At 35.0% G+C, this 144,179-nt stretch overlaps 5 protein-coding genes and 4 long non-coding RNA genes across 15 annotated transcripts; 6 read left to right on the forward strand and 3 right to left on the reverse strand.

Annotated features, from left to right (window-relative positions):
- Nucleotides 1-10,143: 10,143 nt before the first annotated feature.
- LOC127149041 (uncharacterized) lies at nucleotides 10,144-10,620 on the forward strand. Its single transcript, XR_007820261.1, has 3 exons — nucleotides 10,144-10,301; nucleotides 10,407-10,479; nucleotides 10,562-10,620. It is a non-coding gene; the product is annotated as an uncharacterized LOC127149041 (long non-coding RNA).
- Nucleotides 10,621-23,210: 12,590 nt separating this feature from the next.
- On the forward strand, nucleotides 23,211-26,669 carry LOC103499242 (uncharacterized). Of its 3 annotated transcripts, none has more exons than XR_007820263.1 (4): nucleotides 23,211-23,441; nucleotides 25,329-25,999; nucleotides 26,094-26,336; nucleotides 26,429-26,669. It is a non-coding gene; the product is annotated as an uncharacterized LOC103499242 (long non-coding RNA). The 3 variants fall into 3 exon arrangements; XR_539746.3 differs by having other exon boundaries at nucleotides 23,212-23,441; nucleotides 25,329-26,153; nucleotides 26,264-26,336; XR_007820262.1 differs by having other exon boundaries at nucleotides 25,329-26,336.
- A 5,761-nt stretch (nucleotides 26,670-32,430) lies between these two features.
- LOC127148962 (protein ALP1-like) lies at nucleotides 32,431-33,560 on the reverse strand. Its single transcript, XM_051083401.1, has 3 exons — nucleotides 33,273-33,560; nucleotides 32,968-33,193; nucleotides 32,431-32,885 (listed from the first exon to the last, which is right to left on the reverse strand). Exons 1-3 carry the CDS (start codon nucleotides 33,558-33,560, stop codon nucleotides 32,431-32,433), a joined length of 969 nt encoding a protein of 322 aa, XP_050939358.1.
- Nucleotides 33,561-49,982: 16,422 nt separating this feature from the next.
- Nucleotides 49,983-62,265, forward strand: LOC103499243 (cadmium-induced protein AS8). The gene is made up of 4 exons (XM_051083753.1): nucleotides 49,983-50,164; nucleotides 52,402-52,648; nucleotides 53,176-53,448; nucleotides 59,655-62,265. Exons 1-4 carry the CDS (start codon nucleotides 50,162-50,164, stop codon nucleotides 59,978-59,980), a joined length of 849 nt encoding a protein of 282 aa, XP_050939710.1. The 5' UTR covers nucleotides 49,983-50,161; the 3' UTR covers nucleotides 59,981-62,265.
- A 4,060-nt stretch (nucleotides 62,266-66,325) lies between these two features.
- On the forward strand, nucleotides 66,326-80,709 carry LOC103499244 (MOB kinase activator-like 1A). Of its 4 annotated transcripts, none has more exons than XM_008462212.3 (7): nucleotides 66,326-66,580; nucleotides 76,048-76,099; nucleotides 78,331-78,439; nucleotides 78,648-78,741; nucleotides 79,377-79,510; nucleotides 79,590-79,753; nucleotides 80,329-80,709. In XM_008462212.3, the coding sequence occupies exons 1-7, from the start codon at nucleotides 66,369-66,371 to the stop codon at nucleotides 80,401-80,403; spliced, it is 840 nt and encodes a 279-aa protein (XP_008460434.2). In that variant the 5' UTR covers nucleotides 66,326-66,368; the 3' UTR covers nucleotides 80,404-80,709. The 4 variants fall into 4 exon arrangements, with proteins under 4 accessions (XP_008460434.2, XP_008460435.1, XP_050939711.1 ...); XM_008462213.3 differs by having other exon boundaries at nucleotides 66,379-66,580; nucleotides 76,051-76,099; XM_051083754.1 differs by lacking the exon at nucleotides 80,329-80,709 and having other exon boundaries at nucleotides 66,426-66,580; nucleotides 76,051-76,099; nucleotides 79,590-79,870.
- Nucleotides 80,710-81,509: 800 nt separating this feature from the next.
- On the reverse strand, nucleotides 81,510-85,619 carry LOC103499245 (bifunctional pinoresinol-lariciresinol reductase 2-like). The gene is made up of 4 exons (XM_008462214.3): nucleotides 85,205-85,619; nucleotides 83,339-83,579; nucleotides 83,036-83,239; nucleotides 81,510-81,844 (listed from the first exon to the last, which is right to left on the reverse strand). Exons 1-4 carry the CDS (start codon nucleotides 85,535-85,537, stop codon nucleotides 81,681-81,683), a joined length of 942 nt encoding a protein of 313 aa, XP_008460436.1. The 5' UTR covers nucleotides 85,538-85,619; the 3' UTR covers nucleotides 81,510-81,680.
- Nucleotides 85,620-104,053: 18,434 nt separating this feature from the next.
- Nucleotides 104,054-106,102, forward strand: LOC127149042 (uncharacterized). 2 transcript variants are annotated; one of them, XR_007820265.1, is made up of 5 exons: nucleotides 104,054-104,226; nucleotides 104,378-104,422; nucleotides 104,545-104,759; nucleotides 105,648-105,741; nucleotides 105,969-106,102. It is a non-coding gene; the product is annotated as an uncharacterized LOC127149042 (long non-coding RNA). The 2 variants fall into 2 exon arrangements; XR_007820264.1 differs by lacking the exons at nucleotides 105,648-105,741; nucleotides 105,969-106,102 and having other exon boundaries at nucleotides 104,545-105,087.
- A 1,989-nt stretch (nucleotides 106,103-108,091) lies between these two features.
- LOC127148963 (regulatory-associated protein of TOR 1-like) lies at nucleotides 108,092-109,482 on the forward strand. Its single transcript, XM_051083402.1, has 5 exons — nucleotides 108,092-108,098; nucleotides 108,406-108,434; nucleotides 108,526-108,611; nucleotides 108,907-108,991; nucleotides 109,080-109,482. The coding sequence occupies exons 1-5, from the start codon at nucleotides 108,092-108,094 to the stop codon at nucleotides 109,323-109,325; spliced, it is 453 nt and encodes a 150-aa protein (XP_050939359.1). The 3' UTR covers nucleotides 109,326-109,482.
- Nucleotides 109,483-111,501: 2,019 nt separating this feature from the next.
- Nucleotides 111,502-114,921, reverse strand: LOC103499246 (uncharacterized). Its single transcript, XR_539747.3, has 4 exons — nucleotides 114,756-114,921; nucleotides 113,677-113,726; nucleotides 112,483-112,603; nucleotides 111,502-111,711 (listed from the first exon to the last, which is right to left on the reverse strand). It is a non-coding gene; the product is annotated as an uncharacterized LOC103499246 (long non-coding RNA).
- Nucleotides 114,922-144,179: the final 29,258 nt, after the last annotated feature.

Consider the following 144,179-nt stretch of genomic DNA (forward strand, 5'->3'; position numbering starts at 1 on the left):
AAATCCTAAATTCCCGAAAAATTCACATAAAATACAAAAATTTTACCTCGATCTTCGGGGCGTTACAATAATAATCCATTTCATCAAATGTTTTCCATTTTAACATCATCAAATGTTTTCCATTTTAACATTATGATTAAATAAAGTGGGAAAAAGTACCAAAAGATATAGTTTCAGCCTATCTCACCTTCTGGTTTGAAACAATTATTTTATCTTATGTTATATGTATCGGCTTGTAATCGATTTGCTCTAGTTAGTAGAGGCCATAAATAGTTTAGTGAGTTTGTCCATCATTCTTCAGGCTTTCCTATTGCTCTTTGCTCAACAAACGATTGAAGACCTCCCATTTTCCAAAGAACAAATGGCGAGGGGTTCCATCTTGGAAACTTGCAAGAACTTGATATTAATTTTTAATTGCCTCAGGGCGTTGGACAAATAAGTTTTTCATCTTTTATCTTCGACAGATTCCATTGTCTTTCTGTCTCAATAGTTAACTCTAGTTAAATTTCTCGCTTTCTTTGTTGTTGCAGTAGCTCATCGATGATGTAAAAAGGTAAATGATCGTGTAGAAAGTTAAGAAATCAGGTTGAAAGCTAAGTGATCGTGTAGATAGCCAGGCGATCGAGTTAAAAGCTAAACGATTGTGTAGATAACTAGGCAATTGGGTTAAAAGCTAAATGATCGTGTAGATAGTCTGGCGATCGGGTTAAAAGTTAAGCGATTGTTGAAGGTTGAAGATTATGAAGGCGTTTAGGATTTTTTATTCAAGTCTTGTATTAGGATATTGTTTCATGTACTATTGTAGAATATAATGTATCTATAAACACAGTATTAAGATTTCATTTTGTATATACACATGTAAAAGAAAAGATCTATAGTATCTAAAAGAATATTAATTTTATTGATTTGTTGGCGTAAAAAAAATATTTATGTATTTGTTTATTTTGAACAACAAAATGATCAAATACATTATTCTATAAAAATATTTATGTATTTGTTTATTTTGAACAACAAAATGATTAAATACATTATTCTATCAACAATTACTAACAAAAGCATGTGACGGTCGGACACATAATAAGATCTATAATGTCAGTTTAAAATCGACATCAAAGCAAAACTAGCATTGAAATGCATCTTTAATGTCAGTTTAAATCCCACATCAAAGCACAACTGACATTAAAGATCTTTAATAACAGATCATAGATGTCGATTTAGAACTGACATCGTCTCTCTTTAATGTCGGTTTAAAACCGACATTGTTGGTCTCTTTAATGTCAGCTTTAAACCTACATCAAAGCCCAACCGACATTAAAGGCCTTTAGTAACATATCATGATGTTGTTTGCTAACTGACATCGTACCTCTTTAATGTTGGATTTTAAACCGACATTAAAGCCCAATTTTGTTGTAGTGGAGAAATTTTGAAGTAATCACAAATTGTCATATCATTTAAGATGAAAATGCAAATAATTGAATTTGGGATTGTATTTGGTTCGAATTAAAAGTTGACATGTGTCCAAAATTAAAATTTGAAATGTGTTCCAAATTGAAATTGAAGACATAAATTGACAAATTCTATTGACGCAAGTGTTTTCATCACGACCGTTGGATCAAATTCTGGTCCAATTAAATACTATATATTTTTGTTAAAGTTTAATTTAGCCTAAAGCTAGTAGGTTAATTTAGGGGTTTTAACTACTAAAGCCTAAAATGGTTACTATATTACAAGATTGACCCAAACTTTTCAAATTTTTCACAAATGTCCTAAATAAGTTTATATTTTACACAAATATAGGGTCAAAATGACCAATTTACCCATCTTTATTATTGATAATATATTAAAAAATAGAAAAATGAAATAAGGAAAGTGGATCAAGATTAAGATTTGCATTTGCATTTATTAGATATCATATGTAAATATGGTATGTGATTAATTCTATTGTGGTAATATTGTAATCAAAATTATCTTTTAATTATTTTCTTTTGGTGATTTTTGTTCAAAAATTCTTCCCTCCCGATCTGTCTCTCACTTCCCAATCTCTCTCTTCGTCCATTCTTTATTTCGTTTTGCATTGTTTTTCATATATTCCTCATAATTTAATAATTTCTAATACATACTTATTATATTTCATCAAATTTGCATTGATTTTCATATAATAAAAGTTAATTTATAAAATCTTACCGTGACTAAAATTGTTTTTGATTTAAATATATCATTATATACCTCTGCATATTTAACATAATATTAGATAACAATGTATTTGTGCATATTTTATATTTTATATTTTATTTTAATTTTGTAACAAATTTTACATTATGTGGAAGTACAAATTTATTTCAATATAATTAGGAAAAGATATTGCTAATGATATTTTATATATACTATATAATATATGATATATTATGTGTCTGCTGCTTAAAGATATATTATGTGTGTGATGCTTAATGATATTTAATATATATTATAACATATATGAAATATTATGAGTTTGCTGCTTAAATATATATCATGTGTGTGATGCTTAATAATATTTAATATATACTGTAACACATATAAAATATTATGTGTCTGCTGCTTAATTATATATTATGTGTGTGATGCTTAATGTTTAATGATATATGATATATATTGTAAACTATATGATATTTTGTATGTTGCACGTTAGTAGGGTGCATCATTGATCCTAAAAAGGAATAAATTTTAGGATCAATGATCTAGAGTCCATAAACTTAAAAGATAAGTTCATTATATATATTGTATACTATATTACATAATTTAAGAAAGAAAAATTAATAATATGAAACAATTAGTTGAAGGAGATGACGATCATAGTATTCAGCAATTTTGGTCATACCTGACAATAAATAATTGAACTACACATGTTAATGCTTACATATTATTTTAAATATACTAGTGTATATGTAAGTCACAACACATAATTGTTTGAAATATGCAGTGGTATATAATAATAATGAAACAAATATGCACTGGAAGGAATAGAAGTATATATCAATATAACTACCTATGTGTTATTGTATATATGCAGCGGTATATATCTAATAAATAACAGAACAGATATAATTTATTTTGTGGTATATAATTGTATATATTGTTCCCTTAAAATATATATGATAAATGGAAGGTATATAATATGCAGTGAGAATATGTAGTTTACTGTTTCACTAGTATTACAGAATCATTTTACGTAAACAAAAAGGCATAATTACAGATAAAAACATAATTGTAGTATTATGGAATATGTAGTTTAATGTGGAGAACGAAATCGGAATTGGAATCATGTACAAAAATTGAGTGGAGAACGAAAACTTTCAAAACATGTGAAATTTCAAAACCATCATCAAAATTGAGAGAAGAACTAACCGGAATTGGAATTGCTTGAAGGACGAAAACTAACTGGAATCACTTGAAGGAGACGGAAAAATTGAGTGGAAAAAATAAAACGGTTACTGGCGTCGAAAAATATGTGAAATTTGAGTAGAATATGAAATTTGAGAAAAATAAAACGGAAACTGTGAAGGACGTTTCAGTCGGAATTGGGCCTGCTTGAAGGCTTCGGAATTGATTGAAGAAACTACTGGAATTGATGAACACTTCGTTGCCGGTGCCGAATGAAAATTGATGATGTTTTACGTGGTGATGAAAAAATATTGATGATTTAGTATACAATTATATTTAATTAATAAAGTATTTTCATATTAGAATAGATTTTATTTGATAATATTTGCAAATCTACAATAAATGATAACGTAATTTTGAATATAATTAAAATTGTATATTAATTATTAGCATAAATAAGGAAGTAATAAATTACATTATAAATTGGGGTCTTTTTAATAATATAACAAAGCGGCAAGTTATTTACATCTATAAAACAATTTCAGAAATGGAAAAAGCCCATAGGCCCACAATGCGAAATACCAAAAATACCCCAATAAACGCGCGATTAATATTTCGCGAGTGCGTGACTAATGTTAATAAACGATTATACACGATCTTGTAAATTACCAAATACATAAACGATCAACAATAAACGCTAAACGATAACAAAATACTTTAACGATCACGTAAACTATCTTTAACAATTATCTCATATGTGCGTCTGATCATGTTTTAAAATATCAACGATAATCATACACGATTTTGTACATTATATAAACAATAATCATATATATAAACGATAAGGTAATAAATAGTAAAAGATGACAAAAAAGTTTAAGTATACATGATCGTGTAGAGAAATTTCAACAATCGTTTATACAAGTATAAACGAAGATTTACAGAAACTCCAATAACTCGTAATTACAAAAATGCCATCAAAATGAAGGGCTATAAAAAGGTGAAGGAACTTGCTCAGACTTTTTCGTTCGTCGTCTTCCTCGTCAATCGTTTATATCCTAGTAACTACTTCAACAGAATTGTCGCAATTGACAATCTAACTTGCATACAAAAAGGTTTGAATCTATGTTCATTTCGATCTATCTCCATTATCTACATATATCTACCACGACCTATATCGCATACAAAAAGGTCTGAGTCTATATTTATTTCGATCTATCTCCATCATCCACATATATCTAGGACGATCTATATTGCATACAAAGAGGTCTTAATCTATATTCATTTCGATCAATCAATATCTATCACGATCTATGCCACATACAAACATGTCTGTTTCTATACTAATTGTATATATTTCATTGAATATAATTTATATTATTCTTCTTTTTTATAAATAGAAGGTGAGCAAGAATCAACAAGAAATCGTGTAGCAAATCAATAAGGTGTAAAGCAAAGACAGAAGAAAGAAAAATAAAGAAAGAAAAAAGAATAAAGGTAACAAACTAGAATATGAATATCCGTCTGTATAGCGTTGTATATTTGTGTATCTTTTTCTTTTTAGTGTTCTGCATTTGTAAATTTATTTAAACTTATCCTTGTTTGAAACATACTATTTATTATGTCATTCAACACATGAAACACTATCCAAATGACATTATTATGGAAGATGAACAAGAAAACCTTAGGATTACTGTATACTACAGTTTAAAAACATTGAATCAGATCAAATCAAAAATAGACAAAAGAATTCTCTCTCGAGTTTTGACAAATGGTCCTTTTGGCCAGTTCTTTAACATTAAAATGGCTAAAATACCAACAAATTCCTGAATTTTCTATTAAGAAAACAATGCCATACAAAAAAACTAATGCCCTTGCTTTCAACTTGAATGGACATATAGCAGAATTTGGGCTGAAAGACTTTTGTTTTGTGACTGGACTAAAAGGTCACAAATTCCCTGACTTAAATCTAGGAGAAAGAAAATAAATTGGTCTGTAAGATATGCTTTTCCATCATGATGATTGTTGGAATTGATGTCCTAAAACTCGTAGTTTGTAGTTAAATAATATTCTATTCAATAAAGTGGTTATTGAGGACTTATTAGTGAAAATAGAATACTATATTTTTTAATCCAATAAACTAAGGTCCCGAGGCTATCTAGTATAGACTTGAACATTATGTAGAGACATAAACGTGGATTACGTTTGAGTTTATAGCCCAAACGGTCTATAGTGTATGAATAAGGTTGGACGCCTTATTCTAGAAACGCTATGGATGCGGTCCACTTTATAGTTAGTAAAAACGAAGTGATCCTAAATCGTTCATGTAGAGACATGGAAGTGAGGGCATCCTATGTAAATGTAAAGATTTTACATAAGACTGATTTTACATAGGATTGGAACCAAGAAATAGTCACTTTTAAGTTATTTCACCGTTGAATATATAAACTGACTATTTCAATTATGATGACCTAGGTAACTTAATCTTAATCTTGAGCTAACTATGAACTTCTGTTGAAACGGTATTATTCATAGATCTGCATAGATGAGGACAGCTCAATGGCGCTAGTCCAATAAGTCTCCCATTTCAAGGGTAAGACTGGATGGTTGGCTAGGAACATAGGGTGGAAGATGAAATTCACTCCTACCTGTTCTAGGGTTAGTAGATAGGTTGTTCCCTTAAGAACTGAATCCAAGTTTTGAACAAGGGGCCCCACCCTCTCATTGGCCCGAGAGGGATTCGGTTTTTAGGTTGGACCTAAAACAAATTGATCAATAGTGGATCAATAGGACTTAAGGAACAAGATGTAGTCTTAAGGGTAAAACGGTAATTTGATCCAGCCGAGATTACGAACAACCTATAAAGAATTAACTTACTGATCATGGTTATATCAGATGGGCATAAATATATCTATAGTGAGGGGAGTGCAACTACGAGACTTTAGTGGAATGACTCGTTAGTTAATGAATGTTGATTAACTTGGTCTAAAAAGGTTTAGCCAGTTAGTCTCAAATCGTTGGAGCCCATTAGGTTTCCTTGCTAGCTCATATGGAATTAACTTAGAACAACATGTTGGAATAATTCGAATTGTTCGCATTATGTAAAGAGAGAGAAACCGACAACTACATGTGATATAGTCGTCGGTTATAGCTTTAAGCAAGAGCTTTGTGTTTAAATATAACTTTGATCAGCTTTATATTCAAATGTGATCTGAGTTTGGAAAAAATGAATGCGGATTCATGCTCAGGAGGTTGAAATTATTCCAGACAGACAAAATGGTAAAAAGTCAAAATGTTGACTTTTGACTTAAAAGTCAAAGTTTGACTTTGACTAGAATGGTCAAATGACCATTTTTCCCTTCGACCAAAGTTAGTGGGAAAATTCACAATTTTGTTGGATAATTCCACTAACTTTTAGTGGGCTATGTGGAAGCTTATAGTGATGACACCAAACCCACTAAGAGAAAATGGAATCATGATTAATTCCACTAAATGTTAGTGGAATGCAAGGTGTTGAGATTTTGGCCAACTAATACATGCAATTTTGCATGTAATTAGGTTATAAATAGTCCTTTTTTTCAAATTGAAAAAAACTTTTTGGTCATTTCGATTTTCAAAATTTTTTTTCTCTCTTCAGAATAAAACTTATCTCAACCTAATTCCCTCTAATATTTTCGCATCTCTCTCTAATTCGTTCAATTAACGGGTCTCACAATTCGATTCTTAGTCCGGAGATTAGCGGGTAAACTCTAGTGGAGGTCCGTTTCGAGTTCGGGAGAAAATTTGGATAAGTCGAAAAAAGCTTCAAAGGTATATTTCTTTGAACCTTAACTAGTGTAATTAAGGTTGTGTTTAATGCATGTTAATCTCTTAGTGTTTAGATGCAATTAGAATAAAATCCAATCCTTTTATCCGTTGCGCTTGTTTCGTTTCCATCAATGACTTTATAACAAGAAGAGATATAGAAAGAACTTTCAAAGCGTTGTGCAACGAGGAAGACTCATTGAAAGAAAAACTAGTTAACCTCTATATCTTAGAAGCATTTTTAATTCCCAAGCAGCAACACAACCACATAAATATCCTACATCTAGACATATTGAATAATGAAGAAATCTTCAAAGGCTATCCATGAGGAAGGTTATCATACATTTTAACATATCAGTTCTTGAAAAAAGCATCCTACAGTGACAAGGATATTGTATACCTTCAAGGGTTTCCCCTAGCTTTAGTCTATTGGGCTTTTGAGAAAATACCAAGACTTTCCAATTTAGATGTTGGGTTTGGAAGAAAGCTTGCAACGAAAGAGCCACCCATTGTAACATGGGAATGTTTGGAAACAAGTGATTGGAGAACTCTAAACATCGACATTTTTTAATCTGAGAATGTAAGTAAACTTAGAGATACTTTATATATGTCTATCTAGATAGACAATGAAAGATTTTCTATCCATGTCTATCTTGAATAAATGATGATATAAATCTATCACTGTTTATCAATACCTTTGCTACTACTTTTTCACTAATAATCTAATATCATTTTATTTGTCTCTCCATGACACCTCTAGACTCATCAGAGGAAGAGTCTCAAACAATTTTGAGATATTTCAAAAAATATTGAGAAGCAGGAAAGAAAAGAAAAAGTAGAGCAACAGAAACAAAAAACAGAAAGAAATGGAAAAAACAATGAAACAAATAAAATCTTAAATAAAATAAGTGAAATCAGAAAAAATCAAGAAAAAATAGAAACATAACAAATATTATTAACATAAGGAATAAAAGAAATAAAAAGCATGTTGACAATGGTTATAACAAGCTTGAATGTTCCACCACCATCAGCAAAACTTCAACAACAATAAAATGAGAAAGAAATTGCATATACAAAAGTCATGGAGAAAAATAGACCACCTATTTGTAGCCTTGATCTTTTTAATGATGATAAACAAGTTAATACAATGGTGAAGTATGCAACAACACATTGCCCTACGTTTAGTGTCTTATCCATTATGTACTCCTTTATTTTGTTTAATGTTCCTCAATTTCCAAATAAAATAAAACACAATTATGTTGTTTCTTTTTCTTTATAGGACACTGCTGTTTTGGAAACATAAAGTAGTTTGGAAACAATAGTAACTACAGATTTAAAAACACCCAAAACACAAATATTGTCGCAGGTTTAACTCTTTTCCAAACAATAAATATAACTCGTATATACATATATAATTTATCTGTCTGGATGCGTTTTCTTCTTGATGTCTCTGAACATTCTTACTTTATGTGCTTGCAGATAAATGAAGAAGGCGAAAATAACAATTGGTTTATTCATTTAGGAACACCAAAAACACACGTATTGACACAGGTTTTAATTTGTTTAATATACAACTGATTTCACGATTGTTTAATATAAATAAACAATCGTTTATATATTTCACACAACTGTTCGTTTAGTTTGAAATTTTTTAATTTATATATTTTTTAATTCTTTGCTACTCATTTGGCTTCATGTGTAACGCCCCGAAAATTCGAGGTAAAATTTTCTCGTTTTATGTAAATTTTTCGTAAACCTAAAATGTTGGTGTAAGTTGATATAATAATAATATAATATTAATTATATTATTATTATTAATATTTATTTTATTTATTATAATATTAATATTATAATTATTATTATTATTTAATATTATAGTAATATTATTATTTTAAAACAATAACATTATTATTACCTAATATTAATTTATTTTTATTTAATATTAATATTATTATATATTATTATTATTTTTACTTTATATTATTATTATTATTTTATAAGTATTAAAGTTATATATATATATATATAATAATAATTATTATTTTTTTTAAACCTAACCCTAAACCGCGCAAGCCCCCCCATCCATTTTTCCTTCGTTTTTCTTCCCCGCGCGCCGCCTCATCTCTTCCTCTTCATTCTCTTCTCCTTCCGACCGTGTCCGCCACCATCTCTCTTCCATCCTCTCCGTCTCCGTCCTCTGTCCCTATCTCCATCTCCGTCGGCGTTCTTAGCTTCGCCGGACGTTCGCCGCAGCCACCATCTGCAAGTCGCACCGCCTGCCGTCCACCTACAGCCGACGTTTCTCCCTCTCTCTCTCTCTTCGTTTCTGCCACCGCCGACATCCTCTCCGTTCTCATCTCGTGTTTCCGACGCCGACAGAACACAGAGGGAAGCGTCGTCGTCGCCGAAGGGGGAAGGAATACACGAGCCGTGAAGTGAAGCCGACCCGAGAACCCATTTCCAAGCTGACCCGACCCGAGACCATTTCCAGCCGAGCCGCGAGCCGCAAGAAAATCCAGCCGAGCCGAGTAGCGATCCGAGCCAAGCCGCGAGCCGCGAGCCGAGCCGCGAGCCGAGGCAAGCCGAAGACCAAGCCGAGCCAAGCCGCGAGCCACGAGCCGAGCCGCGAGCCGCGAGCCGAGCCGCGAGCCGCGAGCCGCAAGCCGCGAGCCGAGCCGCGAGCCGCGAGCCGAGCCGCGAGCCGCGAGCCGAGCCGCGAGCCGCGAGCCGAGCCGCGAGCCGAGGCAAGCCGAAGACCAAGCCGAGTCAAGCCGCGAGCCGAGCCGCGAGCCGAGGCAAGCCGAAGACCAAGCCGAGTCAAGCCGCGAGCCGAGACAAGCCGAAGACCGAGCCGCGAGCCGAGGCAAGCCGAAGACCAAGCCGAGTCAAGCCGCGAGCCGAGCCGCGAGCCGAGCCGCGAGCCGAGACAAGCCGAAGACCGAGCCGAGCCGAGTTGAGCCGAGCCGAGCCGAGGCCAAGCCGAGCCAAGCCGAGTTAAGCCGAGTTGTGAGCCGAGGCCAAGCCGAGCCGAGCCGAGAGTGAGCCGAGCCGTGAGCCGAGACCAAGCCGAGCCGAGCCGAGAGTGAGCCGAGCCGAGCCGAGCCACCTAAGCCTTCCTCCCTCCACTTCGGGTCACGGTGAGTCTTCGGTAAGGATTGTTTTGATGAATTCCCTAATGTTACCACATCCGATTCGAGTTTGAATGTTGGAATAAGATATGGCCCTACTTTTCTCCCTTGAAGGTAGTAAGGAGTTGACGCTTAAGTTCTCGGATCTCGCGGCAGGCTTGTTTGGAGATAGCTTTCCTTTCCTTGGGTAAGTCAACGGGTGTCGTTTCGGACCTTTTAAAACGACTTCTACTAGAGTCATCAACTAAAACCTTTGTGTTTTCGTTTAGGTTGATCCGTTGAGCGTGGATTCGATCGAGGGGCATAACCGAGTATTCAGGTAAGGGTTTTCCTACTACTGGACCCCGGATCGAGGCTGAAAACATAGTAATCCACAGGGGATTACACGTTAGTGACTGTACCGAATAACTGTATGTGTGTTGACTGTTAAGCACTGTTATTATATTTTGTCTGATGTAAAGGTACTGTGACTGCTAATTGTAGATTGGGATTTTATGTTGATGGACCTTGAAGTTATGGTTCAGTATGTAGTAATCATTGGTCTGGATGTTGATCATGGAGTTTGGACGGGGAAGGACAGAGAGTCCGGTTTTGGTTGGTTAGTTGATTGGGTCTAGGGTTTTCCCTAATGGTGTGCGAATTGGTGATGTGTATAGCAACTGAGGGTGTAGTTGTTTAAACCTATACTATCTGACTGACAAAGCCTATGGCGGAATTGTAATATGAATGTCGTTGGGGTGCGACTGTTGTAGATGGTTTAGTATGGACTGAGGGGTAACGGTTAGCTTCATCTATGGGGTAGTGTGCCTTACGGATATGTGCATCCTTCGGGAGCACTAGACTGATATGTCCATCCTTCGGGAGCATTAGACTGATGTGTGCATCCTTCGGGAGCACTAGACTGATATGTGCATCCTTCGGGAGCACTAGACTGATGTGTGCATCCTTCGGGAGCACTAGACTGATATGTGCATCCTTCGGGAGCACTAGACTGATATGTGCGTTCTACGGAACCACTAGACTGTTATGTAGGGTACCCCCGAATAGGAAGTTAACTGTTGTCCCCTAACGGGCCCAGTAGTGGGTCCCTTACTGGGTATGTTTATACTCACCCTTTTCTCTTCTTTAACTTTTCAGGTAAGGGCACAGCGAGGGGCAGACCGACGAGAGGCAGGAAGGACGCGTGAAGGCCATATGGACGCGTCTGGTTTTCTTATCGCTTCCGCTATGTATTTTGTCAGAATATTTGACTTGTGATTTTGAACTGATGACTTGAGTTTTTATTTGAGACTTTTTATGATTGATTTAAAATAGGGCCCAAAACTGTCTTTTTGTAATGTTTCTAATGCTTTTAATGAATCGTAACTGGTCCGTTCTAAATTTTATGTTGAATGGTCGAGTTTTGCTATTTGGTAGTGACCTCAGCTTAGTCCGGAAAGTTGGGTCGTTACATCATGATCGTATATACATATTTAAATGATCTTTATATTGCATGGCTGTCCACATTTTCTTGCACAATCATTTTGACAGCACATTCTTTTTTTACATTCAGATAATTGAATTTAAAGATGAAGAAAAAGAAGAAGTTGAAAATAAGAGCCAGGAAGACAAAACAAAGCAAAGTCAGATTCAATTAGGAAATATTGTAATCGTTGAAGAAAAAAATAGAAAAACATGGGGAAGAAAATACAAAAGATACAATAAAAGGAAAATAAAAGTTGATTGAAGAAGATGAGAATGATAATAACAAAACTGAAACTGAAGAATAAATTGACATTAATAGCAGTCAAGAACCACAAGAAGTTGAAACAAAAGTAAACAAGAGAGAAATTAAAAAAAATACAAAAGGAAAATAACGTTAGTCAGCAAAAGAAGACAAAAAGTCTCAACACAAGAAGAAAGCAGCAAGAGAAACAAAAGAAGAATGTCAACTCAAGAATACATTTATACTGCTTCATCCTTTGAACTACAAATTTCTCAATATTTTAGAGATGATTTATAGTGTTTGTAAAGCTTCAAAAATCTTTAAATTTAACTCTTGAAAATTTCTTTATTTTATACTTGAGAAATTTGTATTCCATTTCACTCTTTATATCCTACACTATCTTATAAAACGTATAAAAGGATCAATTACATTTATTACCACGATCGTTTATATTCAACAACACCATCATTTAATCGTATAAATACATAGTCCCTTAAATAATATACTCCATTTAATCGTATAAATACATAGTCCCTTAAATAATATACTCCACGATCGCGTAAATTGTACAACATCATCGTTTAACATTATATGTTTTTCCCATCGAACAATGCGATCACTTACATTTTTTTACTTAATTACACATCGTTTATATATATATATATATATATTAAACAGTAAAGAATGCGATTCAACATTTTAAAAAAAGCACACAAATTTACAATATTTCCTCTTTGGTAAAAACAACTAATATATACGTACCACCTTCTTCGTTTTCCGTCACTTTGCAATACACAAACACACTGATCACTCAGCATTTCGTCTGAAAGATTTCATATTCCATTTTTCTCTCAGTCCATTTTTCTCTTCAACATCAAAAAGTATTTTGCTGGACTTTTCTTACTATAACGTTATGCTTCGTCTTCTTTATATTTCAAACGTTTCCACTTCTGTCTTAAAAACTATCGTTCTGTTCTTAAATTCTTATTCTTAAGCGTTTAGGTTTTCAGATTCGTTTAAACTTCTATTTTAGAGATTGTTAAATGTTTCAATTTATCATGACTTGTCGATTAACTATATTACGAATTTGTTTCTGTTTATATTAAACGATCTATTGCATTAAGTAAATGATAGTTTAATTTTAGGGTTTATGGTTTTAGTGTTTTATAAACAATCGTTACATATCGGAAGTATATTATGATCATTATTTTCAAGATGGTTGTACCTAGCGACAACTACTTTCCTACCATTGTCTCATGCCAAGTGCACAAGATTGACAATCTTATTAAGGATAAACTGACTAAGGAACAACTGCAGATGTTCGACAAAACAAATTTTGGTCAATTACTGAATATCAACATGGTCTTCAACGGCTAGTTGATCCATTATTTTCTTGCTGAGGCAGATACCTGAAGAAGTCAACGCAGATGGAATCTGTTTTTCAGTTTTGGGAAAAAATGTATGTTTCACCCAAAAGAAATTCAACATCATAACTAGATTGTGGCCAACAAATATAACATTGGAGAAAGATTATAATAATAAGCGCCTACAAAGCCTTCTATTCGAATCAGAAAACAAGAAAATAATAACATGCTTGGAAGTTGAAGAAATTTTCAAGAATTTTGAGTTTACAAATGATCACGATGCTGTGAAGGTTGCCTTGGCCGTCTTTATAGAAACTTGATGGTCGGAAAGGATAAGAAATATAGTTTGACATGGATATTTTGGGAAGAGTTGATGATGAAGAAGTATTTTTTAAGAGCTTTGATTGGTCAAACTTTATTTTACACTTGTCTGCTTAACAGTTTAAAGATAAGTCTACAAGGGAAAAAAGAAGCAAACGAGCTAAAGAAGACAAAAAGTTCTAAAGCAGTGGCATACTACAACATCAAAGGCTACGTGCTTGCTTTTCAGGTGATTTTTATTTGTTTATACACTTTAATTAAATGCAAATTAAACATCAAAGTTTAACATATTTGTTTAAATATTTTAGGTGTGGGCTTATGAAGTACTATCAATTGCAAGTGAGCACCTGGCCAAAAAAAACAGTAAGGGATCAATCCCTAGGATATTGAGATGGAATTGTACACAAGCTCTATCTTACAAAATGTTGCAGAAGAACATATTCGACAACAAAAATGTAAGTAAAACTTGTCAGCGATCGTTTAATATAATTACACGATCATTTACATTTTAACATATATGATCGTTTAGCTCAATGCAATATTGTTTATATTGAATATCATATGTAGTATCATATTATTTTATAAACGATCGTTTATATTAACAATTCTTTGATTGTAACATTGCAGACTGTTGTTAAGCCTAAACTGAAGCTATCAACCCAAGAGAAAGCTTTCATGGAGAGTCAAATTTGAGGAGATGATAACATGAAAATGGAGGACGATGAATCCATTCCAGATATTAACAACAATGATACCAATACTCCTGATCATGCAATGAACAACCAATCATTGGAGCAATTAGACTCATCTCCACAACTGTCACCCCGAAGGAAACAAAGTCAAACAGTGGCTGACCAGTCTGAAATGCATCCAATCACCCACAAGAAACGTTGCAGATCAAAGAAGTCCAACGACAAAAAACAACAAAGTCATTCGAAATCCTACGAAAAACTGAAGAACAAAATAAAAGAAGTTCGTAAGGTTTTATTCACACTAACTTTTATAGTCTTTAGGATGGATGACACAATCAGAAAGCCGTCATTGGAGCTGTCTGAAATGAAGCAGGTGCTTGAGAGATTGGTCTAGGTAAAAATTGTTTTGAGAAAGTATTTCGTTTATCAGTTGTTAAACAAACGATCGTTTAACTAAAATATCTGATCGCCTATCATATTTCAACGATCGTTTATCAAAGTTACATGATCATTTATATATGACACATCATCGTTTACTTTTATATACACGATCATTTAACAATCCATTATTTTTTAATTTTATTTTTATTTTTATTTGTTTATTAGAATCAAAATCAAAATCAAGGGAATGATCATATTCATCAGAATGACAATGATGATCATCAGAATAGAGAAGATATGATCACCAATGACCAACCATATGTTGAAGAACAACATACTGAAGAACAAGAGGAAACCCAAAGGTTAACATTTCATTCATTGTTTACTGCTTTATATTGTTTAAAATTGCTTATATTCTAAAATAAGTAACTGTATTTTTTCTTATTCTCATTTTTTTTCTCATTTTGTTTAGGAAACATTAAGAGGAATCAAGTAGCAATATTAGCATAGACGACAAGGATGCAGACTTGCTATTGACTATAAGACATTTATCGGATAATATAAATGCTCAAAGTAAAAAAGAAAAAGCCCTGTCAGAAATGATTACTACCCTTCCACTTGTGAGCCAACCTCTTCCACTTTGTGAGATACTACCATCATCAAGTAGTACTCTCAAACAACTTGTAATGGATCCATTGGATAAAACTGTACAAATTTATGAAGTGTCACCATCAATTTCAATTGTAAATGAAGAATCTCAAATTGTATGTATACACAACAACTGTGTAGTCATTTGAATTAAAAGTTTGTTTCTTATCTAATATTATTCATTGTAGGAAATATAAAAAAAATGGTTAAGCAGTTACTTTGGCTGAGATAGAAAAAGAAAATGAACAAGTAACTAAGGATCAAACAATTGGAAATGTGCAACAATCTACCTCAAATAAAAAAAAATAGAATCTCAATTGGTATGTATACACAACAAAATGTGTAGTCCTTTAAATTAATAGTTTGTTACTTGTCTAACAGGAAAGACCAAAACAACAGGTTGAGATTCAAAAAAATGATGAAGCAGTTACTTTGGTTGAAAATGAACCAATAACGGAGAAAGAAAGTTCTATAATTGATTTATAATCTATATTGGTATATATATAAAAGAACTCTGAAGTACTTTGCATCAATTATTATTGTTTTTTATTTTTTCTTTAGTTAACAACATTGTGCATTTTAGGAAATAAATGAACAATAAACACCAATGAAGAGAAGAAAGCTATGTAAAATAGCAAATAAAAAGGTGCCTGATTAAGATCAATAAGTTAATCCACCCACAACATCCACTGAGATCATATCAGAACCTACAATACATGTGACAAGTGGCAAGTGGACCCAAAACTATGGCAAGTGGCAACCTACCACAAGTCCCAGATGTCGAAATTAGAGGTGTAGATAGATATGATCCCATGTGGTAAGTGGACCCAAAATTATGGAAGGAATACTTATCATGGAAAAGATTAAAAAAAAACAACTCATGAAGAAAGGAAAGTAGTCTCCACAACCAAAAATAAATTTTTTTTCAAAAAGCTTGAAGAAAACACATGGATACTAGGAGATATAAGTACTTTTTCAGAATTTCATTTTATATATAAAAATACATGATCGAGTACAATATATTTTATTTAGCCAAACGATCATTTATATATAATACACGATCGCTTATTAAGAAAAAGAATGTTGTAAACGATCACTTGTATTTTATGATAGCTTCTATTCACTAAACGATCGTTTATATATATTACACGATCGCTTAGTAAGTAAACGATCACTTGTATTTTCCTCTTAAACTATCGTTTCTATTCACTAAACGATCGTTTAATTTTTTTTGTAGACCATGGATTTGCTATTGTTCCACTTGCAGAATAAAATGTTGCATATCAAGCAACTTTGCAAATATATTTTTAGAGTAATAGATTCTGCATTTATAATAAGTTGTTATTCTTTATTTTTTTCTATAGAATTTAAACTGCATAACTATATTTTGACTAAATTTTTTTACTTGTTCTTCAAGACTAGAATCAATAAACTACACTGCATAGTTTGGCAACGACTTTTTGATACTCATGTGCTGACAACAGACAATAAGAAAGGTGAATGGACAAACACAACAGCACACTTAAATCTATGGACAAAATCAAATTTGAAATACTATTTCAATACAGCTCCTGGTGATTTCCAAGATAAACAAGGGTGGGGAGATGTCAACTACGTGATTGACTGCATCAACTTAAGAGAACACTGGTTGGCTATTGCAGCTGATATGAGGAAATACAAGATCTACGTGTTCGACTCAATGCCAAATTATGTTGAGAAGAAACTTGTTGATGAAGCTCTTGAAATACCTGCACGATGCATCCCCTCACTCGTAATTGTAATTGGAATGAACCTCCATTCAAAACGTTTCAAATATAGCTCTTGGCCAGTAGTTAGATCGAATACCACATTACAAAAAGGGCGTTCAGGGGATTGTGGCATTTTCTGTTCAAAATTTATTGAATGCCTTGTAACAAATGCTGACCATGATTGTCTAACTGTGGAAAACATGAAATTGTTAAAACAACAGTATGTACCGGAACTTTGGACAAATAAATACTTTTGGTAAATAAATATATATTTGGTTCTTATACTTTTGAGTTAATGTTTGTATTCATTTAGATAGATATCACAAAACAATTGTATAAAAATATAAAAACATTTGTGTAGAGAAATATTCATCGTGGATATATCTTTAAGCGATCATTTATATAAACCACACTAATATCTAAAAGAATATTAAGCGATTTTCTAAACGAACATGTGAAGAATATTAAGCAATCGTTTATGTGTATCACACTAATGTAAAAGATCATGGATATATCTTTAAGCGATCGTTTGGTAAAGTCTAAACGATCTTCTTAATACACATAAAAAATATTAAGTGATCGTTTATATAAACCACACTAATATCTAAAAGAATATTAAGTGATTTATTAAACGTACATGTGAAGAATATTAAGCGATCGTTTATATGTATCACACTAATGTAAAAGATCGTGGATATATCTTTAAGTGATCGTTTAGTAAAGTCTAAACGATCTTCTTAATACACATAAAAAAAATATTAAGCGATCGTTTATAAACCACACTAATATCTAAAAGAATATGAAGTGATTTCCTAAATGTGCATGTATAGAATACTAAGCGATCGTTTAATAAAGTTTAGACGATCTTCTTAATACACATTAACAATATTAAGCGATGTTTATATATCTAATGTCTAAACGATATCAACTCTTCATCAAATTTAATATCAAACGTGTATACATAATAATGAAAGAGAGAGAGTATGCATTTTCATTAATTGTTCAAACATTGCCTTACTTACAAATTCTACTACTATGTTCTTTACGATTACAATTGGAACATCTAGTTGAACTACTAAATTCGCCAACAGATGGAATTCTTTGTTTTCTTGATCTTCCAACCTGTTGTTTAAAGACTGGAGGTAATATTTTCATCATAGAATCTACAACTCTCCAATCAAAATGAGATCCAACAGGTTGAATACAACCATTGTATGTTGCTGATAGTGTTTCTCTATAATAAAACTCAGATACATAAGAATAAGTATCTAAATTAAGAGCATGTGCATAAGGAATTTCTTCAACATCCCATACTCGACAACTACAACATCCCACGTTTAACTTCATAATAAACTGTTGCTTTTCATCCCTTACTTGGTATTCAGTTGTATCTATTGGATCAACCTAATACATAACACAAATAAGGACAATTAATAAAATAAGAAGAAATAGATTTCAATCTATGTATACATCAGATATATATAGGTATCAATCTATCAGTGCCTATCTGAGACAGGAACAAATAAATTGTTATCTTTATCTATTGGATAGACAAACATAGCAATCTATTTCTAATTGTTCGAGATAAAAAAAAATCTTACCAATAATCTTCTCGACTTTTCATATTCTAAATGCAGAACGTTCTCAGCCTAAGAAGTCAAATGACTCTTCATTGTAGAAGCAGCTTTACTTCGTTCAATAAACCACTTTTGCAATACATCCCTAATTGAACAAAGCATTGTTGTCACAGGTATTTCTCTGAGATCTTTAAACACTGAATTTACACTTTCTGCACAATTTGATATCATCATTCTATACCTTCGTCTACGTGAATATGTTCGAGACCGCTTCTTAAAACCAACACTACTAAGATAATCTCTAATATTTGAACAAACAGACTCCATGCATCTCATGTGGTACTCAAATTCTTCAACAGTGTAGGCATAAGCACAGCTAAAGAAATACTTATCAAGTAGTGGATCCTTAAAATGGAGTTTCGGGTTACTTAAAAGATGTTTTGTGCACACACAATACTCAACATCAGGAAACACTCTTAAAACTTCTTTGGGGATGCTAAGATGCCTATCAGAAACAATGACTAAATTAGTCTGCTCTAAAAAACTACCTCGTATCTTCTCAAAAAACCATGTCAATGATACATCATTTTCAGAATCTACAATGACAAAAGCAAGAAGGAAGATTTGATAATTACCATCTTGCGATGAGGCTGTTAATAGGATGCCACTAAACTTACACTTCAAAAATGTCTCATCAACAGAAATAATAGGTCTACAATATTTCCACCCCTCAATTGATGCACCAAAAGCCATAAAGCAAAACTTGAAATGACTATCATCCATTTCTAAAGCAGTGCATGTATCTATAATAATTAAAAACACATTTCTATCAGCACAAACAAAAAAGAAGAGAAAGAATATGAAAGATGTCAATATTGGTCTATCTAAATAGACTATGATATTAGTCTATCGACATCTATTTGCAAATCAATTTAAATTTGATATAAAAAATTGATCATACTGGCTTAGATTCAACCAATTTATCAAAGAATATTGGAATCGATGCATAAAATTCAACTGTGTCACCATGTAATATCTTTACCATATGTTCTTTTGCCTTTCGAGCTTTTTGGTAACTTATATTAACTCTAAGATTTGTACGAGCCTTATGCACAATCTCTTTAGGAATGGAACGATCAGTAGACATGAATCTAAAATCATCTATTAAACAATTGCCAATTATTGTTGAAGAAGCTTGCATGTGAGAACTTTGGGCATACTCAATGAACAATCATGGTCAGAAGTGTATTTTCGTAGCATCCACAAATCACTCTTCTTATAATGAGAGCTCTTACATACCATTTGCAGCCTTCTTGCAGACATTTAAATTCAAGAGACCTCAAATTTGATACTGTAGTCCTAAATTGAAAGTTGTTCTTCACTGCTATTATGCAAAAACACTTTGAAACCACTTCTTTACTTTCAAATAAACTTTTTTCCTTCAAATCAGAATAATAAGCGATGTCTCTTATAACTTCATCGTTTGAAACAGAAGAAGAAAACCTATATTCAGTTACATATCAACATTCTCCCGTATACTACTAGATGAAGAAGACGTTTTCAAACAATTAACACTTACATGGACAACTAATGGATGTCTACTAGTTGCATTTTTAGTAAAAGCTAAATACCAAGCAACATCATTGTCATTCTTTATCGGCACCGTAGTTTGAACATTATTTTTACCAAAATCAAGTAAAACAGATAATTCTGCTGATTCATCCAATTCAAGTTGTTTACATGTCAAAACAACCAAAGAATTAAAGCTGACTCGCATATCTACCAAAATTCTGGACACTGAGTAATTCTCATAAACATTGCAGTCATTCCATTGACCTCCATAAAAAACAACAATAGGAATAGACATTCTAATCTGGAAAAAAATATATAATTAAGTATTTAGATGTAATAAGAATACTAAACGATCGTGCAAAGAAGTTAATAAATATTAAGCGATCGTTTAACACCAATAGACGATCGTATATAATAAAGTAAACCATCGTATAGAATAAGCTATAGACGATCGTTTAAAGACACTGATCGTTTAAACCATCGTATTCAATTTGATACAATATCGTTTAAAGATACTGATCGTTTAAACCATCATATTGAATTTGATACACGATCGTTTAAAGACGATGATCATTTAATCAAACGTATTGAATTTGATACACGATCGTTTAAACAATCGTATTAAATTTGATACACGATCGTTTAAAGACGTTTATCATACAAAATATTGAAAATTTTTGTGTTCATAAAGATGAACGATCATCTATATATTGTTAAACGATATATAACAAAAGAGTTTGTATATTGATAGAGGTAAACGATCAAGTAATTCAATGAAAATTATCTTGAAAAACTTCAAACTATCGATCTTCATAATAAAATATACAATTCTTACAGTGATTCTTAAAAGTTCAAAACGAAAAAAAACCTCAAATTCTTACAAACAACAAAAAACTCAAACGACATTCATACTAAAATATAAATTCTTAAATCAACGTAAACAGTAACCAAAATCTTCAACGATTTTCATAACCAAATACAGGATGTCATACAGTAACACCTACATATTCTAAACATTCTATCTTCACGTTGAAATATATAATTCTCAATGAAATTTTATAATCAACTAAATAGTTCAAAGAAAAAACAATATTTAGAATACTCACCGAAACCAAAATAACTGAGACGATATTAACATAGCAATATACACGATCTTGATTGTCCAATATGACATGAAGATAAACAATGTTATCGAAGATGAAAGATATAACAAAACAAAAACAACAAAAAGTATATGAGAGCAAATGTTGTCGAAAATTATGAAAAAGACAAAGAATGATCAAGATGAAAGATATATAAAAGACGAGATGAATAACTCGGAAACGAAGATTGTGAAAAAATCAAGAAGATGAAGAAAATCATATTTGAAAGATCGTTATAAAAGATTAAGGGCAAATAAGGAATTATGAAAAAATAATTTGCCTTAATAGGCTTGTAATACGGGTCGTAAATAGTTTACAGTTTTGTTATATTTATGTAAGTTAACCTTATGAATTCAATATAATGTAAATAAGGAAATATTTTGTATTTAATTTCAAATATTATATATAATTAATAATTATGATAAGGTTATAATTGTCCTAAAAATATATGAAATCCTAATTAGTCAAGATAAAATAAATTTTATTTTAGGACATTAGTGAAATTTCTTAATAAAACTAGTAGGTCTTTTCTCTAAATCTTTCTTTAATTCATCTCAAATGCTAAATAAGTTTCGAATCTATATGGTTGGACCTAAGGGATCTGACCCATGGACCAATCAAGCTCAAGCCCATAAAGCCTACCAAAGGGCTCTATAAATAAAGGAGTTCTTTTCACCTAGGAGGATTTAGAATTTTTTACTCCAAAGAGCCTAGAGAGAATTCTTTGTTTGTAGTTCAGCCTCATGCGACCTCATCTCTCTCGTCATCCAAGTTTACGAGAAAGCCAATGGCACTAAAGAAAGTTACGTCCAAATCTTCTACTGCAAGCGAAACTTGCATAAGACTTTTCACTTGCAGTCGTTCAAAAGAGATCATCCAAGAACAATAACAAGGTTCTATCCGCATAAACAAAGATAGGAACCGATGATGGATTCTTCTAAAGGTAGGATCGTCATAAGAGAGGATCCTTTGTTCAACAACTTCGCTTCTACTTTTGATCCATCGAAGAAAGAATCACATCTTGAAGTAGTGTTTGTCATGATCACAAATGTAACAGCTGAAGTAGCCACGACAAAGATGGAAGGAAAAATAAATCTTCTAATAAAAGTTGTTGAGGAGTGAGATCATGAAATTGTTGCCTTGGAAGATCAAATGAAGGCTTGTGAAACTATTGAGTCAAGCCAAGCTTCCATTGTCAAAGTTAATGATAAAGGAAAATTTGTGTTGGAGGAAAACCAGATGCAACAATTCATATATGTTGCCTCATTGATGGGCAAACAACTGTAGGATATGATTACAAGCTTATGGCTCAATATGGAGGACTGCCACAAACTTCTTTTTGTATTCCAAGTCATATACCAAAAGAATCGACTATCTGAGAATGCTTGTTGGATTCCGACCTCCTCTAAAGTTCCAACAGTTAGATGGAAGGGGTAATACAAAACAACACATTGCTCATTTTGTTGAAACATGTGAAAATGCAGGAAGCAAGGGAGACCAACGTGTCAGACATTTTGTTTGAAGCTTAAAAGAATTAACTAGAAGAAATATAACCTTTAATGTCGGTTCAAAAAAATGAAAATGATTCTTTAATGTTGTTTTTAAAAATACGGATATTTAATGTCAGTTTTAAACCGACATCAAAGAAAATGATTAATGTTGGTTTAAAACTGACATTGAAGACCCACTTTTTAAAAACCGATATTAAAGATAATAATTTAAATTTTTGGCTCCCTCCTCACTTGTTTTGTAGGGCTTCGTATATATGGTAGTAGATAAGAAATGAAAAAGTACCATTTCTCCATCTCACTACTGTCTCTTCATTTTCAAACCCTCTTCATCTTCTCCATCGATGAAGACCCACGACTAACGGGGAACATCGGCCTGGTATATTGAAAGCATTGAATGAGATAAATCTAGATCTAGAAGCCGCTGGAGTTGTGATTCTCTCTAGAATTTTCGGTAGATTTCGCCGGCCATTCAATCTCATCTTCAGTGGGTCAGTTCTCCCCTAAATTTCTTGTTTTTTCTTTCCTGTATGTTGATATGTACACGTGGATCATGATTTCATCCTGTTTTATTGATCCCATCTCTCTAGTTAACATTTTGAACTCATGCTTTATGTTTGTGATGCACCTGGTTGTTATTTTTTAATGTGTTTTAGACTTCAATTTGATGAATTTTCTTTGATTGTTGTTCGAGGGTTTTTCTCAAACTTGTTTCTTAAATTAGCGTAAATGGTATTTTTGGGTACGCAGAAATTTCTAAACGGTTTATGGATTATTAAACAAGAATGAAATTTCTAATTTCTAAATTAATTTATTTGTGTGAAACTTATTTAATTCTTGATTGAATTTTGACGTTATAAAACCTCCATCTGTTATCTATATACCTGTATTTTATGTGTTATTATGGGGATTATGGTGTCGAATACTTGAAATGTACAGGTTTATCTCACTCTCGCCAAAATTATGAGTGTCGATTATCATGTAAAGTCTACAGAAAGATGTAGTCATATTTATCTTTTAGCATGTGAACTTTAATATTGGTCAAGAGATTTTTTTCTCTACAAATAGGTAATGTCTGTTAAACAAAAAAAAGGGCTTCAAATAATTCCATTCAACAAGCAATATGATTCATCTAAAGTCACAAATGAGGAACAAATAAAGAAGAAGAGAAAGCACAGACCTAGCACCCCATCTGGCTAAAAAATGTCCAATGTAAAGACACCGAAGAAGAGAAGAAGAAAGAGGTAGCAGCTATGAAGAAGGAGGAGGGGACAGAAGCGGCTCCTTCTCCATTACTGTTTTCTTCAATCAATCTCAACTAAATCGTTATATCCAAGGAAAGGGTAAAAAAATCCAAATCGATTGTATGTTGTTTAACTTTGAAATTAGCAAAAGGGGTTGTGTTCTTTTTCTTGGTTTTGAACTTGGGGAACTGCTTACCAATGTTGGATCAATGATTAGAAAAAGGTGGGTCTCTTTATTTTTGTCTGCATTTAAGGATGGAGATTCAGAAAGCAACTGATCTGAGTAATTCTTTAATGGGTTTTCTTTTAAAGAAAAATGAATGGATGATTGGATGTTGTGATTTATATGAGCTAAGGAAAGACTTGGAGAGAACCAACAAGAAGAAGAAAAGTTACAGAGCCTAAAGCCTTCCGTTCATCTTTAGTTAATTGGATGGAGGCCTTGTGATGGTTTTTTTTTTTTTTTTTTTTTTTTTTTTTTTTTTTTTTTTATGTGCATGCATTTTGATCAATGCAACTAATTGTTTGATGCCGTCTTCTTTACAAATTATAAGAAATATTGTAGATTGTGGTTTGTATTTTCACATCCAATCCTTGGATCTCCATTGATGATTTGGTTGTCCTGCATGCTAATTTCTGTAATTATTTGGCATATTTATTCTTTTATGCAAAAAAAAAATTAAAATTTTCATCAATCTTATGCACTGCATGGTATGGATATCACGATACTGAACTAATCTGAACTAACTGATGTGTCATTTTTCTCTTACCTGGTTTACTCTTGTTGTAATTGTCTTTTTACTTTTTGCTTCATGATCATTCTTTTGTCATGTATTTATTTCTAATCGATTATATTCTCACCTGCTCGATGAATCCGTTTTATTTTTATTAACTATGAAGCTGGGTAAAGGTTCTCAGGTACCTAATGACTCAAAACTTCAATACTTTGATTTGTTTCATATTAAGCAAATTAGACGACTGGATTTGATTTTATTATTTCAGTTCTTTCTTCAACCGTTTGGGATGATTGTTTTTCTTAAAAAAAATTATTTCTCACTGATTGTATTCTTATTTAACTGCTTGCTTCATATATCAACTTCATATAATTATATTGTTCTTTTAAATGTCCTTCAGGCGAACGCGTTCCCAGTCATGCATGTTTTGTCGTGACAGTCTTAAAAGAGTAAATCCTGGTGATCTCTGGGTATTTACTGATAACAGGGACATTGTGGACATGGCAATGGTGACACGAGAGAATTTGAAAAGGCTTTTCAAGTACATAGATAAATTGCCTACTATTGTTCCAGACTCTTAGACAAATTGCCTACTATTGTTCCAGACTCTTAGATAAATTGCCTACTATTGTTCCAGACTCCTTTTTTCGACGCCTATAGTACACACCTAAGATAAGTGATTGGTACACACATAATCTAATATCAATCCTTAAGTAGTTTTTCTCCAAATGAACAGTCCTTTTGTTATGATGTGGCATGACAAAATGACCGGAATTCATTCGGCTAAAAGTTAGGAAAAGTTGGAGAAGACTTGCAACTATTTCTTCCCACTTCCATTTCTAAAGGGAGAAAAAACCAGTCTTTCAGTTATTGTAGACTGGTATTGGGTAGGAAAGTTGATATGGTTTGATTTAATTCTTTCATAAAAATTGTATTTAAACACATTTGTATGTGTTTGTACATTCTTGATGTTATCTATTAAAGCAGCTTTGAATGCTTAATTTTTAATACGCAAAGAGATTTTTGGAGTTGACTATGGCTCATAGGGGAGAAGGCATTGAAAGTCAATAGGTGCTATGTCACCCTTTCGACTCATTTAAATTTTTGTTTCAACCGTATGTGTTATTGTTTTATTGTTATTGTATATGCATTTTTTTTCTTTTAGAGAATAGACATTTGCTGAAATCGGGTTATGTGACTGCTATAAGACCTCCAACTCATGCAGGTTTGCGTTCTTTTGAATCTCATAAAATATTAGTTCTTTGGATTTTCCTTGATTTTTTACTTTTTCATATGACTCTTAAACTTCAGTATATGTGATTATTCATTTCTTAGAGGGAATCTATTTTCAAGCCAAACACCATTATGTTGTGAAGCTAAGGGATCGTGTAGATGGCCAGGCGATTGGGTAAGATCTATTTTCAAGCCACATTTTTTTCGAAGTTGTCTTGTTAGAATTCTAAAGATTAAATGACTTATTTTGATATTGTTAATTTGTAGAATGATTAAAGTCATATCGGGTTGAAAGTTAAGCAATTTTGTAGATAGCCAGACGATCATTAAAGGTTGAAGGCTGAGAAGGCGTTTAGGATTTCTTATAAGTCTTGTATTAGGATATTTTTTCATGTATCGTTGTAGAATGTATATATAAACACAATATTAAGATTTCATTTTGTGTATACAAATGTAAAAGATAAATATTATAGTTTTTGAAATAATATTAATTTTATTGATTTGTTGACATGTGAAAAAATATTTAATGTTGGTTTATAAAAAATGGACAACGATGCAATAATTAAATAAAATAAATTTGCAAAAATGGACCCAAAAATAAGACTTGAATGTCAACTTTAAACTGACATTATTGGGGATCTATAATGTTAGTTATAAAACGACATTGTTGGTCTCTTTAATGTCAGTTTTAAACTGACATTAAAGGGCTTTAATAACACTATAAGATGACATCAAAGTCCAACTAACATTAAATGGTATACCGATCTAGAGTCGGAAGTGATTGACAACTGGGAACAATTGGAAAAAGAGTCCCTCAACCATTTTTATAACACTAGGTGCATCGTTAGCATGATGGAGCTAACAAACACCAAGCAACGAAAGAGAGCCAGTCATGGACTACATAAACTGATGAAGAGATGTAAGCTTGGATTGCATAGAAAAACTCATTCAACTATCTGCAGTGGAGATGTGCACTTAAGGCATGAATTGGGAGTTTCTTTACATCTTGCAAAGTATAAAACCCTGCACGTTTGAAGAGTTGACGACTCATGCTCATGATATGGAGCTGAGTATTGCCAACAGGGAGTAAAGGATTTCTTAGTTTTGAAAATGAGGAATGACAGTCAATGAGATCGCGAATAGTATCATAAAAGAATCTATGGTTGTTTCATGCAACTCCATCGAAATCTTTCTCTAAAGGAAAAGAAACAAAAGTTGAAAGAAAGCATGATGACGATGAGAAACAACACCAAACTCTTAAAGAAAGATAGGAAAAGATTTATTCATTCCTTGACTCTAATGTTGCAGACATGTTAAAGTAGTTTTTAGAGAAAGGACTCATTTAACTGTCAGATTACAAGTGACTAGAACAAGCATAAAAAGTAGGATGATCCTAATTGTTGCAAGTTGTTGGGTTTTATGTTCTAAAACTCATAGATAGTAAATGTAATCCGTTGACCATCATTAATAAAGTGTTGTTTTTTCAATTTTAATAAAGTTTTATTGATTATTAGTTTTACCTTAATGACCTAAATTTGATAAACTAACACCCTAAATTGTTTGATGAGTCTTGAACTGTATGTAGAGACATACAAAAATTAATATTTGAAATACAACTTAAAGGATCATTATTGTAGGGATAAGGTTGTGTACCTTATTTTGTTAACACTATTGATACAGCTCACTTTGTATTTCATACAAATGCAATAATCCAACGCATTTGTGTAGGTGACATGCAAGTGAGGGTATCATGTGCAATGAGTTTGCATAGACCAAATCACGAAATAATAACCACTAGATATAACTTTATTAACTAGTTATGTTTCTATTTCTATTGTTTTTTGACTTGTATGGGTGGGAGTGGCTAGTTTGCCGACTCAACATGTTTATCATTTTAGGGACAAGAGGGGACGTGAAGGCAATAAATACTGTTCTTAAACTTAATGATACATGTTGACCCTACTAGAACTAAAACTGTACTAGCAAATTAAAACTCACAACAAAAATTAAACGTCAACAAACTATTACACATGTATATATACACTCGGAGTGAAAACCCAAAATACATCTATGAGTCTGATATAGACATGAACATAGTAATCAAAGACTAAGGATATACAACTCTAAACAACCCACATCTAGTACTCACTAATAAAACTCATGTACAAATAGAAAGACACTATTGTATAATACATACTAGCTATGAACTCAAAATGACACAAGCAGATAGGCAATCAAAATCAAGTGTCGGGTCCATGAACTCTACCTGAAAAGTAAGAAAACATTTTAGGCAAGCTTGAGCTAAAACTGAAGATTGGTTTTAAATACTAAACATGATGAATGAGTAATCTACAATTTCTACAAATACATTTTAGCAAAGAAAAGTAAATATGTCTTTATCAAATTTATATGATTTATCTTAAACATTCTATTTCAGTTGCTATACAATAAATCTCTATGGATCTACAAAACGAAAATCTAGGCATGGAAACCCTATTCGGTGATATGATACTTACCAGATGGAAATCTAGGCATCAGGAATGTCCTATCTCGTTATAGCTACTATGAGATGGAAAATCTAGGCGTCCATAGAGCCCCTAATCTCTAACCTAGTACCAGTGATGGAAACTCTAGGTATCTACTGAATACCCTCATCAAAGGATCTATGTGCAAAAGTATAAAATTGTATTTTGACCCAACTGAGATTACAAAGAACCTGTAAATGATTAACTTACTGATCATGGTTATATCTGATGGACGTAAATATATCTATAGTGCGAGAGTGCAACTACGAGACTTTAGTGAATAACTATCAGTTAATGAATTTTAATTAGTTTGGTTTAAAAGGGTTTAGCCAGTTAATCTTGGATCATTGGAGCCCATGATCTATAGTAGGTTCCCTTGCTAGCTTATATGAAAAAAATTTAGAACAAAATGATGAAATAATTCGAATTGTTCGAATTAAGTAAAAAAGAGAGAGAAACCCACAATATATATGATATAGTCATCTGTTATTAGTTTAAGATAGATTTTTATGTTTAAATATGATTTAAATATTAAAAATATGAATTTGAATTCATATTTGAAAGGTAAAAAATAATGGAAATAGTCAAAGTAAAAAAAAAAAGTCAAAATGTTGACTTTTAACTTTGAAAAGTCAAACTATGAAAAGTCAAAACGTTGACTTTTGACTTTGAAAATGTTGGCTTTTGTATTCAAATATGATTTGAATTTCGTGAAATGAATGTTGATTCATGCTCGGAAGGTCAAAATTAGACAAGATGTACAAAATGGTAAAAAGTCAAAGTGTTGACTTTTAACTTGAAAAAGTCAAAGTTTGACTTTGATTTGAATGGTCAATGACCGTATTGCCCTCAGACTAAAGTTAGTGAAAAAATAAAATATTTTGTTGGATAACCCCACAAACAGTTAGTGGGATAAGCAGCTACATGGGATGTAAAAACCTAGTCCGCTAAACTTCGTTAATGTGTGACTAATGAAATGTTAAGTGCTGAGATTTGATGAACTAATTACATGCATTTTTACATGTAATTGGGTTATTTAAAGACAACATTTCAAATGTTTCAAAACTTTTGTTAATTTTGTAATTTTGACCTACAAAATTATATCAAATTCAATTTTCTCTCTCAACTCTCAATGCTAAAACTGACCTCCAAATTTCATCTCTCTCTTCTTCATTCCTTCACGTATCGGATCCCACAACCTGGTTCTAAGTTTGGAGAATAACGGGTCAACATTAGTGGTGGTCTCGCTTTTGAGTTCTTGAGGAGATTACGAGGATTGAGAAACTTCAAATGTATGAGTTTTTCTTAACCATAATTTTATTTAATTATGGTAATGTTGCATGTTAAATTTCTAAATAGTTAAGATGTAATTAGCGCAAAATTGATTCTTAATTTTGCTGTGCATGTCTCATCAAAAAAATATACTTGAAAACTGTCTATGCATAAATTCCTATACACGTGTAGACTTCTACAAATGTCGATTTAAAAAAATTGAAGAAATGAGCATTTTTCAAATAGATCATAATAAAATTGAAAGTGTAAATTGATTCACTTATGTAATTTTAGGAACTTAGTTGATAAAATTACAAGTCTCACATGATATGTATTCAAATAAAATTTAATGAAGAGTTTAAAAGGGTATGCTTATTAAAGTTCAGGGTAAAAATTAATACATTTAAGGGTGTGTTTGGGGGAGGGAAAGAGTTATGGGGGAAAAGGATTATGATAATCCTAAGATTATGATAATCCTAGTATTATGATAATATGTGTTTGGGGGAAGAGTTATTATTGGTAGTGTTATGATAATATGTGTTTGGGGGAAGAGTTATTATTGGTAGTGTTATTATAATATGTGTTTGGGGGAAGAAATATGAAATGTAGTGTTATAATAGTATGTGTTTGGGAAATGGATTATTATAGTAGTGTTATAATAATATGTGTTTGGGGAAAGAATTATTATAGTAGTATTATTATAATATGTGTTTGGGGGAAAGATTATTATTATAGTATTATTATAAAATGTGTTTGGAGTAAGAGTTATGATTGTAGTATTATTATAAAACTTGTTTGGGGCAAAGATTACGTTGATTAGATTTATGTTATTTTTTTTAAATAAGGAATGTTAATATAAGAATAAAAAATATATAATTTTATTTTCATGATCAATATTCAATTATGTAATTAGAATAACCTAAACATAATTCTGTAAATAGTTTTTGAAAATATAATTCTCTTACGTTATGTCGTCCAAAATTAATTCGTAAATCCGTAAATTCATTAGCGTATTTAAACCAAATTATTTCCACGTATACGCAACTTATAAATATTGTAAAAAAAAACTTCAACGAAAACACTACATTAATAGGATAATACAACAATCCATACCATTACATTTGAAAGCGAAACGAAAATACAAACTAATTAACTTCAACAGAATTTCAAGTTCGTTATATAATAAGACATAACAAGTTAGAAGAAGAACATATAGTCCAAGTAAGAAAAGTTTCATTAATACAAATACAACAAACAAACTAGTCATCGATTTTCTTGAAGAATGATGCTGCAGTACGGGTACTTCATATTGTTGGGAACTTCAAGGAAAGCTTTCATGTCATCGACGTTACGCATAATTATACGCACTAAGCGATACCTATCCATCAATGTGAGCTCAGGGATGGCCTCCAACTGTCGAACAATCTCTTGACGTGTTTGGGTAGCATCTTGACGTTGTAGGATAGGCCATTCAGCAATGCAATGAAGTTGTTCATTTCCGTACTCAATGGCAGTACAAACTATGTCCCCACTATCTGTGGCATGTCCTGGACGTTTCCGCTTAGACCCGCTTGAAACATTCCTACGTTCACTGACCCTAGCGGTTCTTATTTTCATCAAATCATCAGGCGACATGTTCAATCCCGGACTGTACATTGGCGGAAAGTCCGTATCTGGCACAGCATTAGCAGCAAATGCGTCATACCCAGCAGGATCGTTTGACCCAATGTCCGCAAAACTCTCAGCCCGGCCTCCTGTTGCACGATCTTTGCCAAACACGTACGACAGTTCGTCATAGTGGACAAACGACTTATTAAGGAGGCCTTTCGCCGCCGGATGACTCTGTATAAGTGCAATAATAAATTATTAGTCCATGTATTGAAATAATCAAACAAGTGTTCAAATATCTAGTAACGCACCTTTACCCAATCGTCAAAGACTTCTTTCTCAGCGATGATGCATTTTTTTTCATCATTCCACCCAAAACCATTACAGTTTGGGCCACGCATCTCCGCAAGTGCATGAAACATTCTCTTCATCAATTTGATTCGGCTATCGATGGTTGAAGCATGGATATTACAAGCTGGGATCTTGAAGGCCATCATTCTCGCCAGCTGATTTAAGTACCCGGGACGAAAGGTCCCATGGTCAGACCTCCACCTACCAGCATTGACCAACTCCACGAGGCCTGCCTCTTCCTCTTTAGTCCAAGTATGTTTAAGTAGTCTCGATGAACTTGTCATGCTAGACATAAAACGCAAACATATTAGTTTCATTAAGTTTCGTATGATTAGATAACATACATACGATTAGTTTCATAGTACAATGAACTCCTACTGAAAAACAGTTTGACAGTAAGTTACTTGCGTAACCAATACATTCAAAATAATCATGTTACAAAAACTATGACAAAATAAGACTTATTGCAATCACTACTTAAGTATGAAAATGAACGGGGAACATTTAATTTTTCTATTGGTTACGCAACTCCCATTCAGTAAACATTTCTTCTGCAAGGTCGTCCCTCCATTGACTCCACTCATTCGACGTCTCTATGTAGTGTATGTCATCGGCGGCAGTAGTCGCGTGGGTGGAATCAACCTCATCTATGTTGTCTTCTATATCAAAGTTTGTCATCTCCCTATTAATAAGGTTGTGGAGGAGACAACATGCGAGTATTGTGCGACATTGAACTTCTACAGGATAGTATGACTTTCCCCGCAGTATCGCCCATCGACCCTTCAAGACACCGAATGCTCTTTCGATTACATTACGAGCAGAAGAATGTTTCATATTGAAGAACTCTTTCGACGTTGAAGGTGCATTTTCAGGGCCACGCCATTCTTGTAAGTGATAGCGTTGGCCTCTGTATGGTGCTAGGAAACCCTCCGCATTTGGGTACCCGACATCAACCAAGTAGTAATAGCCTGTGATCACAATGCACGATTAAAATGTCGCAGCTGTTACTTGCAAAATTGCATTCATAAGTACAATGCCGTTGTTACTTACCCTTGGGCACCTTAAGCCCATTAGGTCTTGAAAGGGCATCACGGAGGATGCGTGAGTCCGCAGCTGATCCTTCCCAACCGGCAAGTACGTAAACGAAATCTCCTTTCCTGTCACACACGCCAAGTACATTTGTGGCCACCTCCCCCTTGCGTGTTCTATACCTAGTGCGGTCACTTGCTGGAACGTTGACTTTTATGTACGTTCCATCTAATGCACCTAGGCAATTCTGCAACGCATAACTACAAATTATTGAGAAGAACTAACATCGTTGTGTTGGAAGTACGTAGTTCGAGATAAATGTGTACCTCAAACCACCTCCATCTTTGATCTGTGCATTCATTAGGCACTGGTTGTGGTTTTTTCAAAAGCTCCTTATGAACTCGAATGACGGCCAACAAGACCATGTTGAAATGGTGGGAAATTGTCTCACTCGACCGCATGAACTCTCGTTGAATGACACGATTTTTCACATCGTGCGCAAGAATGTGGAGAAACATTGCTACCATCTCCTCAACATCAACGACCTCCGTCGACGTTAGTCTAGCAATGGTCCTCAGTAGGTGACACAGAATGGCGAAACATCTTCGGTCCATTCTCGTACTTTGGCGACAGACAAGGTCTGACCCATGAATCATGCGAAAGTAAGCTAACTGTCTAATCCTATGCCTAGTTTCATACGGGATGTGCGTTATCCTCTTCGTATCGTTCTTCAAGAGCTCCAACATTAGTAACAACTGTCGTCGGGATGCTATGAACGCATTTACAATAGACGCCAACTCGTGTTTGTCCATTCTAAATTATAGATTGACACCCTGTTGGAAAATAATCCTAACAACGCGTTAATTTCGAATGTTGTTAACCTAATCACATTGTGAAATGTTGGAAATATCTTCAAAGGTAAACTAAGTTAATATGTTTACAAATTAAGTAATTGACTTCTACTACTTTTTTGAAAATACGTTTTTGTGCAAACTTCATTTATGTTTATGTTTCGATTTATGTATATATGGAAGTATAGTATTTAAATTTGCGAAATAAAACATATTGCTAATTATCAATTGAAATCTATCGTGATAATTAGTTTGCGAAATAAAACATATTGCTAAATAGTATCATCCATATAATTTTTCTAACGTGACATTTATATAAAAAAAATTCAAAGTAATATAAATTATATTGCTTGTAGGAAACAGACTTCTAAAATTAATATAAATAGTAGGATTCATGAAATCAATTCTTTTTTCTTTTTGTACTTTCCCTTATTCTCGTTATTATGCATCATCCACTCATATGTCTCCAATTTGACCACTCAATTTGTATTTTATAGCGTCTCATTGTTGGAACTTTTCTATATTCTTTAATGTACTCTAAATAATTCAAAATTACAAAAGTAATTAAATAACATTTTTTTTATAAAAATTCACAAAATTGAAAACTAGTCAAATTAGGCAAATTTTAATCTACCTCAAAATTAGATGTGACTACAACTAGTACAAATAATAGTTTTTTTTCTTTCCAAAAGTAAACTAATATTTTATTTCGAAAATAATAAAATTTCAAGTTTAGGTTGAAAAAAAACAAACAGATTACAAAGAAATGGAAAATACTTATGTGGTTGGTTTCTTATTTTTTTTAGAAGAATTGTTATTGGTCGAAACATACCCTAAATAAAATGAAATTATTACCTGTTGCTTCATCCTTTATAAAGAAGGGGCACGTTGATTGTGATTTTAAAAATTTGAACACTCTTGTGGATTTTTAAAAACACTCGAGCAATGCTTTTTAATTAGTTAAAAACAATTTTATTTATAGTATTTAAAATGTATTTTATTTGTAGTACAAATTTCAAAAGTACTGATTTTGAAGACATGAGAAATGATTTTAAACTTCCAAACATGCAGTGGTTGGAAGACATGATCACTCACCAACACAAGAAAAAAAAAGAGAGGACTATTTGAAAATCTAGAAATGACACATTCCGTATGATGGTTTATTGGATATATATATATATATATATATATATATATATATATATATATATATATATATATAGACAGAGAGAGAGAGAGAGAGGGAGAGAGAGTTAAACAAATGTAAACATCTGAGGATTTATAACTCAAACAAAAATGTAATAAAACAACTAAGTACACGAATATATAGATCGACTTCGTCAAAGAAGGAGTTTTATAACCGTAGTACCTCGTTTACGAATGCTTCAACCTTTACAACCTGAAGATATAGACAAAAAATGAGTTTGTTATTACATATGCGTGCCGGTAAGGATAACGTATTGTAAAAAAATGAATGACAAAATGAAAATGAAACATACCTTAACCGAAACGAAACTTCACAAATCCATGAAATGGGTCAAAAAATCAAACAAAGTGTGAGTACATAATGTATGTAAAAGAAGGTAGCCTCAGAGTTAATTTGATTACCGCAAAGACGTTCAAGAAGAACGCATTTACGGTACCATTTTTTGCGGTGGAGTTCATAACATCATATGTAAAACAGAAGCAACCAAATACAGACATAAAATACAAATCCTTCTAATATGTTTCATGGAGACATATTCAGAAAACAATCATCAGTGTCACAACATAGTACGGGAACAAAATGGAGCATTGAAAACAGCAAGCATTACTTGTGACAGTGCAGAAGGAAACAAAGCATTACTTGTGATAGTGCAGAAGGAAACAAATTTACAAAAGCAGTCTTTTGTAAAATACAGACAAAGACAAAGAAGGCGAAACACAGGGGCTGAATTGAAAATAAAAATTAGCATATTTGAAAAAATATCAATTGTCGTTGGAAACATGATAAACATACCATAGAACAAAGAATGGAATGCAAGTATAGCAATGGAATTTGAATAACATACCAAAGACAAATGCAAGTATACCAAAAAGGAAAGTTAGTTGAATATGGAATGGAAGGAGGAAGGCTCCATTATATAGTAAAGGGAGTATGAACCAGCAGTAAAGAAACCCAACAAGAATCCCATAAAAAAGGAGATTTCACAAATTCAGTCAAACTTCAAGGAAGTAGGTAATTTTTTTCAACAGAAGTACACAGTAGCCATGACATTTTTTTAAACAGTAGGCATGACATTTTATTACATAGCCTAGAAGAATAGATATAATTGAGGATGTGAGAGCAATTGAATACAACAATTGAAATGGAAGATGTTGTAAAACAAATAAAAACATGTTCAACATATGGAATTACAACAAAATTTAGCACATTAGGAGGCAGAAGAAGTTATGATCACATATGGACAAAAAACAAAGGAATACATGTGAAAAACAGAGAGTCGGGATGAGTAAACAAATGCAGAATACATGTGAATAACAGAGAGTGCGGATGATAGAAGAAATTCGGAATACATGTGAAAAACAGAGAGCGCGTGTAACGCCCTGAATTTTCGAGGTAAAATTTTTATCATTTTATGTAATCTTTCGGAAAGTTAAAATTTTTGTAAAATGATAAAATAATAAAATAGTATTAATTATATTATTATTGTTAGGTATTATTATCAGTATAAATTAATATTAATACTTTTATCATTATTTAATATGAATATTAATATTATTATTTAATATTATTATAAAAATTTAATAATAATATTTTACTATAAGTTATTATTGTTTTATTTAATATATATATATATATATAAATAAATTTTTTTTTAAAACCCTAAGCGCGCGCGGCACACCCCCCCCTTCGTCCGTTTCGTTTTCTCTCCCTCGCGCCGCCGCAACCTATTATCCTTTCCTTTTCGTTTCAGCGCCGCCGCCCGCCATCTCTTCCGCACACGCCGTCGCCTCCGTCCCCATCTCCCCTGTCACGTTCCGTCTCCATTTTCGCCTCCAGCGTCGGCAACGTCGTCAGCTTCATCGTGTTCGTCCGCCGCGGCTTCCTACCATTTCGGGTCTCCTCTCGGTTTCAAACACTCGGACGCCGCTGTGCGTCCTTCGTCCGACCGTGTCCGCCGTCAAACCGTCGCCCTCCGCCGCGTGGAAGCAGGGCCAGCCGTCGGACTCCACCCAGCCGCGACGCATCTTCGTCGTCGAACGCCCGAAGGTTGTTGTTGTGGTTGCCCGATTTCAAGCGGACCCGACCTGAGAACCCGTTTCCAGTCCGACCCGTGTTTCGAGCCGTGAGCCAAGCCGCAAGCCGAGCCGCGAGCCGAGCCGTGAGCCGAGCCGAGCCGAGCCGCGAGCCGAGTTGAGCCGAGTCGCGAGCCGAGTTGAGCCGAGCCGCGAGCCGAGTTGAGCCGAGCCATAAGCCGAGCTGTGAGCCGAGGCCAAGCCGAGCCGAGCCGAGCTGTGAGCCGAGGCCAAGCCGAGCCGAGCCGAGCTGAGCCAAACGCCTCCAAGCCAAGCCGAGCTCCCTGTTCACCGAGCCACCTAAGCCTTCCTTCCTCCACTCCGGGTCACGGTGAGTTTTCGGTAAGGATTGTTTTGATGATTTTCCATAATGTTGCTATATCCGATTCGAGTTGAATATTGGAATAAGCTTTGGTCCTATCTTCCATCCCTTGAAGGTATTAAGGAGTTGACGTTTAAGTTCTCGGATTCCGCGGCAGGCTTGTTCGGAGATAGCTCTCCCTTCCTTGGGTAAGTCAACGGATGTTGCTTAGAACCATTTAGAATGACTCCTACTAGTATCATCGATTAAAACCTTCGTGTTTCGTTTAGGTGGATCCGTTGAGCGTGGACTCGATCGAGGGGCATAACCGAATTTCAGGTAAGGGTTTTTCCTACTACTGGACTTCGGAGCGAGGCTGGAAACGTAGTAGTCCACAGGGATTACACGTTAGTAACTGTACCGAATAAATATATGTGTGTTTGACTTTTAAGCATTGTTATTATATCCTTGTCTGATGTAAGAGTAACGCGACCGCTAGTTGTAGCTTGTGCGCTATCGGGTATAAGGAGTTACTTGCTAGTAGACCCCGATGCTGAATGCTCGGTATAGTGTGGTTATATTAATGGGCTACGTGGTAGATTGGAATTGTATGTCGATGGACCTTGAAGTTACGGTTAGGTACGTGGTAGTCATTGGTCTGGACATTGATCATGGAGTTTGGACGGGGAAGGACAGTGAGTCCGATTTTGATTGATTAGTTGATTGAGTTTAGGGGTTACCATAATGGTGTGCGAATTGGAAACGCGTATGGCAACTGAGGGTGTAGTTGTTTAAACCTATACTTTCTGACTGGCAAAGCCTATGGCGAAATTGTAATATGAGTGTTGATGGGGTATGACTGTGGTAGACGGTTTAGTATGGGCTGAGGGATAACGGTTAGCTTCATCTATGGGGTAGTGTACCCTACGGATATGTGCATCCTTCGGGAGCGCTAGACTGATATGTGCATCCTTCGGGAGCACTAGACTGATATGTGCATCCTTCGGGATCACTAGACTGATAGGTGTATCCTTCTGGATCACGAGACTGATATGTGCGTTCTACGGAACCACTAGACTGTTATGTAGGGTACCCCTGGATAGGAAGTTAACTGTTGTTACCTAACGGGCCCAGTAGTGGGTCCCTTACTGGGTATGTTTATACTCACCCTTTTCTCTTCTTAAACTTTCAGGTAAGGGCACAGCGAGGGGCAGACCGACGAGGGGCAGGAAGGATGCGTGAAAGCCATATGGACGCGTCTGATTTTCTTATTGCTTCCGCTGATGTATTTTGTTAGAATATTTACCTTTGTGATTTTGAGTTGATGACCTGAGTTTTTATTTGAAACTTTTGTGACTGTGATTTAAAATAGGGCTCGATACTGTTTTTTGTAATATTTCTAACGTTTTTAAGAAATCGTAACCGATCCGTTATAAATTTTGTTTTGTGTGGTCGAGTTTTAGTACTGAGTAGTGACCTCAGCTTAGTCCGGAAAGTTGGGTCGTTACAGTTGGTATCAGAGCCTAAGTTTTAGGTTCTGTAGACTGACTTATAATGTGAGTCTGTGTTTTGTGTCCTTATGGCTAAAACGATCCTTGCCACTCGTCAGGTACGCTCTCATGAAAGTATATGTATAACTCTATATGCATTACCTTACCTAAGTTAAACTGCAAAGTTAATTACCATTTATGACTAAAGGGATCATTGGTGGTTGTTAGGGAAATGCCGCCAAGGAGAGGTGCACGTAGGGGTGGCCGAGGAGGCCAAGGAAGGGGAGCAGGACGCGTTCAGCCTGAGGTGCAGCCTGTAGCCCAAGCCATTGACCCGGCTGCGCCAGTTACTCATGCGGATCTAGCTGCCATGGAGCAGAGGTTTAGAGATTTGATTATGCAGATGCGGGAGCAGCAGCAGCCTGCCCCGCCAGCTCCAGCACCAGCTCCGGCTCCAGTACCAGTTGCGCCCCAGGTTGTGCTGGATCAGTTGTCAGCAGAGGCTAAGCACGTGAGGGATTTCAGGAAGTATAATCCCACGACATTCGATGGATCTTTGGAGGACCCCACCAGGGCTCAGCTGTGGTTATCGTCTTTGGAGACCATATTCCGATACATGAAGTGCCCTGAGGATCAGAAAGTTCAGTGTGCTGTTTTCATGTTGACAGACAGAGGTACTGCATGGTGGGAGACTACAGAGAGAATGCTAGGTGGTGATGTGAGCCAGATCACGTGGCAACAGTTCAAGGAGAGTTTCTATGCGAAATTCTTCTCTGCTAGTTTGAGAGATGCCAAGCGACAGGAGTTCCTGAAATTAGAGCAGGGTGACATGACAGTGGAGCAGTATGATGCGGAGTTTGACATGTTATCCCGCTTCGCTCCCGAGATGATAGCGACCGAGGTGGCCAGAGCTGATAAGTTTGTTAGAGGCCTCCGACTGGACATTCAGGGTTTGGTCCGAGCTTTCCGACCCGCTACTCATGCCGATGCACTGCGCCTGGCAGTGGATCTCAGTTTACAGGAGAGGGCTAACTCGTCTAAGACCGCTGGTAGAGGTTCAACATCGGGACAGAAGAGGAAGGCTGAGCAGCAGCCTATTCCAGTGCCACAGCGGAACTTCAGATCAGGTGGTGAGTTTCGCCGCTTCCAGCAGAAACCTTTTGAGGCAGGGGAAGCTGCCAGAGGGAAGCCGTTGTGTACCACTTGTGGAAAGCACCATCTGGGCCGTTGCTTATTCAGGACCAGGACTTGCTTTAAGTGTAGGCAAGAGGGTCATACAGCTGATAGATGCCCGTTGAGACTTACGGGGAACGCACAGAATCAGGGAGCAGGTGCTCCACATCAGGGTAGGGTTTTTGCTACCAACAAGACTGAGGCTGAGAGGGCAGGCACGGTGGTGACAGGTACGCTTCCAGTATTGGGGCATTATGCCTTAGTTTTGTTTGATTCGGGATCGTCACATTCTTTTATCTCTTCCGCGTTTGTGTTGCATGCCCGCTTAGAGGTAGAGCCCTTACACCATGTTCTATCAGTATCTACTCCTTCCGGGGAGTGTATGTTGTCGAAGGAAAAGGTGAAAGCATGCCAGATTGAGATAGCAGGCCATGTGATTGAAGTAATGCTGTTAGTCCTGGATATGCTCGACTTTGATGTAATCCTGGGTATGGATTGGTTGGCCGCTAATCACGCCAGCATAGATTGTTCCCGTAAGGAGGTAACGTTTAACCCTCCCTCGATGGCCAGTTTTAAATTTAAGGGAGGAGGGTCAAGGTCGTTGCCTCAGGTAATCTCAGCCATCAGGGCCAGTAAACTGCTCAGTCAGGGTACTTGGGGTATCTTAGCTAGCGTGGTGGATACTAGAGAGGTCGATGTATCCCTGTCATCAGAACCGGTGGTGAGGGACTATCCGGATGTCTTTCCTGAAGAACTTCCAGGGTTACCTCCGCACAGAGAGGTTGAGTTTGCCATAGAGTTGGAGCCGGGCACGGTTCCTATATCCAGAGCCCCTTACAGAATGGCCCCCGCAGAGCTGAAGGAACTGAAGGTGCAGTTACAAGAATTGCTTGAAAAGGGATTCATTCGACCGAGCGTGTCACCTTGGGGTGCGCCAGTTTTATTCGTTAAGAAGAAGGATGGATCGATGCGTCTATGCATTGACTATAGGGAGTTGAACAAGGTAACCGTAAAGAACAAATATCCCTTGCCCAGGATCGACGATCTATTTGACCAGTTACAGGGAGCCACAGTGTTCTCTAAGATTGATCTTCGGTCGGGATACCATCAGCTGAGGATTAAGGATGGTGATGTACCGAAGACAACATTTCGTTCCAGGTATGGACACTACGAGTTTATTGTGATGTCTTTTGGTTTGACGAATGCTCCGGCAGTGTTTATGGACTTGATGAACAGAGTGTTTAGGGAGTTCCTAGATACTTTTGTGATCGTGTTTATTGACGATATCTTGATATACTCCAAGACGGAGGCCGAACATGAGGAGCATTTACGTATAGTTTTGCAAACACTTCGGGATAATAAGTTATATGCAAAGTTCTCGAAATGCGAGTTTTGGCTGAAGCAGGTGTCCTTTCTGGGCCACGTGGTTTCTAAGGCTGGAGTCTCTGTGGATCCAGCTAAGATAGAGGCAGTCACCGGTTGGACCCGACCTTCCACAGTCAGTGAGGTTCGTAGCTTTCTGGGTTTAGCAGGTTATTATCGACGGTTTGTGGAGAACTTTTCTCGTATAGCTACTCTTCTTACTCAGTTGACCAGGAAGGGAGCTCCTTTTGTTTGGAGCAAGACATGTGAGGACAGTTTCCAGAACCTTAAACAGAAGCTAGTTACCGCACCGGTTCTTACTGTACCTGATGGTTCTGGCAGTTTTGTGATTTATAGTGATGCTTCCAAGAAGGGTTTGGGTTGTGTTTTGATGCAACAGGGTAAGGTGGTCGCTTATGCGTCTCATCAGTTGAAGAGTCATGAGCAGAACTACCCTACACATGATTTAGAGTTGGCAGCGGTGGTTTTTGCTTTGAAAATATAGAGGCATTACTTATATGGTGAAAAGATACAGATATTCACGGATCATAAGAGCTTGAAATACTTCTTTACTCAGAAAGAATTGAATATGAGACAGCGAATATGGCTTGAGTTAGTGAAGGATTACGATTGTGAGATACTGTATCATCCAGGCAAGGCAAATGTGGTAGCTGATGCTCTTAGTAGAAAGGTATCACATTCAGCAGCACTTATTACCCGACAGGCCCCATTGCATCGGGATCTCGAGCGGGCTGAGATTGCAGTGTCAGTGGGGGCAGTCACTATGCAGTTAGCCCAGTTGACGGTACAACCGACTTTGAGGCAAAGGATCATTGATGCCCAGGGTAACGATCCTTACTTGGTTGAGAAACGTGGCCTAGCAGAGGCAGGGCAAGCGGTTGAGTTCTCATTATCCTCTGATGGTGGACTTTTGTTTGAGAGACGCCTCTGTGTGCCGTCAGATAGTGCGGTTAAGACAGAATTATTATCTGAGGCTCACAGTTCCCTATTTTCCATGCACCCAGGTAGTACGAAGATGTATCAGGACCTGAAGCGGGTTTATTGGTGGCGTAACATGAAGAGGGAGGTAGCAGAATTTGTTAGTAGATGCTTGGTGTGTCAGCAGGTTAAGGCACCAAGGCAGAAACCAACAGGTTTATTACAACCCTTGAGCATACCGGAATGAAAGTGGGAAAACGTGTCCATGGATTTCATTACAGGACTGCCGAGAACTCTGAGGGGTTTTACAGTGATTTGGGTTGTGGTGGATAGACTTACTAAATCAGCGCACTTCGTTCCGGGTAAATCCACCTATACTGCTAGTAAGTGGGCACAACTGTACATGTCGGAGATAGTGAGATTACATGGAGTGCCAGTGTCGATTGTTTCTGATAGAGATGCCCGTTTCACTTCCAAATTCTGGAAGGGTTTGCAGACTGCTATGGGCACGAGATTAGACTTTAGTACAGCTTTCCATCCACAGACTGACGGTCAGACTGAGCGTCTGAACCAAGTTTTAGAGGATATGTTGCGAGCGTGTGCATTGGAATTTCCAGGTAGCTGGGACTCCCACTTACATTTGATGGAATTTGCTTATAATAACAGTTATCAGGCTACTATTGGCATGGCACCATTTGAGGCCTTGTACGGCAAATGTTGTAGATCCCCGGTTTGCTGGGGTGAGGTGGGTGAGCAGAGATTGATGGGTCCTAAGTTAGTTCAGTCTACTAGCGAAGCGATACAGAAGATTAGATCACGCATGCATACCGCTCAGAGTAGACAGAAGAGTTATGCAGATGTGAGGCGGAAGGATCTCGAATTTGAGATAGGGGACAAGGTGTTCTTAAAGGTAGCACCTATGAGAGGTGTCTTACGATTTGAAAGGAGGGGAAAGCTGAGTCCCCGTTTTGTTGGGCCGTTTGAGATTCTGGAGCGGATTGGCCCTGTAGCTTATCGCTTGGCGTTGCCACCATCACTCTCGACAGTTCATGATGTGTTTCATGTTTCTATGTTGAGGAAGTACGTGTCAGATCCATCCCATGTAGTGGATTACGAGCCACTAGAGATTGATGAAAACTTGAGCTATACTGAACAACCCGTTAAGGTGCTGGCGAGAGAGGTGAAAACGTTGAGGAACAAAGAAATTCCTTTGGTTAAAATCTTATGGCGGAATCACCGGGTGGAAGAGGCTACATGGGAGCGAGAAGATGACATGAGATCCCGTTACCCCGAACTGTTCGAGGAATAAAACTTTCGAGGACGAAAGTTCCCTAAGGAGGGGAGAATGTAACGCCCTGAATTTTCGAGGTAAAATTTTTATCATTTTATGTAATCTTTCGGAAAGTTAAAATTTTTGTAAAATGATAAAATAATAAAATAATATTAATTATATTATTATTGTTAGGTATTATTATCAGTATAAATTAATATTAATACTTTTATCATTATTTAATATGAATATTAATATTATTATTTAATATTATTATAATCATTTAATAATAATATTTTATTATAAGTTATTATTGTTTTATTTAATATATATATATATATAAATATTTTTTTTTTAAAAAACCCTAAGCGCGCGCGGCACACCCCCCCTCGTCCGTTTCGTTTTCTCTCCCTCGCGCCGCCGCAACCTATTATCCTTTCCTTTTCGTTTCAGCACCGCCGCCCGCCATCTCTTCCGCACACGCCGTCGCCTCCGTCCCCATCTCCCCCGTCACGTTCCGTCTCCATTTCCGCCTCCAGCGTCGGCAACGTCGTCAGCTTCATCGTGTTCGTCCGCCGCGGCTTCCTACCATTTCGGGTCTCCTCTCGGTTTCAAACACTCGGACGCCGCCGTGCGTCCTTCGTCCGACCGTGTCCGCCGTCAAACCGTCGCCCTCCACCGCGTGGAAGCAGAGCCAGCCGTCGGACTCCACCCAGCCGCGATGCATCTCCGTCGTCGAACGCCCGAAGGTTGTTGTTGTGGTTGCCCGATTTCAAGCCGACTCGACCCGAGAACCCGTTTCGAGTCCGACCCGTGTTTCGAGCCGCAAGTCGAGCCGCGAGCCGAGTTGAGCCGAGCCATAAGCCGAGCTGTAAGCCGAGGCCAAGCCGAGCCGAGCCGAAGGTGAGCCGAGCCGAGCTGTGAGCCGAGGCCAAGCCGAGCCGAGCCGAGCTGTGAGCCGAGGCCAAGCCGAGCCGAGCCGAGCCGAGCCAAACGCCTCCAAGCCAAGCCGAGCTCCCTGTTCACCGAGCCACCTAAGCCTTCCTTCCTCCACTCCGGGTCACGGTGAGTTTTCGGTAAGGATTGTTTTGATGATTTTCCATAATGTTGCTATATCCGATTCGAGTTGAATATTGGAATAAGCTTTGGTCCTATCTTCCATCCCTTGAAGGTATTAAGGAGTTGACGTTTAAGTTCTCGGATTCCGCGGCAGGCTTGTTCGAAGATAGCTCTCCCTTCCTTGGGTAAGTCAACGGATGTTGCTTAGAACCATTTAGAATGACTCCTACTAGTATCATCGATTAAAACCTTCGTGTTTCGTTTAGGTGGATCCGTTGAGCGTGGACTCGATCGAGGGGCATAACCGAATTTCAGGTAAGGGTTTTTCCTACTACTGGACTTCGGAGCGAGGCTGGAAACGTAGTAGTCCACAGGGATTACACGTTAGTAACTGTACCGAATAAATATATGTGTGTTTGACTTTTAAGCATTGTTATTATATCCTTGTCTGATGTAAGAGTAACGCGACCGCTAGTTGTAGCTTGTGCGCTATCGGGTATAAGGAGTTACTTGCTAGTAGACCCCGATGCTGAATGCTCGGTATAGTGTGGTTATATTAATGGGCTACGTGGTAGATTGGAATTGTATGTCGATGGACCTTGAAGTTACGGTTAGGTACGTGGTAGTCATTGGTCTGGACATTGATCATGGAGTTTGGACGGGGAAGGACAGTGAGTCCGATTTTGATTGATTAGTTGATTGGGTTTAGGGGTTACCATAATGGTGTGCGAATTGGAAACGCGTATGACAACTGAGGGTGTAGTTGTTTAAACCTATACTATCTGACTGGCAAAGCCTATGGCGAAATTGTAATATGAGTGTTGATGGGGTATGACTGTGGTAGACGGTTTAGTATGGGCTGAGGGATAACGGTTAGCTTCATCTATGGGGTAGTGTACCCTACGGATATGTGCATCCTGCGGGAGTACTAGACTGATATGTGCATCCTTCGGGAGCGCTAGACTGATATGTGCATCCTTCGGGAGCACTAGACTGATATGTGCATCCTTCGGGAGCACTAGACTGATAGGTGTATCCTTCTGGATCACGAGACTGATATGTGCGTTCTACGGAACCACTAGACTGTTATGTAGGGTACCCCTGGATAGGAAGTTAACTGTTGTTCCCTAACGGGCCCAGTAGTGGGTCCCTTACTGGGTATGTTTATACTCACCCTTTTCTCTTCTTAAACTTTCAGGTAAGGGCACAGCGAGGGGCAGACCGACGAGGGGCAGGAAGGATGCGTGAAAGCCATATGGACGCGTCTGATTTTCTTATTGCTTCCGCTGATGTATTTTGTTAGAATATTTACCTTTGTGATTTTGAGTTGATGACCTGAGTTTTTATTTGAAACTTTTGTGACTGTGATTTAAAATAGGGCCCGATACTATTTTTTGTAATATTTCTAACGTTTTTAAGAAATCGTAACCGGTCCGTTATAAATTTTGTTTTGTGTGGTCGAGTTTTAGTACTGAGTAGTGACCTCAGCTTAGTCCGAAAAGTTGGGTCGTTACAGCGCGGATGATTAATGAACTTCACAGACGAGGCATTAAACAAAATTTCAACATAAGGCCTAAATTAAACTCATCACCGCGAACAGGAATGAATATTGGACCGATAATAAGAACAAACATTGCATAAAACAATCAGATTGACCACCACAATGCTCATCATAGGCTGACCATACCTTTGGTGCACACCGAGGACCCCTGCCGTGCTCCGTCATGCCCGTACTCGAATTCCTTTCACCGATTTAGTGTAGCATCTACCATAAATGGCTGTTCGGTATAAAAAAAGTGTAGTAAACTCGTTCTAGGACTGGCAAGAGTAGGGAGCGGCAAGGGTTTGTTCGGCATACGAAGGGTATGGAAATATGGAGAGAGGATGAGAAACGTTTCGGAGGTCACGCACGTTGGTGGCAACCGATCAACGAAACAGAGAGATTAAGAAGAGTTTCGGGAAGAGTAGGGCAAAAAATGGAGGACGAAGAACACAGACATCTCCTTCGAATTCAACGAAGGAGATGTAAATTAATTTCAAGACGGAAAGAGAAGAGATCGGTAAAAGGGAAGTAATCAGAGAAAAAAAGGGAAGATAATGAGGGGAAAACGTCACGAAAATCGCGAGAAGAACTACGGCATCAGATCGGAAAATGGTAGGGTTAGGAGAGGCGTACGACGGGTAAGGAAGTAGAGAAGATAGGTTAAAAGGGGGATTAGGATAACCCTAATCCCCTTTCAACAAAATACTTGGGCCAAACAAGGTTTGGCCCAAATTCTTTTTCCTTTTCCCCCTAAACCCGAGGCCCAAACACACCCTTATTATTTAAGGATGTAAAGTTATATAACCATAAACCCTAACTCAAGGAGTGAATGACAGAACTAGCACAACAGAGGCTCAAAATGAAAAATACAATACTTTTTGAAAAACTCTGGTAAGTTGACATTTTGTTGTGGCATGACCATGTGAAGTTGCAATATCGCTTTTCCTTGGCCTTTTCTTTTTCTTCTTCTCAAGCGCGACTAAATTCCTATTTGTTCTTTTTTTTTTTTTTTTTGTCTGAAAGATGGATGACCCTTTTTCAAGGACATAATCACATGATTTAAATTAAATGAAATTTGGCCCTCTATTGACATAATCACACTGTGAAATTACTGATTCAACCCTTAAATAGATTGAGAGCAAACTCACTCTCGCTTCTCGATCTCATCTCTTGCTTTCAGATCTTGCTTCTTGACCCTTTATCTTACTTCTTCAATTTGTTCACTCATCAACGTTTTCCCTTGAATTCTCTATTCTCTCACTTCTTAGTGGAAGAAGAGGGTAGAAGAAAAACACAAAAGGAGGAAGAAGCTGGCGAAAAACACAAATAAAAAAAGAAAAGAGAAAAGAGAAACATAAAAAAAGAAATAAGGAAAGACTCATAAAAAAAGGACAATTTACATAAATATAACAAAACCAAAAAATATTTAAGATCCGTGTAACAAAAAACAAAAGCCCATGAAACTTGTAAAATATTTTCATAATTTATAGATTTGTCCTTTAATATAGACGGTTTGTCACTTCTCTTTCTTCTTTTTTGCGATTTATTCATCTACTTCTCCAAATTTCTTCATCTCCTACTCTAGGTTATTTCTTTTATTTTTAAACGATTTATTACTCTGTTTAAATCTCATGTTTCATCTTATTTACCATTTTCGGCAAAATTATATGAAGCTACTTCATTTTTCTCATATTCGAGAATATCAAGATCGTTTAAATATCATTTTGACATGATATAAACGATCGTTTATCATTGTTAACACGATTGTTTACCATGGTCAACATGATTGTTTAAATTTTAAGCATTTTTTCCATCGTTTGAAATGAACTACACGATCATGTTGGCATGATCTAAATGATCGCTTAGCATAGTTAATACGATCGTTTAGTATGATCAATATAATTGTTTGATTTGAAGTTTTTAACGATCATTTACATTGGACTATATGATTGCTTACCATAATCAACACGATCATTTGCCATGACCAATCTAACTAACCAAAAAAAATATTGGGTTGGAAAATGTTCCCCACTCAATCCATCCCGTTTACATGGGTGTATTTTAAAGAAACTTTTAGGATATGTTTGGGGTGATGTTTCAGGGAAAAAAGATTAGGAAATTGGGCAAAACCGTATTTGACCCAAAGATTATGATAAATGGGATTAAGCTTATCCTAATCTCTAAATAACCCAATCTTATCATCTCTTTTACTTTTTTACAATCCTACATTATCCTACCCAAATAACCCAATCAAATTTCTATTATTCTTTTCTAAATTACTACAATCATAACATTTCTCCCAAACACATATTATTATAACACTACTATCATAATCCCTCCCCAAACACATACTATCATAACACTACATTTCATATTCTTTCCCCCAAACACATATTATCATAACATTAGGATTATTATAATTCTTTTTTCCCATAATTTTTTCCCTTCCCCAAACAGACTTTAAGTTCTAAGGGGGTGTTTGGGGAGGAAAAGGAAAGGAAAGAATAGTCATTTCCATGTTTGGGGCAAGGAATAAGAGAGGGGAAAGGAATACGTTTAATCCCTCTTATTTCTTCTTAATCCTTCTTTCTTCCTCTCAATCCCTTCCAATCATTTTCTTTCTTCCTCCAAAGTTGTTGTTATTGTTGTTGTTATTGTTGTTGTTATTGTTGTTGTTATTGTTGTTGTTATTGTTGTTGTTATTGTTGTTGTTATTGTTGTTGTTATTGTTGTTGTTATTATTATTATTATTTTAGATTAAGAAATTTATTGTTGTTGTGGTTTTAAATTAAGAAATTTATTATTATTATTATTTTAAATTAAAATTTATTATTATTATTATTATTATTATTATTATTTTAAATTAAGAAATTTATTATTATTATTATTTTAATACTATATTTCAAAATTGAGTTGTTCGATAAAATGAAGCTGGCTAACTTGTTATTGTCTGTTCGATTTAACCACATGACCCTTTTTGTTTTGGTTTTCATTGTTTTTTTTTTTTTTAATTTTGCATTATCCTAATGTACGATGTAATTGACGTTCACCGTTTAACTGCATTCGAAAAAAAATATTTGTTTATCATATTTCATTTTGTTTCATTGTTATTATGTTGTTCATTGTTTTTTTAAATCGATTGTTAACGATATGCAATTTTTCGATATTGCACTTACAACATCAAATTAGAAAATAGATGTAATTTCTTTTACACGTAACATATCAATTAATATTTTTGGCATAGAAAGTTTGAGTACAAAATATTCAAAATTGACACCGTATTTACTCGCTAATAAAAAAATGTTTTTTTGATAAAAATTCCAAATTTTGGTAAATAAAACACGAATTTTGTGTATTGGGTTTACAATACAAATTAAAAAAAATATTTGTACAAATTTAAAAAAGAAAAGAAATAATAAATTTTTTAAAATCGATTGTTAATGATAAACAATTTCTCGATATTGCACTTACAACATCAATTTAAAGAAAATAAATGTGATTTCTTTTGCACGTAACACATCAATTAATTTTTTGGCACGAAAAGTTTGCATATTAAACGTTTAAAATTGTGACATCGAATTTACGACAACTAATGAAACAAGTTTTTAGATAAAAATTCCAAATTTTAATAAATAAAATATGTACGAATTAAGACAAAACATTTGTACGAATTTAAAAAATAATAATAAAAAAAAAATATTTTTTTCTATAATCCTTTTTTATCAAAATCAACAAAGGATTATCATAATCTAAGAGACAATATATATTTCTCAAAAAAGGAAAAGCAAAAGCAGAAAACTGAATCGAAGGCCTTTTCGCTTTCGGTCGTATCGTTTTATCTATTACGGATGGAGAAGCTCCCGCCATCCACTGCGACGAATCTTCTAGCGCTAAACAAGAAACGCAACAACTGAGACTAGAAAGATCTCCAAGTTGAATAAGACTTTCATGGTGCGTAAATTCTTTATTCGTATATAAACTCATCATTTCTCTTGTTTTTCATATAATCTGCTGGAACTTTGTCCATTGATTTACGTTGTTAACTAGTGTGGCTCTTTTTTATTGAAGATTTTGTGTTTGTATGATTACAAATGGAGGAAGGAAGCGAGAAATGGAGGTTTTAAAAGAGTAGGAGTGTCTTTATTTCTGGAGAATGAATTTCTTATACTTGTAGCTGGTTTTACCAATTCTCCAAGCTGGGTTCGAACATTTTGCCGTTGTTTGAATGTTGCATAAGACGTTCAATCCTTTTGCTGTTTCTTGTTATTGAAAATCCGGATCTAAATTGTTGATTGTGAAGCACCAAATTGAAATCATAATATTTGAAGTATAGGGTTTGAGATGTGCAACAACTTTTACCCCAATGTTATTATGTTGGTGTCTGGTGGATTTATCCCTTTTGGCGTCATTGGGCTGAGATGGGGTTTTGCAGAAGGTTATTGGAAATTTAATGGGCTGTTGCAACTTGTCTTTATTTGTTTCTGTTGATTTCTATCTGAGTCTTCATAGTTCTTCACAATTGAGAGCCATACTGTTTTATCCCAGCTCAAGCTTTATTCACTCACAAAGTTCATTTTCCCTTCGAAACATATTATGTTTTGAATAGATACAGATGGGAGTTAGCAATAATGTAAGTTTTTTTGAAACGAAAACATAAACTTCTTTATCAATAAAAACTCAAAGTACAAGAGAGTCCAAAGAGAGCAATAAAGAGCAATGATGTAAGTTATTCAATACTTAGGGCATGTTTGGGGATAGGAGTGGAGTGAAGTGGACTATAATAGTCCACTCCTTGTTTGGGGCAATGTTTAGTTTTAGTTGGAGATTAGGATTGGGATTAGGACTAGGATTACCCACATGCCCTTTCTATTCTTCAACCCTAGGGGTATTTATTTCAAGGGTTGAAAAGTTCGTCGACCAACTCTTGGACACTCCAATGTCTAACCACCACCTCTAGTGACTCCAAGGGTTGGAACGTTTGTTGGCCAACTTTTGGAGACCATCTCCGGTGATCGTTGCTGGCCCATCTTCGGCCACCACCACTGGTGACTCTAAGGGTTGGAACATTCGTCAACCAACTTTCGGACACCATCTCTAGTGATCGTCGTTGGCCAATCTTCGACCACCACCTCTGGTGATCATCACTGGCCAATCTCCAACCACCACCTTTGGTGACTCCAAGAGTTGGAAAGTTTATCGACCAACTTTCAGGCACCACCTCCGATGATCGTCGCCGGTCAATCTTCGACCACCACCTTTGGTGACTCCACCGACGAACCTGCGACAACCAACTCCAGTGATAATCGCCATTGATCAACCTTGAAAATTTTTAATAAAAACATTTTAGGGTTTAGGCTAATCTCCTGTGATCGTCACCGGCCAATCTCCAACCATCACCTTTGGTAACTCCACCTGTGAACTTCTGACAACCAACTCCGGTGACTATCACCTACCAACTCTGGCACCAACCTCCGGTCGCATTGTTCAACCTTGAAAATTTTTAATAAAACCATTTTTAGGGTTTAGGCCAATCTCTGGTGACTCCACCGGCGAAATTCTAAAAACCAACTTTGGTGACCGTCACTAACCAACCTCCTTTCGCTACCGATCAACCTTGAAAAAATTTAATAAACAAAATTTCAGGGTTTAAGTCAATCTCCTGTGATCGTCATTGGCCAATCTCGAACCATCATCTCTGATGACTCGATCGGCGAACTATAATAACCCACTTTGACCCCAAATGCCCCCTTAGTAGTTCATGGTGAAGCAAGTTGTGAACCTCCATGGTATTCTTGTGAATATATTGAATACTAGTGATATTTTCTAAAACTGTCCTAGTTGAAGTTGATTTTTATCATGCATAGGGGTTTGGTTATGTTTAGTGTTTCTAGTTTTTGGCAGCTTGTATTGCAGTTTGAGTTACTTTTGTATTTTGATGCTATGTTGTAGGTATCCTTTATCTACAAGATATTTTATTTTCATCTATACACCAGTTAACCAGAAAATATTATCTTATTATGGTTGTAATTTTTAAAACATGTAGATAACCATCTCTTTGTTTTCTATAGTCTATACTATGAAGGATGCATAGAGTCGTCACTGTTTAATTGATAGTATATCAAATATTTTGATCTGATCTTGTAAAGAATATTTGATGAGACCATGACTCTTTTATCATCTTTAACTAGGTATACATGATTATAAAAGGTCTAATTAGGAGGTACGAAAGATGGAATCCTGTACATCCAACTCTTGGAGCCTTTTGGGGGATGGGAATAGGCATGGGTTGTGGTGTTGGATGGGGTCCTGGTTTTGGTCCTGAAGTAATTGGCTACGTTGGTGCTGGGTGTGGTATTGGGTTTTGTGTGGGATTCACAGCTGCAGGTCTTGGTATTGGTCTTCCAGCAAACGTGCTTTATCATGGTCCATACAGCGGTACAACATCCTCGTCATATTTGTTGTTATACAGCTTATACTCCTTTATTCCTTAAACACCATCAAAATACTCAAAAACTTATTTCATGGAATACTTGTGTTCGAGCTGCTTAAGACAATGTTTGATTATTTAAGGGGAAATCACAAAAACCACCCTGAAGTAGAGTGCTAATTGCAATGGGACCCTCAAACTTTCAATTGTTAAAATTGGCCCCAAAACGTCTACAAGCATCAATATTGAACCCTCAATTTTACAATAATCGTAGAAATTGGATCCATAAATGATAAAAATTGAACTACTAAACTTGTACAACTGTTACAATTTATACAATTACGTAAGTTTGCAGGTCCAATTTGTCCAAATTTTAATATTCATGTAATTTGGAGGTCTAATTTTAAAATTGAAAGTTTAAGGATATAATTGCAACTACCACCCTACTAAGGATGGTATTTGCAATTTGCCAACTATAGCTAACTTTTTTATTGTAGACTTTAATGAGACAATTGATGGAGAAACTCATTTACAGCTCTCCTGGCCACAAGAAGTGGAGCAGTAGAATTAAGCCAATCCAATAGTCTTCGATCCAAAAACTTTTTTATTAGTAATGGATGGAATGACTTTACACAGCATGTATTTGGGCTGCAAAGAGAAGCAACTAGACGATTAACAAGCATCAAGGTGGATTGTACGGACAAAAAGGTTAATCTGCCTGATATGAAGATCTTACCAGCCATTCCTACTAGGTCTATCTGTGAAAGTTTAGGAACACTAGCTCATCGCCTCTCTCACTTTCACAAAGGTAATCTATTATTTGCTACTTTTTCATCTCTAACAAGTATGAAAAAATTACTAACCTGTTACGAATTTGAATTTCTTGTTATCAATTGGAATAGAACAACGTGCTATCAGAATTCTTCATTGTTTTTCTTGTTTGAAGTCTTTTTATATTGTTGGAGGAAACCTGTAATTTTTTCTCATTGGAGGAAACCTGTAATTTTTTCTCATTCTTTTTGGTGAATGTGATATTTTAGTTTTTTTTTTCATATTCTGATGTCTTTATTTGAGGCATGATATGAATGGTTAAACGGTAGGGTAATTGCAACAGGTAGCACTTTTAGGGTTAATAATTAAGTGTATAACAACATTATTAAAGAAGCAAATCTATAATTGATAAACTCTACCACTAATAGACTCTTATCTATGGTAGACTCTATTATTGATAGACGCCTATTAGCAATATAGTGTAGTAGTTATAGACTTTGAGAGTTGGATCTAAATTTTGATATATGTGCAAATTCTTTTGCATTGTGCTATATTTGCTAATACTTTGAATCTAATTACTTTGAATCTAATTTCTATATTTTCGACTACCTGTTGATCCATCTCACGTTATGATAGCGAGATGGAATAAGCCTTTTCATTGACATAGAGTGATTGTTATGCAAACTTTACCAACCTTGGTCAGTCATGCAACCTTTATGTAACATCACATTTTCTCATAAATTTGTAAAGGTGGATCATTAATATAAAAAGAATCCTAAGGTAGATAAAAAAGCTAGCCATTTGGGAAAGATAAAGATTAATATTGACTTTAGAAAAAGGGAAAAGGTGTGTCTGGAAAGGGCATCTAGAAGGTTTTGTTTCAATTGTACTTAAAGCTTTAAGTTTCTAGTAGAAGTGATTGAAACACTCATGTGATAGAGGATTTCAACGGGAAAATTTTCACTAACTCATCAGCTAGTTGCAGAAAAAGATGTTTCAGAGAGGCCCTAAACTATATCTCGAACCTTACCCAATTCATGCTCTGTTTCTGTATCCATTATCCCTTAACATTGATCTCTGTTTTAGAGAGGACTTGAATAATTCTGTTTCTTTTGATTTTTTTTATGATAATGTGTATCACTTAGCTTCTTAGTAGTGTTTTGATAAACCCCAAATAATAAAAGTGTATTCACGAAGAAACAAGAGAGTGAAGGAAAAAGGTGACAGAGGGTTAGTTGGTATTTCGGTGGTCTGTTGTGAGCCCTTAGGAATATTGTTTGTTAGGAAGGGTTGGATGGTTTGTTGCTCTACTATTTTCTCCTATTAGTTTTACCTATATATGTTGCTGGTATTGTTAGGGTAGGGTATCTTTTTGGCTATTTTGCTTGTAAAGATTTCTCAATAGAGAATTGTTGAGAGATTTAGAAGCTTTGAATCTTCCCCGACTGTTGATAAATAAAATTGACGTAGAGGCCTATCGATTTTGGTACCAAAGCCGCTGTTTTTGGTATGATTGGTAAGATGGAAGCTAAAGTTATTGAGTTGGAAACCAGCTTGGTTGGAGTGAATGCGAGGATGTCCAAAATAGAAGGAAGTGTAGAGGTTCAATATTTGCAATCAGAAGAACGAAGAGTGGTGGCATTCGAAAGCAAATGCAACACAGTTTGCGGAAGCGGAAGTTCGAAGGACAATGGCTGAACAGAAAATTGAGAGCAATTTCTCAAAATTGAGTAAGGATGTGAAATTATTAGTACAAGGTATGGTTTTGATGGGAAGTGCATCGAAAAGGTCTGCGTCAAGCGAAAGGACTATCACCGATAAGGGAAAAGGAGTAATGATTGATGAATTGATACAGGGAGAAAAGGGCGGGTAGCACACAAACCTAGTTGCAAACGATAGAATTAGCGTGCCTTGTGCGTCCAATAATCGTGAGGTACCCCTTTTTGACATGAGATTACAAAAGTTTGAGGTGTCAATATTTGAAGGGGAGGAAGGAGAAAATGTTGATGGATGGCTACATCATGTGGAACGCTATTTTATGGTGAATTGGGTGACAAAGAGAGATAAGTTGGATGTGGCAATCTTGTGTTTAGAAGGGGAAGCTTTAGATTGGTATCATTGGAAAGAGGACCAGATGACCGTTGACAATTGGGTGGAGTTTGGACAGCTCCTATGGAAGAGATTCAACCAATCAAGGGGAAAAACATGCACATCTGATGAAGTTGCAGCAAGAGAGCTTTGTTTAGGAATATCACTGACGGTTTGAGCAATTTTCGGCCGGCCTCAAGGAAATGAGTGACGCAGCCCTAGAAAGCAAGTTCGTGTGTGTGGGTGAAGGAAGAAATTCAAGGTGAAATCTAAAACTTAATCCAGTGGGTTGGAGGCTAAAATGTTAATGGCCCAAGTTATTGAGGATGACTGAATGGTCCAATTGAAATGGATCTGAGGGGCCAGCGGAGACCCTAATTTGACGTCGAAAGCATCTATTAGTGGATCAAGTGGGGTGTCAGGTCAAACTGGGTCAAGCTGGTCAGTTTGGGCGTCAACTGCACAAACTATAACCATTAACCCTAGCCGCAATTTTGCTTTAGCTTCGACCTTAATGACCCCTCTTTGCGATTTTGAAGCAAAAAACTCGATGTCGCAATCCTACCATCAAATGATTGATAATGAAATCAGGATTAAGAAAGAGAAGGGCTTATGTTTCAGATGTGATGAAAAATTTAGCCCTGAGCATCGTTGTAAGAGGAAAAAGCTGAACATTATTGCTGTTTAAGAAGGAGAAGATTTGAGCGATGAGATGGAGACTCCGGCCGAGGAAGATGAAGGCAACACCATGGAGGAAATTGCAATGGAAATAGTGAACTTGTCTTTAAATTCGTTGGCGGGCCTTAGCTCTTCCAAGATGATAAAAATAAAAGGGGAAATCAAGGGCCACAGGGTAGTTGTGCTAATCAATGGAGGAGCTACCCACAACTTCATTTCAGAAGTTACCAAAATGTTATGGATTCCGATCTAAGCCTTAAATGATTATGGCGTAGTTCTAGGAACTGTAGTCCACGCGACAAGTGTGTGTAAGAATGCGCGCCTAACCATTGCAAACTTGGCCATTACTCACAACTTCCTTCCATTGCCTTTAGGAAGTGCAGATGTTATTTTGGGGGTTACATGGTTGGAAACATTAGGAAATGTCATTTTTTTTTAAATGGAGACAAGCTTCTTTATTAATATAAAACTCCATGTACAAGAGAATTATACAATAAGAATAATAGAGAAGTCTAAAAAAAATTAGAAAAAGAGGATCAGGAGGTTCACCCGGACATCTCAACTAGATTGGCACCTCCTTAGCGCCATCACCCTATCCTATAAACAAACGGAGAACACATAGGTACCATATAAATTAGAAGACGAACGGACATAAGAAAATGAAAACAAAACAAAACAACAAGTAAAGGAAGACCACTGGGGAAATAACATGGAAACAAAAGGGCCTCCAACTACCAAAGTATAGGAGAGGTACAACCCCAAAGGCCCCCAAATTCATACATTTCTATAGATAAAAGAGCTGGAAAGGAGTTACAATAGGAGCGAAAGATGTAAAGATGTAGAAGCTTGAGTCTTTTGAGGTAGCATGAAATTAGCCCCACTAAAGTGGTTGATGGATGAAAGCTGATCAGTTTAGACATATATCTTGAATTGAATAATTCTTGAATTCTACATTCAAAGAGCACCAGGTTGCTGCGTTCCTCTTTGATGTGTCCAAAGTATCAAACCAACCCCTTCCTTTGTCGTGAAAAATGCGTTGATTGCCCTCAAGCCATAATTCTGCCAATATGCTTTTGCCATGTTTGTTCAAATTAGCCTCAGTTTCTTTGGCAACCAAGGGCCCTTCAACAATTGAAAAACATTGGAAAAGTAATGTTTGACTATAAACTGTTAGAGATGGAGTTCTCAGTACGAGAATGGTTGATTATTTTACAAGGGGATAGAAGTTCAGTAAAGTCACAGGTGTCACTTAAATCAATGATGAAGTCATTCGAAAAAGAAGACCAAAGAGTACTAATTGAGTTAAGTGCAGCTGAACAATGGGGAGTAGTGGAACCAAGTGATGATATAGCCTAATGTACGAATAAACTTCAACTAGGAGTGCAAACTATTCTTCAATCCTTTATTGCTATGTTTGAGCCACATAATCAATTGCGTCATCCTCGCAATCATGATCATGCTATCGAATTGGAGCCAGGGGCTGGCCTAGTGAACGTACGACCATATCGTTACCCACAATTTTAGAAGGATGAAACAGAGAAATTAGTTTGTGAAATGTTGCTAGCCAGAATCATCTAGCCAAGTCAGAGTGTTTTCTCTAATCATGTGCTCCTTGTCAAGAAGAAAGATGGGAGTTGCCATTTTTGTGTGGAGCTCTAAATCAAGCCACTATACCAGACAAGTATTGTCACACCCCGTTCCGCCCGAGTCTTGAACTTCGCGATGCGGCTACGATGCGACTTGAACAATCTTGATGCCTCATAAAGAAACGGTTGAACACTTAACTTTTTGAACTTAAGCTTAATCGCCTAGTTTCAACTCAATTAACTTAAAGCAAACTTGATGCTTAGTCTCTAGGTGATGAGAGTTAAGACAATGCGCATATAGTGATGAATAACTTTTTTATCAACTTAACATCATGCGTTCTACAATACAATTCACATGCTTCCTCAAGTAAATAGATTTACAATATAAAGCTTTAAACACCCAGTCTAGCTTCAACGCTTGGTAGCTCGCCTTACTTAGCCCAACTTGCTTTAACGCCTGGTGACTTGGGGGAGGGAAAACTTAAAACCATAAGTAAAAATTTAGTGAGTGATAGTTTTTTAAAAACTTTTTTGGCATACAATATACGAAATCATTTTCATAAACGTGGCTTTCATCACCTACTTTATAAAACAGAAATCCCTCGTTAGCCTTTCATATTCCTTTCGCCAAGAACATAAACCATTCCCTCGCATATGCTACTGTGATGTCCTTTTCATCAACATCCCATGGAGAATTTCTTGGTTCATTTCCCGTTGCTCAGGACGCTAAGCCCAATACGCTCCTTTTATGCATTGGCCAGCTTCACTTGACCATGTAGTCCTTTTCTACATAGTTGCCTATGCTCCTTATGTGCACATAATAGTTAGCTTTATTGATAGCAATAAGACTAATGGTTTATAAACAAACATAGCATACATTCATCAATGTAACACAAGCTTTCTTTCAAAATCATTCCTTTTATAAACATTAGCATATAAACAACATTACAAAATCAACCAGGAATTTAGAAGAAAGCTTTTAAAATCTTGAAACATTTGGAAAAATCACTCACAACACAAATCCCTTTTTTTCTAAATGCCTAGTTCCCCTAAAAGCCTTCTTCTCGCCTGGCGAATCTTCTTTTCAGCAGAGTTACTTTAAGAATTAAGCATAGCCTCTTTTCTACTAACCCTACAACCCTATTTATATTAATCCCAATTTGGATTAGTCATCCATAATTTGTCTTAAGCTTGCCAGCTCCTATTTAAAGTAATAAACTTGTAAGTCTAATAACTTTTCAAATCATGCTTAGCTTAAACTCTTACACGTGGCCCATTAAGTACAATTAGGAAATTTTCCAGAAAATTCCTAACTCTTCAATGCCTAATCTCATCTCGTGTTTAACCGTCAAAACGCCTACTGTATTTTGTTCGCAGATTGTTTGCTCGCGTCGCTATCTCCAGAACGCCAAGTATCAAAATGCCTACATCCTTAAAACTTCTTTCTTCAAAATTCTTTACTTAGCTTCTTATTTCCCAAAATGACCATTCTTTTTGAGGCACAGGTCTCACAAGTATCCCTTCCCATTGTTGATGAATTACTAGATGAGTTATTTGGTACCACTATATTTTCACAAAATTGATTTCAAATCAAGTTATCATCAAATTCGAGTTCATGCTTCCAATGTTCACAAAACAACATTCCGAACCCATGAGGGACACTATGAATTCCTTGTGATGCCATTTAGGTTGAAGAATGTCCCAACAACATTTCAATCTTTTATGAATGATATTCTCCGACCGCACCTGCATAAATTTGTGTTGGTCTTGTTTGGCAACATCCTAAAGTATAGTAGGTCACTTCAAGAGCATTTACAGCGGTTGGCAGTGGTTTTGGAAATTTTGGTGGCACGTCAGCTCGTGGCTAATTTTAAAAAATTTCAATTTGTAGTGGACAGAATTGAGTACTTGGGCGATGTTATTTTATCAGAAGGGGTGGCAGCTGACCCATCAAAGATAGATGCAATGATCAAGTGGCCAACACCTAATAATGTAAAAGAATTGCGGGGTTTCTTGGGCCTCACAGGATACTATCGGAAATTTGTTGCTGATTATGGTTCCATTGCATTACTGTTGACACAACTGCTCAAGAAGTTTAATTTTCAGTGGAACATGGAGGCCGAGAATGCGTTTCAACAATTGAAATCTGCTATGATGTCCATTCTGGTGGCAGCTGAAGTCAAAGATAGATGCAATTATCGAGTGGTCAGCACCTAAGAATGTAAAATAATAGCGGGGTTTCTTGGGCCTCACAGGATACTATCGGAAATTTGTTGTCAATTATGGTTCCATGCGCTGTTGACACTATTGCTCAAGAAGGATAATTTTCAGTGGAACATGGAGGCAGGGAATGCATTTCAACAATTGAAATCTGCTATGATATCCACCCTGGTGTTGGGCGTTCCAGATTTTTCTAAAAAGTTTGTGTTGGTTGTAGATGCATCGGGTGTGGGTATAGGAGCTTGTGTTGAGTAACATCATCGTCCGTTGGCTTTCTTTAGTCAAGCTGTGTATGAACTGAGCTTATCGCCGCTGTTGGGAAGGCGTTTCATGGTGTGGATTGATCAAGTTTGAAATTTCTTCGTGAACAACGAGTGGTTGGGGGAAAATATCAGAAGTGGATTGCTAAGCTACTGGATTATGATTTTGTGATTGAATACGAGAATGGGAAATAAAGTGGCAGATGTGCTATTAAGATTGCCACCAGCATTAGAACTGGACTTATTAAGCGTTGTGCGCGGACTCAACACTTCAGTCTTTATTGATCAAGTAAATGAACATGAGTTCCTAAACACTATTCAGCTGTCTTTGCTCAATGGACAGCAAGCTCCAGCGGGTATTATGGCAAGGGGAGGTATTGTGTTACCACGGTTGCTTGGTCCTTTCTAATGATTCACCAACCATTCCCTTATTATTGGCTGAATTTCATAATAGCTCAGTGGAGGAGTATCATGGTGCATTGAAAACGTATCAACGCCTAGCACAAAAAGTCTATTGGTGCGGGATGAAAGCACGAATTCATGCTTATGTTGCAGAATGCTCTGTTTGTCAACAAGCCAAATACTTGTCTTTGACTTTGGTGGGACTCCTTCAAGCATTGCCAATTCCGGATCAAGTATGGGAGGACGTTAGCATGGACTTCATTGAGGGCCTTCCAAAATTTGAAGGGTATGATACAATTTTGGTGGTCGTTGATTGTTTAACCAAATAAGCTCATTTTATTCCCTTGAAACACCCTTTAATGCAATGGTTATGGCTGCTGTTTTTGTGCGTGAGGTAATACGTTTGCATGTCTGTCCTTGGAGTGGTGTCAGATCGTGACCTTATTTTTACGAGCTTATATGGGGAGGAGCTGATGTGTTTTTGGGAACTCAGTTGATGAGAAGTACATCATACCATCCTTAGACGAACGACCGAAGTAATTAACTGAGGTGTGGAAACTTACTTGCGTTGCTTTGCCATGAACGCACCCAAATAGTGGTTTAAGTGGCTAGCTTGGGCTAAACTAAGTTATGATACAATGGTTCATGTGACCACTAGAATGATTCCTTTTGAGGCGCTTTTTGGGCGACCAACCTCCACAGTATTATCTTATGAGAAGGGCTCCGGTCTAGTAAATGAAATTGATCGATTGTTGATAAATAGGGATGAGATATTGGATGTGTTAAAGGTTAATTTATTGACAGCGCAACAACGAATGGTTAAATATGCCAATATGAAGAGACGGGAGGTGCAGTTTGAGGTCCATGATTGGGTTTATGTGAAATTACGTCCACGACGGCAATTCTCTCTAGTCGGCATAAGCACCAAAAGTTGGCTCCTAGGTTTATCGGTCCATTTATGGTGGTGGCTTGGGTCGGTCTTGTAGCATATCGTTTGGCCCTCCTGAAGCATTCCATCATCCATTCGGTCTTCCATGTTTTTGTCCTTTGCAAGGCAGTTGGTGCTAATATGCCAACATTTTCGATTCCAAAAGACTTGGCTGCTGATTGTCTATACAGTTGTTTTCAGCAGAGGTTTTGGGTGTACGCAAAATTATGGAAGGGGAAGAAGACATGGAGGTCTTGATTCGTTGGGATAATGGCACATCAAAGAATGCGACATTGGAACAAGCAAGCCTTATTCGAGTTCAATTCAATTTCTTGAGTTCCATTTCAGGACAAGGTGGCTCTTTGAGGGGTGGGTAATGATAGACCCCTAATAATAAAAGTGTATTTAGGAAGAAACAAGAGAGTGAAAGAAAAAGGTGACTGAGGGTTAGTTGATATTTCGGTTGGTTTGTTGTGGGTCTTTAGGAATATTGTTTGATGGTTTGTTACTCTACTATTTTCTCCCATTAGTTTTACGTATATATGTTGATGGTATTGTTAGGGTAGGGTGTCTTTTTGGCTATTTTGCTTGTAAGGATTTCTCAGTAGAGAATTGTGGAGAGATCGGGAAGCTCTTGAATCTCCCCTGGTTGTTGATAAATAAAATTGAGGCCGAGGCCTATCACGTTCAAACCGTACTAAATTCTTTTGTGGTTGTAGCCACCTCTTGATTTGATAGACTCCGATCAAGAGTCTACACTTGGAGAAATAAGAAAGATAAGAAAGAAGCACAAAGCGAGCAAAAGATGTAATTAGTAAGAAAGGAAGAAGTTACGTGCAAGTGAAAATTGTATGACTGTGTGTGCCCTTGGGGATTCTACTTGCTGAGCTGTTTTCCTTTCAAGGGAGATTGGGAGGTAGAGTTGATTTTTCATTTTCTGACACATGTTTTATAGCCTCTTCTTTTTGAACATTGAGGAAAGGAGGGAGATCTCGAACTTCCTTGGCATTTGCCTAAGTAGCGAATACTTGAATTCGGGTACTATCAAGATTGATTATGACAGATTGAGGGTTTTTTTACGTAATCTCTTTGGTGGGTTACCTCTACCTCTACACCTTGGTTTTGCGTGTGACTTCTTCCAATTGGTTACAAGTATGTCTTCATTTCTTATTAGGAGAGGAAAAAAAATCACAGATCTCCAAATCTAGTGAAGATACTTCACCTAGTGTCTGTCCTCTCTCTCTCCTGAGTCCTGACCAACATCACGTGCTCATTCTTTCAGACACAAGAGGTTGAAGCTAAGCGCCTTAATTTAATTTTTGTCCTCTTCCGCCTCTATCACAAGTATATTTAATGGAAGCCCCAGCATTCTGTAATTGTTATGCTGGCATGGTCTCGTGAACTGTTAAGTGGCATGGCAACAGATTGAAATTGTGGTATGGGACTGACAGTAATTTAATATTGGTCAAAGTTGTCCATTGTTAAGATGGGTTCCTCTCAGTAAAACATATAGGGTCAAGGAGTGGCTTCAGCAAGAGAGAATTCTTATTTTTCTTGTTTTTGTGTTGAAGCCGTTCTTGTCAAAACTCGCAATTTTCAGCCTTACACATCTCACGTAGACCCACTTTCTTGGTTGGTGCCTTTGGATTTGGCTATCAATATTTTATGCTATGTACTAAATTGACATACATTAGAAGGACAATCATTCCATTGTAGCCAGATTCCCTGGCCATTCATTTTCTTCCAGCACTATCTGACGATCTTTATTTTCAATTTTTGTATAGGAACCATAATGGTGTATGGTTGGAGGTCAGAGGTTTATGGTTCAATTTACGAGGGTCACTTTTATAAGAATTAATATCTGAACTTTTTATACTAAAATGGTATATGGTCGAGGGTTAGAGGTTTTTTTTACACTCAAATATTGTATGATTAGGAGTTTGTTTGTGAGATTATTCAAAGTGTACGCAAATTGGCCTGAATTAACACAAATATAAAAAAAAGAAAACTGTGTAGAAACTGTGCCATACTGTCAAAACTTGCCATCAACAATATGTCCTTGAATATATAAATTGCAATTTCTTCATGTTATGCTGATTTCTGAAGTTCTTTTTTTCTTTCCATCATAACTTAATGCTGTAAAAGAGTTGTAACTTGTGAAACATGTCTCTCTCGCAGGTTCAAAAGGTTAAACATATTAAGGGCTAAGCTACTGGTATACTGTTTGGTTGTAGATAGCGAGTGAGCTTTAGCTACCAAGAGTAGAGCGAGTAAAAACTATGCATTTTACACTTTTTGTACCTCTTCTTTCTTGGCAATGCTGGTTTCTGTTTGGCAATATTTTTTTGTATACTTTTTTTTTACCTCTTAGTAAAATGTTGTAGGGTCTCAGTTTAGTTGAATTTGTGATGGGAATTGATTCTAAAATAGATAAAATTACTTGAAATGGTTACATTATTTTTCTAATAAATCAAATTTAATAATATGAAAATTGAAGTGTAAAATTAAAGGTAAAAACCATCATGCATCGGCTTAGTAGCGAAAGTCAAACATAATCTTAATAAGTAACTAAGAGATTATGAGTTCAATCTATGGTGACTTACTACTTAGAAATTAATATCATATGAGTTGGTTGGATACCAAAATATTGTAGGGTCAGTTGGATTGACTTGTGAGATTGGTAGATAAAATACTCATGGATATAAAAAAAGAATTAAAGGTTGAATTGAACATGATAAAAGTGATTTTAACAATTTCAAAATCACTTTCATACTTGCATTGAGAATATAACCAAACCCATTCGAGTTTGTTTTTCAGTCCAAGTTGCATTGGTCTGTTCTTTTTTTTTTTTTTTTTGGGCTAAAACTACTTGTGATTCATTCAATAGGGTTTCAAAAAACTATCCTTAAAAGTAATAATGTGTGAGAACTTTGAATTGAAATTTGGATGTGAAATAAGGGTTGGTATCGAAGTTATAATTTTCTTTTTATGTCAATTTCACATCTAGGGTAGTTATGAAACTTTTACGAAAGATGAATGATAAAATTGAAACCTTGTTCAAATAGATAGCAAAATATTTAGTGTATATATATGTATATATGATTTTTTAGTCTTCTATTTTCCATTTGGGTGCACATTTGTAAGTCACATCAATCAGTATTATATAGTTAGCACAACCCTTTCAACCTATTAACTGAAGGAGACAATTGTTAACTCAAGCATAAGTTAACTAACTAGTTAAAGAGATACATCTTAATCTTAAACTTTTTGATGGGAATCAAAATCTGCGGTCAGGTATGAAATGTAGTGGAAGTAATAATGTATTTGGGAAGGTGATGTACTTGATTTTGGTGCATCATTTTATTCTGCTTAAAATGTACGCTGGCCAAGAATAAAACCGACCTTCCAATTTGGGTTTCATCTGTCCAGATCAGGGCCACTTTAATAATTAAGCAAACTTTTTAGGCTGTCTCTTATGTCTCCTTCTGCAATTTTTAGGAATTGCATGTCCATTCCCCTTTCTTATACTGCCGCTCCTTCCTTTATTATTATTATTTTATTTTATTAACATTAATTAATGGAATAAATCATTTCTAATATTCCAAAATAAAAGATCCAGAGAGGGATTATCCTAACTCCCAAATATGGTAAAAATATCTACCAAATATTCCTAAATTTTAGATTTTATCTATTACAGATACTATTCCACTTTTACTAATATCTACCATATTTTGTAAATATTTTGGCTGCTCTATCAGAAAATGTCCCTAATTGTATTTTTTTATAATTATTTTTATAACTTTCGTCCTCACTTTGTGGTTTTTTTTTTATCTTTCTTACTAAATGTGGGATGAGTGTAGAAAATAGAGTTGTGATCTTAACATTTATTGAATTTGGTTTTCTTTTCTAGCACAAGTTGGGGTGGGGAATTTGAACTCTAATCAAGAATGCTAAATTTGGTTGTTCTAATGTTTAATCTAATTTATTGTCTATTATATATATATATGTGCGTATGAAAATTTATTATTTGACTAAGATATAAAATATATAAAAGTTCATTATTCAACTACAATACAAAATGATAAAATTAACCAAGAACATGATATAGAATTGTTCAAATGAATGAGGTGAAAAAAGAGAGACACATTTTGAACTAAAATTGGTAGTAACTTGTCAACATAAATATCATCTATTACTGGCTGGAAGTTTAACTTTTCATTGCCATATTAGTGGAATAAAAAAAACCATACTCTAATTAAAAAATGTTGAACATTCAATCTTCTGTAGAAATAAATCAATATATCTAAAGAAAATTAAAGTAGTAAAAATGTTAAAGAGCAACAAACGGTGACATAGCTATTACTAAAAGTAGTCATTGAGTTTAGCCTATCAAAATAAATATTTCGAGGTTTTTTCAAAAATAGAAAAAATTGACAAATTATGCATATTTCATAGAACAAAACTATTAAAAGATAAAATTTATTACAAGATAAATATTCTATCGAATGTTGTATTTTTTTTTTTTTTTGACAAATTTCCATTTTATTACTATCGAGGCCATGTTGATTTTGAAAAACTAACTTATATAAAGGATTAAATTTAAAATTTGTTTAGCTAAACAATATTTAACTTATATATATAAAAAAAGAAGAGTAGCTTTGGACTAAAATATACGTTTAGGTTAAGCCAACCTAATCATATTTGTTTAATCATTGAAAGAGCGGTAGTAGAATTCAACAAAGAAAAAAAAGAAAAAAGGAAAAAAGAAAAAATAGCTGGAAACAATAACAGGGCCATGTTTTTAGATTCTCCGAAATTGGAGGGGAAATCATGCAAAAAGACAAAAGTTAGCGTTTTTACTTCATCCCTTTTCTTTTTTTTTTTCAATTTGGCCTTCCTTCCTTCGTATAACCAAACGAAACAACGCGAAGACCAGAAATCCAGCTCTATCTTGCGCGCGCTCGGTTCTTCCTTCTCTGAAGCGATGAGTCTCTTCGGTCTAGGCAGGTATATTCAATTCATTCATGATCTTTCATGATAATTTTTCTTAGTTAAATAATCAACTTCCTTCTCTTCCTTTTCTCTCTTTCTTGCGGAATGGAATTTAGCTGCTTCTTTTGATTTTGATTGTTTCACTAGCGATCCTCGGATTTTAGATCTGCAATCTTGTTTATTCAATTTCGACTTTCAATTTCTAGTTAACGTATTAATTCCACATGCATGCGCAGATGCGTCCTGTATGTGAGTTGATTTCGGTTTATGTTTGTTTGATTTCTATCTGATACTCGTATCTTTTCATGCTTGTCTTAGTCTTATGGAATTAGCTTCGTATCTTACTGTGACAAGCGGTTTTTGTTTTTATGTTATTTTATTCTTATTATTATTTTGGATGGATTATTAGTCTATTACAACTCCGTATTGGCAATCCAGTCGGTGATTTATTCATTTTCCTTGCAAATTACCACTTGTTCGTTTGTAAGCGCGTGAAAAGCAGTTAATGATTCGTAATTTACCCTTTGAATTTTTCTTTCTTTTTTTGCATACATTTTTATCGGGATGATTTGAGTTTATTTGGGGTATAAGACGCAAAAATTAGTACACACAAGTTAATTTTTCCTTCTGGGAAGAGTTGAAGAATTATATTAGGATAAAAGGTCAACTTCTTTGGAGGTGAAAAGGGTTGTACCAACGAAGAGGATCAGATTAGCAGTCAGAATATGCCCAGAAAAACAAATCAATTCCATTGAAAACTTTGAATTTCACATTTTCACATAAATGTCAATAATTCGTGGCTTGAAGGTATTCCTATTGAAAATGGTTCAGGGAATAAAGTTGTTATTATGTCAAGAAAATAAGAGTATGATTTGATGGGCACTTGTAGTTTTATAAGATGATTTTTTCAATAATAGCTGTCTGTAAGTTTCTTTGTATTTTGAGCATTATGTCACGTGGTTATTTTTGACACTTAACCAGCGTGCGGCACAATGGTGATAGAGACACCAATGTAAGCCTTAGAGTTTGTTGGAAGACTTGCTAGAAATAGAAAGAGGCTTTAGAGGAGGGAAAAGTAGGCAAAGAGTAGAGAAAGATTGAGAAAATTGAGAATACAAGTGTATTGCTTAAGGATGCTTGAGGATTTCTTGGTGCTTTACAAATGGGACCCCTTAGGGGTATTTATAATAGTTACATGACCGACTTTGGCCCTTAAAACCGACTTAAAAGGTCGGCAAACTCATTCTAGAGAATTCTGGGCTTTTCATGACAGTCAGCCACCGACACAGCACTGTTCATGACCGACATAGAAGCTTCCAGATGCGTCTGACTGTGCTACATTTCCCTTTACATACTTTTACCATTCCATGTAATGTTGCGCCACCATCTATACTTCACACAATTCTTGGTATCCAGGACTCTTTATAATAAGTAAAATAAAAAATCATAATTCTTCCTAACTATATGTTTTCTAATCTTCTTACACTCAAATAAGTATTACTACATATGAGTTCATTTTTTGGATGGGAAACAAACTTATTATCGGCAATCAAACGTACTAAATTGATGAGTAGATATAACATCAACCCACTCGAGGACAAAGAAGTCTATAAAAAGCTACTCCAATTGAAACAACAAGAAATCGTTATAATTCCAAAATAGCTCAGAGGAATTGCCCCAAGAGCCCAAAAAATTAATTTCCCGTCTTTGTACTCAAAATATATCTACAAGCATTCTAACACATCTAATGTCTATAAATTAATCGAAAGCAATCCAGTTTAGTCCAATTTCCAACCTCCGTAGATCATCTTCCACTTTTTGTTTTTGAAACGGAAATGAACTTCAATGAAAAGAGCTAATTGTCACGCCCCAAAAATAGACCCCCAAAATTTTTCGAAATTAAGGCTCCTTAGCATTGCCCAAGAGGAGCCAACCAAGTCCCACACAGTCCAAAGGCCCTAGGAAAATAAGCAAAGTCACGCAAGGGTCATGACACAGCCGTTGGAGCCCACGGACGCATGAGCGGCAGCCAAGCACGCGCGGCCCTGGCATGGCATGGGCGCGCGCGCGCGCGCACGATGGGCAGGCGGGCCGCACGGCATCGCGCCCGCGCGCGCGGAAGATGGGCAGATGCGCGCGGCACAGCGCGCGCACGCACGGGAGACGGACAGATGCGCGCGGCATCCGCGCGCGCGCCGGGAAGACCCGAGACGCCTCTGGACATTTCTGGAACTTTCGATGACGGACGTTAAGCACCGTGACGAGCGGAACGCGCGCGCGCTCCAGGCCCCTCCAGACACGCCCAGACGCATCTGGAAGCTTCTATGTCGGTCATGAACAGTGCTGTGTCGGTGGCTGACTGTCATGAAAAGCCCAGAATTCTCTAGAATGAGTTTGCCGACGTTTTAAGTCGGTTTTAAGGGCCAAAGTCGGTCATGTAACTACTATAAATACCCCTAAGGGGTCCCATTTGTAAAGCACCAAGAAATCCTCAAGCAATACACTTGTATTCTCAATTTTCTCAATCTTTCTCTACTCTTTGCCTACTTTTCCCTTCTCTAAAGCCTCTTTCTATTTCTAGCAAGTCTTCCAACAAACTCTAAGGCTTACATTGGTGTCTCTATCACCATTGTGCCGCACGTTGGTTAAGTGTCAAAAATAACCACGTGACACCCTCCCCCACTCGATTTCGCAACGTCCCCGTTGCGTTCTCTTTGAACTTCTCTATTTCTGTTTGGAATTGCCAAAGTACATCTTCACGTTCCCAGCTGGCTTCGGACTCTGGCAATCCTTCCCACAGAATCAGATATTCTGAGTAGCTTGGAACTCCTCTTCTTCTTATTTTCCTCTCGGCTAGGATCTCCTTAATCTTTCTGTCGAACTCGGTTACTACTCCGGTTGGCGCTCGAGAGGTTTCGCTTCTTTTCGGATCCTCCTGGTCTTCGTGAAAGGGTTTTAACATACTTACGTGGAAGACGTTATGGATCTTCAACCTTTGAGGTAGTTCCACTTTATACGCTCCTTTACCCACTCTCTCAATGATTGAGAATGGGCCTTCATATCGCCTGACTAGTCCCTTGTGGACTTTCCGAAGGGACTTGAACTGGTTTGGTAATAGTTTTACCAAAACCTTCTCGCCAATTTCATATTCTTTTGGTCTTCTCTTTTTATCGGCTCATTTCTTCATTCTTCGAGCCGCTTTCTCGAGACATGCCCTGGATGTATCCTGCTCCTCGTGCCATTGCTTCGCGAAATTAAACGCAGAAGGGTTAGGTCCTTCATATGGGGCAATCAAGGCACCGGGTGTGTTGGGTTGTTGATTCATGATTATCTCGAACGGACTCTTGCCTGTTGATTCGCTTCGTTAAAGATTGTAAGAGAATTGGGCCACATCTAAGAGGGTTGCCCAATCTTTTTGATGTGCACTAACATAGTGCCTTAGATATTGCTCCAACAAAGCGTTTATCAATCGTAAGGAGGGTACCGTCGTTCTCCCAAAATATTCTGGTCTTCCCCTCCTTGGCCAACTTCAGCAGATTCTTGGCCAACTCATCATGCTGCATTCCTTCCTTGATTCGTTCAAGGAAGTCGCTCGTGGGCATGCTTGTTGTGATTATATTCAGTTCGGCCTTGCGGCTGAGGGCATCAGCAACAACATTTGCCCTCCCCGGTTTATATTCTAGCTTGAAGTCAAATTCAGCTAGAAAGTCTTGCCACCGGGCTTGCTTTGGTGTCAGCTTCTTCTGAGTCTGGAAGTAGCTCGTTGCGACATTGTCCGTCATAACTGTGAATTTACTGCCTAGAAGGTAATGCCTCCAAGTTCTTAGGCAGTGGACAATGGCTGTCATTTCCTTTTCTTGCACGGTGTAACGCCGTTCGGTGCCGTTCAACTTTCGACTTTCGAACGCTATAGGATGGCCATCTTGCATCAGGACTCCCCCTATTGCAAAGTCTGAGGCATCAGTGTGCACTTCAAAGGGTTTGGTGTGATCTGCCAGTACCATCACAGGTTCCTCTGAGACGGCATGTTTTAACCTGTCAAATGCTCGCTGGCACTCCTCCGTCCAATCCCACGTTTGATTTTTCTTCAATAGGTTGGTGAGAGGGGCAGCGATGCCAGAATACCCCCTGATGGTATCAGAGCAACGATCCCTGTGGAGGAATTGATACCAAGCGATAGTTGGTATCAGAGCCACGTTCTTGAGGACTGTAACCGATACCAAGCTAAAGTCGGTATCAAAGCCAAGGTTTAAACGGAAGTACGTTTGTGTTCTTGCTAGCATAATGTCGGCTGAAGAAGGACATACTTCGCCCGTTGAGCAGGTCATTGAAGGTCCTGTTACTCGGGGAAGGAAAGAGCAACATTCTCCTACCCGACGCTCGAAATCAAAAGGTCCTGCAGTAAGGGAGCATGTCGACACTCGCCTTACCAACCTTGAGCAAGGTATGGAGGATGTTCAATTTCGTGATCTACTTCCCTTCTTGGGGGAAGTTTCTTTGGCAGCTCTGAAGGCATTATGTCCTTGTATTCATTAAGGACCTTCTGTATATTGTCTGGTACCGGAGGCTCGTCAGGTTTTGCTTCCTCAGTTTCTAAGGTCTTCGTGGTTGCTACGTAGCATTGGTTCTTCGAGACTCCTCTTTTGAATTGTAATGCTGACAACATCTTTACTGGCTTCCCTCTCCTTATGGGAATTGTTGTCATCAATCCATCAATAATGGATAGCGTGCCTCTGTTGGAGTCGAGAAGGGTTACAACCTTATCGAAGAAACCCAAGCCAAGTACAATGTGGAAGTCGTCCATGGGCAGAACGAAGAAGTCTAGTCTCTTCTGAATCACTGATCTTCACTAGTACTCCTTTGGCTACACCATGAATGACCTGTTCCTTGGCATTTACTACTTTGACGGTTCCGATCTCTTCTTTGAATTTGAGGCCTAACCTCTTAGCTTCCTGAACATCCATAAAATTATGGGATGCTCCTGTATCAAACATGGCCGTGGCCTCTTTTCCTTCAATTCGAATGCTGCCATATAGGAGACCTTTATGTCCGACGGTAGTCTCCTTCTTCATTACCCCAATTTGCTGCATTGACCCAATTTGGGGTCCTGGTGCATCTTCCACTTGCTTTATCTCTTGGAACTTTGCAACGAGGGCATTTAATGCCTTTCGATTTGGACAATCTCTAGTCCAATGCGGTCCTTTACAGATAAAGCAGGGTTTATGAGGGTTAGAGGACTCACCTCGATGTGCACCATCATTCTTGCCATTTCTCCACTGGAAAGTCTTCACTTTTCCCCCGTCCTTACGACCAAAATTCTTGGTCTTATCCGGTTTTCCTCCGTGTTTCTCTAGACCAGGCTTCTTCCCCTTTGATTGGGCAGAATAGTCGACAAGTGTCTCTGCTGCAGCAATAGCATCGTCAAGGGTCTGGACATTACGACGGTCCAGCTCGATCTTTGCCCAATCTTTCAAGCCATCTTTGAACGGAAATAAGGCTTCTTTTTCGGGTAGATCGCCTATCTCGAGCATTAAGATAGTGAATTCTTTTACATAATCAAGAATACTACCGGTGTGTCGGAGGCGACGGAGTTTTCCGCGAGATTCTATCTCGGCATTATGAGGGACAAAGTGTTTTCGCAATTCAGTCTTGAACTGCTCCCATGAGTGGATGGCATTCCCACTTTGGTCAGCGTACTTACGACGCGCACCACAATTGTGCAGCATCTCTTAGGAAGGTTGGGGCATGGTTTATCCTTGCCTCGTCATTGCGCACCCCTAACGCGACAAAGTATCTTTCGAGGCCGAATAAGAAGTTATCCACGACGGTGGCATTTCTTATGCCATTATAAACGTCGGGTTTGGGCACTTTGATGTTAGAAGTGCCTGACGTAGTGAGGTGTGTGCTCGTTGAGGGAGCATTGCTACCAAGATGTTTGGAACGACATTCTACACAAAGGGCATCTCATCTCGTTTCAAAAGAGATAGATTTAGTGTGGAGATCGTGTAACTCACCTTCCACGAATGCCTTTAAGGTTGTCACCGTGGATGCAAGCTCTTTCAACTCCTTCTGGAATGTTCGTCCCATGTCCTCAATCATCTCCTTAGCAACCGAGGTGATTTCGGCATTTTCTTGCACCAATTCCTCAAAATTATCACTCAGCCTACCAACTGCGAGCTGAACATCCTCCATACCTTGCTCAAGGTTGGTAAGGCGAGTGTCGACATGCTCCCTTACTGCAGGACCTTTTGATTTCGAGCGTCGGGTAGGAGAATGTTGCTCTTTCCTTCCCCGAGTAACAGGACCTTCAATGACCTGCTCAACGGGCGAAGTATGTCCTTCTTCAGCCGACATTATGCTAGCAAGAACACAAACGTACTTCCGTTTAAACCTTGGCTTTGATACCGACTTTAGCTTGGTATCGGTTACAGTCCTCAAGAACGTGGCTCTGATACCAACTATCGCTTGGTATCAATTCCTCCACAGGGATCGTTGCTCTGATACCATCAGGGGGTATTCTGGCATCGCTGCCCCTCTCACCAACCTATTGAAGAAAAATCAAACGTGGGATTGGACGGAGGAGTGCCAGCGAGCATTTGACAGGTTAAAACATGCCGTCTCAGAGGAACCTGTGATGGTACTGGCAGATCACACCAAACCCTTTGAAGTGCACACTGATGCCTCAGACTTTGCAATAGGGGGAGTCCTGATGCAAGATGGCCATCCTATAGCGTTCGAAAGTCGAAAGTTGAACGGCACCGAACGGCGTTACACCGTGCAAGAAAAGGAAATGACAGCCATTGTCCACTGCCTAAGAACTTGGAGGCATTACCTTCTAGGCAGTAAATTCACAGTTATGACGGACAATGTCGCAACGAGCTACTTCCAGACTCAGAAGAAGCTGACACCAAAGCAAGCCCGGTGGCAAGACTTTCTAGCTGAATTTGACTTCAAGCTAGAATATAAACCGGGGAGGGCAAATGTTGTTGCTGATGCCCTCAGCCGCAAGGCCGAACTGAATATAATCACAACAAGCATGCCCACGAGCGACTTCCTTGAACGAATCAAGGAAGGAATGCAGCATGATGAGTTGGCCAAGAATCTGCTGAAGTTGGCCAAGGAGGGGAAGACCAGAAGATTTTGGGAGAACGACGGTACCCTCCTTACGATTGATAAACGCTTTGTTGGAGCAATATCTAAGGCACTATGTTAGTGCACATCAAAAAGATTGGGCAACCCTCTTAGATGTGGCCCAATTCTCTTACAATCTTTAACGAAGCGAATCAACAGGCAAGAGTCCGTTCGAGATAATCATGAATCAACAACCCAACACACCCGGTGCCTTGATTGCCCCATATGAAGGACCTAACCCTTCTGCGTTTAATTTCGCGAAGCAATGGCACGAGGAGCAGGATACATCCAGGGCATGTCTCGAGAAAGCGGCTCGAAGAATGAAGAAATGAGCCGATAAAAAGAGAAGACCAAAAGAATATGAAATTGGCGAGAAGGTTTTGGTAAAACTATTACCAAACCAGTTCAAGTCCCTTCGGAAAGTCCACAAGGGACTAGTCAGGCGATATGAAGGCCCATTCTCAATCATTGAGAGAGTGGGTAAAGGAGCGTATAAAGTGGAACTACCTCAAAGGTTGAAGATCCATAACGTCTTCCACGTAAGTATGTTAAAACCCTTTCACGAAGACCAGGAGGATCCGAAAAGAAGCGAAACCTCTCGAGCGCCAACCGGAGTAGTAACCGAGTTCGACAGAAAGATTAAGGAGATCCTAGCCGAGAGGAAAATAAGAAGAAGAGGAGTTCCAAGCTACTCAGAATATCTGATTCTGTGGGAAGGATTGCCAGAGTTCGAAGCCAGCTGGGAACGTGAAGATGTACTTTGGCAATTCCAAACAGAAATAGAGAAGTTCAAAGAGAACGCAACGGGGACGTTGCGAAATCGAGTGGGGGAGGGTGTCACGTGGTTATTTTTGACACTTAACCAACGTGCGGCACAATGGTGATAGAGACACCAATGTAAGCCTTAGAGTTTGTTGGAAGACTTGCTAGAAATAGAAAGAGGCTTTAGAGAAGGGAAAAGTAGGCAAAGAGTAGAGAAAGATTGAGAAAATTGAGAATACAAGTGTATTGCTTGAGGATTTCTTGGTGCTTTACAAATGGGACCCCTTAGGGGTATTTATAGTAGTTACATGACCGACTTTGGCCCTTAAAACCGACTTAAAACGTCGGCAAACTCATTCTAGAGAATTCTGGGCTTTTCATGACAGTCAGCCACCGACACAGCACTGTTCATGACCGACATAGAAGCTTCCAGATGCGTCTGGGCGTGTCTGGAGGGGCCTGGAGCGCGCGCGCGTTCCGCTCGTCACGGTGCTTAACGTCCGTCATCGAAAGTTCCAGAAATGTCCAGAGGCGTCTCGGGTCTTCCCGGCGCGCGCGCGGATGCCGCGCGCATCTGTCCGTCTCCCGTGCGTGCGCGCGCTGTGCCGCGCGCATCTGCCCATCTTCCGCGCGCGCGGGGCGCGATGCCGTGCGGCCCGCCTGCCCATCGTGCGCGCGCGAGCGCCCATGCCATGCCAGGGCCGCGCGTGCTTGGCTGCCGCTCATGCGTCCGTGGGCTCCAACGGCTGTGTCATGACCCTTGCGTGACTTTGCTTATTTTCCTAGGGCCTTTGGACTGTGTGGGACTTGGTTGGCTCCTCTTGGGCAATGCTAAGGAGCCTTAATTTCGAAAAATTTTGGGGGTCTATTTTTGGGGCGTGACAATTAGCTCTTTTCATTGAAGTTCATTTCCGTTTCAAAAACAAAAAGTGGAAGATGATCTACGGAGGTTGGAAATTGGACTAAACTGGATTGCTTTCGATTAATTTATAGACATTAGATGTGTTAGAATGCTTGTAGATATATTTTGAGTACAAAGACGGGAAATTAATTTTTTAGGCTCTTGGGGCAATTCCTCTGAGCTATTTTGGAATTATAACGATTTCTTGTTGTTTCAATTGGAGTAGCTTTTTATAGACTTCTTTGTCCTCGAGTGGGTTGATGTTATATCTACTCATCAATTTAGTACGTTTGATTGCCGATAATAAGTTTGTTTCCCATCCAAAAAATGAACTCATATGTAGTAATACTTATTTGAGTGTAAGAAGATTAGAAAACATATAGTTAGGAAGAATTATGATTTTTTATTTTACTTATTATAAAGAGTCCTGGATACCAAGAATTGTGTGAAGTATAGATGGTGGCGCAACATTACATGGAATGGTAAAAGTATGTAAAGGGAAATGTAGCACAGTCAAACCTATACTACATTTATCATTTTATCTCTTTTATCGTTCTCACTATTCTATCAATACCATGACATCTTAATTCTGTGATCCAGTGGAAGTTTGTTGTTGATGTTGGTATTTGTTATTTATGCCCCAATTATATATGCTATCTGTAATGCGTCGTAAAATGTTGTCTTGCAGCAGAAATCAAAGGACTTTTCGCCCCAAGAAGAGTGCACCATCGGGGAGTAAGGTTTGACCTCCTCATTACTTCTAAAAAATAGTTTCGATTTATTGTATTCCATTGATTGTTTGGTTAAATTAAGTTCATTTTGTGAATAACTTCTGTGGCTTCCAACTATAAGTTGTGATTTGTAAGAGCCTGTTAGCTTTGTTATATTCCATGGGCAAGACCACTAAGATTCACCAGAAATTATTTCTCAATGTTTTCTAAAACAATCAAAAGAGTTGGAAAGAACGCTAGATGTACCACGGAATTGAAAGATGTATAATCCAGATCTTTTCTATCCTTCTGTGAGGATTATTGATGTTCTTGATCTTTGCATGTTGTTTGGATCTTTTCCTTTGTCTGAGGATCAGTAATATTTATCTATGTATTGAGCTACCAATGAAAGTGGATTATTAAAAAGATTCTTACTTTAGGCATTGCATCAACGAGGAGAAAGAGATCCTAGACATGGAAACAAACTTGGAGCTTGAAAATTGAAGTTAATGGTCTCCTTGAATCACATAGTGATTCTTTTAGTTATTTGGGGAATCATTATCATATCTTTTAGCCTTTCTGGAAGAATCTTATTTTAGGTTAAGATATTGGTTGGTCCTTTGGGAGAAGAAAGGCAGAGATTATAGTGATGTTCCCCACAAGTTTCAAACATTGACTATTTGTAATTCTTTCAGAACTATATTCCCTTCGTAATTATTTCAATTTTGGGTGTGTTTTTGTAAACTTTTTTTTAAGAGAGACTATAGATGTTGATAGTACACTTTACTACGTCTCTCCAATTCAAAAAATAAGAAAATGAAGGCATAATCTTTATGTTGATGGAGTCTACTCAGCTGCTTGTGAGGTGTTGTAAAGACGTATGTGTAATAGGCTACTTAGTTTGTGAGGTAGACCTCAACTGTAACAATGGTTTTATTTCAGACATTTTGTTTGAAAGGCTACTAGTTATTGTCATTTGGACTTGTTTAAAGGCATCTGAACTGTGGACTAGGACTCAATTTTTATGTATCAGTGGGTTGTAATACCCAATTTTGCCCTTGCAAAAGACATGGTTTTCTATCACTGAAGCCTGGAAGGTCTTTCTGCACTCAAGTGTTTGCCTGGAGTTTGGCTCCCAGTCAACCACCTGATCGATTGCCTAACTATAGTTTCTTAAAATATAAACCGAGTAAATCTCTGATTACCTGGGTTCTACGATTTTAAATGTCAAGTTAGTTTTCCAGCTCTTGGACTTCGAATGTTAAAACGAATCTCAAAAGAGAAAATCACTGAATGGGCCTCTTTCATCCAGCTTATCCTGCCATCTTACAGATAGATAAGACCAATGGGCAGCGGGTGTGAGCTTTTGACAGCAAAGGATATTTCTACAGAATCGGTGTGTCTGGAAATTATTTGCTATCTAAGGTACTTTATCAAAATATTCGGAAGTTCCACTGCTGAAAAAGGATCAAGTTCCTTCTGTGGGAGATTAGCTACTCATGCCTGAACACAAACGATAGATTGCAAAAACGTTGCCCTTGATTTAATCTGTCTCCAAACTGGTGCTACCTTTTGTAACAAAGCTGGTGAAACACAGAGCCGCTGCTTTTATAAAAAATCTGGGCCGAGCTGTTTGGTTCTTTTGAATGGTGCATTGTTTCACCTAAGACTCCTTTGGTTGGTTAAGGTTGCTGTGGACTGAATATTCTTTTATATCAACAAAGGGAAGTCTTTGGTTTAACATATCTCGGGGGTTCTTTGAGAGATTTGGCGAAGAAACTTGAAATTTTCCAAGGCCAAGAAAGATCCTCGACCGAAGTCTTCGTGTTCTTACTTTTTAATGCTTTCTATTGGTATGAATATATGGATCCTTAAGTATTACAACTTTTTTTTTTTTTTTTGTTTAATTGGAGAAATATTTGAAATCTCTTTGGATGGGTTCTCATTTTGTATCATTTCATTTAAGCAAAGTTGTTTCCTACCAAAGAAAGAAATTGTCAAGTTAATTATTTCATTATTCACAGTTCTCAAATCAACTTATCATGATATAGGTTTTATTTTGTCTAATCTTGATCAGTCACCATTTGTTGAAGTTCTAGGTCGAGCTATGATATATCTTCTTGTTTCTAAATGATGCAAAGTTTCAAATGTGGATGACTGAAAATGTGTATTTTCTTTTTTCTTTTTTGTCTTCTGTGAAAGTTCTATGTTGCGATAATTTCTCTTGATGAGTGTTTCATTGACGTTATTTGTTATTGCAGGGGGCTCAACTCAGAAAGCATATTGATGCCACACTCGGTAGTGGAAATTTAAGGGAAGCAGTGAGACTTCCAACTGGGGAGGATTTGAATGAATGGCTGGCTGTCAATAGTAAGTTGTACATTCTGCCTTCTTTATGTTTCTTCTCCAGCTCGTTTTTTCTTTCTTTCCCTTTTCTCCTTTTTTCTGGGGTAAATATATATTTTTTCTTTTTCCAGGGATAGATCACCATGCCTAAAAATTTTATTCATCATTTCTATTTAGCCAGAATCTCTTCTGTAGAATCAATATCTAAAATGTGGTTGAATTTTTATTTCAGCTGTGGATTTCTTCAACCAGGTGAATTTGCTATATGGTACCCTCACAGAGTTCTGTACTCCTGAGAATTGTCCTACAATGACTGCAGGACCCAAGTACGGGATAGTGGACAAATAATCAAGTTTTTTTCCTGATGTTTAACACAAATTAGTTTTAGCTTCTATTTTAGAATTTTCTTCGTATAAGACATCTTTTGTTTCTAACTTTTTCCCCCTCTTCTTCTTCTCTCTCCCTTTTTGACTTGTTTGTTTGACTACAGTCATCCGCAGTAACTCATCATGCTTTCTAAATATTGTTTGTTGTTTTGTGGTTAAGGACAAATTTTATACTTTGTAGGGTTATTCTCTTGTTTGCTGATTATACTACTACCATTTGCAACAAAAATTTAGACGTTAAACTTTTGAGTGTGTTGGGGATTGTTTCCGATATGGTAACACTGATATTCTTGCATTTGAATGACTTCTCTTCGTTTTGAAATGTTTTATTTGAATTTCTAAATATGGTTTAGTCTTTAACTAGATAATTTAAAATCCTGTTTCTATCAAGAAAGTACGTACGAATGTGGGACTTAATTATCTAATTTTCATATAACTGGCTTTCATATTTTCCCAATCTTTTACTTAATTATTCAGATAGTTTGTATCTGAAGCTTTTCTTTTTGCTTTTATTGTTTTGTATTTTATTTTTTGTCCTCCCCTCTTCTGAAATGATTTAAAATTAAATTTTACAGGTACGAGTATAGGTGGGCTGATGGTGTACAAATCAAAAAGCCCATTGAGGTCTCTGCTCCAAAATATGTTGAATATTTAATGGATTGGATCGAATCCCAGCTTGATGATGAGTCGATATTCCCTCAAAAGCTTGGTAATCATCGCTGTTGTTTGCTGAAAAAGTTTCCTTTTTCCAGTTGCGTTCTTATTTATTGTTCAATGTCCTCTGTTAGGCACACCATTTCCTCCCAACTTCAAGGATGTCGTGAAGACGATATTCAAAAGGTTGTTCCGTGTATATGCCCACATTTATCATTCTCACTTTCAGAAAATTGTGAGCCTTAAGGAGGAGGCACATTTAAATACATGCTTCAAGCATTTCATACTTTTTACTCATGTAAGTCACTCAATTAAATTGGCTTATTTTTGTAATTTATTATTTTTTCTAGCAGTATCGTCTTTTTATTTTAATAAAACACTCTTGAAACAATCTATTTGATGAATCAGTTTACAAATTAAAAAGACACCAGCTTCCTATATTTAACTGGCAATTAGTTTCCTTGATGTTAAACAACATTTTTTTTCTTATTTTTCTAAAAATAAAAGAAAAACAAGGTTTTTTTTCTCTATTATATGGGTTGCCTTTTGATTCATGTCTATCAATTTATTTTCATAATTGTTTCTTGGAATTAGCCTAGGCAGGTATCTTGATTGTATCTAAAAAGCACGTGAATTGTATTGATATAATTGGTTGTTGAACATATTGACTCTTTGCTTAAAACTATGAGAATAGCATATTTATATAGAAGTTATTATTTGGTACAGCTGCTTAATTGTTCACTCTTTAGGAGGGTTTTTCCAAAATCCAAATTCTCATACTTCATTTCTGATTTTTGTCTCTGGTATAAATATTATTCTCATTTCTGGTGGAAAAACATAACCCAATTCACCTGCGCTATGCCATTTCTTCAGGAATTTGGTTTAATTGACAAAAAGGAGCTGGCTCCACTTCAAGAGCTGATCGAATCCATTATTGTTCCATACTGAACAGGGTTTGGCATAACTGGACAAAAAAGAGAAAAAAGGAGATCCTATTCTATTCTAGGAACACAACTAATTAAAATAATCAATTGGTTTCTGAATTTTTAATGTAATATTTATATGTTGTCTTTGTTCTGTGTACATGGTTCTGTGTTTGGATATTTTCTAAGGTTGTGGAAACTGCTCCCTACTCTTCCCATGAACCAAGCTGATTTAAAGAAAACCAGCTTCTTGATTCAAAGGGAATGAAGTTGGAACGCTTGTTAGTTTCATGTTTCTCTCATCTTTTCTTATATGAGGTTGCATTTCAGATGGCAGAAGTTTCAATTTAGGTAACTATTTGGGTTTGTCAAAAAGGAGAGACAAAAAAGTTGCCTTTCCTTTCCATCTTTAGTGTTTGTAAAAAAAAAAAAATTTAAAATGTATTCATATATTCAGAGAGTGGAGTAAAATTTTTCTTTAGTTTGCATTGCCATTGCCCCAATATTTCGTTACACTGGAATTCAATCTTGTATTGATATAAGGGGCAACGCATTATACCTTTTTTAGTTATTTTGAAAATCTCGAAAAAAAGAAAGGAACAAAATATTCTGTTTTTATTCATTCATGTAAGTTTTAGGTTTAAATACTGTTTTTGGTCAATTTTTTTTGGTTTTGGTTCATCCTGTCATTTCACTTTCCTTTTCCTTCCAATATGTATAGAGAAAGGGGATGCTTGAATTTGGTGCAACCTTAGTATGATGATGATCAAAATATTTTGAAGGCTATGTACTAAAATAGATAAAAAGTTGGAAGTACACAAGTAAACAAATAGCAGAGCCAAAAGTATAATTTTATAATTTTTTATATGTAAATTCTAGTTTTGTGAGATCTTAAAAAGAAGAAAAAAACATTTACCTGGTTATAAAAGTAACATTTTTTTAAGAGGACAACTTGGGATGGAGATCTTATGTTGGTAAAAGGTTTTAATCTTTTAATCTTTTAATCTTTATATCCTTGATTTATATTTTAATATTTTTGATTAAGGGGTTAAAGGTTATAACCCTTGTAGTATAAAAAGAAACATGATAAATAATTAAATAAATGAAATAAATGAGAACCTGAGTTAAACGTTTTGTCTCCTTAAGATCAGATAGACTTCAACATTATTATTCTGTCAATGTCATAGTTTGAAAGTTCAAACAGTCATAAACTAGGGATTTGGGCCAAAGGAACATATGACTTTAGGACATTGTTGAATTGAAAAGCATAAAATTTGGATTATTTTAAAGTGGGGCTTTAAATTAAAGGTAACGTTTCATGTATTCCTCCACAGTTGTGTAGTTAACTTCTGGATAGAGATTGCAAGCTTCTTCACCATCTTTTCCTATTTCGAAGTTTGCAAGACAACCCTCGTAGCATACATGATAATAATGACTTAACCCAACTTGCTCTGCATAGTCTTGACCTTTTTCAGAAAGAAAAAAACAAAAGTTCAAGTCAATATACCATCACCAACTCAAGATTTTACCTATAAAGAATTTGACAATGTATGAGGCGAAAGAATCAAACATACTACAAATAAGCTTCATCTGAACAATACTAAATAGATATATTTTAGTCTCTAGTGTGTGTGTATATATATATTTCTAAAATGAGACATACACTTTTTTGTACTTGGGGGTTTAAGCTAAAGTTTGGTCTCTAGGGGTGAAAGTGCTACAGTTTTGATCCTTTAAATTTTGAGTTTGTTTTTCATTAGGACACTCACAAATATAGCAATTAGAATATCAAAATATTAATTAACATTTATAATAACATTTTAAAAAAATTGCAAATATAACAACATTTATTATCGATAGACTAATTTAAAAAAATTAGCAACATTTTATTATGATAGACCCCCGTTGTCTATTATTATTGTGGTCTATAACCGATAGACATAAAAGTCTATCAACGATAGAAATATATTATTGATAGATTTTTTTTTCTATATTTTTTATTTTTTAAGACGTGGTTTTACACTTTATTATTATCCCTAAACTAGATTTTAGAATTTGATGATTTAAATTTTTAACATTGATTTTTCAAATGCCCACTCTATGTAAACATAGAGTTAATATGTATTCATTAATTAGTTTAAAATTTTAAAAGAATTATAATTAATTATGTTTGATCAGAACCTAGGGAACAAAAGAAACTTTTTTTTTTTTTTTTATTTATTTATTTCTAGAAAATTTATTATACGCAGTGTTTAAAAGAGTTTCAATTTAATCCTACATATCCTAAAAATACCCTTCTTAATTTTTTTTTATCAATGTTAAAGTTGGGTCATAATAAACATTAAACATGCATCATGTATATATAGTGAGAATATAGAATATTTTTTTTAATATCTTTTAGTTTGATTTTGCTATCTCCCTAAATATCCTAACCTAATTTAACATTACTCACCAATAGTTTCTTATTGACAAATATTAAACTTACGGAAGTAAGTTGAAAATTTTAAGATTGTATTAGAGGTCTATTTTAATTAAGAAACACCTAAACCATTAGGGAGTAAAATGTTATAGCTAGCAATATATATATATATATATATATATATAGTGAGAAATAAAATCAATAATAATTAATGTATATGTAATGGAAATGAGCTAACCTTTCATATTAGCTAGAAATTCTTGGGAAGAAATGGAGGTTTTAGTGAGCTGTTTTCCAATTAATTTCTCCCAAATCTCAACAACTTCTCTTTGTGATAAAATGTTTTTGGGTGGCCTAATGTACACTGTTTTGTTCAGAGTTCGAGAATCATCTATGCTCTTCATTGTGTACATTGCAATGTCATCTTCATCCACATATATTGCTGTCACCAATTATATTATTCACCACATATATAATTAAATAAAATTCATACACCTATGAGGTAGGTATACATTTATATGTAATAATGTATTATAATAACCTTTTTGATTGCCATCTCCAAGGAGAAGAACATGATCTTTGGAAGGAAGGATCAAACCAGGTTGACACAAACCACCAAGAAAGTAACCAGCAAAACAATTTGCTGAGATATAAGTGAAGGGAATTTTAGCCTCTTCAATGGCTTTCCTCACCACCATTTTATCATCAAATGTTACTCTTCCTGGCTCCATTGCTTTCTCCATTCTTGCCGGATCTGTCCCGAACTCCGACGGTACAAATCTCTGTAAATAAAATCTTCCTTTTTTTTTTACTCCTTCTTCAACTACTTTCACTATTATTATTATTATTATTATTATTACAAATTTAAAAAGTTTTCACTTGTTTTTTGTTTTGGACCTTCAGAAATATAGATGCATGGAAGTGTATTTTTATGTATATTGAAAAATTAAAGCGAAAGAGATGTCCTTAAAATATATATATATATATATTTAGGTTAGGATTTAAATATTGAACTCTCTTGCCGTTGGTCCACATATACACATTTTTATTACCAAGATCTAACACCTGAAGGTAGTTTAATTTATCAATTAGAGTGTGAAAATACTAACCAAAAAATATCTTCATTAGGGTTTTAAAAATGTCTTTCGGTGAAAAAAATTATTTTCGTGCATTAGGGTTTCGGAAAATAATAAAAATATTAGTTAAAATTTAGAATCATATATACATATACGTGAAATATATTATACTCGTGTAAGAAATTCACTTTAGTCTAACTAAAATTAGAACATCTATGCTTCAAAACATGTGCATATATAATATTTTATAAAGTAATATTGCAAGAATATTTTAATTAATAAATTAATAATAATTGAGATTAAACTAAATATTTAATCTTAATTTGATCATTTTCGTTGAATAATTTGTTTATTATGATTTTTTCCTTCTTACTTTCATCTCTATTTGATACAAATCACCACTAAAAAAACTCAAAAGCCAAGTATAAGCATGAAATAAATTCGAAACATTAATTTTAAGGTATTGTGAGATTTGATTAATTGTATTTCATAAATGGTAAAGAAAATAGGTTTCGAAAGGTTAACATTTACGTCTTATTTAATAACCATTTTGTTTTTGTCTTTTTTACAAATGGTTTTAAAAAAAGCCAAAATTTTAAAACTAAAGAAAAAAGTTTTGAAAGCTTTCTTATTTGGAACTTGTCAAAAAATTCAATTATCGTATTTAGATTTCAATATTTACACTTTTAATTTAAAAGTTTTTCACTAAATAATACTCATTATTTATTTTAGTGAAAAAAGGACTATTGTTAATTAATTTTCACTAACTTTCATGGCTATTTAAAATTAAACTTAAACTTTCAATTTAAAATTATATGAAAAATTGAACTTAAAAGTGTAAATTATAAAGCTTAGGAACTAATTAAATGGAAACAAAGCTCAAAACAATTTTGTAACCATTTCATTTTATTTTGCAGTTTTTGAAAACTAAATTTATTTTGTCTCATATTCACATCATCACTAAACAGAAGAGTTGAAGCTACTCTATTTTCCATTTTAGAATTTGACTTGGCTTTAAAAACATTCCTAAAATGTATCAAACTACAGCTTAAGAATTAATCAATTAATAAAAACGAGATATCTTTGGGTTAAAATAAAAAAAAAAAACACCTAAAAAGCAAATAGTTAAAAAGAAAAATGTACATATCCTTTAAAATTTCAACACCTAAAAACAAAAAAGATACTCTATGTCTATGTAGCATTATTAGTTCCCCTAAGTGATCACTTATATCACTTTCAATAAATAAGAATAAGAGTACAAAGAGAGACAGAGAGGGAGAGAAAGTATATATATATATAGGCAAAAAAAAGAAGAAGAAAAGATTAGATACCTTGACATTTCCAGCTTCTTTAATTGCATGAACAAGGTTGAGTTGAAGAAGAATATGATGAGATCTGATATGAACACCAGAAATAGCAGAAATAACAACATCTACAAGCTTAATAGCTTCAACAAGGGAATTATGGTCATTAAGAGAACCACAAATCAAATGAGCTCCTTTTTTCTTGAATGATAAAAGAAGCTCAATTTTCTCAATATCAACTCCAATTTCTTGCCTTTGTAAAACGTATGTTTCATGTCCTAATTTTAAACTTGCCTTAACCAATCTCTTTCCCAAGTAACCTGTTCCTCCAATTATTAGCACTTTGCTCTTCATCCCCATTCTTATCTTAATCTAATTATTACTGCAACTGAATTTTTCTTCTTCTTTTCTTTTGTAGTGGAGGAAGAAATGAAGATCATCAATATATATATATAAAGAGAGAGATAATATATGTGGGGTTTGGTTTTAAATGATTTTTGTTTTGAAACGTTCTCCACTTTTGACAAATCTATCTCACCTACAACACTTCTTTTTTCCTTTTATTTATTTACTTATTATTTATTTTGGGTTTTATCTTTGAAGTGAAGACAAAACTATTTCTTTTCTTTTCCTTCTAATCTTTAGTTATTATTTTATATGCTTAAGTTAGTGTTAAATAATATTACATGTTAGAGTATGGACCTTCAAAAATCATGATTTTTCAAAATTATGTGTCTAATAAATTCGCCAAGTTAAACATTCAAAGAACAATATTTTTGATTTCTAGGTGTCTATTTTTCATTTTTTTCTATGGGATTTCAGAATTTTAGCCGTTACTTAAATTTTGAGTTTGATCTAAATTTAGTTCTAGAATTTAAAATTTTATTATTTTACCTCTAAAATTTGAGCTTTTGTTTTAATTTGATCCGTCGATCAACTCGGTCACTACATATACTCACTCTTTTGATATTAAGATTTGGGCAAAGTGCATTTTTGGTCCTCATATTTGAGGTTGATGTCTATTTTTAGACCGTTAGTTGACTAACAGAAAAATGATGTGACCATTAAATATGATTACATGGCAAAAATATATTATAATATAATTTTCTTATAAATTGGCATCACTTTCCTCTTCCATTCTTTTCCCTTCTCACCTTTTAACCTTCCATCACGGTACTATACCTTTTCTTTTTATTATTTCTTTCTCCAAACCTCAATCTTTCACTCCCTAAACCTCTAATTATTCTTTTTTTCTCTAGAAAATCTTCAATCCGAACCTCTTGTCCACAGGTACATACAGGTGTCAGTTGAGATAAACTCACGTTGGCATCCTATCTCAAACTTCACTCCCATTGCTTTCATTTTTTCTCACAATAAATTCACAAATTGAAAAGAAATATTACTCCGCCCTACAAATTGAATGATTTGATTGAGCCAATTAGGTTTTCTTCTACAGAACTTGTTAGGATTTTAATACATGGAATGAAAAGTCTTTGATTTGGATGGAGAAAATGGGGTATTTACTCCAAAAGCAAGTAAAAATTGCAGAATTTGAGGGTGAAGAAAGGGCTAGAAAATGGAAATTTCTTTTTTAAAAAATGGGAGCTTGAGATTTGGAAAATAAAAAAACAATTAAGATTTGAAGAAAAAAAAAAAGAAGCAAATAGATAGAGGTAAAAGAAGGAAACAAATTTGTTATATTTTATAAACCAACTATGTAAACCCTGGATCTCAAACAATTTTCTCAAGGACCTTAAGAGATGATTACGAGTTGAGTTTAGTGGTTATAAAAACAAATTTAGCTTGACGGTTACTAAACTCGAATCATAAAACCTTTTAAGACAAGTATGGTGACTTGGACAAAAAGAAAAGAAAAATTGCATCAAATGACAAAAAATTTTAGAAAAAACCAGTCCATAGCACCTCTTTTTTCCCTATTGCAAATATGACAAATATGACAAATAATTAGTGATATCAGACGACTACCAGATGACTATTAGTGGGTTATCCGCTTTTAAATTTGCTACTTTTTCAATTTAGAAAATGTAGTGACATGAACCTTATGATCATAAACTTTTTTGTTATTTTTGCAAACACCCCAAAAGAAAATTTTATTTCAAGACTTGGTTAAAAGGACATTTGTGTAATATTTTCTAAATTTCATAGGAAGTACGTCGTTATAGGAGTGTCATGGAAACTCCAATTGAAAAAGGAAGAAGATTGTCAAAAGAATAGGCTTGGTGGCAGAAGAAATGAGCATGTCATGACAAAAGAGGCATGCAAGGCCTTTGAGTCATGTAAGCATGTGGTGTAAAGAGGTTAATAGGGTAATGCAAAGTAGCTAAGTAAGTGGTGTCAAGTATTAGCCATGCAAGCATGTGATGTGAAGGGGATAGTAGAAGATGTAAAATGATCAAGTAGGTGGTATAAAGACTAATTCATGCAAATTGGAGGTGGAAAGTGTAAGTAGGAGGTGCCAATTTCAAACCATGCAAGACCTTCTATATATAGGTTAACTTTGAAGAAGTGCATCAAATCCACTCATGTCATTTCCTTGTTTCTGCGTGTAAAACCACTTAGATTGAGTCTAGTTATGAGGGTGAGGCTGCTGGACCAAAACGATTTGAGGAGAAAGGTCAAAATTGGAGTTGAAGCACCCAAGGTCATTTTTCAAGCAATTTTGAGCAGTATTCACTTTTTGGAGACTATAGGACGAATAACTTAGGGTTAAGAGCTGAAATTTTGAAGTAAGATACTTAAGACACTTTTAAGAAACTTTTTAAAAGGAAGTTTTGTCATTTAAGTTTGGTATTTAGAGTTATTAGTCTCCAAAGTTGAAATATGAATTATGGCCAAGAACCCAGTTTTTGGGCATGACACAGGGAGGCCAAGCATTAGGGGCCACAAGGCATGCGACCATGCGCGCAACACCAGATGCACGATTCCAAGCGAGAATGACACCAAGTGCATGGCCATGCGTGTGTGCTAGCCCCCTACTGTCTATCAGCACGCACCAACCCCCCTGCTGCCCATCCTTGCATGCCAGCTAATGCAAAAGGGCATTTTTGGGCCATTTTGATATTTTTTTCATTTATAAGTAAAGTTTTGATATTTTTATATTGAAGTAAATTAAATGAAATTATTTTTCATTAATTCAGATTAAGAGGAGATCAGACAAGTTTACAAGCCGAGGGTTTAAGCTACCATTTGTGAGTGACAAAAATGATTTAAAAATGATTTTTAAACATATTCAAAGTATGCTTTGTGTTTTTCTTAATGTGAAATAAGATTGATTTATTAAGCTGAACTTCCAAAGCATGAGTATGAGCTAAAAATGTTTTAGCATAAATTTGATGACTAAGTTTCTGAAATGTTATGGTAAATATGTTTGAAAGTAAAGCTATTTTATATTAAGTTATGTTTATGTAAAGAGATGATTAAGCATGCTATTTGTGTTTGATGAGAAAGATTTTAAATAAGAAAACCAAGTTTGTTCTATATACCGAGTTCTCGACTGTCAATGTACACAGAGTTTCAGGATATAGGGCTATGCTAACCACTTAGCTGCTACCACCGAGTCAGGCATGATATAGTATGAACAAAGCTCTGCTATCTTGACTGAGTTCAAGTATGATATAGTCATGACCAAGTTATTAGGCACGATAGGTCGAACTAGTTACTATCGTAATCGAGTTTCCAGGGTATAGAAATAATAGAGATAAGTACACAAAGATTTAATTTAGAAAACAAAAGAACTATCGAAAGATATAAGGAGTTAGTTAAAGGGAAAAAAAGAGTTTATCAAGAAAGAGGTTTTAAATATTTTATGTTTCTTGAATTAGTTACTGCAAAAGACTAAGCTTAAAGTTAACTTATTTCAAAAGTATGTTTTATAAAACCGTCACTCACTAGGTTATTTAGCTCATTAATTCTTTTCAAATATTTTTCGCTTTTCAGGAAGAGTTCGTAATCCAAAAACCCGACCGTCGTCACCAATTTGTTGTGCCAGTTTTGTTATTAAGTTTTGTTACTTTTGGATAGTACTTAAAGTTAAGCCATGTCATGTACATATGTGTAAAGATAAGTTAGTCAAGTTGTTTATTTTTCGTTTAGTTTAAGTGCTTTATGTACTTAATGGCATTTAGCCTTGACCTGTTTTAAGAAATCATGTAATGAAGTATGTTTTAATCTAATCTATAAATGTCATGTTAGCCCGTTGCTTAAGTTCTAAACTAAAGTGAGTAGTAGTTAGGGTTAGCTGGTGTCATTTAGGAGAGGAGCGATGTCGGTTAACTTCACGGCGTCTCTCGGATCGAGAGTATGTGATCAGGGAGGAGTATGACAATGGCTTGTTAGAAAACCTTGGTGGCAAGATTGACTATAGATTTGTGGGGATTTATTGTCGAGAGTTAGAAGGCTGTCGACGAGTGGCATGACTTTGGGTTAGGGGAGCTTGGAAATTGTTCGTGTTAATTCCAGAAATACATAGAAAAAAGAAAGAGAGCAATACCATGATGGAAGGTTAAAGGAGAGGAGGGGAGAGTAAGAGAAAATGAGAGAGATGCCACATCATAATTAAGAAAATAATATTATAATATATTTTTTTGCCAAATCAACAATTGACTAATCGCCACATCTTTTTGTCATTAGTCAATTAACAGTTTATGTAACTTTAGGACCATTTAAAACTATCTTTCAAACCTCAAAGACTAAAGTGTCCATTTTAAATTTTAAGAACCAAATAGATTTCAACCTCAAAAACTCTGGATCAAAAGTACATTTTGCGCTTAATGTTTTTATTAACTCATTTAAATTAAAATAATAACTATGTAATCAAATTTTAAAATTAAGTTCAATGGCAATGGAAAATAGTGAACCTTAATTATAGTTATTTTAAAATATTAATTAGTAGATATATTAACACTAAAGACTACAAAGTGAATATTTAGTGAAAAATAGAAGCTAAAATTGAAATCTTGAAACTTAAAAACTAATTTAAAACAAAAACTTAAAACTCAAAGTTAAAATTGTAAAATTATAAAACTTAAAGACTAAATTAAAATTAATTTTGAAACTTAAAGACATAGGTAACATTTTGAAACTTAAGGACTAAATAAAAAACTAGATTCAAATCAAAGATCAAGCACAAAATAAAAAAATTGTTATATTTTATTAGACACAAAATTCAATTTTATGTATGATAATTGTTGAGAATCCCACATTGGGAAGATAGAGAAACCTAAAAGGTTTTGAAAGATACATAGATTACTTTTTTCATTGTCAATTGATTTTAAGATAGAACTCTATATTTATCTTATATCAGAGCCCTAACAGGTATTTTGGTGAAATTTATTAAGGGACTACCTTTAGTTAAATATAAAGAGAAAAGAGTAATATTTCTTTATTTGAACTTAACAAGTTTGCTTTAGGTAGAGTGGTTTTAAAGAATAAAAGATATACAAAAGGTAGTAACTATTGCACAAAAGATTATCACAAGTGATTGTTACAAAGTGAATACAATAGATGATGTAAGAGAATTGAACAAATGGATATAGAAGAAATCTCTACCTAAAGGACTTTTGAGAAAATTTACCCAACTTTTGTAATCAAATTATGAATAGTTTAGCATAAGTTGGGGTCAAGTCCCCACAGAATTCTTGATGAGCACTTCAATCAAGAAATCAAAAGAATTAGTTATTTCAAAAATCCAAAAAGTAGTAATAGGGAGGGGTGAGGGTGGGGTGGGGATTGATTGTGTTGAGAAAAGGAACAAGAAAAGAATTGAAAGTAGTCTTCAATATTTATGAAATGAGCAATTAATATGAAAGCAAAAAGCAAGAAATCGAAGAAGGTAAAACAACTGTTTCTCTCAAGAATAAAGAATAGAAAATTTGGGTGATTTACTTTAATTCTAATCATTGAATCAAAAGGGTATGAACAATCAAATTAATCTTCAATCAATTGGGTTTTTAGGATCAATTGCCCTAATTTAATGAACAATGTAAGAGAACAAGACTCATACTAATTCATGGGATTAAGTTTTCATCTTAGCGGTTTTAACAAAATCGCAAAGAATTACATTAAGATCAAGAGTTTCATATTGAGACCTTTTAAAGTAGGTAGCCTTTATCTTTAAAAAGATTCGTGAGACAAATTCAAATCAACAATCAAGAGTAAATTCAATAGGATGCTAAGTGATGTTAAAGAATTCAATCCAAGATTATCAACATTCATGTTTTAATAACGAAGTTCAGCACTTCTAAGAATTGGGGTTAAATTCTATATAAAATCATAGGGTGATAAAGCATACTTTTAAATTTTTTTTTTATTAGAAAGTAAGAAAGGGAAAAACCCCAAGATCAATTATGAGTACAAAATTATACAAAGATTCTCATATAATTGAAGTAAAAAGACCAAGTTTTCCTAGGAGTTACCTTAATTCATTATGGAGATCTAAGAAGCCAAAGAGATTTAAGGGAGGAAGGTATTTTGAAAGAGTCCTTCCTTACAAACTAAAAAATAATTGAGATATGTCATTAATGAAGTGAAATGGGAGTTAGATAGGCCCTAATGACAATTATTAGCCAAAAGGCAGGTGAAGACGCTTGTCTAATTTGCTAAAAAAAACTTCAGAGCGCCGCAACGCTTACCTAAAATCCTCACGAGCACTGTGGTGCTTGACTTGAGTATTGCGATGCTTAAGCTTTTGCATGCTACTGCCTTCAAGCACTATTCAGCAACAGTCCAAAACACTAGGGCACCGCTCCACTTCCAGAAAACTACAAAAATGCCTTTGAAACTTGTTTCGACAAGTTCTTGCTTGTTTTATCTTAGTTTTGAACGATTCTCGTTGCATTGAGCTCATTATAATGTCTAGATCATCATTACAAAAAGGCGAATTTAGTGAATATATGAAGTGATGGAGGAAGAGTTAACTATAAAAATCATGTCAAATATAGTCTTAACTAAGAAATGAACGACTCTTAGTTGTGTACACTAGTTGTAAACACAGTTATGAACAATTAATTCAACTAAAGTAGCAAGAGAAAAAACAAATAACACATCAGAATTTGTTAATCTAGTTCAATGATTTTATATCTACATCTGGGGGGCTGTTTGCCAAGGATAAAAGATTATATTTATTGTGCATGCAATAATTGTTGATTACATGGTTATGGCTAAAAGTACAACACTATACATTTATCAATGTGCTGTCCTAGAACCGATTCATCAAAACTTAATATGTGACAACATAATAATTATAACTGATAGGAAAAGAAAGAATATATTTCCTTAAATCTTAGAACTGCAGATGTTGTATTCAACCCAAGTCCGATTAACTTGTTGTTTCTTCTATCGGTTTTTCTTATTGTTTTTCCATAAAGAAAGTCTAACAAAAGAAAAACTTATCGTCAATGCTTTTATGCTTTTTCTTCCTTCCTTCGAATACACCATCTCACACATAATTTGACCAATATATAAGAAACAAATCATAACAACCTGTAGGCCAATCCTTGAAAGAAAATCCTAATTGATTTCTTAACAACTTCATAACCAATCTATCAACAATGATTTAATTTGCACATCATGAATTAAAGGAGGTGAGACCATTTTACTAACAAACTCCCCCTTGAGACTACCTTCCTTTATTTCTGTAGATAAGCACACACCATCATACATAAAAGTAAAAAACCCAGACATCCATACTGCCAAAACACATTGCTCAGAAACCCATAAGTAAAGATCATAACAGCAAGAATTATCAAACTTTACAACCAAAACACATAGCCCATGCAGTTATCAAAAGTTGGCTTCATTGCAGTTAGCATATAAGTAAACAAACCTAGAACATCTACCAACAATTCATAGAAGCAGCCTAGTCCAAAACAAAACATAGAGAAGTATTAGAAAGCTAACATCCCAAATCAACCAAAAGTAAACATAAAAAAGCAAAAACAAAAACACTCCACCTTGTTTGTTGCAAAAATAAAGTTAAGCTAGAGGAACTGAAGAGGAAGCAATAGACTTCGAGGCCACACGATGAAGATCACGCAGAAGATTTTCCAACACCGAGCATGGATTAGAGAGTTATCTTATTTGACGCGTCAGAGAGCGAGACGCCGCGACTAGAACTTACAACAGACGATTTGCCAAAGACATGGACACTACGAGAGATTTTCCTATAATAGGGCTGGCAGTAGATGGACCGTTGGAACCCCGATGGAGTATCAAAATCGATGGGAACATTAGATACATGTAACACTTGAAACAATCGCATGCTTAGATAAATAACTTTAGGAGCAGAACCAACAAAATTAACGGGAGCCAAGATGGATGGGTGTTGAGACACAAGAAAGTTACTCAAGAGCCTTGGAAAATATATGAGAATGTGGATAGCAAAAGTGTCAACATGTCGTAAAAGATGATTGAAGAAAAACTCCCCCACATTCACTCTAACCCCGGGTACCAATAAGATAGATAAAATGACCTAGAGAAGTAGAAATTGTAGAGACATGAGTAGAAGGAATCCAATTCGAGATACCTATCTTGTGCAAGATGACATATTTGATGATTAATGATGCAACAAGGAGTTGCCCATCCACATGCCATACAGGTATTGTGCAATAAGTAAGTTCTTTAACCTGACGCTCTAGTGTACGGTAGGAAATTGAGTAATCAGCAGACAAAGTGATCCTTAAAAACTGATTGAGCAACTCTGGAGATTTAGTAAAACACACACCCGAGATATGAACCTTGTGAAATTCATCAGCACTCGAATCATTGAATTTGAAAGGTAGGTTCATGATCAATTCATGTATCAACCGTGAGTAGAGCGGGCTAACTTCGGAGATAATTCTAATCTACTCAACATTTTGAATCAAGTTAATGATAGCAGAACAAGACCGATATTGGTCAGATATGTTGGAATCATCTGCAATGCGGCGTTTAACAACATATTTCCATTTGTGAGCACCTTCTTCAGAGTGAAATAACACATCATCAATCAGTATCGAGGGTACATTCAGAGGTATCTTTCGACAACCGACCTTGGTAGTCACAACCCATTGCCCTTTGACAGGAGGTCTTCAAGGTCCCTAGGATGAGAAGCCAACAGGACTTGGAGGCGAGATAGGAGTAGAAGAGGCCTCAGGAACATCAGACGATGGAGGCTCATGCGTCAATTCACACGAGGTAAAGTAGGAGTATCTTCTAGAACATGGGTATCCTCAGGAGCAGGAATGTAGTTATCATTATTTTTATTTATCCTCGAATCAACTTCATCAGTTTTAATTATACCTTCAGGAGACTGTGTAGACGATGGAGTAACAGGAGAAGAAATTCGAGGAATCGGAGACTTACCATGATCGACAATGCGATTGGTGACATCTAGAATGACCCGAGAAGATGAAGAAGTGTACGAGATAGAAGGAGGAGGATATGCACGAGTCAATGATTCCATACGCTAGACAACAGAGGTAAGAGTTGACGATTGACCCGACCGATCCTTTTTCTTGAAATGGCCGAGTAACTTGGAGAGAACAACATAGTCATCACCATCTGAGTAGTCTAAATCTGAATCCAAAATAACCATTTCAATGGAAACCATCCAAGCTTCGTGCATGTTATAGATTAATGACATTATCTTTAACAAGGTCTTGGATGAAATGATGACGCATATCGATATGTTTGGTACGGTTGTGTTGTATTGGATTTTTGAAGATGTTTGTAGCACTCATGTTGTCTCAATACAGAACCATAAAGGATTGGAATATACCATACTCATTTAATATTTTTTTCATTTAGAGGAGTTGAGAGCAGATACTTCTTGCAGCAATGTACTCGGCCTCTACAATAGACAAAGACACACTGTTTTGTTTCTTGCTGAACCATACGACTAAGTTATTGCAGAGAAAAACAGCCTTCAGAAGTACTCTTACGGTCATCAGATCACTTTGCCCAGTCTGCGTCACAGTACCCTACAAGAACAACAGTTGTATCAAAGGTATATCAGAGACCATAGTTAACTGTACCTGTTATATATTTCAAGATTTGCTTGGTACTATAGAGATGCGATGTTCGTGGATCTGCCTGATATTGAGCATATACTCCTACAACAAAAGCAATGTTTGGTCTACTGGTCGTTAGATAGAGTAGACTGCCTATAATTCTTCAATACAAACTCGCATAAGCTTTTTCTCCAATAGTATCCTTTTACATTTTAAGATGAGCAGTTGCTAGTGTGCGTTTTGCCTTGGCCTTGCCCATTCCAAATTTAGAAATCAAATTTCTAGCATATTTCTCCTAAGAGAAGAATATACTTGTTGCTCATTGACATATTTGAAATCCCATAAAAAATGCAAGTTCTCCAACCATACTCATTTCAAATCCTGCCTTCATTTGGTGACATAGTTTTCAACACATGTTGAGGATGTGCCACTAAAGATAATGTCATCGACAAAGATTTAGACAATCGAAAACTCCAAACCCTATCAATAGATAAACATATATAGTTTGATTTGTACCACCTCTACTGTACCCTTGCTTTAATAGATATGTAGAGAGTCTCTCGTACTAAGCTTTGAAGGCTTGTTTGAGGCCGTACAAAGCCTTTCGTAACTTATAAACTGGTCATGGTGAACTGGATTAGTGAAGCCTTTGGGTTATGCAACATAGACTTCTTCTGACAGATACCCATCTAGAAAGGCACTTTTTACATCTATCTGATAGAATTTAAATCTTTTAAAACATGCAAAACTCAAGACTAATCGTATGGCTCTAGCCTAGCAACTGGAGAAAATGTCTCACCAAAATCAAGACCTTCAATTTGAGCACATCCCTGAGCGACTAAACGAGCTTTGTTGCGAATGACTCGTGCCTATTCATCGATTTTGTTTTTTGAAGATCCATTTGGTCTCTGTAATGTTTGTATGAGTTGGTTTGGGTACAAGGTCCCATACTTGATTTCTCTCAAATTGCAGAAGTTCTTCCTGCATAGCCAAGATCCATTGATCATCTTTGAGTGCATCAGTGACTGTAGTGGGTTCCGTTGTGGAAGTATAACAAATATTTGTAACCATTTTCGCATAGTCTCTTTGTTCCTTCTTTTGGGTGATAATGCCACTTCTGACATCCCCAATAATAGCACTCGAGGGATGATTTTTAGCTACGTGAGTGAATGGCATAAAATTCTGCATGGAAGATTCAACAGAGTTATTGATATTTGTAGGATCATTCTGATAGGTATGTATTGGCGTCTGATGATAGTCAGATATAGGACATTCACTTCAGCTGGTCTCAAGATTGTCAACCGGGGAGACAGCGGCTAGAACAAATATGTTGTCATTGCTAGTCTGAGTATACGAATTTTCTTCGGTGAGGGAGGAATCTTCTGATACAGTAGGTCTGGTTGCTTGAGACTGGTCAACCCATAAGAGACCATCTTCTTCATCTAAAAGGCACTTGGTTGTATGGTTGTGATCATCAACGATAACATTGATGGATTTCATTACAGTGTTGGTACGCTGATTGTAAACTCTGTAAGCTCTGCTGTTCATTGAGTAGCCTAGAAATATTTCTCTGTCAGACTTTGAGTCCCACTTGCGATGTTGATCCCTATCACTTAAGACAAAGAAAGTGTTGCCAAAGATATGGAAATACTTTACATTGGGCTTTCAACCTTTCCATAGCTCATAGTTGGTGCACGTTGTTCCAGGTCGAAGAGTGACTTGGTTGTGTATGCGACAAGCTGTGTTTAAGGCTAGAAGTATAACGGTAAAGCTTTAGCATGAATCATTGCTCGAGCCATTTTCTAAAGAGTTTTATTCTTTTGTTCAACCACTCCATTTTGTTGAGGAGTCAAGGGTGATGAAAATTCATGAAAAATTTCTTCTGTTTCATAGTATTCATTGAAGTTTCTATTCTCAAATGCCATTGTTTTTTTCTCGTTGTAGTTGTAAACATAGAGCTCGACACACTTTGAAAATTTTAAATTTATCACGAATAAACTTTATCTAAGTGTAACGAGAGAAATCATCTACACATACCATAGCATATCGCTTGCCACCTAGACTTTCATTTTGCATAGGTCCTATCAAATCTATACACAGAAGTTCAAGACTGCGTGATGTGGTATGATGAGTTGTAGATTTATGGGATGACTTGATCTGTTTCCCAGCAAGACAGCTACCGTAGCATCCTTGCACATCAAACGACAATATTGGTAGACCCAGAATGGCATCAGCATTAATGGTCTTAGAGATAGTTGATACACTGATGTGACCCAATCGTTTGTGCCACAAAGTTGCTTCCTCAGTCTTTGTTAAATTGCATATATTTAGTTCAGCATCCTAGTGGTAGCAGTTGTCTGACAATCTTGTTCCATTGAGAATTACCTGATTTTGACTGTTCATCACATTGCATCTGTCTTTGCTAAAACTGATTGAGTACCCTTGATCGCATAGGTCGCTTATGCTAATCAAATTTGTTGACAACCCTTTTCCTAGTTTAACATTAAGTATATAAGGTAATCCTGGTTGATCTATAGTGCCTTTACCAATTATTTTTCCTTTTTCCTTATCACACATCATTACAGAACCTACATTGCACTCTCTGAGTTCTGAGAAGAATGATGCATTCCTAGTCATGTGCCGCAAATGACCACTGTCAAAATACCAGTCAGTAGAGTTAGGATTATACACAGATGTGAGAATTACCTTGCATTTTTTCACGTTGACTCTAGGCCTCCATTCAGTCCTAAAGCTTTTCTTCTGTTTTTTTCATCTGCTAATGTGTTTGTTTTTTAAAAGGAGATTTTGCAGTAAATAGCAAAACAAACGAATATGACCAAGCTTTCCACAAAAGTAGCACAACCATTTTTTCGTCGATCAGCAGTTTTGACTGGAGAAACGTTACCTTCGGTTATCTTCCCTTTTATGCAGTTGACATGATCTCCAATATTACATGAAGCATGAACGAATACCGTTTCACAATTATTTTTGACAGACCCACTTTCTAAAAAGCCTAGTCCCTTTTTTTTCATCATATCTCTTTCCTTGTCTCAGTATATCATCTAACCTCTAAGTTTTATTTGTTTAGCATTCTGACCGATTAGGGGAGCTCATCAAACTGATTTCTTGCTTCTTTCAATTCAGCCTTTAAGGTAGCTATTAATGACATGAAGCTGTGATTTTCTTCTATAGGCCACTAAATCCTTTCTTGCTGTTGCTTGATTGTACTATGATCCGCTTCCCATTTTCTTTTTAGATCGTTCTCATGGAGTGATTCTTTAGAGGCTTTTGCTTGTTGATCCAGCATCTGATCCATTTTTATCTGGTGCTGTGGAAATATTGATTAAGGCTCTTCCTACCTCTTCTTCGTCACTTTCTGAAGAATCTTCATCATCTGTAAGCGCTACTACTAGGCTTTTCTTCTTTCGTTTGAGGTAGGTTGGACATTCAGTTTGGAAGTGTCTAAACCTCTCACATTCATGACATCTGATAGCTTTACTGGTCCTTTCAAACTTTGATGATCCGTAGTCCTTCTCACTTTGTTTGTATTCTTTCCTTCTAGGAAAATCGGATGAGGAGTTTGAGTTAGAAGGTCTTTGATAGTATGACGAACCAGAGTCACGACTGTTTTTGTGACTGCCAACATGCTTGTGGAATTGACTCTTGAGTTGGAAACCTGTTTTGATAATAACACAATTGATTCAACCAAGGAATCCTCATTAGTAGAATCTTTCGGCTCTGTCATTACTTCTTCTTTCACAAAGGTTAGGGCAATGCCAGTCTTCCTTTTGATATCACCTTCTTCTAAATGTAGTTCAAACGTTCATAAGGATCCAAACAGTTTGTTCAACTTCATGGATGACAAGTCATTTGCCTCTTTAATTGCATTGATCTTTATGTTGAACCTTGTTGGAAGAGACCTCAGAACTTTTCTCACAAGCTTCGCGTCAAACATCTTTTCTCGTAACACATCAGATTCATTAGCAATGTCCAATACACGAACATTGAATTCAACAATTGTCTTCTCTTCTGACATTTTAAGGACTTCGAATCGGGACGTCAGAACCTGTAGTCGAGACATTTTCACTTTTGAGGTTCCTTCATATGCCACTTTCAGGATGCTCCAGGCTTCTTTGGCTGATTTGCAGGTGTTAATTAGTTTGGAAACATTTTGATCAACTGCATTGAACAATGCATTTAATTCACGTGAGTTTCTAATAGTTGCATCATCTTTAGCGTTTAACCATTTCAATTTAGATTTTTGGGTCACTTTTCCAGCTTCATTCGTTTCAGTGGGGTGTTCTTATCCTACGAGAACAACTCTCCAACACCTCATGTCAAAGACATAAGAAATGCAGCCATCCGTGCTTTCTAGTATCCGTATTTTGTTCCATCTATAGAGGTGGTCTAGTAGTTGAATTTCCTTCACGTATTTCGTCCATAGAGATGATGATCTTGGGCTAACCTACTCTGATACCAATTGAGAAATGAACGGTTCTTAGTTATGGACACTACTTGTAAATACAATTGTGCACAATTAATTCAACTAAAGTAGCAAAAGGAAAAACAAATCATATATGAATTTGTTAACCTAGTTCGATGCTTTCACATCTACATCTGGGGAGCTGTTTGCCCAGGATAGAAGATTATATTTATTGTGCATGCAATACTTATTGAATACATGATTATGATTGACAGTAGAACACTATACATTTATCAACGTGCTGTCCTAGAACCGATTCATCAAAACTTAATATGTGACAACATAACAATCATAACTGATAGGAAAAGAAAGAATATCTCCCCCTCAATCTTAGAACTGTAGATGTTGTATTCAACCCAATTCCAATAAACTTGTCGTTTCTTCTATTGGTTTTTCTTATTGTTTTTCCATAGAGAAAGTCTAATAAAAGAAAAACTTACCGTTGATGCTTTTATGCTTTTTCTTCCTTCCTTCGAACACATCCTCTCACACATAATTTGACCAATATATAAGGAACAAATCATAACAACATGTGGGTCAATCCTTGAAAGGAAATCCTAATTGATTTCTTAACAACTTCATAACCAATCTATCAACAATGATTTCATTTGCACGTGATGAAATAAAGGAGGTGAGACCATTTTACTAACACTAACACTGGTCGATGAAGCCCTATATTTATTTATACAAGAGTACTATTATTGTTGAGTAAGACATTTCATTCTCTTATTATTATTAATATTTTCATATTTTGTTGAAGCTATCTAAAATACACATTTATTTTCATTTTAAAAAGAAATCATGTTTATTAAGGAATAAATTTAAGTAGAATCTGTTACCACAATAATTTTTTTCTTCTTTTCTAGATATCAATATTTGATAACAATATTTTCTTCTTAATTCCAACATGTAGTTACATCTAAAACTTCATTTTGTTAATTTCCTTTTAGGACCGCCATTAATTTGTTTGTGTTCTATTTGAAATCATATATCTAAATTAACAAAAAAATCAATACCCTAAGATATGAAATTCTACACCCTAACTTTGGGAATCTAATTTCTTTAAACGTAGTATCATTTTTGTTAACTTCAAGAATATGATATTTGTTACTCTTCTAAGTGCTTTCGAATGCTTTTAATTCTTGTTTGTGTATATACTGTTGGTTTTATGTGCTAAAATTCATAGTTTTTAAAAGATAAACATGTTCTATTATTCAATAAAGTTAATATTGAGGTATTATTCAATATAGTTATTGTTCAATTAATGATTTGCTCATTATAATCTAGAATCCAATAAACTACAGTCACGTGGCTATAATATGAAAACTTCAACTTTACGTAATGACATAAAAGTGGTTCAAGTTCGAATTAATAGCCTAAATGATCTATAGGATATGAACATGGTTGACGCCTTATTTTGGGGACACTAGGGATACAACATACTTTGTATTTGATACAAAAAATGTGATCCTAAATTTTTCATGTAGAGACATGTGAGTGAGGGTGTCCTATACATAGAGTTTGTATAAGACCGAATCATGAAATAATCACTTTTACTTTATAACACTCATTTACTGTTTAAAACTAATTATTTCAAATTTGATCATCTCGGTAGCTCGATCTTAATCCTGAGCTAACTATAAATTCTTGTTCGTTCAAGCTTATCCTTAAATTTGCATATACGTGAAAGTAGTTCCACATAGCTGGCTCACTAAGCCTCCCATTTTAGAGGTAAGATCAAGTAGATAGCTAGAGACATAAAGTGCAAGATGAATTTTACTCATACCTGCTTTTAGAGTTAGTAGAGAGGTTATTCTTTAAAGTGTTGACTCCAAGTCTTGAACAAGGAACCACACCCCCTCCTTTGACTTGAGAGGGACTCGATTATGTGGTTGGATCACAAACCAATTATTCATTAGAGAATCAATGGGACTTAAGGAACAATAAATAATTTCGATGGTAAACGATATTTTTGACCTATCTGTAATTACAAACAACCTATGATTGATCAACTTACTAATTATGTTTATATCAAGTGGACCGAAATATATCGATAATGAGAAATGTATAGCTGTGAGCTATAGTGGACAATCCCAATAGTCAACGAAAAACAAGGATTAAATATATCTATAATGGCAGGGTGACAAGAAAAATAGGGATTAAAAAAATAGGGCAAGAAAAATAGGGATTGAAAACAAAATTATGACATTTGAATTAAAAAAAATCTGTCATGGAAAAAGTTTTCTTGACAGTTAATTAAAGTCATAGTAGGTGAAATGATGACAATTAATATTTGTCATAAATTATAAATAATGACATGTATTATCTGTCATAAAAGATAAATAATGACAATTATTCTCTATCATAAAATATAAACAATGACAGTTATTATCTGTCATAAATATAAGTAATGACAGTTATTAGATGTCATGAAATCTAAATAATGATAGTTATAATCTGTCATAAAGTAAGAAATTCGTGACATTTATTCTATGTCATGAAAAACACATTTCGTGACAGTTTGGTCGATTAATCTTTGATCGTTGGACCTCATGATCTATAGGTCAATTATGTCCTCTTACTAGCTCCTATTAAAATTAACCTTAGGATAATGTGATAAAGGAATTTGAATTGTTCGAGCTAGTTTAGAGAGAACCATTAAATATATTTGATATAGTTAACGACTTGGTAATAAGAGAGAACAAGATTTTAAATGAGAATTGAATATTGAAATTTTGAATAGGGATTTAAATCAATCAATCAAATATTGATCAAAATTAGTGGGTTTTAGTATTGGATATTAAAATAAAAAGAAATTAGATTGTTTATTTAATTAATTAAATTGAAATCAATTATTTGAATTAATTTTAATTTAATACAAAAACGTCAAAATTTGAGATTTGTAAAAGTTGGAAAAATCAAATTGTTGGAGGTCAAAATTTTGGCCAATAGTCAAATAGTTGATTATTGACAGAGTTAGCGACTAAATCTATAATTGGTGGATTTATCCCATTTTAAGCGTTTTTATTAATAAGTTGCTTCCTTGGCTTAGTTGTGAGCTTCATAATTTATCATTAATTCCACTAAGCTTAATGAGATTAAGTGTTAAATTTATATACAAATTTGATTGGTATGATTTTGGCTATAAGTTCAATAAGATTAAAGAGTTCAATTTTTCTTGATAAGTTTGAAAATTCTAGAAAATTATCAATCTCTCTCTCGTTTCTTCCAAATCTTCGAATTACTCTCAAATTAACCATACACCATCTCATTCTAAGGTTGGAGATTAATCGGTTAGACACTTGTAGTGTCTGCAACTTGTTCGTGACTGGAGATTACAACAAGTTTGTGAGGATTAAGAGCTACAAAACTTGTATCACTAATTCTCTATTTTCCCCCAACTTTTAAGCACATCTAATCCTCAGAATTAGAGCATATTAGAGTGTCTTAAGTCGATCCAATTTACTAGCATGATCGTTTATCTTACAAAAGGTGTCAGAGGATGTTTAGAAGACTCAATTGCATATGATGGGTGTCAATTCATGAGATGAATGGATTGGAGCTAAAATGAATATATTATGATTTTGGTAATTAAATTAAGGTTCAATTTGTTGTAATTGACTTGAAGTTAAATGACCTTTAATATGTCTGGAAGGGTGTATAATTTACACGGAGTCATTAGAGTAAGATTTAGGCTTTAATTTGATGAAAAATGAAGCAAAACACATGCTGAACGAATATAGTGAGTGCATACCTAAGGCTAGGCGTTGCAACACTCAATGACGTTGCAACACGTTTCATCTTAACGTCCAGAAATGCATGAGCATCGTGACGCTGCCTTATTTTTCAAATGATGGCCCATGCGAGTGGAGTGGCTGGTCGATCTTAATACTTGGATAAGATGCCTAGACTAAGGTTATATTTTATTTGCAAGAGTTAGCATAAGTAAAACATCACCCTAAAGCCGTCTAAAATACTTTAACTAGGGAGAAGTAATATATTTTTAGCTCGAGTTGTTGGATTTTATGTTCTACAACTGATGTTTAGTAAATGTTAAATCATATTCATTCAATAAAGTTGTTGCACTACAAGACACTAGAACAAATCTGGCCTTTAATGTCGGTTGGAAAAAATGAAAAAAGAGCTTTAATGTCGTTTTTGAAAATGCGGATGTTTAATGTCGGTTTTAAGCCGACATTAAAGCTAGAGCTTTAATGTCGGTTTAAAACCGACATTAAACATACTTGTTTTGAAAAGCGACATTAAAGCTCCTTTTTAATTTTAATTTTAATTTTTTATTTTATAAAAAATGACTTTCTCTCTCTTACTTTACTCTTTCTCAATCACCCACACGATTTCATCCTTCCAATTTCTTCTTCACACTCCTCATTCTCATCTAACAATCTTCCCTTTCTTCTCCGAAGAGTCGCTGGCACCACCACCACCATCGTCCCTCGTGCCCAGCTCGTGCCCGCCACCACCGCCGTCACTCCTCACTTTCTTCAAACACTGATGTTGCTTTGGGTTTTTTTGCTTTGGGGTTGTCGACGAAAAGAATGGTAAGTTTGAATTGGGAATTTTGCTTACTCTTTCATCACTGTATGTTGCTTTGTGTAAACTTAATTCTTTTGAAAGACTAATTTTCAGTTTCATGGGGTTTGCGGATACTGATTTATCACCAACATTTTCTTTTTTCTCAAAAATGTGAAGCTGTGAGCATCAAACATGTTTGTTAATTTTCAGATTCTTTTCATGGTAAGTTTGAATTGGGAATTTTGCTTCTCTTCCTCCATCCACTTACACAGATGCACCACCCACTTGATTCAGATGCCTTTTACATTCATGAATTTGATCTTGTTTCTTCCTTTTCCTTCCAGGGTTGTCTTGGTCCATGGACGAGAGATCGTTGAAAGATGCGTTTTCTTCCTTTGGGGAGGTTACTGAAGGTAATCGTGCATGTTGAGCTTAACCCTTTGATTTACCAGTTGTAGTCTACGTGTTCGACGAAATGTCTAGTTGATTTCAGACCTCAGTTCATCACGTGTGCTTCTGGGTCGAAACATTTTGCTTCCTTGACTTTCATAATTCCAAGGTTTTTCTTTCTAAAACTAAATTTTGTTTCATTGAAGTTTCTTCTTTTATAATTCTTGTAACGAGAGAGAAAATGAGTTTGAGATGTTTAGGATTTAGGAGCGTTTTGTTTCGTAGCGTTTTACTATGCTTTTGTGATTTTCTTGGAATATTGAGACAAACCAAACAATGAGAAATATAGAGATTGAAATAATAACGAATTTGAGAGGTGGGAAACTAGAATTTATATATGAGGTAAAAGGAATTTGATGTCCATTGGTAATCACTCTGGAACTTCACCAACAAAATAGCTTTTGGGGATGAAGTTCATTTGATAAGTTTAGATGAAATTGCATGACCATTTTGAAACTTCTGTGGTGATCACTAGTCTATAGAAACATTAATGTCCTGTATGTTGCTTTGTTTGGTTTACTTGGTGACTTTAATTTGTTTTGTTAATTTGGATGGAGTTAATTGTTGTAATGTTTATAAGATTTGACCTTAAACATAGTTTTGTAGCTATATTTATTAGTTCTTACTATAGCAAATAACTTTCTTATCTTAAAGTTTTTATGAGAAATTTTCATGAGCTTTTATTTTGACGATTGTTTATTTTTAAGTACTTTTCATAACTTAGTATAACCTTTTTGTTGTAGTTAAGGTGTTTGAAAAAATATCTGAGAGATCTTCACTAGATTTTCATAGTTACTAATGTGGCAGCTATTGGGTCTCATTAAAGTTTAACTTTATTTTGAGATGTATTTACGAAACAGTGAACTATAAATATGTTTTCTTGTCATGTTTCATAAGTAGAAATCATGTTTCTAACCTGTTCTTGAAATCTTGTTTTTCTATACATTTCATCAAGTCTTTGGAACTCTATTAAATGTTTTCCCTCAATGTATTGTAGCTATGGCAGAGCCAAACAAAGATATTCTGACAGTGGAAAGAAGGACTTGAGTCCTAGTCTTCATCTTGCTTCAGCAGCGGAAGCTGGAGCTTTGGTGAGTTTAAGACCTTTTTTCCCCCCGATTTTTCCTCTTTCTTTTTGTTGCCTCATTATTGTTTCTTTATCATTTCTAAGTCATGTTTCAAGTCCTTGGTTTTTTTTGTGCTTGTGAACGTCGAACAATTTCCTTATTGCACTAACTAGAAGAATATTTCTATGCCCTCATCATTTTGAACTTCTGTTCTTTATTATATTCACAACTGTGATTGTACTACTTCTCAGGTTTGTTTTTGCACAAATCCAGTTTGGCTTGTGAAAACAAGAATGCAGCTTCAGAGTCCTCTTCATCAAGCTCAACCTTATTCTGGGCTATATGGTCTGCCTTCTGTCTTTCATTCAATTAATAATAATGTGTTCTTTGGTTTGTTTACGAAGTACTGGCCTTTCATCGTTTTCTGGATATTCTCTAATCATTGGATCTTGTCCCTCAGGTTTTGCAAACGTTCATTGCTCCGTGAGTCACTTGATGATTCATTGATAGACAAAATACCTGGTCGGCAAACTGATCGGAAGACACTTCTTGGGGAATTGAATTGGATTTTCACAGCTGTCACTGATACAATTGCATGGAATGTTCTTCCACATGGTAGCTTTCAGATTTACTCAACAAATGCCGTCCTTTTTCTTTCTCATCATAGCTAATATGTTTTCTTGGTGCAGATCTATTTCAAAGGTTGTTCAGACAGGATTTGTTAGTTGCCAGTCTGTTCAGAAATTTTTTGCTTGCTGAGCGGATTATGCGGTCTGCAAATTGTTCTCCAATTTCACATCCAATGTTACCTCCAACCCATCAGCATCACATGTGGTAGAGTTTGAGAAACGTTGATTATTAGGTCTGTTAATGTTCAATTGGTTCATTGACTGACCCATCTGTGGTTCTGCTTCTTTCAGGGATGCATGGGACATGGCTGCCGAAATTTGTCTTTCTCAACTTCCAGCATTGGTTGAAGACCCCAACTTGGAGTTTCAGGTCAGTTTTTCTTCACATGTGTTTTTATTGTATCAAAGGTCAGATCTTGGTATGTGAAAGTGTCTTTACCATAAAGGCAACGAGCCTAATTTTATTTACAAGTGAAAGTTATAGAGGGATATCCATTATATTTTATATTACATGCAAGGTCAGGCTCTCTAATTGAACTCACAAAATGCTACCCCTATGTTAGTTAATTATATAGGGAGGGCCTGTAGATGCTAAATGATACATCAATATTATTACCTAACATGAATTCAAAATGAAACTTGACAATTTGCTAATTCAAACATTTCCCTCTGACAATTTGCTAATTCAAACATCTTAGACCAACATGGTTATTTTCTGTCAGCCTTAATTAATAACTCTTGGAGCCCATCAATTTTAATGCTACAGCCTTGTTGACCAAATCTCCCTTCCACTACCTTAATCAAAGTTTAGAAAAGCCGATAAACTAAGCCAGTTAAGTATTCTTAAATGGGATAAAGAAATGGATCCAAAATAGGACTGGTGTTTTCAACACCCAAGGGATATTATATAAAATTATTGTCACATTTTTTAAATATTTGTCATCAATTCCAAAAGTTTATTGTTTAAAGTTATCCTTCAAATCTTTAATTAAAAATTTGTTTTTTGTAATGTTCTAGCCAAGTCCATTTTTCACCGAGCAGCTGACAGCTTTTGAGGTATGGCTTGATCATGGATCCGAAAACAAGAAACCTCCAGAATCGACATGTGTAATATTCTTTCTCATGTTAGCTTTTTCGGGGACACTAATGTCGCCATCATTATTGTGTGGAGAGATGTTTGTAGAGCCAAATCATTGTTTTTCCCGCCCCTTTTCTTTTCTTTCCATTTTGCTCTTGCTTTACTTATTTAGATCCATTCTCAATGTATGCTATGTCTATTGATTTCATCCGTCTCCATAGAGTAACCTCGTTTTCCATAGGGTGAACGTTTTTCTTTCTTTTTAATTTTTTGTGTATAATTACAGCAGAGTGACCTTTGTCATAGGTTCTACTCAGCCAAGGACATCGATTCAGGGCGCTGGTTCTTCTTGGTAGATTTCTTGATATGGGACCTTGGGCTGTTGATCTGGTAGCCTTACTTGAGACTTTGCAAATTATTACTGTGTCATTTATTCCTTCTTCTTTTTCATACTTTCCATCTCAGTGGCAATTGTTGTTGGTGGCTGATAGAATAAATTCATTTGTTAGGCCTTGTCCGTTGGAATATTCCCGTATGTTCTAAAGCTTCTGCAGACGACAACGCCGGAGCTGCGACAAATTCTGGTTTTTATATGGACAAAGATTCTGGCCTTAGATAAGGTATATAATATAATTAGGTTATTCTTTTGCAACTGTGGCTTTGAACAATGACTGGTTTTTGATGGGAGAACTTGCTTTGTTTTCCAAGTTAGTTTTATTGATTTGTCTTGGAGCTCCTTGGTCAAGGAGTTTTGAGCTTATTTTCGTTTTTGGGTGCCATACTGCAAGCATATTTGCAATTGCGGTTTTTTTTTTTTTGAGGGTACTCTAATCGTAGTTTCCATCTGTGATTTTGTATGTAGTTTTTCGACTCTTTCCTTTGAATGTGTCATGAAGAGAGTTTTGTTTCCTGTGAATGGTCTCTATTTTCTTTTTTATTTTATTGGTTCTCATATCTAAGCTTGTTATGTTTTTGTTTTAGGTTTAGGTTTTGAGATTATTAGCTCTAGTGTTGGATGCCTTATCTTATGAACTAAATGATTGGTATAATGATACAGTCTCTGTATATATTTAAAGAGCTCTTACGTTCATCCCTTTGCAGTCTGCTTCTCAAGTCCATGGGGGTCTTCTTGCAGCTGGTTTCTTTGATGGTTCTGTCAAGCTTTATGATGCTCGCATTCCTGAATTGTAAGCATATGTACCTTTTCTCCCTCTTGATGCTTTTATTTGAATAAAGCTCTTGGTTAAGCTTCTCATGACCCGCTTTGCAGATTACTTATTAGTTATCTCCCCCCCCCCCCCCCCGCCCCCAATTTTTTTAGAGACAATAAAGAACTCCGAGGACTTCTGGTTCTTTACCATTCACCGGGAAACTGAAATAGAAAATATAAGAAATCTTATGAAATCAAATGGTTTGTTCTGATAATTTTACTTGTTTTGCATTTCTTGCATATTTGCCTTCAACCCTTCTCTGAACTTGTAGGCTTGTCTGCACAATGCGCCCACATGTGCAAAAAGTAGAAAAGGTTGTGGGGATTGGCTTTCAACCCGGACTTGATTCGTCGAAGGTGATAAAACTTCTTGGCTGTGATCAATGTATTTTCAGTATCCTATTAAAATGTATTTGTTAATTCTGCTTATCGTTTTCTTCTTCAGATTGTCAGTGCCTCTCAGGCTGGTGATATTCAATTTCTGGATATCAGAAATCAGAGGGATCGGTATCTAACCATCGATGCTCACAGAGGTTCACTTACAGCATTAGCCGTTCATAGACATGCTCCTATCTTAGCTAGCGGTTCAGCCAAACAGTTAATTAAGGTCTTCAGCCTAGATGGCGATCAACTAGGCACCATTAGATACCATCAACAAGCGTGTTTTCATTGTTGGTGGAATCAGACTTGAATAATATGGGATTTATGTGCTTTAAGATATGAATGGGATTTATTGTTGCTTTAAGATATGAATGGGATTTATGTGCAAGTGCTAATAGCATTTTCATTGTTGGTGGAATCAGACTTGAATAATATGGTTTCCTACGTAATGTGACTTGTAGTTTCAAGTTTGTAGTTAATTTCACTTGTTGGATTCAATGTTGGTTTATAAAAAATGGACAATAATACAACAATTAAATAAATATAAATTTCTAAAAATGGACAAAAACAAGCCTTTGATGTCGGTTTTAAACTGACATTATTGGCCTCTTTAATGTCGGTTTTAAACCGACATTAAAGCCAAACCGACATTAAAGGGCTTCAATAACACTATCAAAGATGTCGGTTGAAAACCGACATTAAAGGCCTTTAATGTCGTTTTTAAACCGACATTAAAGAGGCCTTTAATGTCGTTTTTAAACCGACATTAAAGCCCAACCGACATTAAAGGCCTTTAATAACGCTCGCAAAGATGTCGGTTGCCAAGTGACATTAAAGGCCTTTAATGTCGGTTTTAAACCGACATTAAAGGCCAAAATTCTTGTAGTGAGAAATTTGTACATTGCATATGTTCAATATCAAACGGGTGATTGACATTTATGCATATGTTATTAATGATATACGATGTCGATCACCTTTTGTGTTGGTTTTTGACTGACATTATTATTGATTTTAATGTCGATTTTGGCCTGACATCAAACATCTTTAACAATGCATTCTTCAATATTGATCACGACGGAAATGAAATAAATTTTCAGACATTAAAGATAAGTGTTAATTTCAATTTTGCCATTAAATATCCGTCATCATATAATACAACAAATGTATTTCCACAAACAATAATTTAGAACTTCCACATTATATTAATACGAGAAAAATCATCGGTACTTTACACCAAATACCCACACTTACAAATAAACAAGAAACTAAGGGCCTGTTTGGTAACGTTCTTGTTTCCTGTTTCTGTTTCCATTTTTTAAGAAACAGAAGTGTTTGATAACGTTTCTTGTTTCTCGTTCTCAAAAAAAGTAGAAACGTTTCTCATTTTATAAAGAATTATTGGGAACAAAAAAAAGTAGTTTCTTCTGTTCCGTTTCTCAATTGCTTTTATTGGTTTCCTTTTTCTCAATTTATTTCTATTTGTTTCCTTTTCCTTTTTCTCAATTATTTTTTTTTCTTTCATTTTTCTCAATTATTTTTATTGGCTTTTTTCTTTTTCTCAATTATTTTTATTGGTTTCCTTTTTTTTTTCTTAATTATTTTTATTTCTTTTATTTTCCTTTTTCTCAATTATTTTTATTGGTTCATTTTTCTTTTTTCAATTATTTTTATTGGTTTCCTTTTCCTTTTATCTCCACCGTCTTCTCTAAATAATCATCCTCTTCCTCTTTTACTCATCGTTTTTCTTTGCACACTGTCTTCCTCTTCACCTCTCACCGTCTTTCTCGACAACCCGAACTCTTCCTCTTCGTCGGATCCATAGTTTTTGCCTGATTGTTCCTCTTCGTCGGATCCATAGTTTTCATCTTTCTCTTTGTGCAAATCTGGATTTTCGTTGTGGGTTTTTCTCTAAAGCATCATAGGTTAAGAGTTAAAGGTTAAATTTTGTTTTGTTTCTTTCAATTCTGAATATTGAAGACATAATAACTTACTTTAAAATTAATATTAAATTCTAGATGTCACGAAATAACGATGAGATTGTAGAAATTGATGGATTAAAAAGAGAAATTGCCTGAGTAAGAGATGATATTGCCAATCAAATTTGGTAACATTTGAAGGATAAATATAATTTTATGTTTATGTTATTATTTTTATTCGTGCATTGATACTTCTTCGTATTAAATGAATAAACTTTTGATAATTTTATTTGTTATGTTTGATGGATAGACCTATATTTTTGTTTAATGTTTAATTGAAGTAGATGTGAAAAATAAAAAATAAATCTAGAAGAAAATCAATAAACAAGAAACAGTTATCGAATACTTTTTTTGTTTATGTTTCTTTTTTTTTTCAAGAAACAAAAAATAGAAACAGTTATCAAACGCATTACTGTTTCTTGTTCTAAAAAAAGAAGAAACAGGAAACAGGGAACAAGGAACAAGAAACAAGAAACAGAGAATAGAAACGTTACCAAACGGGCCCTAAACTTCCAACAAAACTGTTTCTATTATGCTCAGAACTTGTATATTAATAAACTAATATTTACATTTCAGTACTCCCAAGAAACATTTCTAGTACAATTCTAACTTTCGTGGAAGTTACACATTAGGACCATTTCCAAACACATTAGCTTTTGAGCTGAAATTGCCTCCAACCGTACCTTGCTCTTTCATAGCGCATGGATGAATCTCACGTACCTATATAGACATGAAATATGGAAAATAACATCACTAAAACTATAAGCTCCAATATATTAAACATCTCAAAATCAGAGACCCCATTCGAGAACAAAAGATTCTGAACAAGATTACAAGGATGAATTAGATTCAAACTATTCCTGCACACATTAATAGGTACATATTAAACTATTTTCAAGCATGAGTCACAAATTTTCAACCATATCAAGTGTGAAATATTGTCATTCGTACTTAGTAGACCCAAAAAAAAAAAAAAAAAAAATCTTTAACAGAAACAAAATTTTGCATCAGTTTCAAACATGATATATACACATTTGTGGATCCTTGTCACTATAGATAATTGGCATAACCATTCTTGAGGACAATGAAAATATCACAAAACGAAATAGAAGCAAACCATATTACAACTTTAAATAAACTCTAGGCACTTCCATAACTTAACCATATATCTCCTAATATCAAAACAACAAGAGTAATCTTAAATTCAAACACAAATGACTACCAAAACTGTATGATAACCATAAACCATTTATGAAAACATGACTTAGAGATTAGTCGCTCAATTTCAAGCACAACCTAATTAACCAAAATTTAAGATCTAACAATGCAAAGATCCTTAACTTGAAAATAGCAAACAAAGATCAACAAAATAGTTCGGAGAGCCTTAACTTTAAAACAGAAACTAAAGACGACACAGAAATTAAGCACAAGAAAACGAAAACAGCAACTAAATAAGTTGACATGTTCCACCATTAACCATGATTTCAGTACCTTGAGACCTCGATTTTGGTACAATCGATCCTGCATTAGCAAAAGTATTGTTGGTACACTATTTCCTCTTGAATCAGTAGAGCATTGCATTGATTCAACTGAGACTCCAAACACACTGGCACTGCAAAGTTAAGATGTTCATGATTTAGTTGTACATGAAGAACAGAGAAAACTCAATGATGTCGGGACCCTAATCGTAACACATAATGTTCATGGCTCACACAACTAATCATCAAAAGGCTCCTCCCACTAATGACCAACTCCAAGAAACTATTCAATGTTCATTCTAAATGACAGGGAGAGGTTGCAAAAAAAAGTCCTTTGGTAATACTGTTTAAATCAAATTGCGGACTTAAAGAGAGAAAATGTGAACTATTTCATGCTATAACCCAGTATTTAAAACTGTTTTTACGTGAGAAATATTCCTAGTAGTTCGCCCACATCGATCAGTTTACGACATGAGAGACACAATTTCAATATAGATAAATTACTTTCTTCATTCTTTTTATAACTGGATTACTGATCATGAATCACTCCTATAGTTGTATTAATCTTGAGGATGTTTTGCCCACCCAAGGGGCTAAGCTTCATGTCTGGGTTGGGAGAGGATGACGTTTTTCGAAAGTAAAACCAATGTAATATACTTTTCTTAGGCACTGAACACTTCCAAGGACTAGTTGTCTCCCCCAATTAAATGCTTAGTCAAGCATGAGCTTTAGATCTCCCCCACGACTCATTCCAAGGACAAAAGTTTTTTTCCAATGTAACCACTGCCCTAACAAGCTCTTTAGCTAATTATGAATTTGCATCTGATATCTTTGTTATCCTAGCAGTAGTTCTAACCTTTATCTTTGCAGTATTCCTCTTTTTTTAATCCTATCTTTGTAGTAGTATTCCTGTATAATCTACAAGTACCAAGTTATCCATGCCCACTACCTTAGTGTTCATGCAGAAAGCCAAAAGGCTATCTACCAGCAGAAGTTATATTGTATCAGATTAAGTAAAAGAAAAAATGTATAAGAGAGAGACAGAAAAATTTATCCTATCAAAGTGGACCCATCTTTTAAAACTACAGGACAACAAATCCTGTAAAATCAGAGAAGTTGAAAATTATTAGACATCACGACAATTGAAAGTATTGAAGAAAGAAATGAAGAAACAACTGTGTTAAAATACTTGACAGTAAGATTGAACCTCTTGCTTAATTCTCTCTCCTTCTAGTGTAAGGCTAGAACGCAATGATTCTGCAACAGAGAATTGAAATTTAATAGTATAAATATGTGAAAGCATAATCTGTGTGTGCGTATATTGAAGAAAACCTAAGAATGAAGTACAAACAGAAAGATTTAATATTTTATGGTTTATCCTAAAAAAAATGGTAGATAGTAGGAACGTATTTACGATCCTACAACATTAGTTGAAGACAATCATAAAATTCTAATCTCCTAATCAGCTAGGTAGATAGGTAGTGGCCACCATTGGTTTGAATGGAGGCTAAAAGGAATAGATTGTAAATGACAGAGAAAGAATCCAAATTGCTTTACCAAAACAAGCACATATATACTAACTTCATTGAAGAACTTGTTGACATTACTACCAAATGGTAAAGCACATCATCAATTCAAATGTCAGTGGCTAAATGAATCCAAATTTGTAGACAAGTACAAAAGAATGACAATAATTATATTAGATTTTACAAAAGTGAACACAAGGCTTCTATAGATAGAAGAGAAGTACACTAGTAAAGTGCCAGTGTTGAAATTGAAATGAAACAAACAAACAAAAATATTCGTAGTACATAAAACAGTTAACTGACATAGTGCTTCCCCATCTAGGAAACCTTTTAAAGCTCACCTTAAGGGAACAGGAAAATAGGAGAAGAATAAAAGGTCAATCCTTTAACAGGAATAATAATTCAATTAAATCAAATTCTGCACCACTTCCAGGGAAACGAAAACATAACAATCCATCAACCCCACAAGTTTGCTGGAATGAAAATCAATGAGAAAAATAATATTTGAAGACCATTTACAATCGAATGGTTCGACTAGACACAGTAATTCACTCCACGAATAAACAAAACACTTCCAATTGCAATAAAAAGATAAGTACTACAAATCAATGAGATAATTATCACTATCAATCTTTATATGATCAAAATTAACAGCAAACAAAGTGTTCAATGCCTGAGTAAACAAACCTAAAAAAACCCACAAATTGAAAAATCAAACAAGGATTACAACAAAGAAAAAATGGAATAGAAGAAACAGTACCTTGAGACCCAGCAATTTAACAGGATCTGTGCACCGACCTTGTTCCTACATTAAAATTTGATCTTTAACGTCAGTTTTGCATTTTGATTGACGTTAAAGATCGGCATTTTGTTTTCTTTCAACCCGATATTAATTATTTATGTTCAGCGGTTATTGAGGTATAGTATAAATCCAATCAACGAAGATTATAGTATGGAAATTTGAACTTTACGTAATAACATAAAATTGGAATAAGTTTAAAAGTAGATTAAGTTCAAGTAAATAGTTAAATGCTCTATAGATAGAAATAGGGTTGGGCATCCTATTTTGGGCACTATAGATGCGACTCACAAATAATATGCTCTTATTAAATCATTTATGTGAATACATTAAGTGAAGACATCATATGTATAAGACGGGATTATGAAATATTCATTTTTACTTTATAATACATTTATTGTTTAAAATTGACTATGAACTCCTATGAAATAACAAGTGATAAATGTATCATATGACTAATAACATTGATAACTCGATTTTTGAGTTAACTATGAACTCCTATTTATTTGGGATTATCTTTAGATTGACATCAACAACGCTTACCTAACAAGCCTCCCATTTCAGGGTTGAGATCGGGTAGATAGCTGAGACATAGGTACAAGATTGAATTCATTCCTTATTGCTTCTAAAGATCGTAGAGAGGTTGTTCTTTTAAGTGTTGACTTTCGGTCTTGGACAAAGGGTTTTGTCCTGTTATTGACTCGAAAGGGATTTGATTTAATAGTTAGACTTTAAACCAATCGTTCATTGAAGTGATTGTTCCCTGAAGTACTATAGTAAAAGAACCTTAGTTTTTATTGGATTAAAGGTTACGAACAAATCAATAATTTAATAACAATTTTTGTTGAACAATACCTCGATAAAAACTTTATTGAATAAAACAATTAACTTAAAGCATTACGATAGAGCAATTCGAATTGTTGGAATTATTTTAAGAAAGTAAGATATTCGGTATATTTGATATATTAAACAACTTGGCGAAAAGAAAGAAATAATATTTAAATAGGATTCAAAGTCAGTCTATCGAATTGATTAAGTTTAGTGAGAACATAATATTAGATATTAAATTAATTAAAATGTTTATTTATCATTTAAATTTAGAATTAATTAGTCATATTAATTTTGAATTTAATAAAGGGCAATATTAGAATTTTGGAAAAAAATTTATGCCTAGGAAGTAAAAGATTTGACCAATATCAAGATGTTGATTTTGAAACGTAAGGTGGGATTATCCAATGTTAGTGATAACATGAATAAAGTTCTTGCTTGAATGAGATGTTTTACTCACAACTATTCCACAAATCCCACTCAATTAAGTTGCATAATTGTTAATTATTAATGCAAACGAGATTTGCACGTAGTTGATCTATAAATATATCACAAGCAATTTGATTACTTCTTATTGGTACAAGGTGGATTTTGTTGAAAATTATCACTTGTTCATAACTTTTCCTCAAGTCTCAAATCTCTCACAAATTCGATCCTAGGAAGAGGATAGTCGAGAAGACCGTTTGTTTCCTGAATACAACATCATTTCTTGAATATGTTTTGTTAGGCTCTAAGTATGCGATTAGACTTGGCGACTAGGCTAAGGTCATGCAATAGAAGGAACTATTTTGAGTACAAGTTTTCCTTTCTCTTACCCAAGTGTAAGTGAAGAGAGAGGTTTCCTAGGTAAACCATGATCGAGCACAGGGAATTAGCAATCCTAATAGGTTAATCTTGTGTTCTAAACTCATGCGGTATCTATACATTATAATTTGATATGTATAGTATAATGTTACCCTATATATTTACACTAAGTGCGATGGAGTAGCAAGATGGAGATGATGATGGAATGCAATGAAATATGAACTCATGTACTAGGCTTGAGATGTAGGAATGTCTAACTAATTAAGTGTAAACCAATAGTAACTAATGTGTCGAAGCGATACAAAGTATTTATTAATATTAACTTCAGATTTTAGGTGAGCAACCTCTTGGTGTCTTCGCCATACTTGCTTGCCTTTTGAGATCCAAATACTTAAAGTTAAGAGATGATTTGTATCTAATCTTTCTGAATTAATTATATGCAACACATCCTATATTAAGGCAAGCAACCTCTTATTGCCTTCACTGCACACACTCGCATTTATGATATTTATGCTAAGATAAGTTTGGTGATAGGATTGCATTGCTACAACCCTTTCGACATCTGTTTAGCTAAATCCAGGTCATCATGCAGTAACAACACAGTTAACACTTTGTTCTTTCTTTTGAATAAGACAATGTATTAATGGTTGCATTTAAATAAAGAAGATAAATAACGCAAACATCCACACTCCCTAGCATTAACTACTCTTTACATTATCTACCTATAATTACTTAAACTTAAATGAAATAGCGAGATAAGAAAATGGAAGAATGGAAGTAGAAATGTATTGTATTTATAACTATAGCTTTAGGCCTGTCAGCTGTGAAGTTTACATTATAAATCAAACAAATAAACTACAAATGAAGATACAAGGAAATGAGACAAACCGCTGAGTATGATTTCTCATACTCATTGGCTCTAATTTTTGCTTTTTACACTGAGGGAAAGCAGAAGAACTCTCCCTCTCTCTTTGTTTTAAGCTCTCACCTAAAGAAAAGAAAGGGAATGAAGGTTGAAAGAGCTTGCATTTCAATGGATTTTCATACACTTCTCTTTGAAGACGCAACCTCTATTTATATGTGAGGATTGACAAGATGGAATGTCGTATGGGCTTCATTAATTCTCTGATAAAGCTGCTTTGCGTCACACAACGTCCTTTTCTGACATTTGCGCCAACCATTTTCGTCTTCTAGCAATCTGAATCACCTAGCTTTTTCATTCTTCTGGTCGTATGGTGGTTGCGTGTCTCCTCGCCTGACATTTTTTTTCACTTGACTACTCTTCTCTTTTCATCTAAAACTTGCATAAGACATGAAAAACACGATAAACATGCATATATATCTTTTGTATTTCATAATGCATAACCAAGTTATTTTATCTATTTTACTATGCATTTTCTTCCTTTTCATGCATTAAAGCTTCATTATTCTATCTAAAAGACTATAATAACTTGTATTTCTATAAGTTATCAAAGACTTCCATGGTGGTCTACACCTTGTTTTTGATGAGAACCATCCACGTATTAGAGGAAGCTCGAGCTTTAAAGAAGAGTTATCATAACTCTTTGTTTTTTCCCTTTTAAAGAGCATGCTTTATATCCATCAATAAAATTAAATGCAATTATAGTGTTTAGTTCAATCAGTTTATGTTGTACGCTTTTTATATTCCTTCACCAGTGTCCCTAAGATTTCACATCGTGAGATTCATGTGTGACTTTGAGTCGCTTTGAGAGCGATCTCCCTTTGGAGAGTGAAGGATCCAACTTGAGATTCCTTAAATTCTCATGCATGTCTGCCCTTGAGGAACCTACCAATTGGTAGGTTCTATTTTAGGATTCAAAATACCGTGAACTTCAAAAATGGATAGGGTCCAATAGTTTCATCTTTGTATCTATCTTTTGGTAGCTTGTTGATATCGTTATATAAGATTTACTAAGTGATAGTATATTCTAGATCGAACAACGATAACTAAATGGCAATAGGAATAAAAGTTATTTTCATATTAATTAACATTTAGTCAAGATTGTCTTTGTTTCGGTAAAGGGATAGTTAACTGTTCTTTGGTAGTGGTTATCTTAACTACGGGGTTTATACACTATTAGTCGATGGAGAATGCGTGTTCATGGGAAATTCAGCCACTGCAGAAGTAATCTGGAAAGGGAAGGTTATTTTAAAGTTAACTTCTGGCAAAACTTTATCTTTAAGTAATGTTCTATATGTCCCTTTCCTACAATCGGGCCGGGCTTAAAATTGTACTGGAAGGTGACAAAGTTGTCTTCACCAAAAATGAAGATTTTGTCGGTAAGGGGTATCTGTCTAATGGTCTGTTTGTGCTAAACACAATTTCCATAAATGCAAATGCTTCTAGTTCTGCCTACGTGATTGAATATGCTAACTTATGGCATGGTAGACTAGGACATGTGAACTTTACATCAATTAGGAAACTTAAAGACTTTAGACTTATTAATACTTCTGAGTCGCATGAAACTGGTAAATGCCCCATTTGTGTAGAAAGTAAATTCCACAAGAAACCTTTCAAACCAGTTGAATCTAGAACTACTGATCTGTTAGAATTAATTCACTCAGATCTAGCCAATTTTAGAACCACTACTAGTAGAGGTGGTAAAAACTACTATGTATCCTTTGTTGATGATTACTCTAGATTTACTAAGATATACCTGATAAAAACAAAAAATGAAGCTGGTAGTATGTTTTTAAAATTCAAGGCAGAATCTGAGAATCAGTTAGGAAAAAAGATAAAAAGATTAAGATCAGATAGAGGTGGTGAGTATTCTGATAAAGCTCTTAAAGAATTTTGTGAGTAAAATGGTTTCATCCATGAATTTACTGCTCCTTACTCACCACAACAAAATGACATAGCAGAACGAAAAAACAGAACTCTTAAAGAAATGATGAATGCCATGTTATTAAGCTCCGACCTACCTGATAATATGTGGGGGGAAGCCGTGTTATCTGCGTGTTTTGTTCTTAACAGGATTCCTCACAAAAGGGTAGACAAAACTCCCTACGAACTCTGGAAAGGACATGCACCAAATCTTTCTTACTTGAAGGTCTGGGGATGCTTGGCTAAGGTACCATTTCCTGCATTGATGAAATCTATTGTAGGATCTAAAACTTTTGACTGCATTTTTATCGGGTATGCTCAAAATAGTGTTGCATGTAGGTTTATGTGTTTAAATGATAAAACTATAAACGAATCTAGAGATGCAGAATTCTTTGAGCATGCATTTCGATTAAAGCAATCATTATATGCTCCTAGCCTATCTAAAAGAATGCATGATCCTGAAAACACCTCAATCGTTAGTGAAACACCTATTTCTGAAACTGTTAGTACTTCAAACCTAAGATGTGAAGTAGAACTTAGGAGAAGTAAAAGACAAAGAACTGAGAAAATTTTTTATCCAGATTTCCTAAGCACTTTCATAGTGGAAAGGCGTGATGAAATTGACTGTAACTTCACAAACTTGTACTTAATAGATGAGGATCCTAAAACTTACCAAGAAGCACTGAACTCTGTAGAGTCGAGTATGTGGAAAGAGGCCATTAAAAGTGAACTGGATTCACTGATCATGAATCATACATGGGACCTAGTGGACCTTTCTATGGGAAACAAGCCAATTAGATGTAAGTGGATCTTCAAAAGAAAAACAAAACCAAATGGATCAATAGAAAGATACAAGGCTAGATTAGTGGTAGTAGGATATATCCAGAAACAAGGCATTCATTATTTTGACACATATTCCCCTGTAACTAAGATAACCACAATTAGGGCCTTAATTGCATTAGCCGCAATACATAACCTTCTTATTCACAAATGGACGTAAAAACAACTTTTTTAAATGGTGACCTAGAAGAAGAAATTTATATGACACAACCAGAAGGCTTTAAAATCTTTGGGCAAGAAAACAAAGTGTGTAAATTGAGAAAATCCCTATACGGTCCTAAGCAAGCTTTCAAGCAGTGGTATGAAAAATTTAATTATACGTTGATAACCAATGAGTTTAAAATAAATTCCTCTGACACATGTGTTTATTCAAAGGTGTTTGGAGCTGATTGCATATTAATATGTCTATATGTTGATGACATGTTAATCTTTGGAACAAACATGGAGTTAATAACTGACACTAAGTTATTTCTCTCGTCACACTTTGAAATGAAAGACCTAGGAGAAGCAGACGTAATCCTACGTGTTAAAATCAGGAAAAACAAAACTAGTTTGTCTCTATGTCAATCTCACTACGTGGAGAAAATACTAAAGAAGTTTGATTCCTTTGATGTTTCTCCTGTGAGAACTCCGTTTGACGATAGTAAACATCTTAATGAAAATAAAGGAGATAGTGTGTCTCAACCTGAATATGCAAAGATCATAGGTAGTGTGATGTATTTAATGAATTACACTAGACCAGATATTGCATATGCTGTTATTAGATTAAGTAGATATACACATAATCCTGATAGATACCACTAGGATGCCTTACGCCATCTATTGAGATATCTTAAAGGGACAATAGATTACTGTTTACACTTCAACAAATTTCCTGCCGTATTAGAAGGATATTGTGATGTTAACTGGGTCACAGATAATGATGAGGTTAACTCTACTAGTGGGTATGTATTTTTGCTCGGAGGTGGAGCAATATCTTGGAAGTCTGCAAAACAGACTTGTATAGCCAGATCCACGATGGAATCCGAGTTTATAGCATTAGAGTTGGCATGACAGAAGGCTGAGTGGATCAAAAATCTACTAGGAGATATACCATTGTGGGGGACATCTGTACCTGTGTCCATACAGTGTGATTTGCAAGCTGCGACATGTACTGCCAAGAACAGTGTGTATAATGGTAAGAGTAGACACATACGTCTTAGGCATGCAGTAGTAAAACAACTGCTAAAGGAAGGAACCATCTCCTTGGAATTTGTTCGATTTGAGAAGAACTTGGCTGATCCTTTAACCAAAGGACTAACAAGAAAAATTGTCCTAGATTCCTCTATGAACATGAGCCTAAAGCCCTTCGGAGATCCATAGCACTTGATAAATGAGTGGTCTATTGTGATAGACTTGATGGTCCATAGCCTCTTATTGGGTGGTCTGCTGCGATAGACTTGATGGTCCACAACCCATCGTGTGGATAGTCCTTAAATGGACTAGATGGATGATCCAAAACCTGTTGAGTCCATAATCGGTATGGATAATAAAGTCTCTATAGCTCTTTTTGAGTGGTTTGACTTGGCAAACTTGATGGAGCATATAATGTGACAGTGAAGGTGGGGTCGCCTTCTATGAAAGAGTTTAAAGGTCTCTTTCTAAAGCTCTCACGACGACCCGAGGTTCGGTCTATGTGCATGGCAAAAAAGGCACAATTTTACATTGCAGAAACAAAGGCTTTTCCAAGAGATAGAGCGTGTCGTAAGGGTCTCAACCTAGTGTTACAAGGAGTTCAAGATATAATTCACTCCCTCTAAATAAGGTTGTTGCCTTACTTCACTACGCATCAATTCAAATCTTCGAATATTGGTGCCTAAGCTTAATATCTCCTCTATGCTCAGAACAAATCTCATTCTTCTTCATCTACCTGAAAACTTTGCTATTACAGTCATTTGTGGGGGATTATTGGAAATGACTTGTTGGGCTTGGCCTAAATAGCAAAGCTATTAATTCTTGTCGCACATTGATAAATCTTGAAGTGGGATGAGGACATATAAACCTCTATTTTTAAAGGAGACTACAAACTTAGTATGTGGTGATAGTATAACCCTGTCCCACACGCGCGTCACCACCGCCGTCCGTCCGGTCGGACGGGCTCGGGTGCTTGCGCGAAATATAGGAATATAATTTTATTTCTATTTTTTTTATTTTTTGCGTTGGCATGGCAGCTAGGACACGTGTAACCCATTTACACAGTCAAGGCTTCCGACGTACGTGGCGCACGTTCGTACAATTCAACATTCATCATGAAACGTGTTCGTCTAATGTTCACTCTCTGCCAAACTTTTACGATCTTCGCTCGCGTCCTCTTCTTCCCAATAAATGTTCTCCTCCACGCACTGCCTCCTTCGCTCCTCTATAAATTGGAGAGAACTCATTCCATCATTCATACAGAAAAACGTATTCGCTTCAACCTCCTCCTCTCTTCCTCTCCTCTCGTTTTCACCCTGCGTTCTAAGCATTTACATAAACCTTTTGTTTCTATTCCATGTCCTTACGAGTGCACGTTCGTACTGGGAAGCTGTGTTAACCTTGGGGAGCAACCGACATTACGATTAGCACCATGGTCAGTCGAAATTGCTTTCAGGGCAGTGGTTCGTCACGGCACAGCAATTAATCTGATTGACCTTATCTTCTAACATGTATTAAATATATAAAGAGAATGCTAGCCATGTCTAATTTAAATATAGTAGCACCTATACACCATATGAAATATACTTTGTAATATTGCGAACATACTAATAAAATAAAATATAAAACAATATTAAGCTACACTATATATGTGCGCTTCAATAATCGATCCTTTCGAATGATTTCTATTACGGACATAACTTTTCAACACTTTCATACATCTTTCGAGTGGATACATCCACCGTAGGTATATGGGTCCATATGGTTTTGCCTCTCGCACAAGGTGAATGCATAGATGTACTATAATGGTGAAAAAGGATGGCAGAAAGTACTTTAAAAGCAAACATAAGTTTTCAACATCTTGTTGCAATTTATGAACATTCGATATTTGAATAGTCTTCGAGCACATAGCATTGAAAAAGGAACACAATATACTGATAGTAAATCTAATACCCTTCTTCTCAATCCACGTAATGCAATTCGAAGAAGTTGTTGCATTAAAACATGACAATCATGTGATTTAAGACCTGAGAGCATTGGATTTACTAAAGACACAAGACATTTGAAATTCGATGAGTAAACTTCTGGAACTTTAAGGTGATTTGAACCTGGGACCACTTGTCCACAAGTATATACAGGTGCCAGTTAAGTTAAACTCATATTGGCAGATCTTCTCCTCTTTTGACAGTGTATAACATGTTGCAAGTATGTATGTGCTACTTCCTTTGGAAACAGGAGCCAATTGGGGTCGAATGTTCATTTCAACTAAATCAAGTCGATAACTTAGCTCATCCTTACTCTTCCCTGGTATGTCAAGCACTGTACCAATTATATTCATCAATACATTCTTCTCAATATGCATAACATCAAAACAACGTCTTACATGCAGTTTTTTCAGTATGGTAACTCAAAGAATATGTGGAAAAACTCTTCTAATAGTCGATCGAAGTTTCGTCATTTGACCCCCTAACAGACCTTTTACGACATGAATGTTCTTTTCCTCAAGTATGTTCTAGATTATTGAAGGGATGAAAGTCCTTGCACATTGAAAAAACTAACAGAGAACATAAATCCAATTTAACTGGGAAGTTAAAAGTACCAAATACATTTTCAAGTAACAGAAACAAATTTGTTAGAGGCTAAGCATGATTTCAAATTAAAAGAAAATTACAGAGAAGAGGCAGACACTTACTCTCGTTGATGACTTTGGATCTGCCAATCACCAATTTTAAGACACCATCACTTGGAGACCTCCCTATTCTCTAAGTTGAGATTTTGGTTTGTGGAAACCAAAATTGGAAGGGAATTTTTTTAAAGAGAATTTTTTTTAAGAGAATTTGCGGAGGACACAAATCACAAAACTGTTCAGTCGTACTAATAACTCCAGGGAAGTTGAGAGAATATAGAAACGTGGGAAAACCACCCATGTTCCCTATTAAGTTAATATATTAATATTAAATTAATATTAATATTAAATTAATTAATTAATTAATTAAATTAATTAATTAATTAAGTTAATAATTAATTAAATCACATTTAATTAATATTTTATTTAACTCATATTTAAATAAATATCTCTCACTTTTAATTTAGTTAATTTAATTAAATAAAATTAAACTAAACTATTAATTAATTCTCTAATTAATTAATTGCTAAATTAAATATCATATAATTAATTTAATCCAAATTTGAATCAAATTCAAGTATAAATTTCTCTCATAACATATAGTTTTAATGCGTATCATATACACATTTTATTTTAACCTATAGTTTTAATATGAATCTAATTTATATTAAATTAATATTTATATTTTTTCAAATATTTTATTCTCGCATAAATTAATTTTAAATCGTATCCAAAATTAAATTTATAATGTATCACCATATCAGAAGCTACAACGATATGGGACTAATTGGCTAAACTCATTAACCACATTAATCAATATTCGTTAACTGTGTGTACACTCCACTAAAGACTCACAGCTAAACTCTTCTCACTATAGATATATTTCTATGTCCATGGATATAGACACATACCAGTTAGTCCTTCACAAGTGTTTAGTCCTTTACAAGTGTTCGTAACACCAGTTAAGTCAAATTAATTATCGTTTTACCCTTGGGTTACTTCTAGTCCTTAAATACTAGTGCTCCTCTAATGAACAACTTGTTTATGGTCCAACCACTAAACATAAATCTCTCCTGTGCCATAGAGAGGGTAGGACCATTTGTTCAAGTCTCAGAGACACCATTTAAGGAAACACTTATCTATTTACCCTAAAGTTGGGAATGGATGAATTTCATCTTGTGAAATTATGTTCCCACCTCCCAACTCGATCTTGTCCCCAAAATGATAAGCATATTGAGTCGGCAATCTGGTCACTCTCACCCATACAAATCAAAGGACAATCCCTCACGAACAGAAGTTCATAATACATTCAGAATTAAGATTAAGTTACCTAGGTCATTCTAATGAAATAGAAACCTAACTAGTTAACAGAGTTACATTTGTGTGGTTACTATTTCGTGGTCCGGTCTTATGCAAATTCATTGCATAGGATATCCTCACTTGCATGTTACCTACACGAACACATTGGATCATTGCATTTGTATCAAATAGAAAGTGAGCCGTATGATAGTGTTACCAAGATAAGGTACCTAGCCTTATCCCTATACTATAGACCTTTTAAGCTGTATCTCGAACGTTGATCCCGCTTCACGTTCCGTCTTTCGCAACAGTCTGCCACAATCCGCCGCCGCAACCAACCGTCGCCGCGAATTCTGCCCTATTTTCCTCCTAATTTTATCCATAAGTCATTTTAATTAGATTTGTTTTGATGTCATTTATTTTTTTCATTTTTTTATTTAGTTTCATGCTAAGTTCTGCATCTATTTATTATTTTTTTTCAATTTTGTTTGGTGTTGGAGATTGAGGGGATATGAAGTTTCTTGATGTTGGAGATTTAGGGGATATGAAGTTTCTTGTGTGTATTGGCCAATACAACTTTGTTATTGTATTATTTTCAATTAAGTTTATAGGGGAAATCATGGACGACCAAGCTTTTCTATTTGGGATATCATTGAAGTTATCTTATAGGGGAAATCATGGACCACCAAGCTTTTCTATTTGGGAGGATATTGAAGTTATCTTATATTGAAGTACTCACTAGAAACGTTTAGGAATTGTTTTGGATGTACTTTATAGTTGATTTCATCCACTTAAAAAACCTAAAAAAACCAATCAAAATAAACACTTATAGTATGTATTTTGATATTCCTTTGTGAAGAAGGTAGAGTACCCATTTAGACTTTGTTTTAATAATTGCATTTGTTTGCATGCAAGTTCTTATTCTTTTATATTTTGATTGTTGGATTTTAATGTTAGAGATTTGGTTATGGCCTATAGTAACTTGTATTCTTTTTGTTAGTAGGAGTTGTTAAAATCTTGTATTTCTTGTATTCTTTCATATGAATTTCTTTCATATTATGAATTTCTTGTATTCTTTCATATATTATAATTAAAATTGATAACCATTACTCAATAAATTCTCTTAGGACTTACACTTATGGATAGATCATGGATGCACAAGAGTAGGTTATCGAAAGATTATGAATTGGGTGTAGAAAACTTCATAAGTTTTGGATTTTCTAATACAAAAGATGCCTCTATTCATTGTCCTTGTTTGAAATGTGGGAATTGTGAAAAGCAAAGTCGTACTACTATTAGAGATCACTTATATGTCAATGGAATAGATGAAAGTTATAAAATTTGGTTTTGGCATGGTGAACAACTACCTGAGTCATCCTTATACGAGGAATCTTCTAAGTTTGACACTCATATGTATGAAGAGAATGATGTTGGAAGTATAAATGAAATGATTGAAGTTGCTTATGAGGAGTATTCAAAAGATCCAAATGAATTTGAGAAATTGCTTAATGATGCCGAAAAATCAATATATGAAGGATGCAAAAAATTCACCAAGTTGTCCACATTAGTCAAGTTGTATAATTTAAAAGTTAGGTACGGATGGAGTGATATTAGCTTTTCGGAACTACTGAAAACTTTAAAGGAAATTTTGCCTACTTCCAATGAGATCCCAACATCCATGTATGAAGCGAAGAAAACTTTAGGTGCATTAGAAATGAGTTATGAAAAGATTCATGCATGCCCTAATGATTGTTGTTTGTATAGAAAAAAACACGCTAATGCAACTAAATGTCCTGAATGTGGTGAATCAAGGTGGAAGTATGCTAATAATGCAAACAGAGGAAAAAAAAAAGATTCCTGGAAAAGTTGTACGGTATTTTCCACCGATTCCACATTTTAAAAGATTTTTTCGAAGTATCAACAATGCTAAAAATTTGATTTGGCATTCTAATGAACGAGTAATTGATGGAAAATTACGACATCCTGCAGACTTTCCAGCTTGGAAATTAATAGATTTGAAGTGGCCAAACTTTGGTTCTGAACCTAGGAATATTCGTTTAGCATTGTCAGCGGATGGAATTGACACAGACGGTGAAATGAGTTCTAAATATAGTTGTTGACCCGTAGTGATTGTTATTTACAATCTTCCACCATGGTTGTGCATGAAAAGAAAGTTCATGATGTTATCAATGTTGATATTGGGTCCAAGGCAACCAGAGGATGACATTGGTACGTATTTAGCACCACTCATCGAGGATTTAAAACTCTTATGGGAAAGTGGTGTTGAATGTTATGATGCTAATCAAGAAGAAATATTCAATTTAAGGGCTGTTTTGTTATGGACAATAAATGATTTTTCTGCATATAGAAATCTTAGTGGATTTAGTGTGAAATGGTATAAGGCATGCCCAATTTGTGGAGATAATACATCCGCTATAAGACTAAAATATGGGAAGAAAATGACATACATTGGATATCGAAGATTTCTAGCACGCAACCATCCATACCGGCGTAAAAAAAAGTCATTTAATGGTGAAAAAAAGCTTAAAACAATTTCAGAACCTTTGTCTGGAGAGGCTATATATTCAAGAATAAAAGACCTTGAATTTCCAAGAGGAAAGAAGAAGACAAAAAAACAACCTATAAAAGGAAGTGCAAGGATTTGTTGGAACAGAGTGTCTTCGTTTTTTGAGCTACCATATTGGAAAGATCTTCATGTTAGACATTGTCTAGATGTGATGCACATTGAAAAAAATATATGTATGAATATATTGGGTACGCTTCTTGATATTTTTTGAAAAAGTAAGGACGGCTTGAATGCTAGACGTGATTTAGTCCATTTGAAAATTCGACCAGAGCTTGCACCTATCAACGGTGAAAAAAAAATCTTCATTCCTCTTGCTTGTTATACTCTTACAAAGGAAGAAAAACGTTGTCTTCTGAAGACATTGTCAGAAGTAAAGGTACCAGAAGTTTATTCTTCCAATGTTAAAAACCTTGTCGATGACTGATTTAAAACTTAATGGTTTAAAATATCATGACTGTCACGTGCTCTTACAACAATTATTTCCTATTGCAATAAGATCTGTGTTCCCAAAACATGTTCGGTATGCCATCACTCGGTTGTGTATATTTTTCAATCTGATATGTAATAAAGTCATCGATGTGCAACAATTGGAAAAGTTGGAAGAAGATATTATGGTGACTATGTGTTTGCTAGAGAAATACTTTCCTCCTTCATTTTTCACCATTATGATGCATCTCACTGTACACATTGTCAGAGAAGTCAAACTTTATGGGCCTGTATATCTTAGATGGATGTATCCCTTCGAAAGATACATGAAAGTTCTAAAAAACTATGTGAGAAATAGACATCGTCCAGAGGGTTGTATTGTAGAAAGTTATATAGTAGAAGAAGCTATTGAGTTTTGTTCAGACTTCTTATCTGGGGTTGATCCTGTTGGGCTAGGCATTGATAGATTAGATGCATCTTTAGACAATTCAAGCTTTGGTAGACCATTATCTGCAAGAGTTTCCTTCAAACCTGAACAAGATCTTCTATACCAAGCTCATCGGTATGTTTTGGCTAATACAATTGATGTGCAACCATATATAGAGTAAGTTAAAGTTTTAATTACCTTGTCTTTGATTTTTTATTTAATGACGTAAACTTAACTATATATTACAATGTTTCAATGTTCAAGTAAACACGTGGAGGTATTGTAATTGAAATACCCAAATAAGGTTCTTCATCAAAAATGGATTCAAGAAGAACACAATCGAACTTTCATATCTTGGTTAAGAGAAGAGGTAAAATTTTAAACTTACTTACTGATATTTTTTTATGATGAATTTTGTAATTACGTTAAGGTACTTGTCTTGGTAGGTTGCATCTGAGATTGGGATGGGAAATGTTGAAATTTCAGATAACTTAAGATGGATTGCTCATGGCCCTCATTCTTTTGTCATTAAGTATAATAGTTATGTCATTAATGGATGTCGCTATCACACGAAGTCTTATGATAAGAATCGAAGTGTTCAAAATAGTGGAGTTAGTTTAGTGGCCAAAACAATGCAAGTGTCTAGTTCGAAAGATAAAAATCCCATCATTGGAGATATGTCCTTTTATGGAGTGATTCAAGACATGTGAGAACTTAATTACAATACGTTCAATGTTGCAGTGTTTAGATGCGATTGGGTTGAGAACAATAATAGTATGAAGATTGATGACCTTGGTTTTGTCTTAGTTGATTTAAAAAGAATAGGTCATAAGTCTGATTCATTTATAATGACAACCCAAGCAAGACAAGTTTTTTACGTTGAAGATCCAAGTGATGCTAGATGGTCAAGTGTGCTTACTCCACCACAGGGAGATTGTGAAGATCAATCAAATGGCGATGAACTTGGAGATATCATGTTACATTGTCAAGGAGTACCTAGTGATATGTCAAATGTCGATGGAGGTAATGATTTGGATGAGAATATGTCAACATATGTCCGATCAGACTGTGAAGGCACATGGATTCCTAAATAACACATTGTGGGTGGGTTTCTACTTATTATGTACGTATATGCTATGTTTGGTTTGTATATGCCTAGTATGCCTAATATAATTTTCATCTTTCTTTGACAGGATATTCTCTTTACACATGGAGCCAACGATAGTAAGAGACGATACAGACAAGGAAGTTGGTGGAGCAGAGATTGATGGATTAGTTGTTGGAGTGGTTGATGAACATGTAGAAAAACCTATACAACAAAGAAAGCGGGGACCAACGATTATGTTTGATGTGACACGTGTTCGAAGCGAATGTGAGAGAAAATTGGTTGAATACAACGAAGATGTCGTACCCATTAGAGAAAATGGGGCGAAGCTTAACTCCTTTATCGGGTCGTGTGTACACTGCCACATCCCCATTATCTATGTAACATGGATAGATGTGCCTGCAGAATTGAAGGAAAAGATATATACCATAGTTGAGGTAAATTTAATTATAGTAATTTTTGTACAAGTTTATTTAAATTTGGCAATATGAAACTAACTGACCTTTAATCTCAGGCTGCATTTATAATTGACAATAGATATAGGAAGAGCATTCTTAAGACTGCAGGAACAACATTCCGTCAATTTAAGCATTGGTTGATGAAGAAGTATATTTTGCCTTTCAAGAATGAACCTAAACTCTTGAAACGACCACCATACATGTATTCTTATATTGACAAAAAACAGTGGGAAGAATTTGTTAGATCTAGACTATGTCCACATTTTGAGGTATCATTGAATTTATTTATATTTTATATATTAAATATTTGTTAAGAAACTTTATAAAATTTCAATATGATGTTATATTGTGTAGGACAAAAGAAAACTTCAACAAGAGAGACAAAAGAAGAATAAGTATAACCATAGACTTTCAAGAAAAGGTTATGCTAATCTTCGAGAGGAATTGGTAAGAAATAGTTTATGTTTGCATTAGTCTTAAAAGCTTCTTACTCAATGTAATGAATGTATATGTTGAAATGTAGAAAAATATACCTTCAGAAGAAAGTGAGCTTGACCGAGCTAGCATGTGGAAGAAGGCTCGTGTAGATAAGAAAGGACAATACGACAATGAAGATGTCCAAGAAGTTGTGAATCGTATAGTAAGACACATTACGATTTTACATTCTTTAAAGTTTAAAGTTTTATGAAATTAAATTATATTTTTGTGCATTTTTAGGATGAGATCTCCAAAACTTGAGCTGATAAAGAGCCGTCTCCAAACGATGTTTTGACACAAGCTTTGGGTACACGAGAGAGTAGTGGACGTGTACGTGGAGTTGGTGGGTTTGTCACCCCAAGTACTTATTTTCACACAGAAAAACGCTCAAAGAAACGGAATGAAGAAATTGACAAGCTTAGTGAAGAGAATGAAAAGCTTCGTTTGAGAGTTCAAGAATTAGAGAATATTCACATATCAACACAATCTACACCGACGTCTGCACATGGATCTTGCTCCAGACCAAGATTGGAATACGATATTCAATGTAAAAAAAATGTAGAAAAGGAGGTAGTTAAAAAGGAGGTGAATGTAGATGTGATTATTTTGAATGATCTACAGAAGGATGCTATAGAGGTAATTAGTTATGTTTTGGCACAACTTGATGCATGAGTTTCTATAAGTCTTATTAAGTTTATTAATGTTGGATTTGTCTTTCTTAGGTTCGTAATGAAAAAGAAGTTGTATGTGAGTCTAATATGAAGATGCCACTAACTTTGAAGACAATACTCAGATTTGCTAAAAAGGTAATGGACAAAGCTTCAGGGATTCGTTACCAACTACCATTCTCGTTTTTTGGTATCGGTAGGAAGACGTGTGTTCTTCGAGAAGATATTATTGATTTTTGTAACATGCGAGAAGTGAAGACTTTGACATTGATTGCATATATGACGTAAGTACTCATTCATCCACTCCAATCTTTTTATATAAATACTTGTTTATTGATTTCTCTATATTTCTTAGGTATTTGCATTCACAAGATGAACTTTCAAATTACATCTTCGTTGATCCATCCCTTATATCTGTTGGACACAACACCCAAGAAGTTAGAGCTCGTAATCTTTACAGTAGATTAATGGCTTCAAAACCAAACCAACTCGTTCTTGCTCCATTCAATCCAGGGTAAGTAATTACTATACTAATCAATGAATTATGTGAAGACAATCTTGTGGTTGTGGTGGTGGTGGTGGGGGGGGGTTATGAAATTAAATTATATGAAAACAATCTACTTTATTCTTTTTATGTAGTTAGCTATTAACGCATATGATGAGACAGTCTATTATCTTGACTCACTTCGAACAACATCAAGAGTAGATATTAGATATGTCACTGACACGTAAGTAAGCTTTCTTCATATATGATGTTTTCCATCTTAAAGTTTACTTCATTATAACGTCTAGTTGTTTGTTGGTATTAGGGCTATTACTATTTTCCGATCTCAGAAGAATATTCAAACAAGTCGTAAACAACCAATATGGAAAACAGTGAAGGTAAGTGTACACATATTTCTTGACAATATGCATTATATTGGGTAGTATGTGAATATTTCTTGGCAATATGAATACTATGTGGTTGTTTCTTGGAAATATGCATTATATTGGGTAGTATGTGATTGTTTCTTCACAATATGCACTATTTTGGATACTATGTAATTGTTTCTTGACAATAGGAATACTATGTGGTTGTTTCTTGGCAATATGCATTATATTGGGTACTATGTATTTACAGTGTCCTTTGCAAGTTGGAGTAGTTGAATGTGGATACTATGTGATGAGATACATGAGAGATATAATCACCAATGGGAGCATAGTAGTCACAGATTTGGTAAGTTGTGTTTAAATGATTGTTTAAATTATTTTATAAATTAAATTCAAGTAATCAAAGTATTAACTTCAATATTTTGGATTTTATATCAGATTGATACTAGGACCTCATACAGTCAACTCGAGTTGGACGAAGTACGAATGAAGCTTGCTGATTTTTTGGGTGGCCACATGTGAAATGGTCATAACTAAGTTGTTTTTGTGTTAGACAAATTTTGTTGATACTGGATATATGTGAACTAGTTTTATTGTTATTTTGTTGATACTGAATATATAGGTGAACTAGTTTTGTTGATAGTGGATATAGGTGAACTAGTTTTGTTGATATTTTATTGATAGTGGGATATAGGTGAACTAATTTTGATATGGTAATGACACCTTTAGGCTACATATATATTTTGTTTATATATCGACACATTGATGGAAAGTTTAGGCTATTGTTAGAAGTTTGGGCTACACATATATATATGTTGTAATTAACTATGTAATCACCAACTTATATATGTGGTTTATTGATATATCTATGCAATTTCTTTGATGGAAAGTTTGAGTTGATTTCAAATTTTTAATTGATGTGTATTTTAATATTGTTGGACTTCAAAACAGGTGAATGATAAAATGTATGGATATTTCAAAATATATAATTTTTTATTTGAACAAACCTTATATGCTTGATACCTATAAACTGTCAAGTATAATTTCACTTGACGTGTAAAACATGTCAAAAATAAAACCCCATTATTCCTGACACAGGATGACGCATAAACACTGTCAAGTATAATTTCATAATTGACGTGTTTTAAATGTCAAGTATAATTATACTTGACACTTCGAAACTGTAAAAAATAAACCCCTTATTCTTGACACTAGATTAGTTGACGCATAAAACTGTCAAGTATAAGTATATACTTGACGCTTTTTCAATGTCAAGTATAATTATACTTGACACGTAAAAACTGTCAAGTAAACCTTCCTTATTCTTGACACTGGATTAGTTGACACATTGAAAAGCGTCAAGTAAACCAATACTTGATAGTTAAAAAGCGTCAACTAACCACAGTTTTGTAGTAGTGGACATAGCCATGAGGTGCTCGACAGATCTTTTGAATATAATAAAACATTTTTTTCGGTTTTTGAATTAACACAAATTCAATTTTCTATGTCCCATTTATGCATTATTCTTCTGCCATATTTTGCCCCAAGATCAGTTCATGCGACCAAGTGGAGACATGATCTCCTAGACACTCAACGCGCATCTTTTTGCAAGATAACACGATGAATGCCTAGTAAGCTGATTTAAGACTTTAATTAATCTTAAACCAACTTAAATCTTTAAATTATTAAGTGATAAACTTCATAAAATGTGATAAAACAAACTTCTCTTTATAACTTAACAACATGCGTTCCAAATACATAATGCATGCTTTCTTAAGTACAAAGAACTATAAAAATAAAGCTTCTAACACCTAATATAACTTCATGCTTACAACTACTAGCTTGCTTACCTTACCCTTCTTAACTTGGCCTTAACGTCAAATAACCTGGGGAAGGAAAACTTAAAATAATAAGTCAGAAACTTAGTGAGTGAGATTTTGGAAATCCTTTTGAGGAATTCAAACCAATAAATAAATTCATTTTCATTAAACAGGCTCACAACACTTCATCTAAAAAACATATAAACCACACATTAGCCTCTACTTATTCCTTTCGCCAAGAACATGAATCATTTTCATGCTTAGACTATTGAGATTTATTTCATAAGCATCCCTTGGAGAATTTCTCGGTTCATTTCCCATTGCTTAGGCTGCTAACTCAATAGCTCCGTGCAACTCATTGGCCAGCTTCTTAACGCCATGTGGTCCTCGCACTTTATATTTGCCTTCACTCATTATGTGCACATAATAGCTAGCTCATTGATAGGAATAATTGATAGGAATAAAGCTAATGGTTAACTCATATAATAAAAAACCTCATTATTATTACAATACACATTAAACGTTTCATAATAACATAAAGACTAAAAAAACATGCTTTCAAACACTATTCTTTCTTTTGGAAAATCAATCACGAAATACTAAGTTTCGTTCCTTTCTCTCAACGTCTACTCCAAATCTCTTTTTCTCACCTAGTTGCTTCTTAGCAAGTCAACACTTAGTAAATTCAAAACAACAACACTTTCTTTAGATCCTTCAATCTTTTTTATACTATTGCTAAGTCGGGTTAGTCATTCTTAAGCTTCTTTTAACTTGTCAGCTTCTACTTATCACTTTACACGTGTCAATTTACTTAGCTTTCCAAACCATGCTTAAACTAAACCCAACATATAATTAGCTATCAAATAATGATTAGACATTTCCTCGAAATTCTTAACTTTCCTCACCTAACTTCATCTCGTGTTACAACACCAACTTCCTCATCACGTCGTCTAACTTTAATGTGAACTTTCAAAATGCCTACTCTACAAAATACCTACTTTTCAAAATAACCCTTCCATTCTAGGCTCGAGTCTTCTAACTCTCCCCTCTTTTAGGAATTTCGTTCTCGAAATTCTATCTTCATCGCCCTCTTTCATTTATCTAACACTGGACCTCCTCACGTAGGCTTTTGAACAGAGTGAGATGCCACTCCTTCTGGAAATGTCCAACTTGTCCACACTTGAAACAAGCAATACTATTTTGCTCGCAAACCCCTGAGTGTCTTTTACCGCATTCAGTGCACCTTGGTTTTTGATGGCCAGTCCAACGCGATCCTTGGCTAAAACTAGACATAGCTTGCTTGCTTGATCCTTCGACACTTTTCCTTTCTTCTTCTCCACTAAACATAAAACTGGACTTCTTTTCTCTCGAACTCTTTTCTTCTTCCGCCAAATCCCTCTTAACTCGCATAGCAGCTTCAATTATCTTAGAAAAATATGACCAATCAGCACTAGTCGTCACTAGAGCTCGAATTTATGTCCTTAAACCATCTTCAAAACACTTACACTTGTCTTCTTCATCTATCACAAAGGCTAATGCATACTTAGCCAAATCATGAACTTGTTATATTTTGCGATAGTCATATCGCCTTGCACCAAGTTCATAAACTCATTCCTCTTAGTATCACAGAACGAACGAAGATAGAATTTATTATGAAATACTTTCCTAAAGTCCTCCCATGAGATAGAGTATGCTTCTCCTACTCTTGCCGCATGGAGAATCCACCAATCCTCAACATCTCCTTGAAACATGAATGTTGCTAATTTAGCTCTTCTCTTCAGGGCACTCAAAACACTTTTCTACCAAACTCAGTCACTTCTCCACATCAGTTGGTTTGTTGTTTCTTCAACAGTCGTTGCTCCTAAAGCCTTCAATCTTTCATCACTAAACTTCTTTTCCAAATTGCTTGTTAGTCCATCTATCAACCTCAGTGCAACTCTATAATACAAGTTCTCTTCCATCTCTCTCGTAGCATATTGATTAACTGAATGAGCTCCTAAGTCTATAATGGGCTTAGTCATAGTATGTGATCTACTTCCAGCTCTTCCTCATTCTCTTCTTGGCATGATGTCTTTTTAAAGCATCTTAAAAAGACAACTTAAATTTTCAGTTCAATTTTTCCAAAAGAACAAACAAACGTGCAACTTGTAAAGTCTATTCCCAAGGAACGTATTGCTCAAATGTCAACTTATATAAAACTAACAACAACATAACTTAGACTTTGTTCCCAAGAATTTATGCTTTGATACCAACTTGTCACGCCCCACCCTAAGATCACTTCACGCAACTAATTGGAGACGTGATCGTCTAAACATTCAACATGCATCTTCTTGCGAGATAACACGATGAACACCTAGTAAGCGGATTTAATAGTTCAATCAATCTTGATGCAACTTGAATATTTAAACTATTAGGGGACAAACTTCACAAAGCATGATAAAACAGGCAAAATTCTTTGTATTACTTGGTAACATGTTTTCCTAATACATAATACATGCTTTCTTAAGTATAAAGAACTATAAAAATAAAGCTTCCAATGCATAGCACAGATTCATGCTTACACCACCTAGCTTGCTCGCCTTACCCTTCTTAACTTGACCTCAATGCCTGATAACCTAGAGAAGGAAAACTTATGTTAGTCAAATACTTAGTGAGATTTTGAAAATCCTTTTAGGGAATACAAATCAATCAATAAATTCATTTTCATTAAATAGGCTCACAACACCTCATCTAAACAACATATAAACCAGACAATAGCTGCTACTTATTCATTTTGCCAAGAACATGAATCATTTCCATGCATAGACTACTGAGATTCATTTCACCAACATCCTTTGGAAAATTTTTCTGTTTATTTTTCATTGCTCATGCTGCTAACTCAATACGGTCCTTACAACACATTGGACAACTTCTTAATGTCATGTGGTCCTTGCACCCCATGGTTGCCTTTACTTTGTGCACATAATATGTACACATAATAGCTAGCCATTGATAGTAATAAAACTAATGGTTTACTCGCATATGTTACAATCATCAAACATGAAACATTAGTATAGAAACTTTCTTTTCGATAATCAAGTATAAATCTTATTAATATTATAATATGCATTAAACGTTTCATAATAACATAAAGACTAAAAAAGAATGCTTTCAAACACTATTCTTTATTTTGGAAAATCACTCATAAAATACAAAGTTTCCTTCCTTCCTCTGAACGTTTACTCCAAATCTCTTCTTCTCACCTAGTAGCTTGTCAACAAGTCAACACACTTAGTAAATTCAGAATAATAACACTTTCTTCCGATCCTTCAACTTTATTTATACTAATCCTAAGTTGGATTAGTAATCGTTAAGCTTCTTTTAGCTTGCCAGCTCCTACTTATCACTTTACACGTGTCAATTTACTTACCTTTCCAGACCATGCTTAAACTAAATCAAACGCGTAATAGCTGTCAAATCAAGATTAGAAATTTTCTCAAAATTCTTAACTTTCCCCACCTAACTTTATCCTATGTTACAACACCAACTTCCTCATCACATTGTTTAACTGTAACGCCAACTTTCCAAATGCCTACTCTATGAAACACCTACTTTCCAAAATAACCATTCTATTCCAGACTCGGGTCTCACATCTTCCTATGTGGTAGTCTTATAGAAGAAGTGTTCTCCCTACATATTGGACAAGCCTTATACCCCTTGACATTACATCCACATAAATGACCATCTACGTGAAAATCATAGATATTCCACAGTAAAATAGCTTGTAGATTGAAAAATTCTTCTTTACATGCATCAAAACGTTGAATGCCTTATTCTCACATAAGTTTGAGATCATCAACCAAAGGTGCTAGGTAGAAATTTATGTTGTATCGTGGTTACTTTGGACCCGAGATTAAGATCGTTATCACCAAATACTTCCTCCTCAAACATAGCTGAGGTGTAAGATTGTATATTGTACTAATCACGAACCAACAACTATTAGTTGCATCTACTTTCCTATTAGATGATGATTTCTATTACAGACATAACGTTTCAACCCTTTCATATATCTTTCTAATGGATACATCCACCATAGATAAATGAGTTCACATTGTTTTGCCTTTCGCACAAGATGAACACATAGATGTACCATAATGGTGAAAAAAGACGGTGGAAAGTACTTTTCAAGTAAAACATAAGCATTTGATATTCGCAAAGTCTTCGAGTAGATAACATTAAAAAAGAAATACAATCTAAAGATAGAAAATCTAACATTCCTAAGTAAAACTGCACATGAAGCAATTAAGAGAAGAAGTTGCATTAAAACATGGCAATCATGTGATTTAAGACCAAAGATCTTTAGATTGTCTAAAGAGACCATATGACTTGAATGTTCATTTCAACTAAATCAAGTCAAGTACTTAGCTCATCCTTACTCTTTCCTGGTATATCAAGTAGTGTTCCAATTATATTCATGCATACATTTTTTCTCAATATGCAAAACATCAAGATAGTGTCTTACATGCAATTTTGTCAAATATGGTAATTCAAAGAATGCAGATCTCCTTTTCCAATAGTTGTTCAAAGTTTGGTCCTTAACCCCTCTACTAGACCTTTTGTCATATGAAAAATTCTTATCCTTAAGAGTATTGTAAATTGCTTCCCTTGATAAAGGGTGTGAAGGATTTTCATGCTCTTGATTACTATCAAATGCTTTTTTTTTAATCTTCTATATGTGTGATATCTTGGAAAGTATTTTCTAATTTCCATGTATGTCTTTTTCTTCCATATGTGGACAAACTGGCCAAGCGAGGATTTCTTGGTTCAAGTCCAAAACTCTTGGCCATAAATGATCTATCAACCTATAAGATAGAGTATCAGCTAGATGGCTTAATATATCATCTACTTTCCTATTAATTGCATGTCAACACAAGATCTTCGCATGTTTCGAGTTCTTGAGCAATTGGAAAATACCACAATTGTTTAGCTGCCACTCCTTTTATCTTTTCAGTTGAGCTCTTAATTTTCTTCCTTTTCAATAATTTATATTTAGGGCACCTACTCATGTTTGCATACTCTTTTCTATACAAGCATCAATCCTTTAGGCATGCATCTAATTTTTGATAACTCAACCTTGGCAAATAGTGTTTTTTTTTACTTCATACATGGAAATTGAAATTTTATTATTTTCAAGTAAGAACTCACTAATTGTGGCCAAATATTCTGAGAATCTAGAATTACTCCATGCAAACCTAACCTTCAGGTTGTATAGTCTAACTAAGACTGACAACTTTATAAATATTTTACAACTAGGAAGTAAAGACTTCTTAGCATCATCGAAGATAGTGTCAAATGTAATGGGCGCAAGTCAAAAAATTGAATATGGACAATCCAACTTTTCAAAATTAAGTTGAGGGCGTTACTAATTTAATAAAATAACACTTTGAAAAATTAAAAACAAAGCAAAGTTTACTTATTTTATTAAATAAAAATAAAATAAAATTTAATTTAATTAAGAAAACAAAATGTTTTTCAACCTAAAATAAATAAGACTACTAAAGAAAATAAGGAAAACCATGGAAACAACAAATTTATGGATAGAAAAAAGAAAAATAGCAAACTGTTAAATTGTTTTGATTTATGGCAAAACTAACTGCCAGAATAATTTTTTTTCATTTTTTTGGGTTGAATTTCCCCTCTACGGATGACAATTGTCCATATACAAATACAGTGTATTTGTTGAGATCAAAAAATCAAACAAAATATCACATAATATCACATTGCACAAATATAGTGTATTTGTAAATACACTCACTTATGATAATTCTCAACTAAATCAAAAAATATTATATTGTTCCAACAGTCCTTAAAGATATGCCTAGTTTCAATTTGATATTTCCGTCAAAATTAACCGTCAAAATAGCAAAATATTGGATTGCAAATAGAAAAATAGCAAATCCCAAAAATATTTTGATTTATGGTAAAACCACCTGCTGGATATTTTTTTTTTCAATTTTTTTTGCCCGAGTATACCCTTTACAAAGGGTTATTCCTCGCATACAAATACAGTGTATTTGTATTTGTATAGGTCAAAAAATCAAACAAAATATCATAGAGTATAGATATAGTGTATTTGTAAACACATTCACTTTTGGTAAATCTTAACTAAATAAAAAAAATATTCTCTTGTTGCAGAAGAGTTCATCAACATCCCCTAAAGATATGACTTTAGTTTCAACATCTCCTAATTATTAGTATTTAAATCAATTAATTCACAATTTTTTATATTTCATATTATTTATAAAAAATTTATTAAATAATACATATTACAAAATTTTAATAACAATTTGAATCTACAATTTATATCATTCCTTAAAATCGTCAACTTGAATTCAAAATTTACCTCGTATCCCTAAAATAACACAAAAATAAATTCAACTATTTCACATTTTTTATTTTTCAAACTATTTATCAAGAAATAGACATAAATAATACATAATACATATTTGATATTTATTAACCTTTTGAGTTTAGAAATATATATCTCACTCTAAAATAGTTAGTTTCAATCTCAACTTTTACCCTTATTTTTAAATCCAATTTTTACACTTTAATTTTAAATTGTTAGTTTGAATCCCTAAAATTATGCTAAAGATACTAAACTTAAATTTGAGTTAGATTATCATTCCTAAAATAATGCTAAAATAACAAACTTCATTTACAACATTTTCATCTCCAAATTTTACTGATATATCAATAATTTCATAAATAATACATAATACGCAATCGTTATTTTGAATTCAAATTTTATACACTATCTCTAAAATGATGCAAATATATCTACAAGATTCTGGGGTTTGTTATATTTTAAACAATTTATTAATAATATTGGTAACTATTACAATTTCTTAAATGACCTTAAATATGCCTCAATGGCATTTTTGCAATTAATTAAATCTTCTTCCTTATGTCTTTTAAATTAAATTAGAGAAAAGAAAAGAAACATGAAAAATAGAAAAAGGGGAAGCCGCAAGTTGAAAAAGCACAGTAGAGAAAGTTTTTGTAGCAAAAAAGATTGATAGAGAAGAGTATAGTGTAACGATTTCTGGCTTTCGTTTCAACAGCTTCACAACGTGTTTAACGGCTGGTTTAACCATGGTTTTGGATCCATCAGAGGTTGGTTTAGCCATCAGAGGAAGACGTTGGAGTTTCGACGTCAGCGATAACGGGCTTTTTTTAGCAGCGTTTGACGGCGTCCGATGTTAGTCGTGGGTTTGCGGTGGGTTCTAATGTTTCGACGTCTATTGGAGTCTGGTTTAGTCGACTTTCAAGGGTTTATCCCCAAGCAAGGCGAAAATCCCAAAGTCTCTGGTCAGAGGAGTCGCCAAGAAGAAAATCCAAGTATGAAGACTTTGAAAGGTTTGAAGGAGACGAGCTGGAAGCTCCAATAGTTTCTGCAACTGATGGAAGTTTGATTTTGATGTGTTAATCATGTGTTGGGAGTTTGATTTTAATTATAAGGTATTTGTAGTTTCTTGAATAATTTTATTTATGATTCAATTTTTTCAGTTAGGTAGGGGCATTTAAGACATCCAGCAATTAGTTTTTCATATTTTCTGATTTTGCTATTTTATCAATTTAAATAAAAATTTACCATTTATCCAAAGTAAAGCTTCTATTTTGCTATTTTTCTTGTCAGCCCAAGAAAATACCTAATTCAGGCCCTAACATGAACATGAAAATGAAAATATTCATAAAATTTTAAAATAAAACAATATATCAGTCATGACATATATCATCAAAACATGAAAATCGATTGAAGCATAGACATAACAGTTTCCATATGGCAAGTCATGGGTCCTTCTTGTGGCTTGCCAGTCCTTTCCTTTACTATAAATTTGTCTAAAAAGTTAAACATAGAAAGGGTGTCATACCCCTTCCTAGACCATCTACTCTTAGTTTAAGAGATAACGTGAAGCCAATAGATATCGTTATCCTTCAAACAATACTTGTTGACCCTACTATAATTGAAACTAAACTTAACATGAAATATACAAACACAACAAAAATTGAAACAACCTCTATATAAACACGAAGTGCAACCCAAACTCAAAACAAGTCTAACAGGTTTTATATAAACATCTACAAATCAAAATCCAAACTATGAAATACCTACTCTCTTACAACCCACATTCTTACAAAGTCAATTAAACTTATGTACATACCAAAATGCACAACTTAGAATAAGACATACTAGTAAAGGTAACTCAAATACTCTAGGAGAATGGCAGACGTAGTCAGGTGTCGGGTCCACATTCTCTACCTAAAAAGTAGGAAAATATTTTGGAAAGGATGAGCTAAAAAGCCTAGAGAGTGACTAACTTTAAATAAACATGCTTTTATAGAACAACAAGTAATAGCAAACTTTAGCAAAGCATTAAAACAATTTCTGAAATCTTCATTTTTCTCTCTATACCCTGAAACTAATCCTCGAAAATGGCAGAGCTAAATTGATAACATAACCCTAAACCTTGGTCCTAATAGCATAATACAATCAATGCTAGTAGCTCATCCTTTGAGATTGTCGTCTCAATAATCCTCTATGCACAATTTTCATGATCATGCTAGTACTACACTAAATATATGTCTCGGGTAGAATAAAATATGCTTTGTAAATCATAATCTTTAAAACAATATCTCAACCTCAACATGTTTAAATAACTCTTTGCATCAACAAAATTTCTATATCTTTGTAAAACAAGCTTTGGTAAAACATTCTCAACTTAAATATTCTGAAACTTAGTATAAACATGTTTTTTTATAAATCTCATCAGTATACTTTCAAATTTTCAACACATTCTGAACTTCATCTTCATGCTTAGGAAATCAATAATGTAAAATAAGTGTAACTCAAATACAGTTACTCAAAGCATGCTTAAACATAATCTAGCAAAGCAAGTTTAGAAATTAAATCTGAAACTCATTTTGTCACTCATAGATAGCAGTTAACTCCTTTGTCTATAACTTTGCCCAATCTCCTCTTGCCTTGAAATTAGAGAATTCAAGTTCATTTTAACCCTTTAAAATCATAAAACATCAAAACTTAGCTAAGAAATCTCAAAAACATTAAAGCAACCTATAAATGGTGTCATGACACTATTAGACGACAGGTACGACCGACAGATAGCACGAACGCGTGCATAGGCCTTAGGGTGTCTGGTTGCATGTTAACCCTGCACTTAGGATTTAAATTATTCAGAATCACAAGAACAAAACACTAGCTATGTCTCAAGCATCTTATATAGACAAAATGTTGTCTAAATATAAAATGCAGAATTCTAAAAAAGGTTTGTTGCATAACAGATATGAAATTCATTAGTCTAAAGAACAATGTCCTAAGACATATCTCAATTAGTTGAGGATATGAGACATATTCCCTTTGCTTCCATTGTTGGGAATTTGATGTATGTAAGTTATGTACTAGATCTTACATTGGCTACTTATTGCATTCATATTCCGTTTTAAACTAATGTCTTTCTTTTACACAAACGAAGAGAACAAAGAAGACAAGCATTGTTGGAAAATATGGTAAGTATTTTGAAATTTTGGTTATGATTTATAATTCTCTATTTTGCATGGTACCCATAATTTCTTTCACACTATCGTTTTCCACTATCATAAAGCTCTGATATAATTTCAGTTATGAGTTTGATGCATATTTTATTTTTCTTTCATTTTTTCAAACAAAAGTTAAATAGTTATTACTCATCAAAGAAGTTTACACTAAATCAATAGTTGATGAACCTATTACATGGCATTACCATTTGAAATTGTATCTTGGATTACAATATTGCTTTTAAATGATGATGATGTTGGAAATAAACATTACACGATAAAGCTACAATGAGAGTATGTTTCATGGGAATTTTTCTATAGAAGAGCTGTAGACTAGATAAAATTCAAGTTCAAAGTTAAATATTTGATAAATTAAGATAAATGTTAACTCTTGGAGTAGGGTTATTGGACGAGGGCTGTGATTTAAAAAGCTATTTACCTTGATGATCTTGTTATCAAGAGATGGAAGTTTTAGCCTTCATTATAGTAAGGATCAAAGCCAAAAGTGAAGTATCATTGGAAGAGCCTCGAAATTGGT

The sequence above is a fragment of the Cucumis melo genome, chromosome 4, assembly GCF_025177605.1.
Source record: "Cucumis melo cultivar AY chromosome 4, USDA_Cmelo_AY_1.0, whole genome shotgun sequence".
NCBI lineage: Eukaryota > Viridiplantae > Streptophyta > Magnoliopsida > Cucurbitales > Cucurbitaceae > Cucumis > Cucumis melo.

Excerpts from the sequence above, each read along its gene's own strand:
- LOC127148962 (XM_051083401.1), bottom strand. The coding sequence starts at position 33,560 with ATGGACCGAAGATGTTTCGCCATTCTGTGTCACCTACTGAGGACCATT. Across the intron at positions 33,194-33,272 it reads AAAGATGGAGGTGGTTTGAG|AATTGCCTAGGTGCATTAGA; the intron begins GTACACATTTAT and ends TATGCGTTGCAG. Across the intron at positions 32,886-32,967 it reads TGGGCTTAAGGTGCCCAAGG|GCTATTACTACTTGGTTGAT; the intron begins GTAAGTAACAAC and ends TTGTGATCACAG.
- LOC103499244 (XM_008462212.3), top strand. The coding sequence starts at position 66,369 with ATGTTTTTAGATTCTCCGAAATTGGAGGGGAAATCATGCAAAAAGACA. Across the intron at positions 76,100-78,330 it reads GTGCACCATCGGGGAGTAAG|GGGGCTCAACTCAGAAAGCA; the intron begins GTTTGACCTCCT and ends TTGTTATTGCAG. Across the intron at positions 79,754-80,328 it reads ATTTCATACTTTTTACTCAT|GAATTTGGTTTAATTGACAA; the intron begins GTAAGTCACTCA and ends CCATTTCTTCAG.
- LOC103499245 (XM_008462214.3), bottom strand. The coding sequence starts at position 85,537 with ATGGGGATGAAGAGCAAAGTGCTAATAATTGGAGGAACAGGTTACTTG. Across the intron at positions 83,240-83,338 it reads TGGAGATGGCAATCAAAAAG|CAATATATGTGGATGAAGAT; the intron begins GTTATTATAATA and ends AATTGGTGACAG. Across the intron at positions 81,845-83,035 it reads ATTTCTAGCTAATATGAAAG|GTCAAGACTATGCAGAGCAA; the intron begins GTTAGCTCATTT and ends TTTCTGAAAAAG.
- LOC103499243 (XM_051083753.1), top strand. Across the intron at positions 52,649-53,175 it reads TTATCATGGTCCATACAGCG|CTCTCCTGGCCACAAGAAGT; the intron begins GTACAACATCCT and ends ACTCATTTACAG. Across the intron at positions 53,449-59,654 it reads CCTCTCTCACTTTCACAAAG|TGGACAGAATTGAGTACTTG; the intron begins GTAATCTATTAT and ends TTCAATTTGTAG.
- LOC127148963 (XM_051083402.1), top strand. Across the intron at positions 108,435-108,525 it reads TTGAGATTATTAGCTCTAGT|TCTGCTTCTCAAGTCCATGG; the intron begins GTTGGATGCCTT and ends ATCCCTTTGCAG. Across the intron at positions 108,612-108,906 it reads GATGCTCGCATTCCTGAATT|GCTTGTCTGCACAATGCGCC; the intron begins GTAAGCATATGT and ends CTGAACTTGTAG.